General features: G+C 46.1%; 3 protein-coding genes across 13 annotated transcripts; 1 reads left to right on the top strand and 2 right to left on the bottom strand.

Moving 5' to 3' along the window:
- Positions 1–46,681: 46,681 nt before the first annotated feature.
- LOC119974846 (protein PIGBOS1-like) lies at positions 46,682–48,107 on the bottom strand. Its single transcript, XM_038814141.1, has one exon. It carries the CDS (start codon positions 48,005–48,007, stop codon positions 47,771–47,773), a length of 237 nt encoding a protein of 78 aa, XP_038670069.1. The 5' UTR covers positions 48,008–48,107; the 3' UTR covers positions 46,682–47,770.
- Positions 48,108–69,219: 21,112 nt separating this feature from the next.
- ccpg1 (cell cycle progression 1) lies at positions 69,220–142,254 on the bottom strand. 11 transcript variants are annotated; one of them, XM_038813676.1, is made up of 12 exons: positions 142,082–142,254; positions 118,953–119,028; positions 108,776–108,872; positions 102,041–102,120; positions 98,717–98,927; positions 93,852–94,109; positions 92,578–92,589; positions 90,568–90,606; positions 86,746–86,846; positions 83,637–83,762; positions 75,290–76,737; positions 69,220–71,789 (listed from the first exon to the last, which is right to left on the bottom strand). In XM_038813676.1, exons 2-12 carry the CDS (start codon positions 119,010–119,012, stop codon positions 71,579–71,581), a joined length of 2,643 nt encoding a protein of 880 aa, XP_038669604.1. In that variant the 5' UTR covers positions 119,013–119,028; positions 142,082–142,254; the 3' UTR covers positions 69,220–71,578. The 11 variants fall into 11 exon arrangements, with proteins under 11 accessions (XP_038669604.1, XP_038669602.1, XP_038669600.1 ...); XM_038813674.1 differs by having other exon boundaries at positions 102,041–102,123; positions 142,082–142,253; XM_038813672.1 differs by lacking the exon at positions 142,082–142,254 and adding an exon at positions 136,243–136,307.
- A 235-nt stretch (positions 142,255–142,489) lies between these two features.
- On the top strand, positions 142,490–143,582 carry LOC119974164. Its single transcript, XM_038812872.1, has one exon. It carries the CDS (start codon positions 142,637–142,639, stop codon positions 143,477–143,479), a length of 843 nt encoding a protein of 280 aa, XP_038668800.1. The 5' UTR covers positions 142,490–142,636; the 3' UTR covers positions 143,480–143,582.
- Positions 143,583–144,179: the final 597 nt, after the last annotated feature.

The raw sequence follows: 144,179 nt of genomic DNA, 5'->3' as shown, positions 1-144,179 counted from the left end.
TCAGCTGACCAAGGCACCATGGTTCAGCAGGCCATTCAAGGGGAGGAAGTAAATAGGCAAGTTGTAGTTGTAGGGGATTCTATTATCAGAGGGATAGATAGTATCCTTTGTGAGCAGGATAGAGGGTCCCGCATGGTATGTTGCCTGCCCGGTGCTAGGGTGCGGGACATCTCTGACCGGCTTGAAAGGATATTGGAGAGGGAGGGGGAGGATCCAGTTGTTGTGGTCCATGTCGGTACCAACAACTTAGGCAAGTCTAGGAAAGAGGACCTGTTTAGAGATTATAAAGAGTTAGGATTCAAATTAAAAAACAGGTCCTCAAGGGTCATAATCTCCGGATTACTGCCCGAGCCACGTGCAAATTGGCATAGGGAGGCAAGAATAAGGGAAGTTAACACGTGGCTGAAAGAGTGGTGTGGGAAAGAGGGGTTCCTTTTCATGGGACACTGGCATCAGTTTTGGGACAGGGGGGACCTATACCGTTGGGATGGTCTCCACCTGAACCGAGCTGGGACCAGTGTTCTGGCGAAAAGAGTAAATAGGGTGGTCAATAGGACTTTAAACTAGAGATTGGGGGGGAAGGGAAAGTCAGGGAACCAAGAGGTGAAGGAATCAGTGGGAAGCGTAGCTGCTTAGGATTACAAAAAATCACAAAAAGACAGAGCTCAGGAGAGGTTACGATAGTCCCCATCTCACAAAATATGACACAGTGTATGGAAAGGCTCAGTAAACCAAGGTCCACCACACTAAGAAAACAAAAAGGGACAGTCAATAGGGAATTAAAGGTGCTATATTTAAATGCCCGCAGTGTACGGAACAAGGTAGGTGAGCTTGTGGCCCAGATTGTGACTGGCAGGCATGATGTGGTAGGCATCACAGAGACGTGGTTGCAGGGGGTTCAGGACTGGCAGTTAAACATCCAGGGATTTACAACCTATCGAAAAGACAGAGAGGTGGGTAGAGGGGGCGGGGTTGCCTTGTTAATTAGAAATGAAATTAAATCAATAGCACTAAACGACATAGGGTCAGACGATGTGGAGTCTGTGTGGGTAGAGTTGAGGAACCACAAAGGCAAAAAAACCATAATGGGATTTATGTACAGGCCTCCTGACAGTGGTCAGGACCAGGGGCACAAAATGCACCACGAAATAGAAAGGGCATGTCAGAAAGGCAAGGTCACAGTGATCATGGGGGACTTCAATATGCAGGTGGACTGGGTAAATAATGTTGCCAGTGGACCCAAAGAAAGGGAATTCATTGAATGTTTACAGGATGGCTTTTTGGAACAGCTTGTGATGGAGCCCACGAGGGAACAGGCTATTCTGGACTTAGTGTTATGTAATGAGCCAGAATTGATAAAAGACCTTAAAGTAAGGGAACACTTAGGAAGCAGTGATCATAATATGGTAGAATTCAGTCTGCAATTTGAAAGAAAGAAGGTAGAATCAGATGTAAAGGTTTTACAGTTAAATAAAGGTAATTACAAGCGCATGAGGGAGGAACTGACGAAAATCGACTGGAAGCAGAGCCTAGTGGGAAAGACAGTAGAACAGCAATGGCAGGAGTTTCTGGGAGTAATTGAGGACACAGTGCAGAGGTTCATCCCAAAGAAAAGAAAGGTTATCAGAGGGAGGATTAGGCAGCCATGGCTGACAAAGGAAGTCAGGGAATGCATCAAGGCAAAAGAGAGAGCCTATAATGTGGCAAAGAGTAGAACATAGAACATAGAACATAGAACAGTACAGCACAGAACAGGCCCTTCGGCCCTCAATGTTGTGCCGAGCCATGATCACCCTACTCAAACCCACGTATCCACCCTATACCCGTAACCCAACAACCCCCCCTTAACCTTACTTTTATTAGGACACTACGGGCAATTTAGCATGGCCAATCCACCTAACCTGCACATCTTTGGACTGTGGGAGGAAACCGGAGCACCCAGAGGAAACCCACGCACACAGGGGGAGGACGTGCAGACTCCACACAGACAGTGACCCAGCCAGGAATCGAACCTGGGACCCTGGAGCTGTGAAGCATTTATGCTAACCACCATGCTACCCTGCTGCCCGAAAAGTAGTGAAAAGTAGTGAGAAGTCAGAAGATTGGGAAGGCTACAAAAACAAACAGAGGATAACAAAGAGAGAAATAAGGAAGGAGAGGATCAAATATGAAGGTAGGCTAGCCAGTAACATTAGGAATGATAGTAAAAGTTTCTTTAAATACATTAAAAACAAACGGGAGGCAAAAGTAGACATTGGGCCGCTCCAAAATGACGCTGGTAATCTAGTGATGGGAGACAAGGAAATAGAAGACAAGGACTTTGCGTCAGTCTTCACAGTAGAAGACATGAGTAATATCCCAACAATTCAGGAAAGTCAGGGGGCAGAGTTGAATATGGTTGCCATCACAAAGGAGAAGGTGCTAGAGAAACTAAAAGGTCTGAAAATTGATAAATCTCCGGGCCCAGATGGGCTACATCCTAGAGTTCTAAAGGAGATAGCTGAAGAAATAGTGGAGGCGTTAGTTATGATCTTTCAAAAGTCACTGGAATCAGGGAAAGTCCCAGAGGATTGGAAAATCGCTGTTGTAACCCCCCTGTTCAAGAAGGGAACAAGAAAAAAGATGGAAAATTATAGGCCAATTAGCCTAACCTCGGTTGTTGGCAAAATTCTAGAATCCATCGTTAAGGATGAGATTTCTAAATTCTTGGAAGTGCAGGGTCGGATTAGGACAAGTCAGCATGGATTTAGTAAGGGGAGGTCGTGCCTGACAAACCTGTTAGAGTTCTTTGAAGAGATAACAAATAGGTTAGACCAAGGAGAGCCAATGGATGTTATCTATCTTGACTTCCAAAAGGCCTTTGACAAGGTGCCTCACGGGAGACTGCTGAGTAAAATAAGGGCCCATGGTTTTCGAGGCAAGGTACTAACATGGATTGACGATTGGCTGTCAGACAGAAGGCAGAGAGTTGGGATAAAAGGTTCTTTTTCGGAATGGCAACCGGTGACAAGTGGTGTCCCGCAGGGTTCAGTGTTGGGGCCACAGCTGTTCTCTTTATATATTAACGATCTAGATGACGGGACTGGGGGCATTCTGGCCAAGTTTGCCGATGATACAAAGATAGGTGGAGGGGCAGGTAGTATTGAGGAGGTGGGGAGGCTGCAGAAAGATTTAGACAGTTTAGGAGAATGGTCCAAGAAGTGGCTGATGAAATTCAACGTGGGCAAGTGCGAGGTCTTGCACTTTGGAAAAAAGAATAGAGGCATGGACTATTTTCTAAACGGTGACAAAATTCATAATGCTAAAGTGCAAAGGGACTTGGGAGTCCTAGTCCAGGATTCTCTAAAGGTAAACTTGCAGGTTGAGTCCGTAATTAAGAAAGCAAATGTAATGTTGTCATTTATCTCAAGAGGCTTGGAATATAAAAGCAGGGATGTACTTCTGAGGCTTTATAAAGCACTAGTTAGGCCCCATTTAGAATACTGTGAGCAATTTTGGGCCCCATACCTCAGGAAGGACATACTGGCACTGGAGCGGGTCCAGCGGAGATTCACACGGATGATCCCAGGAATGGTAGGCCTAACATACGATGAACGTCTGAGGATCGTGGGATTATATTCATTGGAGTTTAGAAGGTTGAGGGGAGATCTAATAGAAACGTACAAGATAATGAATGGCTTGGATAGGATGGACGTAGGGAAGTTGTTTCCATTAGCAGGGGAGACTAGGACGCGGGGGCACAGCCTTAGAATAAAAGGGAGTCACTTTAGAACAGAGATGAGGAGAAATTTCTTCAGCCAGAGAGTGGTAGGTCTGTGGAATTCATTGCCACAGAGGGCGGTGGAGGCCGGGACATTGAGTGTCTTTAAGACAGAAATTGATAAATTCTTGATTTCTCGAGGAATTAAGGGCTATGGGGAGAGAGCGGGTAAATGGAGTTGAAATCAACCATGATTGAATGGTGGAGTGGACTCGATGGGCCGAATGGCCTTACTTCCACTCCTATGTCTTATGGTCTTATGGTCTTAAGATTCGTCAAGCTCCTCGCTTACGCAGAATGAATGTGCTGAACAGCGGAAGATTGCGTCACTGCTGTATATAATGAAGTGCAGACAGGCAGTGATTGACACACAGGATGACCAGTAAGCACACAGCACAGTGCAGCCAATCACCAGACAGGACACTACCACTATAAAACCAGAGAGCACTAGGTTTCCCGCTCTCTCTGGACCCAGCCTCTGAGACAGTCAGAGTCCACGAGCTAGCCAGTGCAAACACCATGCGGTAGCTAGTAACTCTGGTCAGGCTAGTACTAGGTCTCCAGTCAGTTCAGTAGAGTGTCAACCCACAGCTGATCATGTATATTAGTTACATAGAACATAGAACAGTACAGCACAGAACAGGCCCTTCGGCCCTCGATGTTGTGCCGAGCAATGATCACCCTACTTAAACCCACGTAACCCGTATACCCGTAACCCAACAATCCCCCCCATTAACCTTACACTACGGGCAATTTAGCATGGCCAATCCACCTAACCCGCACATCTTTGGACTGTGGGAGGAAACCGGAGCACCCGGAGGAAACCCACGCACACAGGGGGAGGACGTGCAGACTCCACACAGACAGTGACCCAGCCGGGAATCGAACCTGGGACCCTGGAGCTGTGAAGCATTGATGTTAACCACCATGCTACCGTGAGGCCCCAATGTTGAATAAAACCGTGTTGGACCTTCTCCAGTGTTAGAGGTCTGTCTCTCGCCACACTGCATCAAGTGCAGTCCACGTCGAACCAACCTGCCTAACACATCAGATTGCACATTCACAGCCGTCCTGCTGTCCAGCGGGAATCATGCCAAACATCCCACCTGCCAGCGGATTTACACTCCAGAGCGGAAAATTGCGCCTGTTGTCTTTCAGTGGAGATGTTAATCTAAAGCCCTGTCTATATGTTCAGCTGGAGGATAAAAGATCCAATGGTGCCCTTTGAAGAGCAGGCAGGTTATGGTTAACGTTTAGGCCCCCAACAAACACAGATAAACCTTTAACTTGTTGCTTCTTTGGGGACCTCGCCATGTGCAAATTCCCCCTCCCCTCCCCCTCTCCCCGCCTCACGCAGTTACCAACAAACATCAATGTTTACTACATTTCAAAATTAATTCATGTGCCAGGGAGGTGCTTCGTAACAGTCATATGATGTATAAATCAGCGTTTAAGCACAAGTTCCCTTTTCATCTAAGTGTGAGTTTGTGCGTCCTTTGCGTCACTTGTCCCAGTTGGCAGCACTTTCTGAAGATGGGAGGATTGAAGTTCCCCAACAGGACCAAAGCACACAATTCAATTTCAGGGCAAAAAGCCAGTGTCCACAGAGGGAGTGTTTCATTCCCTTCCGGTGTGATGTTAATACCTTGTGAAGGAGCCATCTGGCCATTACATGGATTCATTCCATGATATAATTTGCAGAAGAGCAAAGAGTTCACTTGCTGTCCTGGCAAACATTCTTTCTTCCACCAGCAGGGCCAAAAGACATACTAACTGAGGTCATTATCCTCATTGCCATTTGTGGGATCTTGCTGTGCACAACACAGAAACACTGCTGCATCTGGGCTCTGGAACTAAAGTAAGCGTTTCTCAGAGTAATTTATTGTGTATCAGCTGCCTTGAAACCTCTCTGAGTGATACGATAATGTGCAACGTAAATCAATTTTATTTACTTTATGCAAGATTTTTCCAATTAGGAGATTTATTGTTTGCCACAGCGGATTGAATAATATTGAGTGACAGTTCGTTGATACAAGCGTGTTTCATTTGTAGCCATCACTGCTAAATTCAATCTCAATCTGAGTTTGTGGATTAATTTAAAGATTCGATCCAATATGAAATGTGCTGCACGATCCTCGAGCTCATTATCTTTCAAACCCACCTTGAAACCGGCTGAATATTAAATAACAGAAAATTAGTGGGCTCTTGAGGCTGTCCGCTTCCTGCAAAACTGCTCAGAGTGAATGAAGACTCATAAAAAAGTAATTAGGATGTTCAGTTATTGTGCGAGAAATTAATTACTTTATGATCAGATCTGTTAATTTGCATTGATCTGCGAGGAATTGTAGCCATCTCAGATGGCCACCTGCAAAAAACCTTGGGAATTATGGCCAACCCAGGACTCAGACACACTGGGAGCTTGTGTGTGTATTTGCAACCCAGATAGCTAGACGCGATCGAAACCCCTGCTCGTTTGCATTCTAATGGCCCACTTCCCCAGAACAAAAGGACTGTACTCAGGTAACCGATACAGATGCAGACTAACCGGCGCCATTCCCTTTGCCAAGAAAGCCCAAACAGCCAAGGTCAATGACCACTCAGGACACGCCCAGCCATCAAGGCACCCCGCCCCTTTATAGGCCAAAATCGAAGGCAGTGATCGAATCCTGTTGAATTATTGGGTCCAAAGCTAAGGACCGCCCTGAAGAGCGCGAATTCCCAGCGTGTCCTGAGCGGTCATTGACCTTGGCTGTTTGGGCTTTCTTGGCAAAGGGAATGGCGCCGGTTAGTCTGCATCTGTATCGGTTACCTGAGTACGCCTAAAACCAAGTGTAGCATTACGACCAGAAGACAAGTTCAAGACCAACAATCGCTACCAGACAGCCCAGCAGAAGCAAAGCCACTTCTACCCAGCCACGCAAGATCCGAGCAAAGGCCTTGTTCATCTGCAAAGAGCCGGTTGCCCTGAAGTTAAGTATAGGTTATTATAGTTGTTAGGTGTAGTTTAACTTGTAGTGTTTTATGTTGCATGTTGAAGTAATCCTTGTGTGTAAATAAACTATCTTTGAACTTGAACTGATTAACTGGTTGTTTGGTCCTTGATCGATATCCGGTAAAGCCTGTAGTGGTATCATTTGATACCTGGCGACTCTGAAAAACAATATTATCATTAATAACTGTCATATCATTATTAATTGGCAACATTACTCCGGTGCCAATTGGCAACATTATTGGCAACACTAGTGGGATAGTATTCCACTCATTAAAAAGAGCAACAGGATGTTCCATTGCTTCTCAGAGGAAGGTTAGACCAAAGTATTCAATACTGTCCGAAGGGTATTAAATTAAGTTAAGCCTGGACATTGGGCTTTTTAGTTTTAGTTGACCTCATTGACTCATTGACATTGGCATTGCTCATTGACAATATTTATCAAATTGTATTTCACTGCACAGTTACATATTTATTGCTATTGTATTGCTTGCCTATTGTCAGCACATTGTCTCTACGTGGGCTTCCTCCGAGTGCTCCGGTTTCCTCCCACAAGTCCTGAAAGACGTGCTATTAGGTGAATTGGACATTCTGAATTCTCCCTCTGTGTACCCGAAATGGCGCCAGAGTGTGGCGACTAGGGGATTTTCACAGTAACTTCATTGCAGTGTTAATGTAAGCCTACTTGTGAGAATAATAAAGATTATTATTATATAACAAGTGGGAAGTGAATATCGAACCAGCCCTTTCCAATTCATACTCTACGATTGTGGTAAAGCACACTTGAAAGGGATTTCTGTCTGCAGACAAAGGAAAATCCGTTGAAGTTCCGGTGCGCTGCTTCCTTAGAGTTGCAACGCCATTGCTCACTGGGGCTCTTTGTTACCAGAAAGTAATGAGAGATCAACATGGACCAATGACAAATCCGATTTTACAGTTACATTGTTCCCTCGGAACAGTCGCAGTGGGCAAATACACTAAAGCTGCCGTTACCATGGTAACAATCATATGGTTACCAGGGATCAATGATTAAGTTACTGTATAAACAGAAATCAATGCCCCCATTACTCTGGCCTGCTTTTATCCGCATTGGCACGGAGCCTATCAGTCAGACAGAAACCATTCATGTGGTTAACAGTAGCCAATAAACTTGCGTCAAAAAATAACAATAGAATGCCACTTCGTGACTATTGGCTGATGACACTGCTCAAAACACCTGTGGTTTGTGTATAAGAAAACACCTCGATAAATTTTTAACAAATGTATTTGACCATACTTGAATTCTTGGTTACAGACTTGCAAAACATATCAGAAAAGAAGTAATGAGGTCATTTAATCAGTCACTGTGGAGAGCACAGCGTGCTATAAAGTCACCGACACATCCATTCACTCTCATTCTCAAGACGGAAACTCGGATTGTTTTAGCAAGCTGGACAAGTGGTCAATTATACTGAGGGTCAAATGACTTTGGCACGTCACAGTATTCTCCCTGCTGTGGGCAGAGTAACATCACAGAAGGATGTTTGTGTCCTCTCCAGTCTGCCTTGATCCTGTCTAAAATAAAGTGGGGAAAGCAGATTATAAAGATTCCATCATTGTGGGCCAGGTTAATTACTAACTGTGAATGTGGGTAAAATTACCATTTCAGCATCTTACATCAGGACAGTGGAACCTAGCCACAAAATCCGTACAGTGCAGAAGGAGGCCATTTGACCCAGCAAGTCTGCACCGACCTCTGCCCTATCTCCCCCACTCCCCTGCCCTCTTTCCGTAACCCCATCTAGCCTGCACATCTTTAAACACTCGTGGGCAGCACGGTAGCATTATGGATAGCACAATTGCTTCACAGCTCCCGGGTCCCAGGTTTGATTCCGGCTTGGGTCACTGTCTGTGCGGAGTCTGCACATCCTCCCCGTGTGTGCGTGGGTTTCCTCCGGGTGCTCCGGTTTCCTCCCACAGTCCAAAGATGTGGACTTAGGTTAGGTGGATTGGCCATGATAAATTGCCCTTAGTGTCCAAAGTTGCCCTTAGTGTTGGGTGGGGTTACTGTGTTATGGAAATAGGGTGGAGGTGGTGACCTTGGGTAGGGTGCTGTTCCCAAGAGCCGGTGCAGACTCGATGGGTCGAATGGCCTCCTTCTGCACTGTAAATTCTATCTATCTAATCCCCACCTAACCTGCATATCTTTGGACTGTGGGAGGAAACCAGAACACCCAGAGGAAATCAGGCAGACGCAGGGAGAATGTGCAAATTCCACACAGTCACCCACTGCCGGAATTGAATCCGGGTCCCTGGCGCTGTAAAGCAAAGCAACAGTGCTAACCACTGTGCTACCGTGCTGCCCTAGGAATTGAATTAATAAAACTGACCTGGTAAAACTGCATTTTAAACCTGGAAGCTGCAGTGCACATAACATTTGATATAATATTGCATTTTCACTCTGATAGATTTCGCAAATCCATGCTGACTTTTAACTTTTACATGTAGTGTAAGGGTCTGGCACATATAGGATTAATGTGGGACTGAGTACCGTACATCACACAGTGATGTAAAAGAACACATGATCCATACCTAGAGTCAGTTGAATATTGGACCCGTTACTGTATATTTATAAATAGTTCAAAGTATCAATAAAGACTTACAGTTAGTGTACATATAACTACAGAAACTTCTTCCGATCTACCAAACTGTAACCGACTCTTTACAGCATGTAGAAAAATCAGAGAAAACGCAGAGAGAAACTAAAATGCTGGAAGCCTGAGAAGCTCAGGCACAGAAGAAACGTATCCAATATAAATCTCCAAAGAAAGGCTTGGAAGCTGAACGCAGAGATTTAAAATTCCTCACTGCAGCAGTAGACTGCATTGTATCTCCTTTGAAATCCAGATCCTAGAGTCAGCAGACCCAGCAAACTAAATGTTTTAAAATTCCATTCAAGTCCTGATAAATATTAGAATATTTCAGAGACAGAAAAGTATTTGATAAAAGCTGTCACCAAAAAAGATTATCCCTCAGTCGGCACCTTAACATGTGGTGTCCGAGCTTCTTCAGAACAAATTTATAAATAATTAATTGAATGCTCCAGAAAAGCAAGCAGAATCAAGAATTCAACAAATTTGTAAACTGAAACGTAACTGCTGAGCAAGAGAACATTTGTTTGAGAACATTGTTAAGAACATTTTATTTTCAAGCTGAACATAATTACCATTGTAGCAGAGCCTACCAAAACCAGCAAGTGCAAGAAATCCCTTTGTCTCTAAGTGAACGGAGACACGATCACGAAATTCAGAAAGTTCTTAAAGCAGAACCCACACTTTTACTAATTTAACCATGAATCAGAATTGTACTTCCAAATCAATTCAGACCAATCCAAGGCACAGATCAGTCATATCATTGGGGACTTGGGAAGAAAAGATTAATAGGAAACAGAATCGCTTCAGGTTTGGACCAAAGGTCAGAAGCAGGACAGGTTAACACACTGCTCTCTTTGTAGGCGCAATTGCAGATGATATCATTGCAAGACAGGAAATCCATTCATCCTCTGCTACATTTGAAGTAGTACTAAACTTTTTCAACATTAATTTCAATCTAAGAAGCAATAAATATATGAAAGAACTAAATTTAAAAAGTGAATCCATCAGCCAGGAGAACCTGTCAATTTGTTCATCAATGATATGCATAGGATGGCAGAAGCTTACGAATAGAAACTTAAAACCTGAACTCATCGGAGACAGAACCAGATAGGAGTTCCAGATGACCTACCCTCTAACCGCATGCAAGCAAAGGAAGATCTAACCCTGGAAAAGGCACTCCAAGTGGTTAGGCAGTCAGAACTGCGTGAGCAGCATAGAAACATTTCAAGGGGAGAAAAGAATCGTGGTGCAGAGACCAACCCACAGTTCAGCTCGTTAAGCAATAAAGACACAGGATGCGATTTTCTCACTGCATCACATCCAGCTCTGTGCATGACGGGTGAATCACGGGAGAGCGCCAAATCAGGCTCCGTGCCAGGCTCAAAACCTTGCACAAGTCACCCGACTCTCATTACCCAGCGTAATCTGGACCACGCCCTTGCTAGGCATGATCCAGTTAATGACAATTAAATGAGCTATTAGTCTCATTTAACTATTCCGACGCCATATTCATCCGGCACCCGGGTCTTAATGCCGTGCCTGCGAGGACTCAACCAAGCTCCATTTAGCACTGGTTTCCACAATCATGGACCAGGCATGATGGCACCTCGGGAGGTCACGCTTGCCATTAGAGCCCCCGCAGGTGGTCGGGGACAGGACAGGGTAGTACCATGGCATTCCCCGGCACCTAGGCACCTTGGCACTGCCAGGGTGTCCAGTAGGCACTGCCAGGATGTCAGGGCACTGCCAGAGTGCCAGTGTGGCAGTTCCAAGATGCCCAGTGCCAGGTTGGCACTGCCATAGGTCAGGGCCTGGGGGGGGGGGGGGGGGGGGGGGGGGTCATACCCATGAAAGAGGAGGTTAGAGAGGCCGGAGAAAGGTTGCAGGGTGAAGGGCGGGTTCGTAAATGTGGGGAGTCCTGAAAGGGGTGGGGATGTAGCCTTTGAAAACACCGTCGGGAAACCCCCCTGAGCGCCGGCATAATGGAGAATCACCCTGGCGGAGAATCCTGGCCCATAGCCCTGCAATCTCTCACCTTGAAGATAATGGGCGGGATTGTCCATTTGGGAGACTATGTTCTCCCACCGGAGCTGAATTGCACCAGCTTTACGATCCCCTTGCGTTCATAAAGCAGGACGCAATTCAGAGTTCCAAGCCATGCAAATTTATGCATAACGTGGAATATGAGGAAATCTCAGGGTATCCCGCTATCGGGAGCCATCTTGAGCGGGCGGCTCAATAGTGGAATCCTGAGGCCGGCACCCCCCACCACCACAAATTGGCCCCGGCTCCACCCCCCCCCCCCCCCCCCCCCCCCCCCCCCCCCGCCCCCCATCACGCCCACACCGCAAATCAGCCCCAACCTCCCGCCTAACATTGCAAATTGGCCCTAAACCCCACTCAGCACTGTAAATCGGCCCCAATCCCCCATTGCACAGCAGCCCTCCCCCCCCCCCCCCCCCCCCCCGATTGCCTGTGTGTCCTGTGGGGATCCCCCATTACAGAGGTCCCTGTGGGGATCCCCCATTACAGAGGTCCCTGTGGGGATCCCCCATTACAGAGGTCCCTGTGGGGATCCCCCATTACAGAGGTCCCTGTGGGGTTCCCCCTATTACAGAGGTCCCTGTGGGGGGGGGGGGGGGGGGGGGGAGGTCACCCCATACTTGGGGGTAGGGGGCTCCCAGGCAATCTGGGGGTTGGGGGCTATTGTGGGGTACAGGTGGGGAGATTCGAGGCTGATTTAGGGGGATGGACTCAGATGGTCTCTACTCGCATGGGCTTGTGGTGATGGTCCTCGCTGGCCCACCGTGAGGTCCACCATGTCACATTCACCATTGCTGAGACCACAAGTAAACATTACCCACGTCATTCCCTGCCGCAGAGACCAAAGAGTGACGAGAGTGAGGAGCATAGGGCGCCAGGCCTGCTACATAGATGCAAATGGGTCATTACAAGCTATTTGCATTTATTCCCATGCTCCCGCTGGCGTGCGGAGCATGGCGTTCAGGTCAGTGCCCTGTGCCAATCCAGATTTTCTCCTGAATCCCGGCCCATCAGGGAATGCATGGAAACGCCCCGGAAACGTGGAATCTCACCCAATAAGTTTATTTTTTATTTTTATATCCAAATGGACAATTTTACATTTTCTCACATTATATCCCATTTGCCAGATCTTTTCTCACTCACTAAACCTATCTACATTCCCTTGTAGCCTCTGTATGTCCTCTTCACCATTTACTTTCCTACCTATCTTTGTGTCATCAGCAAATGTAGCAATCATACCTTCAGTCCTTTCATCCAACTCATTTATACAAAGTTTAAACAGTTGAGGTCCCTGCAATGATCCCTCTGACACACCACTTGTTACATCTTGCCGCCCTGAAAAATACCTGCTTCTTGTTAGAAAGCCAATCTTCTACCCATGCCATAATGTTACCCCCTACAGCATGAGCTATTATTTTCCGCAATGACCTTTGATGTGGCACCTTATCAAGTGCTCTCTAAGTACAGTACATCCACAAGTTCCACTTTATCTACAGCACCAGTTACTTATTCAAAGAACTCCACTATATTGGTTAAACATGACAGGCAGGGGCAGCACGGTGGCTCAGTGGGTTAGCACTGCAGCCTCACGGCGCTGAGGTCCCAGGTTCGATCCCGGCTCTGGGTCACTGTCCGTGTGGAGTTTGCACATTCTCCCCGTGTTTGCGTGGGTGTTGCCCCCACAACCCAAAAGATGTGCAGGGTAGGTGGATTGGCGACACTAAAATTGCCCCTTAATTGGAAAAAATGAATTGGGTACACTAAATTTATTTAAAAAAAAACAAAAAAAAAAAACATGACAGGCAGGATTCTACGTCATCCGACGCCAGCATTGGGAAACACGGTCGAGCGGAGGATCGTGCGTCAGCCGAAAATTGAGGCCGGCGCTGGGCGCCCAGTGGAATGCCATGCTCCGGTGCCTTGACAGCGGCGTGAATGCGTTCTAAGCCACACGTACAGTAAACACCATCGCCATATCATTATCGGGCCTGACCTCGTATTCTTCGGGGCTCCCAGGATGCTTCGCCTCCGCCAGGAGAAATTACCAACGGTGAGGTTCACTTGTGGTTTTACAAATCGTGAAACAGACGCAGTGGCTGCTGAGGGAGAGCACGGGGGAAGGACTTGTTCCCATTGGCGCGCCTGTGGGCGGCAAGTCGTGCTGCTGGCATGGCTGGCTGGGAAGGATTATCTGCCAGAGCCGGGGGGAGTAGCGGAGGATGACCAGAGGATAGGGTGTGGCATTTGGGTGACCCCCCCGGACTAGGGTATCCAGGCATGGACCACCATTGCAGGCGGCCGGCAAGGTAGCCACCTTGCTTCACACCCCACTGATTGCCCACCGTGGTCCGTGGTTGTGTCGAGTGACACCGACCCCACCCACCCCCAACCCCTCCCTCCACCACAACACAACTACCAAACGACCCTCCATCCCACCTCCACCCATCCACCCCCCCGCCAACCCACAACCGGGTGCCTCCTGCCAGCGGGCATCACGCAGCCCACAGCAGCCCCTACAGGAGAGAGCCAGTTGGAGGCCACAGAGCGCACCTCTGGCATGGATAGCGCCGGTCACCGGTAACCCTGCTGGCAGGGATGGGTGCCGGGACGGAGGCTACCGTGGTGCTGGACATCGACAGGGCCAGGAGTGCGGTGCGGACGGTGGGTGTGTGTGTGGGGGGACATGTGGGGGCAGGGGCTCCAGTGCCGAGGCCTGCACTGGAGTCCCTTGCACTTGGTTGAGCACAGGAATACACAGCATGGCTGCCTGTCACCTCCTGCAGACATTTGGATGCACCAGGAATGGTTGCCATCATCCTAGCCGCCACAGCCTGGGGGATGCACTGAGACTGTACGGGCAGGAGATATTCAGGGGGAACCCTGCAGCAGCGGAGCCTGCCCCAGAGGAATAGGAGCCAGCCGGTATGGTTGGAGAGCCAGCCGTCTGACAGGCTGAGGAGGAGGTGGGAAGGAGGCACCACATTAGCCCTTGGGTGTACCAGCGCCACCTGCCAATTGAGGACCTGCCGGATCGGGCATGCCATTGAAGAATCCGGCTGAACAGGTGACCGTATGGTACATCTGATAGATTATGGCGTACCTGGAACCATGGGGGTATGGAGGAGGACACCCGCTCCCAATGGCCATCAAGGCGACGGTCACCCTGAACATTTTCACCATGGGGTCATGCCAGGTCCAAGTGGGGACCTGTCTGGTATCTCGCAGACCTCGGTGCACTGGTGCATCCATGCCGTCACGGAGGCCCTGTATGCCCGGTCAGCACAAAACATCAGGTTCAATGTGGACCGAACCCACTAGGATGCCCAGGCAGTGGGGTTCACCACCATCGTTGGGATGTCCAAGGTTCAGGGTTTGATCGATGGGATTGGTGCCCCACTATGAGCACCACCGCATGAGGGGTGGTCTTCACAAACTGAAATTCAATGGGTCCATCTGTATCTGCATTGACCTGTCACAGCTCAATAAAAGGTATAGCCAGAGATATAAATCCCATGTCCTCAATGGACGAAAGCCTGACTAAACTCTCAAACATATAATGCCTGTGACCATGAAGCAGAGAGACTCTGGTAATGTGCCCCGTCCCTCCGGGAATGTGCCCCGTCCCTCCGGGAATGTGCCCCGTCCCTCCGGGAATGTGCCACGTCCCGCTGAGCTGAAACAAAAAGGAGGAGGGGGGGAAGTCGGGCAGTGTGCCTGTTTCTGATTACTGTTTGAGTTTGTGAAAAGTGGTATAGAAATGCAAGTTCTTCTTGGTGACCACAACCGCGATGCTGCCTGCAGTCAAATAGCTTACTGTCACGCACCATCTCCGGCCGTGCAAGAATGATTGTCATTAGGATGTGGTACTAGAGAATAACCAATAATTATGGAATTGTATCTAACTAGGGGGCATTGGGCCCTTTACCAGCATCCCCACATGTGGGTAGGGATCACTGGATCCTGACCAGAACATGGGAACATTGCTTGATCTTTCCGCTTCCTAACATAGGAATACCGGCCACACTGAGATCAGCTAGCTCAGCACAGGTCGGGGATTCAATTCCGGTCCTTCTTTTAAAAAAAATTTAGAGTGCCCAATTCTTTTTGTTCCAATCAAGGGTCAATTTAGGGTGGCCAATTCACCTACCCTGCACATCTTTTGGGTTGTGGGGGTGAGACCCATCCAGACACGGGGAGAATCTGCGAACACAGACAGTGACCCTGGGCCGGGACGAACCCGGGTCCTCGGCGCCATGAGGCAGCAGTGCTAATCACTGCTCCACCGTGCTGCCCACTAAACTCCAGTCCTTTTACTCCACATGGCAAATATCAAAGAGAAAATACAAGGCATACGTGAAAGATTTGTACAAAGTACTTTTCGCAACCACCAGACATCTTAAAGTGCATTATCGCAAATGAAGAAACGCAGTAACCAATCTGTGCACAAGAAGCTTCCACAAAGAGCAACGGGATCAGATTATCTGTTTTTGCCATGTACTGAGGGATTAATATTGGCCCCCAGGGAAAACCCCTCCCCCTGCGCTTTCTCCGGAATACTGCCTTCCACGTTGCTCAGCAGGTGGGACCTTGGTTTCGTGGCTCATCCGAAGGGCACAGCGACCTTTGACACAGAGTTCATTACCCAAGTGTCATAGATTCAAACTAAATGGCAGGAAGTTTAGAGCGGACATGAGGAAAAATGTTTCAGGCAGAGGATGGTGGGTGTCTGGAATTCCCTGCTCGGGTTGCTGGTGGAGGCACAGACCCTAAACTCTTTTAAAACAGGGATTTTTCAAAAGGGGGTCTCCACCCGCGGGTGGGCTGCGGGCAGGTGTCAGAAGGGTGGCCGGTAGCCCACGGCCAGTAACAATTCTGTATTTCACAGGGAGAAGCTGCACCCCTGTAAGAACAAGAATTTAACAAGCCATTAATTCAATACGGGCTCAGAGCTAACAGTGCCGAAGGGTACAAGTGTGGCACCGCTGCCAGCACTCCCGTGCACGCGCCCTTACATCAGGCTACCCGACAACCTCCAAAGGTGTCTCTCACCAACAGCCCAGCTCCAGCTGCAACTGGACATGAATACTGCATTCAAAATCCGTTCTCTTCCCAACAGCAAATCCCCCCCCCCCCCCCCCCCCCTCAGTTAGTATAGCAACAATCCCTAGATGTTAGCATTTTGGCTGTAAGCACAAAGGAATCTTTGGTTGAAAGCCAGGTAGAAAGATCTTTAATTTCTTTGTCCTTGCAACTGCGCTGGATTTCGGGACCGAATGTCAAATTCAAAGGACTGCCGGGGGGCCCATTTGATTTCATCGGCACTTTTTTTTTAACATGCTTCACTTGCGACACATTGGAATAAAATAACATATTCCACGGCGTGTTCCCTTTTCGGTGCTTCGAATGAGCTTTCTTCTAATCTACATGGGCGGCACGGTGGCACAGTGGTTAGCACCGCTGCCTCACAGCTCCAGGGTCCCGGGTTCAATTCCGGCCTCAGGTCACTGTCTGTGTGGAGTCTGCACGTTCTCCCCGTGTGTGCGTGGGTTTCCGCCGGGTGCTCCAGTTTCCTCCCACAGCCCAAAGATGTGCAGGTTAGGTGGATTGGCCAGACTAAATTGCTCCTTAGTGTCCAAAAGGTCAGGTGGGGTTACTGGGTTACGGGGATAGGGTGGAGGCGTGGCTTAAGTAGGGTGCTCTTTCCAGCAGCTGGTGCAGACTTGATGGACCGAATGGTCTCCTTCTGTACTGTAAATTCTATGACTCTATGATTCTATATAATTGGAAAGTCTTCTGCAAAAGCAATTCTGACGGGCCATGAGGGAATGGCACAAACTTTGTGCACAAGTTTCCCGTGTATTAGAGCAGGGATCGGGAGGATGGGAGATTTGTTTATAGATGGGAGCTTCCCTGGTTTGAGGGAGTTAGAGGGGAAGTTTGGGTTGACGGGAGGGAATGGGTCGGCAGATTCGGGACTTCTTGCGAAGGCAGGTTCCAACCTTCCCGCTCCCACCTCCACGGGGGTTACAAGATAGGGTCATTTCTAGAATATGGGTGGGAGAGGGGAAGGTCTCAGATATCTATAAAGAACTCATGGAGTCAGAGGAAACGCAGACAGAGGAGCTAAAGCACAAATGGGACAATGAGTTAGGAGGAGAGATAGAGGCAGGTCTCTGGGCGGATGCGTTAAGCAGGGTCAACACGTCCACGTCTTGTGCCAGGCTCTGCCTGATACAATTTAAGGTCGCTCACCGGGCACACATGACGGTGGCCTGGATGAGCACCGGAATAGAAGACAGGTGTGCAAGGTGTGCGGGAGGGCCAGCGAACCATGTTCACATGTTTTGGGCATGTTCGAAGCTTAGGGGATTCTGGCAAGGGTTTGCAGACGTCATGTCCACGGTGTTAAAAACAAGGGTGGCCCCGAGTCTAGTGGTAGCAATTTTCGGAGTGTCGGAGGGCCTGTGAGTCCAAGTTCTAGGAAGGTGGGACCTGTGAGGAGGTAGGGGGTCTTTGCACTATGTTTATAGTTGTTTGTATATGGTTTACTGTTATTGTTATAAAATCACAAATGCCTTAATAAAGTACTTTACAAAAAAAAGGTTTCCCGCGTATTGATGAACATGATGTGGCTGATGGTTTGTTTTGGACAGGATGTTTTCAACAATCAGGAGCGTGGAGCTGATGTTGAGCTGCTTTGTTAAAACTGGAACCTTGTAAAACCCAGACTGGCCTGGGGAAAGGAATATCGGAGTAGCTCGCTGGTGACCTGAATCTTTGATTTTGCAAAGGTGAATGTTCTCATGTTGCTCCAATGTGAGCAGGGGGGGTGGGCTGGTTGGGTGGGGGGGTGGGCTGGTTGGGTGGGGGGGTGGGCTGGTTGGGTGGGTGTGCAGTAACAGGGACCTGATGGATGCGGGGGTTGATGGAACCGGCCGAGGTTGTTGCTGTGGAGACGGAGGCGTCGGGTGAGGCAGCCAAATTTTCTCAGGTGCGGCTGCTCCTTTACTTCATGGGAATGGTCATCTGTTACCTTTATTCCTGGCTTTTACAAGAGACGATCTAAGTACTTGGCGTCCAAGACAGGGAGCACCCAATGAAAATAGGCCATTCATTGTACGTACACAAAATGTCTTCTCCCAAAGTGTAATGATTCATTAAGGCGGAATACCTCCAGTATCTCTCATGTATGGCCCTGGACAGAGAATTTTCATGGACAGGAGGACATCAATCACAGCTGTGCCTGTCTGATCCTGTCCTTACTCAATGCTGACATAAACTTAATGCACCAGAGGCTACTGCATAGTGATTATGAGCAGGAAAACTAGATGGTTTTCCTTGCCTAGGGTATCCTAAACACTGCTTTGACTCAAGATAGACTGGGAAAGCGAATGTGGCCTGGGTCCCGAAGGTCGGCCAGCGTGGGTCCCGAAGGTCGGCCGACGTGGGTCCCGAAGGTCGGCCGACGTGGGTCCCGAAGGTCGGCCGGCCTGGGTCCCGAAGATCGGCCGGCGTGGGTCCCGATGGTCGGCCGGCCTGGGTCCCGAAGATCGGCTGGCGTGGGTCCTGAAGATCGGCCGGCGTGGGTCCCGAAGGTTGGCCGGCGTGGGTCCCGAAGATCGGCCGGCGTGGGTCCTGAAGATCGGCCGGCGTGGGTCCCGAAGATCGGCCGGCGTGGGTCCCGAAGGTCGGCCGACGTGGGTCCCGAAGGTCGGCCGGCGTGGGTCCCGAAGGTTGGCTGGCGTAGGTCCTGAAGGTCGGCCGGCGTGGGTCCCGAAGATCGGCCGGCGTGGGTCCCGAAGATTGGCCGGCGTGGGTCCCGAAGATCGGCCGGCGTGGGTCCCGAAGATCGGCCGCCGTGGGTCCTGAAGGTCGGCCAGCATGGGTCCTGAAGGTCGGCCGGCGTGGGTCCCGATGGTCGGCCGGCGTGGGTCCCGAAGGTCGGCCGGCATGTGTCCCGAAGGTCGGCCAGCGTGGGTCCTGAAGATCGGTCGGCGTGGGTCCCGAAGATCGGCCGGCGTGGGTCCCGGAGGTCGGCCGGCGTGGGTCCCAAAGATCGGTCGGCGTGGGTCCCGAAGGTTGGCCGGCGTGGGTCCCGAACGTCGGCCGGCGTGGGTCCCGAACGTCGGCCGGCGTGTGTCCCGAACGTCGGCCGGCGTGTGTCCCGAAGGTCGGCCGGCGTGTGTCCCGAAGGTCGGCCGGCGTGTGTCCCGAAGGTCGGCCGGCGTGTGTCCCGAAGGTCGGCCGGCGTGTGTCCCGAAGGTCGGCCGGCGTGTGTCCCGAAGGTCGGCCGGCGTGTGTCCCGAAGGTCGGCCGGCGTGGGTCCCGATGGTCGGCCGGCGTGTGTCCCGATGGTCGGCCGGCGTGTGTCCCGATGGTCGGCCGGCGTGTGTCCCGATGGTCGGCCGCCGTGTGTCCCGATGGTCGGCCGGACTGGGTCCCGAAGATCGGCCGGACTGGGTCCCGAAGATCGGCCGGACTGGGTCCCGAAGATCGGCCGGCCTGGGTCCCGAAGGTTGGCCGGCGTGGGTCCCGAAGGTTGGCCGGCGTGGGTCCTGAAAGTCGGCCGGCGTGGGTCCCGAAGATCGGCCGGACTGGGTCCCGAAGGTCGGCCGGCGTGGGTCCCGAAGATCGGCCGGCGTGGGTCCCGAAGATTGGCCGGCGTGGGTCCCGAAGATCGGCCGGCGTGGGTCCCGAAGATCGGCCGGCGTGGGTCCCGAAGATCGGCCGACGTGGGTCCTGAAGGTCGGCCGACGTGGGTCCTGAAGGTCGGCCAGCGTGGGTCCTGAAGGTCGGCCGGCGTGGGTCCTGAAGGTCGGCCGGCGTGTGTCCCGAAGGTCGGCCAGCGTGGGTCCCGAAGATCGGCCGGCGTGGGTCCCGAAGGTCGGCCGGCGTGGGTCCCAAAGATCGGTCGGCGTGGGTCCCGAAGATCGGCCGGCGTGGGTCCCGAACGTCGGCCGGCGTGTGTCCCGAACGTCGGCCGGCGTGTGTCCCGAAGATCGGCCGACGTGGGTCCTGAAAGTCGGCCGACATGGGTACCGAAGGTCGGGCCGGCGTGTGTCCCGAACGCCGGCCGGCGTGTGTCCCGAAGATCGGCCGACGTGGGTCCTGAAAGTCGGCCGACATGGGTCCCGAAGGTCGGCCGGCGTGTGTCCCGAAGGTCGGCCGGCGTGGGTCCCGAAGGTCGGCCGGCGTGTGTCCCGAAGGTCGGCCGGCGTGTGTCCCGAAGGTCGGCCGGCGTGTGTCCCGATGGTCGGCCGGCGTGTGTCCCGAAGGTCGGCCGGCGTGTGTCCCGAAGGTCGGCCGGCGTGTGTCCCGAAGGTCGGCCGGCGTGTGTCCCGATGGTCGGCCGGCGTGTGTCCCGATGGTCGGCCGGCGTGTGTCCCGATGGTCGGCCGCCGTGTGTCCCAATGGTCGGCCGGACTGGGTCCCGAAGATCGGCCGGACTGGGTCCCGAAGATCGGCCGGCCTGGGTCCCGAAGGTTGGCCGGCGTGGGTCCTGAAAGTCGGCCGGCGTGGGTCCCGAAGATCGGCCGGCCTGGGTCCCGAAGATCGGCCAGTCTGGGTCCCGAAGATCGGCCGGCGTGGGTCCTGAAGATCGGCCAGCGTGGGTCCTGAAAGTCGGCCGGCGTGGGTCCTGAAAGTCGGCCGACGTGGGTCCTGAAAGTCGGCCGACGTGGGTCCTGAAGATCGGCCAGCGTGGGTCCTGAAAGTCGGCCGGCGTGGGTCCTGAAAGTCGGCCGGCGTGGGTCCTGAAAGTCGGCCGACGTGGGTCCTGAAGATCGGCCAGCGTGGGTCCTGAAGATCGGCCGGCGTGGGTCCTGAAGATCGGCCGGCGTGGGTCCTGAAGGTCGGCCGGCGTGGGTCCCGAAGGTCGGCCGGCGTGGGTCCTGAAGGTCGGCCGGCGTGGGTCCCGAAGGTCGGCCGGCGTGTGTCCCGAAGGTCGGCCGGCGTGGGTCCCGAAGGTCGGCCGGCGTGTGTCCCGAAGGTCGGCCGGCGTGTGTCCCGAAGGTCGGCCGGCGTGGGTCCTGAAGGTCGGCCGGCGTGGGTCCCGAAGGTCGGCCGGCGTGTGTCCCGAAGGTCGGCCGGCGTGGGTCCCGAAGGTCGGCCGGCGTGGGTCCTGAAGATCGGCCAGCGTGGGTCCCGAAGGTCGGCCGGCGTGTGTCCCGAAGATCGGCCGACGTGGGTCCTGAAAGTCGGCCGACATGGGTCCCGAAGGTCGGCCGGTGTGTGTCCCGAAGGTCGGCCGGCAAGGATCCTGTAGGGTCGACCGGCCTGGATCCCGAAGGTCGGCTGGCGTATGTCCCGAAGGTCGGTCGGCGTGTGTCCCGAAGGTCGGCCGGCGTGTGTCCCGAAGGTCGGCCGGCGTGTGTCCCGAAGGTCGGCCGGCGTGTGTCCCGAAGGTCGGCCGGCGTGTGCCCCGAAGGTCGGCCGGCGTGGGTCCTGAAGGTCGGCCGGCCTGGGTCCGGAAGGTCGGCCGGTGTGTGTCCCGAAGGTCGGCCGGCGTGTGTCCCGAAGGTCGGCCGGCGTGGGTCCCGAAGGTCGGCCGGCGTGGGTCCCGAAGGTCGGCCGGTGTGTGTCCCGAAGGGCGGCCGGCGTGGGTCCCGAAGGTCGGCCGGCAAGGGTCCTGAAGGGTTGACCGGCCTGGATCCTGAAGGTCGGCCAGCTTGTGTCCCGATGGTTGGCCAGCCTGGGTCCTGAGGATAGGCCGGCGTGGGTCCCGAACGTTGGCCGGCCTGGGTCCCAAGGATCGGCCGGCGTGGGTCCTGAACGTCGGCCGGTCTGGATTCTGGAGGTCGGCCGGCGCGTGTCCCAAAGGTTGGCCGGCGTAGGACCCGAAGGTTGGCCGGCACGGGTCCCCAAAGTCGGCCAGCGTGGGTCCCGAAGGTCAGCCCGCGTGGGTCCCGAAGGTCGGCCCGCGTGGGTCCCAAAGGTCGGCCCACGTGGGTCCCGAAGTTCGGCCCGCGTGGGTCCCGAAGGTCAGCCCGCATGGGTCCCAAAGGTCGGCCAGTTGGCAAATGTGGGTCCCGGGGATAAAAGTTTGAAAAAGCACAGTTTTAAAAAGTACCTGGACCTGCACCATAAGTGTTGTAAGCTGCAGGGCTATGGGCCATGTGGAAGATGGGATGTGTCTTTTCGTCAGCATGGACAAGATGGGCCGAATGGCCCCTTTTTGCTGTGCATCATTTCTATGGTTCTATGACACTGCCGCACTCCTCAGCACTGCACTGGAGTGTCGGCCTTGACTTTTGTGCTCAAGCCCTGGAGTAGGACTTGAACCCAGAACCTTGGGACTCAGAGATGAGAATGCTGCAGCTGAGCCACAGCTGACACTTCACAAGTGAAAATCAGAGAAGTTTGAAAACTGGAATAAAAATAAATGCTTACGAAGGCAAGAAATCAATCAAAATCGCACAAAAATGGATCCAATATTGTGAATAATATTGAAGATGAAACCGATTAAAATATTTGCGTGGGCTGTCTAATAAAATCAAGTAAGTTCAAAACAGCACAGTGGGTGTAAGCTACGCTAGAGGGACTGCAACGGTTTAAGAAGACAGCTCACCACCACATTCTCAAAGCAATTAGGATGCTAACAAATGTTGGCCTAGCCAGCAACACCCACATCCTGTGAAAGGAGTGGAAAAAAACAATGAAAAAACGAGACAGCGCATGGATAGCACAAAAACTGTGTTTAACTCAGAGGTTTCATAGTTTCATAGAATTTACAGTGCAGAAGGAGGCCATTCGGCCCATCAAGTCTGCACCAGCTCTTGGAAAGAGCACCCTACCCAAGGTCAACACCTCCACCCTATCCCCATAACCCAGTAACCCCACCCAACACTAAGGGCAATTTTGGACACTAAGGGCAATTTATCATGGCCAATCCACCTAACCCGCACATCTTTGGACTGTGGGAGGAAACCGGAGCTCCCGGAGGAAACCCCCGCACACACGGGGAGGATGTGCAGACTCCGCACAGACAGTGACCCAAGCCGGAATCGAACCTGGGACCCTGGAGCTGTGAAGCAATTGTGCTATCCACAATGCTACCAAGGTGTTAGCTATGTAACTGTAAAAATCAAACCGGTTATCTGTGGTCAACAATACTGTACAGATATAAAGAAAATTGACCTTGGACACAGAGCTAAGACTGGAGGCACTAGAGGCATGGTGTTAAGACAATAGTTCTTGAACTATAACAAAGAGAGACACGCAGGTTAATGGTGAGGAGAGATTGGCCTATACTCTCTAGAGTTTAGAAGAATGAGGGGAAATCTAATTGAGGTATACAAGATGCTAAAAGGTATGGATAAAGTAGACACGGAGCTGATGCTTCCTCTTGTGGGGCAATCTAAAATGAGAGGTCATAATCTTAGAATAAAAGGTGGCAAATTTAAAACAGATTTGAGGAAAAACTACTTCTCCTAAAGGGTTGTGAATCTGTGGAATTCGGTACCCCAAAGCGGTGGATTTAAGGAGGATTTAGACAGATATTTAATTGGTAATGGGTTGAAGGGTTATGGAGAACGGGCAGGACAGTGGACTTGAGGCCAGGATGGGATCAGCCATGATCACATACAGGGTGTTTAGGCTCGGGACGCTAGATTGCCTACTCCTGTTCCTAGGTCATGTGTTCGAGGGAGGCGATGCTCTGGCTGATTTTGCAATCCAGCTCTTGGTCTGCAACATTGTAGGTAACAGATGAGGAACATATCAGCCATGATAGAATGGCGGAGCAGATATAGCTTATATATCTTAAGAACTTAAATGGCAGGCCGAAATGAGCCACTTACCCAGATTCATGTTCTTTTTAGCAGGTTCAGACCAAAAGCCACTGAATTGTATTCAAAGATAGCATCCAGATCCTCAGAGGGAAAGCACTAACATTCCTGTGGCTATCTGAGTAGTTTTGTGTTTCCTTTATTTTGCCATATTTTATTCCTCTTCTGCTTTTGAACTTCCCCTTTTCTTGGAAAGAAATCTCACAAGCAGCAATGGGTGCCCTACTCGATTTCTCCACAGTGTGGCGTCAATCCTCCCTTCCACGCTGACTTACCATTCCTTCGTACTGTCCAGAAGCAGAAAATGGGGCCAGTTCTGCATTGCGCCACACGGGGGCAGGAATTAGCCACTGAATGACAGCATTGGTGTCCCGAAAGTCTGTTGCACCACACAGTGGCAAAAACGGATACAGTAGTACAGCATCATGGCAAACCATATGACCAGACTTTAAAAGTTTACCAACAGCAGGACCACTACATATGAAAAGCAAAACACGCAACAACAAGAAATCCAAAAATAAAGAAGCAAATGCTGAAGACATTTAAAATTTAAAAAAAATAAATAAATTTAGTGTACCCAATTCATTTTTTTCCAATTAATGGGCAATTTAGCGTGTTCAATCAATCATAGAATTTACAGTGCAGAAGGAGGCCATTCAGCCCATCGAGTCTGCACCGGCTCTTTGAAAGAGCACCCTACCCAAGCCCACATCTCCACCCTATCCCCATAACCCGGTAACCCCACCCAAAACTAAGGGCAATTTTTAACACGAAGGGCAATTTAGCATGGCCAATCCACCTAACCTGCACATCTCTGGACTGTGGGAGGACGGAGCACCTGGAGGAAACCCACGCAGGCACGGGGAGAACGTGCAGACTCCGCACAGACAGTGAACCAAGCTGGGAATTGAACCTGGGACCCTGGAGCTGTGATGCAATTGTGCTAACCACCATGCTACCATGCTGCCCTCAATCCACCTACCTTGCACATCTTTGGGTTGTGGGGACGAAACCCACGCAAACACGGGGAAAATGTGCAAATTCCACACGGGCAGTGACCCAGAGCCGGATCGAACCTGGGACCTCAACACCGTGAGGAAGCAGGGCTAACCCACTGCGCCACCGTGCTGCCCCCGAAGACATTTTTGAACTGTGTTTCCTAGAATTAAATTTCCCATGGCAAAATGGGTAACCTTTGATTAAGCAATGAATCATCGTCCATACATCACGACGTTACGGTGGCACAGTGGTTAGCACCGGTGCCTCACAGCGCCAGGGGCCTGGGTTTCAATTCTGGCCTCGGGTGACTGTCCGTGTCTGGGTGGGTTTCCCCCGGGTGCTCCAGTTTCCTACCACTGTCAAAAGATGTGAAGGTTAGGTGGGGTCATGTGGATAGGGTGGGGGACTTGGCCTCGGTGGCGTGCTCTTTCGGAGGGTCGGTGCAGACTCGATGGGCTGAATGGCCTCCTTCTGCACTGTCGGAATTCTATGATCATTGGTTTTTCTTTGCAGGATTTTTTCCAACATGTGGATCATGCAATTATGGCAATGCTTTCCACGCACATTTGCTGCTGGTGCTGAATTCTGCCATTCTTACAAAGTACAGAGCCACGGTTCAAAGACAAGAAGCGAAACAGTTTTTTCAAAAAAATAAATGGCATAAAATTCACTTCCTCCTCAAATTCAGATGGGTTTTTTTATCAGCTCAGTGGCAGCTCTCCGATCTGAGTCATAAACGTGACTCATACTCCAGGATCTGAGGATATGATTTAGGCTGACCTGTTACTGCTCAGGGGTGTGCAGCCATGTCAGATGAGGTGTTAGAACACATTTTCAGAAATGTCATCTCTTGCATTGCAAATCAGCCTCTGATCTCCGGGTAAGCGTTCTCCAAGGCGGTCTTCAGGACACGCGACAACGCAGAATTACCGAGCAAAAACTTATAGCTAAGTTCCGCACGCGTGAGTGCGGCCTCAACAGGGATCTTGGATTCATGTCGCATTACATCCACCCCCCACCATCTGGCCTGGACTTGCAAAATCCCACCAACTGTTCTGGCTTGAGACAATTCACACCTCTTTAACCTGTGATTATCCCTCTCCCTGGATCTGTAATGATTTGATTACCTGCAAATGCTCGCATTCCAAGCATTGTCCAGCATCTCTGTTTCTGGAACATACCTCGCCATTCACCTGAGGAAGGAGCTGCACTCCGAAAGCTCGTGTTTGAAACAAACCTGTCGGACTTTAACCTGGTGTTGTAAGACTTCTTACATTGCAAATTAAGTTTGAGCCTCCCCTCCCCCAACTAGCGACATCAAAGGTCCCACAGTGCTTGTTGGTATTCATTCATTCATCAATCAACACAATCAGAAAAGATGATCTGCTCATGATTTATCCCATTTACGTGTTTATGTGTTCTTGTCGGGCACAGATTGACTGCAAAACGCCGCATTCACAGATCTAACAATAATAACTACACTTCACATGTAATTCATTGGCAGTGAAGAGCTGTGATGTATGCCCAGGATGTTAAAGGCGATCGCTAGGTTGTTTCCTTTCCTGCCTACATTTGAGTGAATTCGGGCACTGGAATTTATAAAGACAAAAAACAAAGGGAAATGGTTAACCTTCACAGGAAGTTACATCATCCATGAAATCTCTTCCACATTACAAGTGGGCCGAATGGCCTCTGTTATGAATTGTAAATTTGTGGCAGTTTATTTTTATGTCTTGCGGGCAGCAGTAAACTGCCCTATTCTTCAAAACAAAAGACTTAAATCAATTTGGTTCACACTCTGAAAGGTAACAACTTATTCACAAGTATAAAACTTAGCGTCTCTTGAAAGATAATTTGTCTCTGGATATTTTAATAAGATTTGACGATGGCAGGAATGTTATGTATGCATCCTTGGATTTAATTTAATTCCCAATAGTTGCCACATGTTGGAATGATCTCAATGAAACGCTGGAACATTACAGGTGGAAAATGTAATTATTCCAACCCATTATCAGATTCTTCAAAAATTGCTTTTATATTTACCTACAAGTCCAAAAGCACAGGATCGTCTCAGTGATTAGAGGCCATCTGAAATCAGTCCGGTTAATTTTCATTAAATTACATGAAATGGTACAAGTGGTTACAGTGAGACAAGACCATTGCCAAGAGTCTACCTAAAGTTATGGCGGAGGTTTTGTTGACTAGACGCCTGGCTTGTGGATCAGATTATCGGCAGCAGCACGGGGTTCAATCCCCATTCTTCTTTTTAAATACATTTAGAGCATCCAATTCTTTTTCCAATTAAGGGGCAATTTAGCGTGGCCAATTTAACTACCCTGCACATCTTTGGGTTGTGGGGATGAGACCCACACAGACATGGGGAGAATATGCAAACTCCACACGGACAGTGACCTGGGGCCGGGATTGAACCTGGGTCCCTGGTGCCGTGAGGCAGCAGTGCTAACCACTGCGTCACCGTGCCGCCCCTTTTGATCCCCATTCTGGTTGAGTCAGACCCGTGGCTTGCCTCCTAGCCCTCTCTGTAGTAACAAAAATTAATAGTACTTAGCCGTGGGTTGGCGAGCAATTACCAAGGACCTATCTGCTCTTTGGACTGGTTTAGCACACTGGGCTAAATAGCTGCTTTTAAAAAACAGACCAAGGCAGGCAGCAGCGCGGGTTCAATTCCCGTACCAACCTCCACGAACAGGCGCCGGAATGTGGTGACTAGGGGCTCTTCACAGTAACTTCATTGAAGCCTACTTGTGACAATAAGCGATTTTCATTTCATTTCATATCTTCCGGCAGAGAACTCATAGTGAAGGCCTGAAGTAGACAAGAAAAAAAGAACGCTATTAAAGCTATGATGAATATATTGTATTATGTGCCTGTTTCAGTAATGTTACTAAAAGAACTTGGGTTAAAGTATCCAGATTATATGTCTGCACCAGCTGTGATTAAGGGGTTAACAGCTGTGATGTCACTCATGGGAGGGGCTGGGTCTGTTGTAGTTGCGTTTTTCAGCCCTGCATTGTGTCTGCTGTTTTTACCTTCATTTTTAGAGTCCTGCTCTAATTTCTGAGGAAAGGAAGCATGTTTCTCAGACTGACTTCTGAAAGCTTCTCTCTGCAAGGACTTTGTGAATAAATCTGGAAGCCACTGAGTATCGTGTTGTGTTGCACTACCACAGTGCTAAACGGGATAGTTTTCAAACTGATCCAGCATCTCTTAATTGGGCATCCAGGAGGCTCTGTGAGCCATCAACAGCAGCAGAATTGTACTCAACCACAATCAGTAATCTCATGTCTTGGTAAATCCCCCACTCTACCATTCCCACCAACCCTGGTTCAATGAAGAGTGCAGGAGAGCATGCCAGGAGCAACATCAAGCATACCTAAGTAAACCTAGTCACCTAGTAAAGCTACAATACAGGACTACTTGCATGCCAAACAGCATGAGCAGCACATGATAGAGCAATTCCACAACTAACTCATCTTCAGTCCTGCTACACCCAGCCATGAATAGTGGTGGACAATTAAACAACTGAGTGGAGCAGGAAGGTCCACATGTATCCCTATCCGCAACAATGGAGGAGACCAACACATCAATGCAAAAGATAAGGCTGAAGTATTCATAACAATCTTCAGCAGAAGTTCCGAGTAGGTGATCCATCTCTGCCTCCTCACAGATGTCAGTCTTCAGCCAATTCGATGCACTCCACATGATATCCAGAAACGGCTGATGGCACTGCGTACCGTAAAGGCCTTGGGTCCTGGCAATATCCCGACAATAGTACTGAAGACTTGTGCTCCAGAACTTGCCGTGCCCCTGGCCAAGCTGTTCCAGTACAGCTACAACACTGGCATCTACCCGGCGATGTGGAAAATTGTCCACATATGTCCTGTGCACAAGAAAAAGGACTAACCCAACCCAGCCAATTACTGTCCCTATCAGTCTACTCTGGAGTCATCAACAGTGCAATCAAGCGGCACTCACTCAGCAATAACCTGCTCATAGAGGCTCAGTTTGGGTTCCGCCAGGGTCACTCAGCTCCTGACCTCATTACAGCCTTGGTTCAAACATGGACAAAAGAACTGAATGCCAGAGGTGAGGTGAGAGTGACTGTCTTCGACATCAAGGCAGTATTTGACTGAGTATGGCAACAAGGAGCCCTAGTTAAACTAGAGTCAATGGGATAAAAGGGGAAAACTCTCCTCTGGTTGGAGTCATACTTGGCACAAAGGGAGATGGTTGTGGTGGTTGGAGGTCAATCATCTGGACGTCACTGCAGGAGTTCCTTAGGGTAGTGTCCTAGGCTCAATCATCTTCAGCCACTTCATCAATGACCTTCCTTCCATCATAAGGTCAAAGTGGGGATGGTTGCTGATGACTGCACAATGTTCAGCACCAATCGTAACTCCTTAGATAACGAAGCAAATGCAGCAAAATCTGGACAATATCTAGACTTGGACAGACATGTAGCAAGTAATATTCGCACCACATGAGTGCCAGGCAATGACCATCTCCAACAAGAGAAGATTTAAACCATTGCCCCATGGCATTCAATGGCATTACCTTGCTGAATCTGCTACTATCAACATCCTGGAGATAACTATTTACCAGAAACTGAACTATTTAGCCAGAAATACTGTGGCTACAAGAGCAGGTCAAGGGCTAGGAATCCTGCAGTGAGTAACTCACCTCCTGACTCCCCAAAGCCTGTCTGTAATAAAAAACTCCCTACTTGCCTGGATGAGGGCAGTTTAACAATACTCAAGATGCTTAACACCATCCAGGACAAAGCCGTTCACTTTATTGCTAACCCTTCCATAAATATAAAATCCCTCCACCACTGACAATATGTGTGTACCATTTACAAGATGGACTGCCAGAGGTGAGGTTCCTTAGGCAGCACCTTCCAAACCCAGGGCAACTACCATCTAGAAAGACAAGGGGAGAAGGCAAAATTCACTAGACTCTGGGGTGGTCCCGGAGGATTGGAAATTAGCAAACGTGACACCACTGTTTAAAAAAGGAGGTGGCAGAGAGCTGGAAATTATAGGCCAGTGAGCTTAACTTCGGTAGTAGGGAAGATGCTGGAATCTATCATTAAGGAAGAAATCATTAGGGGCCTCACGGTAGCATGGTGGTTAGCATCAATGCTTCACAGCTCCAGGGTCCCAGGTTCGATTCCTGGCTGGGCCACTGTCTGTGTGGAGTCTGCACGTCCTCCCCGTGTGCGCGTGGGTTTCCTCCGGGTGCTCCGGTTTCCTCCCACAGTCCAAAGATGTGCGGGTTAGGTGGATTGGCCATGCTAAATTGCCCGTAGTGTAAGGTTAATGGGGGGGATTGTTGGGTTACGGGTATAAGGGTTACGTGGGTTTAAGTGGGGTGATCATTGTTCGGCACAACATCGAGGGCCGAAGGACCTGTTCTGTGCTGTACTGTTCTATAAATAGCGAGGCATCTGGATAGAAATTGTCCCATTGGGCAGACGCAGCATGGGTTCATAAAGAGCAGGTCGTGCCTAACTAATTTAGTGGAATTTTTTGAGGACATTACCAGTGCAGTAGATAACGGGGAGCCAATGGATGTGGTATATCTGGATTTCCAGAAAGCCTTTGACAAGGTGCCACACAAAAGGTTGCTGCATCAGATAAAAATGCATGACATTAAGGGTAAAGTAGTAGCATGGATAGAGGATTGGTTAATTAATAGAAAGCAAAGAGTGGGGATTAATGGGTGTTTCTCTGGTTGGCAATCAGTAGCTAGTGGTGTCCCTTAGGGATCCATGTTGGGCCCACAATTGTTCACAATTTGCATAGATGATTTGGAGTTGGGGACCAAGGGCAATGTGTCCAAGTTTGCAGATGACACTAAGATGAGTGGTAAAGCAAAAAGTGCAGAGGATACTGGAAGTCTGCAGAGGGATTTGGATAGGTTAAGTGAATGGGCTAGGGTCTGGCAGATGGAATACAATGTTGACAAATGTGAGGTTATCCATTTTGGTAGGAATAACAGCAAACGGGATTATTATTTAAACGATAAAATATTGAAGCATGCTGCTGTGCAGAGAGACCTGGGTGTGCTAGTGCATGAGTCACAGAAAGTTGGTTTACAGGTGCAACAGGTGATTAAGAAGGCAAACGGAATTTTGTCCTTCATTGCTAGAGGGATGGAGTTTAAGACTAGGGAGGTTATGTTGTAATTGTATAAGGTGTTAGTGAGGCCACACCTGGAGTATTGTGTTCAGTTTTGGTCTCCTTACTTGAGAAAGGACGTACTGGCGCTGGAGGGTGTGCAGAGGAGATTCACTAGGTTAATCCCGGAGCTGAAGGGGTTGGATTACGCGGAGAGGTTGAGTAGACTGGGACTGTACTCGTTGAAATTTAGAAGGATGAGGGGGGATCTGATAGAAACATTTAAAATTATGAAGGGAATAGATAGGATAGATGCGGGCAGGTTGTTTCCACTGGCAGGTGAAAGCAGAACTAGGGGACATAGCCTCAAAATAAGGGGAAGTAGATTTAGGACTGAGTTTAGGAGGAACTTCTTCACCCAAAGGGTTGTGAATCTATGGAATTCCTTGCCCAGTGAAGCAGTTGAGGCTCCTTCATTAAATGTTTTTAAGGTAAAGATAGATAGTTTTTTGAAGAATAAAGGGATTAAGGGTTATGGTGTTTGGGCCGGAAAGTGGAGCTGAGTCCACAAAAGATCAGCTATGATCTCATTGAATGGCGGAGTAGGCTCAAGGGGCCAGATGGCCTACTCCTGCTCCTAGTTCTTATGTTCTTATGTACCTGGGTGCACCATCACCTGGAGATTTTCCTCCAAGTTGACTCAGCATCCTGACTTGGAAATATATCGCCATTCCTTCACTGAAGCTGGGTCAAAATCCTGGAATTCCCTCCCTGATACCTACACCTTTGGGACTGCAAGGGTTCAAGAAGGCAGCTCACCACCTTGTTCTCAAGGGAAACTAGTAATGGGCTATCAATGCTGGCCTAGCCAGCGATGCCCACATCCTGTAAAAAAATGAATTTAAAAAAGAGTTAGTGATTTGGCATCACTTGCTGAGCAATCCTGTGCCCTTAAGAGCTCCACACACAGCAATTCAGGGCGTGATTCTCGCATTCAGCCTCCTTAGCACCTCACGCCACAATCCCCTCTCCAACACCGCCCCAATTCCTCCTCCTACTTAGCCTTAACCCCCTCCATGGACACCTTATCACCCTCCAGAATTCTTCCATAATCGCAGAGATCACCCCCCCCCCCCCCCCCCCCCCCTGTATAAACTCCCCTGCTGACAGCACCCCATCCAACTATGAAGAGGCAGGCGCTATCGGTAAGGCCTTGCTTGCAAAGTCCCGCACCTGCATGTACTGGAAACTCTCCCCCCGCACCAACCCAAACTTCTCATTCAGCTCCTCCAGGCATGTCATATTCATAACCTCAAATGTGTTTGGATGGAAGCTTCTGGAACTGCATTTTTTGTAATGGACACTCACACAGTGGCTAAGATGTCTGCCAAGAGTCAGGTGACCTTTATAATGTCAACACTGACTATCAGCAGCTTCCAGAAGGTTCATAATTGAATCACCCTTGAGTGGTGTCATCCCCCGGGAATGGGCACATTCTAGACATTCAATACAAATGCTATCCACGGAATTTCTACTTGTTGTTGTTTAACGACTCACTCAAAACACAAGTCCAGTCTTTACATCTCAAAATCAGAACCCTAACAATGAGAGCTGGGGAGAAACCAATCGATCCTAACTAGGTGTGAAGAACCTGTCTACTATCTCCAAGGTATTGTGATGGCTTTCAGTTTTAAGCCATTCCAGATGAACAATATCAGTATTGGGCTTGTGATCAAAAACCAGCTTGAGATGATGGGTTTTATTTTCTGAAGACCCAGAAAGATCTAAGCAGTCTGCAGGGGATACATCAACAATTGGTCTCCTACAATGAGGCAGACACATGAAATATAGTATTCTTTTTGATTACAGTTCATAAAATGATACTATTCTCTTTAAATGTACTTTTCGCATGTTTGTAAATGTTTGAGTGATTTAAAAAAAAAGTTTATGAGGGTATTTGTAATTTTTATAATAATAATAATGATAACAACATAGACATGGTACATAAAACAATTCCATCCCTATCCCGTTCTTCGCACCCCTAACAGTAAGAACATAGCCTAGCCCCCCCCCCCCCCCCCCCCCCCCCCCCCCGACCTTCCTTGGATTCCTACCTCTGCTGATATTTTAATTTTGTCCGAGAAAGTCAACGAACAGCTGCCACGGACTCTAACATTGACCCTCTCAGGGCGATACCTCCACATTAATAGTATCCGTCTCTGGGCTACCAGGGAGGCAAAGGCCAAAACGTCAGCCTCTCTCACCCCCTGGACTCCCGGCTCTCCCGACACTCCAAAGATCGTCACCTCTGGACTCAGCACCACACGTGTTTTAAGTACCGTAGACATTGCCTTAGCAAAGCCCTGCCAAAACCCTCTTAAGCTTCGGGCATGCCCAAAGCATGTGGACACGATTTGCTAGATCTCCCAAGCACCTCTCACACCTATCCTCTACCCCAAAAAACGTGTTCATCTGGGCCACCATCATGTATGCCCGGTGGACTATCTTGAATTGTATCAGGCTAAGCCTGGCACATGATGAGGATGTGTTAACCCTACTTAAAGCATCTGCCCAAAGACCCGTCTATATCTCTCCCCCCCCCATCCCGTCTTCCCACTTGCCCTTTAGTTCCTCTATCGGAGTTTCCTCTGACTCCATAAGTTCTTTGTAGATATCTGACACCTTCCCCTCTCCCACCCCTGTTCTGGAAACTACCCTGTCCTGTATCTCCCGTGGTGGCAGGAGCGGGAAGGTCGGAACCTGCCTTCTCAAAAAATCCCGTACCTAAAATTATCTAAACCTATTCCCTGCTGGCAATTCAAATTTCTCCTCCAAAGTCTTCAAGCTCGGGAAACTCACGTCTATAAATAGATCTCCATCCCCTCAATTCCTGCTCTCTGCCATCTCTGGAACCCTCAATCCAGTCTACCTGGTACAAACCGATGGTTGTTATAGATCGGGGCCCAAACCAATGCTATGTGTTGAGTGATTAACCTAGCATTTAGACTTTCAGGGTGAATGTGGGAACAAATAATCTTTGTTATTTAAAAGTTTGCTGCTGTTATTTTTTTTAAAATTTAGGATACCCAATTCATTTTTTTCGAATTATGGGGCAATTTAGCGTGGCCAATCCATCTACCCTGCATATCTTTTGGGTTGTGGGGGCGAAACCCACGCAAACACGGGGAGTATGTGCAAATTCCACACGGACGGTGACCCAGAGCCGGGATCGAACCTGGGACCGCGGTGCCATGAGGCCGCAGTGCTAACCCACTGCGCCACCGTGCTGCCCTTTGCTGCTGTTATTTTGATTATGCACACACATCTTCTTCTCCAAAAAGCACACTAATTGTGGACAGTAAGGGAAAGTTACAAGGGTTTTTGTTCTCAACCGAACCTGTCCATAATACAATGCTCAGCTAAGTGCGACCAGTCAAAATATTGTACAATGCAAGTTGTAAAACAAAGAATAATAAAATCCTGGCATCTCTTTTATTGGAATGTTTTATTATCTGTTCTCATGGTGTGGGTCATACTGACATTTATTGTCCACCCGTAGCTAAGAAGGTAGAGGTCATCTGTGTCCTTGAACCGTTGTAGTTCTCGTGTGCAGAGGAACCCCTGCAGCAAGGGCCTAGGGCTGTAATGCTCTCTCCAACAACCATTCTTATTTCACAGTTTCTTCAGCCCCTGCTGGAAAATACAGGAGAGTAAACTGATTAGTGTTGCAATAAACGTGTAGAGCTTGGTAACTCTTGAAAATGAAAGTCAGATTGTAAAGACCTGACCAACATTAGCTTCTCATTATGTTAGTTCCATTGCTACATAGCTCTTTAAACATAGTAAAGTCCCAAGGAATTTAGCAGGAGCAGTGCCAAAACTAATTTGACACCAAGCCACTTGAGACATTAGGACGGTGACCAAATGTTTAGTCAAAGAGGAACATTAAAATAATTGCCTTCAAGCAAATAAAGAGTTAGAGATGCAGAGAGGTTCAGGGAGGGAATTTCTGAGCATGGGGCTGAGGCAATGAAAGGCACAGCCGCCAATGGTGAAACATTACCATTCAGTTTTGGAGGACAGATCTGGGATGGTTGCGGGACTGGAGGTAGTTACAGAGATAAGGAGCAGTACCAGTAATGCCATGGAGAGGCTCAAACACAAGGATGAGAATTTTAAATTTGAGCTGTTTGCAAGACTGGGAGCCAATGTTAATCAATAAACGCAGTGTTATGGGTAAGCAGGGCTCTGTGCAAGGTAGAATACCAGTGATACCGTTTTGGGATGAGGTCAAGTTTACAGAGGGCGCAAGATGAGAGAATGGCAGGAGAGCATCAGAAATATCCGGGACACAGGCAAAAAAGGCATCTTTGAGTGCTTCTGCAGACACAGTGAGGCAGCGGTGGAGATGGACGTTTTGATAGAAGTGGGTGCAGTCTTGGTGATGGAGAGAATACAGTTGGATGCTCAGTTCATGGCCAAATCTGACACCGTTATAAAGAGGTTCAGCATCAGACAGGGAAACAGATGCTACTAAAGACAGTAGCTTAATTCTTCCCAATATCAAGTTGAAGGGGATTTCTACTTTGTCAGAAAAATACCATGAGATCAGTGGCAGTGGAGGAGTCCAAACAAAGCCTTTTTGTGTTTGGTTACTTGACTGGATAGCTCAAAAATTCAACCCAAGTCTAATTATAATTGAACATTTAAATACCTCTTGTGCCCAGTTGACATAACACAGCCAACAACCCTATCTTTTTGACTTATTTCCACTTTAGAAAAGCAGATTGTTTTTGAAAATAAATTCCAGATGGAATCTCTGGAATGCCCTGGAATCTCTCAGCAAGCAATTGGAAGCTGCAATCGTCCTGGACGTGCGAATTAACATGGGCTGAATGACCTTCCTCGTTTGTGATTATTGGAAAATTAATTCAATAATGTAATATCAAAAACTCTATTGAGTCTAAGCAGCCACCCCAACTACCGTTGCTGGAAGCAAGCACTTTGCCTGCACTGGCCACAGTGGCACTTCGGTCAGCTGCACAGTATTGAGCTCAAGAGGTCCTTCAAAGCAGTTGGGCTGTGAAACTGTTGCATTCCAATGGACTGCTCACAGTTACAAAAAAATGCTGAAGTGAATTATTAGACATATAAAATACAGCCAAGACGAAGAAATGAGATCGCATTTTCCAGAGTAAACTACACCAGCAGATACATAATTTTAAGAATTTAGAATTTATAGTCTACATTTTCAGATTTCAAAACTAAGAACATGTTTTCCCCCAAAAGTATCTTGATTAAAAAGGCTACAAATCTGTATTTTACAATCTGGAAGTGGATGTGTACAAATGATCTTGTCTTGCTGCGCTCCAGAAGCGGTTTAACATCCTTGGCCATCACTTCTGGTTGCGGCTATGCCTGGGTGGGTCGCACGGTCGGCAGCTCCCGCCGACAACGGACTTTTGGGCCCTTGTACGGAGCTCCAGCGGCACTTGAATGACGATTCCCGGTATGGGAAAGAAACAGTGAGGATCCCCCAGCGCTGTATGGAGTGGACCAGGAGTGGGGCGATCAAAAAAGCTGCTTTGGAGAAGAGAGGAGAACGGGTGCGAAAAGGCAAGATGGCGGCCAGCGCGGATCAGTCAGCGTGGGCCCAGTGGTCACGGGAGCAGCAGGAGTTTCTTAGAAGCTGCTTCACTGAGTTAAAAGCGGAGATGTTGGCCCCTATGAAAGATTCTATTGAAAGGTTGGTGGAGACCCAGAGGACGCAGGGGATGGTGATTAAGGAGGTGCAGAAAAAGGCCTCTGACAATGAGGATGAGATTTTGGGCCTGGCGGTTAGAGTGGAGGCGCACGAGGCTCTGCACAAAAGATGGCAGGAGAAGCTGGAAGACCTTGAAAACAGGTCGAGGAGGCAGAACCTGTGAATTCTGGGTCTCCCTGAAGGCGCGGAGGGGTCGGATGCGGGTGCGTATGTGACCACGATGCTGGGGACACTGATGGGCGCGGGGGCCTTCCCCCGGCTCCTGGAGCTGGATGGGGCGCACAGAGTCCTGGCTAGGAAGACTAAGGCGAACAAGCCACCGACAAGGAATGTGTCCTGCAATGGGCAAAGAAGGAGCGAAGCAGTAAGTGGGAGAACTGTGAGATCCGTATCTACCAGGACTGGGGTGCAGAGCTGGCCAAGAGGCGTTCGGGATTCAACCGGGCCAAGGCGGTCCTCCACAGTAAAGGGGTGAAGTTCGGGCTGCTACAACCGGCGAGGCTGTGGGTCACGTATCAAGACTGGCACCATTACTTCGATACGCCGGATGAGGCGTGGACTTTTATTAAGAACGAGAAGCTGGACTTGAATTAATGGACAGCTGTATGTTGTTGGGGCACCCCGGTGGGGCGGTGGGGGCTGGAGGGGGTGGTGTTATGTTGGTTTTCCCCCCCGTGTTTTCTTTTTTTGCCGCTTTGTTCTGGGCCCTCGAGGTTCTGGGTCTGTTTGCTGTTTGTATAGAGCTGCGTCACAGGCAGTGGGGACGGGCCAGACAGCGAGAGCAGTTCGCGGGGTGGGGGGGGGGGGGGGGGGGGGGAGTTGCTCATCGTCGGGGACAGGCCCCGAAGTTTGTTTGTTTGTTTGAGCTTTTCTTTCTTGACACACAGGAATAAGGGGGGGGGGGGGGGGCTCTCTCTCCCTCACTTGGTTGGGGGGGGGCCGTAAGGAGGTAGGGGCAGGAGCGGCCGGGGTCAGCATGAGTCAGCTGACTTACGGGAGAGCAATGGGGGGGGGAATTGGGGTTAAGCTGATGCTTGACTTGTGAGAGGGGGATCGAGGGGGTGGGGGGGGGGGGGGGGGAGGGCTGGGATGCTGCTTTGCTAGCTGTAGGAGAAGCAACTTTCAGAATTAAAAGGGGAGTCGGGACGGAGAGCCGCTGGCTCGGGGGCTGGAGTGAGCGGGAGGCGCGGACACGTGGCTGGCCTAATAAAGGGGATGGTTAGTCGGCGGGGGGGGGGCAGGTAAACAAACAGCCAGGCTGATCACATGGAACGTGAGGGGCCTGAATGGGCCAGTCAAGGGGGCCCGTGTGTTTTCGCACTTAAAGGGGCTAAAGGCAGACATAGCCATGCTACAAGAAACGCATCTGAAGCTTGCTGATCAAACCAGGCTGAGGAAGGGATGGTTGGGGCAGGTCTTTCACTCGGGGCTGGATGCAAAGACCAGGGGGGTCGCAATCTTGGTGAGCAAACGGGTGGCATTTGAGACAGAGGGTATTGTGGCGGATAAAGGGGGTAGATATATTATGGTAAGTGGCAAGCTGCAGGGGGCCCGGGTGGTGCTAGTGAACGTGTATGCCCCGAATTGGGACAATGCGGATTTTATGAAGCGAATGTTGAGTAAAATCCCGAACATGGAGTCATGCAGTCTGGTAATGGGGGGACGGGGGATGGGGGGGGGGGGCTTTAATATGGTCCTGGACCCGGCACTGGATCGGTCTAGGTCTAGATCAGGTAGGAGGCCGGCAGCGGCCAAGGTCCTGAGGGGGTTTGTGGACCAGATGGGGAGAGTGGACCCGGGGAGATTCGCTCGGCCAAGGGCGAAGGAGTTTTCTTTCTTCTCCCACGTCCACAAAGTGTACTCGCGATCGATTTTTTTCGTAGTGAGCAGGGCACTAATCCCGAGAGTGGAGGGGGTAGAGTACTCAGCCATTGCAGTTTCTGACCATGCTCCGCACTGGGTAGAGTTGAGGCTGGGGGCGGAGAGAGGCCAACGCCCTCTACGGAGACTGGACGTAGGGCTATTGGCGGATGAGGAGGTCTGTGGGTGGATTAGGAGGAGTATTGAAAACTATGTGGCGACCAATGATACAGGGGAGGTTTCAGTATGGTCTGGGGGGCGCTGAAGGCAGTTATCAGGGGAGAGCTCATTTCTATCAGGTCCCACAGAGAGAAGAGGGAAAGGATGGAGAGGGAGAGGTTGGTGGGGGAGATACTCAGGGTGGACAGGAGGTATGCAGAGTCCCCCGAGGAGGGGCTGGGTGGACAGGAGGTATGCAGAGTCCCCCGAGGAGGGGCTGGGTGGACAGGAGGTATGCAGAGTTCCCCGAGGAGGGGCTGGGTGGACAGGAGGTATGCAGAGTCCCCCGAGGAGGGGCTGGGTGGACAGGAGGTATGCAGAGTCCCCCGAGGAGGGGCTGCTAAAGGAGCGCCGGAGCCTGCAGGCGGAATTTGACTTGCTTACCATAGGGAAAGCAGAGGCTCAGTTGAGGAAGTTACAAGGTGCGGTGTACGAGTATGGGGAGAAGGCAAGTAGGATGCTGGCGCACCAACTACGGAAGAGAGAGGCGGCCAGGGAAATAGGGGGAATTAGGGACAGGGGGGTAACACAGCCCTGAGCTCGGAAAGGATCAATGAGGATCAAGGATTTTTATGGTAAATTGTATGAGTCAGAACCCCCGGAGGGGAGGGAAGGGATGAAGCACTTCTTGGACCAACTGAGGTTTCTGAAGGTGGAGGAGGAGCTAGTAGAGGGATTGGGGCCCCAATTGAGTTGGAGGAGTTGCTTAAAGGTTTGGAGGGTATGCAGTCAGGCAAGGCTCTGGGACCGGACGGATATCCTGTAGAATCCTATAGGAAGTTCTCAGAGCTGTTGAGCCCGTTATTGCTGAGAACCTTCAACGAGGCTAAGGAAAGGGGAACCCTTCCCCCGACGATGTTATGAGCCTTGATTTCGCTCCTCCTTAAACGAGATAAGGACCCGTTGCAATGTGGCCGATATCGCTCCTTAATGCAGACGCCAAACTTTTGGCCAAGATCCTGGCCACTAAAATTGAGGACTGTGTCCCAGGAGTAATTAATGAGGACCAGACGGGGTTTGTCAAGGGCAGGCAGCTGAACACAAATGTGCAGAGGCTCCTGAACGTGATCATGATGCCCTCGGAAGGAGGGGATGCAAGTGGTAGCTGCAATGGATAAGGAAAAAGCCTTTGATCGGGTAGAGTGGGAGTACCTGTGGGAAGTGTTAGGCAGATTTGGATTTGGCGAGGAATTCATAGGGTGGGTCAAATTACTGTATCAGGCCCCCGTAGCGAGTGTGTCCACGAACCGACTGCAGTCGGAGTACTTTAGGCTGCATCGAGGAACGAGGCAGGGGTGCCCCCTGTCCCCCTTGCTGTTTGCCCTGGCAATTGAGCCGTTGGCCAGGGTGCTGAGGATGTCTAGCAACTGGAGGGGGCTGATTCAGGAAGGGGAAGAGCATCGTGTTTCACTGTACGCGGATGACCTGTTCCTGTATATTTCAGATCCGGTGGAGGGAATGGGGGAGGTCATGCAGATCGTAAAAGATTTCGGGGACTTCTCGGGGTATATGTTGAATGTCAGGAAAAGCAAGCTTTTTGTGATCCATGCGAGGGGCCAGGAAAAGAGGCTGGGAGAGCTCCCGCTCAAGATGGTGGAGAGGAGCTTTCTCTATTTGGGCATACGGATGGCTAAGAGTTGGGATGCCCTGCACAAGCTCAACCTAACTCGGCTTGTGGATCAGATGGAGGGGGACTTTAAGAGGTGGGATATGCTCCCGCTTTCCTTGGCGGGCAGGGTGCAGTCCGTGAAGATGACGGTCCTCCCCAGGTTCTTGATCGTCTTCCAGTGCCTTCCCATCCTCATCCCCAAGTCCTTCTTCAAGCGGGTGAACAGGATTATCACGGAATTTGTGTGAGCAAACAAGACCCCGCGTGTTAAAAGACTGTTCTTAGAGCGCAGTCGGAGGGGACGTGCTGGCGCTGCCGAACTTCTGCAGCTATTATTGGGCAGCGAACATATCCATGATTCGGAAATGGGTAGTAAAGGGGGGGGGGCGGCTCGGAAGCGGCTGGAGGCGGCGTCTTGCAGGGATATTAGCTTGGGGGCACTGATAACGGCACCGCTGCCGCTCTTGCCGGCATGGTACACCACGTGCCCGGTGGTGATGGCGGCACTGAGAATCTGGGGTCAGTGGAGAAGGCACAGGGGGGAGGTAGGGGCCTCAGTCTGGACCCCGATCCAAAACAACCACAGGTTCGTCCCGGGTAGAATAGACGGAGGGTTTCTAAGCTGGCACAGAGCGGGTATTAAAAGGATGGGGGACTTGAGTTGAAGAGAGCAGGAAAGAGTTTTAGATATTTAGGGGTGCAGGTGGCAAGGAACTGGGGGACTCTCCACAAGTTGAACTTCTCTAGGCTAGTGGAACAGATGGAGGAGGAATTTAAAAGGTGGGACATGGTGTCGCTGTCGCTGGCGGGCAGAGTGCAGTCCGTTAAAATGACGGTGCTCCCAAGGTTTTTGTTTTTATTTCAGTGCTTGCCCATCTTCCTCCCTAGGGCCTTCTTCAAAAAGGTGACGAGCAGCATTATGAGCTACGTGTGGGCGCACGGCACCCCAAGGGTGAGGAGGGTCTTCTTGGAGCGGAGTAGGGACAGTGGAGGGCTGGCATTACCCAACCTTTCGGGGTATTACTGGGCGGCTAATGTGTCGATGGTGCGCAAGTGGATGATGGAAGGGGAGGGGGCAGCTTGGAAACGAATGGAGAGGGCGTCCTGTGGCAACATAAGCCTGGGGGCCCTAGTAACGGCGCCATGGCCGCTCCCTCCCACGAGGTACACCACGAGCCCGGTGGTGGCGGCCACCCTCAAGATCTGGGGGCAGTGGAGGCGACACAGGGGGGGAAGTGGGAGGTCTGATGGAGGCACCGTTAAGAGGGAACCATAGATTCATCCCGGGGAACATGGACGGGGGATTTCAGAGCTGGCACAGGGTGGGCATCAGGCAGCTGAAGGATCTGTTTGTAGATGGGAGGTTTGCGAGCCTGAGAGAGCTGGAGGAGAAATTTGGGCTCCCCCCGGGAAACGTGTTTCGACATTTGCAGGTGAAGGCATTTGCTAGCCGCCAGGTGGAAGGGTTCCCCTTGCTCCCCAGCAGGGGGGCGAGCGATAGGGTGCTCTCGGGGGTCTGGGTCGGAGGGGGGAGGATATCGGACATATACAAAGTAATGCAGGAGGCTGAGGAGGCATCAGTAGAGGAGCTGAAAGCCAAGTGGGAGGGGGAGCTGGGAGAGCAGATAGAGGATGGGACATGGGCTGATGCCCTGGAGAGGGTTAATTCTTCCTCCTCGTGTGCGAGGCTTAGCCTCATTCAATTTAAGGTGCTACATAGAGCCCATATGACGGGGACAAGGATGAGTCGGTTCTTTGGGGGTGAGGACAGATGTGTCAGGTGTTCGGGAAGTCCAGCGAACCATGTCCATATGTTTTGGGCATGTCCGGCACTGGAGGAGTTCTGGAAGGGGGTGGCAAGGACGGTGTCGAGGGTGGTGGGATCCAGGGTCAAACCAGGATGGGGACTAGCGATCTTTGGGGTTGGGGTGGAGCCGGGGGTACAGGAGGCGAGAGAGGCCGGAATACTGGCCTTTGCGTCCCTAGGTGCGCGAAGGATACTGATACAGTGGAAGGACACGAGGCCTCCAAGCGTGGAAACTTGGATTAATGGCATGGCAAGCTTTATCCAGTTGGAAAGGGTCAAATTCGCCCTGAGAGGGTCGGTACAAGGGTTCTTCAGGCGGTGGCAGCCTTTCCTCGACTTTTTGGCTCAAAGATAGGGTGCAGAGGTCGCAGCAGCAGCAACCCGGGGGGGGGGGGGGGAGGGGGGGGGGAGGGGGGGGGGGAGGGAGGCAACAACGGGTGTGGTGGGTTATTTAAGGTTGTAATGCGGACAAATTTGTTCGCAGTTCATGTTTGATGTTAATTGTTGCTTTGTTTGTTTTTTGGGGGGGGAGGGACAGCGCGCGCGGGGGGTCGGGCGGGGGGGGGGATATCTGTTAAGAGGGAATATTGTGTAATAGTCTATGGTTGGGGGTTAAATATTTTCATGTAAAAAATCTCTTTAATAAAAATTATTTTTAAAAAAAAGGATGGGGGACTTGTTTATAGATGGGACTTTCTCTAGCCTGAAGGTGTTGGAGGAGAAATTCAGTTTGCACCCGGGAAATACCTTTAGGTACCTGCAAGTCCGCGCTTTTTCTTGAAGAAGCAGGTGGTGGAAAATCCGCTGCTGCCTTCCCGCAGGATACAGGACAGGGTGGTCTTGGGCATGTGGGTAGGAGACGGAAAGGTATCAGACATATACCAGGAGCTGCAGGAGGCCTTGGCGGAAGAGCTGAAGGGCAAGTGGGAGGAGGAGCTGGGTGAGGAGCTGGATGAGGGCCTGTGGGCGGACGCCCTGGGCAGGGTCAATTCCTCCTCATCTTGTGCCCAGCTTAGCTTGATTCAGTTTAAGGTGGTCCACCGGATGCACATGACAGCGGCAAGAATGAGCAAGTTCTTTGAGGTGGAGGACAGGTGTGTGAGGTGTTCAGGGAGCCCAGCAAACCATGTCCATGTGTTTTGGGCATGCCCGGCACTTAAAGAATTCTGGTGAGGCTTTGCAAAGGCTATGTCCAAGGTCTTGGACACTCGGGTAAAGTCGAGTCTGGGGATAGCGATATTTGGGGTGTCAGAAGATCTGGGAGTGCAGAAGCCGAAAGAGGCCGAAGTCCTGACCTTTGCCTCCTTGCTAGCCCGGAGATGGCTCTTGTTAATGTGGAGGGATGCGAAATCCCCAAGTGTGGAGACTTGGGTCAGTGACATGGCTGGGTTTCTAAGTTTGGAAAGGATAAAGTTTGCCTTGAGAGGGTCCTTGCTGGAGTTCTCCAGGCGGTGGCAACCGTTCCTTGACTTTCTCGCAGAACGTTAAGTGAGGAGGTCAGCAGCAGCAGCAAACGGGGGGGGGGGGGGGGGGGGGGGGGGGGACGACAGTATGGGTTGTGGATAGATTTCTCTTGCAAATTGTAGCTATCCCACCTTGCTTTGTTAATTTTTTTTCCTTCTTCTGGTAGTGGTTTTGTAAAAATTCTGTTAAATCTTGAATAAAAACCAGTTTTTTAAAAAAACATCCTTGGCCATCGCTTTACTACTTTAAGTAGTTGAAAGCCACTTGAGTAACAAAGTCAATGTTCAAGCAGGCAAATCCTGATTATTCAAGTCCTTTCGCAAAGGCGCAAAATAAAACCCTGTAGGAAATAAAAACTCGCCCAGCAGAAACCTGAAATAGTTGGCAAGCCTCGAAAAAATGACAAATTGGACAGACTTGATTTCCAAAGGCAGTAAACATGATTCCCACTTGAATCATGTTGATTGAATGTCCTGATCATAGGAACAGGAGCAGTCCCTTGAGCTTGTTCTGGCATTCATGGTTTATTTATATCTCACCATCCCATATTTGCTTTGGCTCAATATCCTTGACCTAAAATTTATCAAATCTCAATGACCTCTCTCAAGTACAGCATTCCTATTTTAATGAGTGTCTATCAATCCAGCTTTTTTTGTTTTTAGAAGCATAACAAATTGATCAAATAGGATGCTCACTTAATTGTACAGGAGGCATAAAATGATGCTGCCGAAACTGTGATCATAGCATTAGGGATGTAAAACTCTGAAAATAGTAAGAATTATACATATTAATGCTACCAATCGAACATTGGTAAGCAGCACTCTCGGAATATAATTAAGTTGTAGAACTGAGCATAAAAAGTGATGAACCTTTGGCAGCCAGACTACAATTTGTGCTGTCTCTCAAAATAAACTTGTACACATTTGAAGGAAGTTGCAATTATATAGCACTATTCGCAACCCAGGGACATAAAGCATTTTACAACCAATTAAGTACTTTTTAAAATATGGTTGTAATTCAGGAATTGCAAAAGCTTATTTGCTTGCATGCAGAAATGTCTCATGGAATCTTTTATGTCCATCTGAGGGGGCCCACGTCATAGTTTAAAGACAGCGCTTCCAACAGTGCAGCACTCCAATGTCAGTCCAGATTCTGTGCTCAAACATCCAGTTTGGAACTTGAACCCACAGCCATCTGACTTGGAGGCATGAGGACCACCAACTTTGACATGCCTGCTCTGCAATATGGGAAAATATAACTACCTGACTTCTGGAAAGCCAAAGGACAATCTCCGCATTCTACAGCTGTCACCAATTACATTTTAAGAGGGGAGTTGTTTAAGCACCTCCCTATTCAAAATATCTCCCTTTACTGTAACTAAGGAGACAAACTCAGGAGTGAAAAGTTGGATTTTTGAACATACACATTAGATAACCATCAGGATAGAATCCTGGTTGTTTTCTCCCCTGTGTAAGATCAGGTCAGTTAACACATGCCCCAAATCAAACTTGACATGTTTAGTTACATAAAACGCTGCAAATCTCCCCACTGGAGAGTGATTTATTTTCTAACATGGGAACAAAGCCTACTCCACCACTCAATATGATCAAGGCTGATCATCCAGTTCAATGCCTTTTTCTCACACTATCTCCATATCCCTTTATGTCATTGAAATCTGTCAACCTCTGCTTTAAACATACTCAGTGACTGAGCTTCTGGGGTAGAGAATTCCAAATATTCCCAACACTGAGTGAATGAAAATATAACATACATAGGGCGCGATTCTCCGCTCCCCACGCGGTGTTGGAGAATCGCGGGAGGGCCCCCTGACAAAATTCACACCCCCCTCGATTCTCCCCTCCCCACGCTCGGAAGAATCGCCGCTCGCCGTTTTTCACGGCGATTCTCCGACCCGGATGGGCCGAGCGGCCTGCCTGGTCGCTGCCGTCGTGAAACGGGAGTGAGAAGCCCGTTTGGGGCTTGTAGGTGGCCGAGAAAGGAAAGAGCACCATGACTGTGCTCGGGAGGGGACAGGCCTGCGATCGGTGCCCACCGATCGTCGGGCCGGCGTCCAAATCGGACGCACTATTTCCCCTCCGCCGCCCCGCAAGATCAAGCCGCCACATCTTGCGGGGCGGCTGAGGGGAAAGACGGCCACCGCGCATGCGCGGCTGACGTCATTAGGTGTGCTGGCCGAGTCACTCTCGGCGCAACGCCCCTGCGGCCAAGATTTACGGAGCGCCGCTCCTAGCCCCGCCGGGAGGGGAGAATAGGGGGCGAGGAGCGGCCTCCGTGGCCGTCGTGAAACGCGGCCGAGTTCACGACGGCCCTCCCGATTTTTCCCGGGAGCGGAGAATTCTGCCCTATTATAATCTTTATTATTGTCACAAGTAGGCTTACATTAACACCGCAATGAAGTTACTGGGAAAATGCCCTTGTCGCCACACTCCGGCGCCTGTTTGGGTACACTAAGGGAAAATTCAAAATGTTGGAATTTTTGGGAGGAAACCAGAGCACCCGGATGAAACCCACAAATTCTCCTCATCTAGATCTCAAGTGGCTTTCTGCCTTACAAAAAAAAGCATTTTTAAAGCATCAAACGACTTTAATTAAAAGTTGATTTCTCAATGCCTCTGGTGACCATAGATTTAACCAGATATTCAGAATTATTGAGTTTTTATTTCAGTGCAAGTGGTATCTCATGAATATTACATCAAATGAATGACAATTGAGATACTTTACATCAACTTGCTTTGATTAAACGGAAGCATCTCATTTCACACACTTCTTCCTCCACCACCCTCCTCTTTCCACAGTCACTGAGAGACTGGAGGCGTTAACACTGATAGTTACAAAATTCTCTAACAATTTCCGCACACTATGTCAAATCACTCCTAGACATTGAGGCAGTCCTCAAACTTTCTTCTGAAGGGTTCACCCACCCCAGAGGAACTTATTCCATGTCCATCATCCTGTGGGCACATCGTCCAATCCCACCTCCACCGTCATCTGATTTACAATATGTTCTTAGGTTGACTCATGCGTTTGCAAGAGGCTGAGGGAAAACCAATGTCCATCCAGACCTCCTTCACTGAAATTCAACTTAATCATGTTGAATGGAACCAATCATCGCCAATTCTTAAGGCTCGGTTAAGGCCTCGTAACTTTTAGAACTCAACTTATAAAAGATATCTGATAAAGTCTGGACAAGGCTTGGCAAGCCTAGAGGAAGTTTTAGAAGAATTGCATTCACTTGCTGCTTTCCACAGCCGCGGCATGAAGTACTTTTGAAGAGTCATTGTTGTTGAACGAAGCATGGAAAGCTCCCACAGTGAAAAAAGCAAATTATGGTGGATGCTGGAATCTGAAACGAAAGAGAAAATGCTGGATAATCTCAGCAGGTCTGGCAGCATCTGTAGGAAGAGAAAAGAGCTAACGTTTCGAGTCCAGTTGACTAATGTCAAAGGTAAGAGAAAGTGGGAAATATTTAGATTGTGGACTGAGAATGAAAGATGAGTAGTAGCCACAGAAAGCCAGGGAAAGCGGCCGGACAATCTGTTTTTGGTGTTGGCTGAAGGATGAACATTGTCCCAGGCAACAGAAGGAATTCCTTGTTCTCCTTTGGGCAAGTTTTACGTCCACCTGCAACTTAAACGTGGCATCTGAAAGATAGCACCTCCGACAGTACAGCACCTCCCTCAGTCCTGCACCGGACTGCCAGCCTGGATTCCGGCCCTTTCCCCCGCCTCAGCCCTCGGCGGTATATCGGCCCGATGAGCCTCGGGGGCCGAACTGCCCTCCGCCGCCTCCCGGGTTTTGCGCTGCTCCTGCAGGTTATACCGCTGGTAGATGGGTTTGTAGACATACAGGCCGCCCGCCACCCCCAGCACCGCGGCCAGCGCCAGTTGAGGGAAGGTCAGACCGCGCAGGGCCATCGGCAGCCGGCTCGCTCCGGGCTAAAAGGGACAAGCTCACTGCCGGCGGCCGGCACCGGACTGAACCGCCCCTGAGTCACCAATCACAGGGTCCAATCCTCCACCAATCACAGAGCCAGACAGTTCCCATCAACCACAGCACCCGACCATACCACCAATCACAAAGCCAGACAGTTCCACCAACCACAGAGCCCGACCATACCACCAATCACAGAGCCCGAGCATACCACCAATCACAGATCCCGAGCATACCACCAATCACAGAGCCTGACTATACCACCAATCACAAAGCTAGACAATTCCACCAATCACTGAGCCCGAAGGTCCCACCAATCACAGAGCCAGACAGTTCCCATCAACCACAGCGCCCGACCATACCACCAATCACAAATGTTTGTGGAAGGGGGAGTAATCAAGCCGGCTGTTTTGTATTGGATGGTATTGAACTTCTTAGTGTTGTTGGAGTTGCACTCATCCAGGCAAGTGCAGGGTATTCCATTACACTCCTAATGTGTGCCTTTTAGATGGTGGACAGGCTTTGAGGGGGGGTCAGGAGGTGAGTTACTCGCTGTAGCATTCCTCCAAATAAAAGGTGTGGTTATGGGTACCCTTAAATGGGTCCCAGTTTTGGCCTGTCTCTTAATTACATATGCGGAACATTCCTTGCTCCAAACCTAGTCCAGCCCCCCTCCTAGAGGCCACAAACCTTATATTGGTGCATTGATGACTATTTCGGTGCCACTTCATGTTCTTGTCTGGACCTGGGAAAATGTATCAATTTTGCTTCCAATTTCCACCCCTCTTATCACCTTCACATGATCGATCTCTGATATTTCGCTTCCTTGTCCTCTCCATCTCCATTTCTGTGGTAGACTTTCCACCAGTGTCCATTACAAGCCTACGACTCCCACAGCTACCTCAATTACAGCTCTTCACTCCCAACATCCTGTCAGGACTCCATCCCGTTCTCTCAGTTCCTTCGCCTCTTTGAATGCATAAAACAACAGTATGAATCTCATCCTATTCTGTTCCCTGTCGGATCTGCTGAGATTTTCCAGCATTTTCTGTTTTTATCTCTCGTAGTCTTCTCCTCTCACTAAATGGGAGATGTTTGAAAACCTGCTGCTTTGCCCCAACTCACACCATGTTCTCGTTCCCCCATCACCCTATGTTGAGCTGCTCGCAGAGAAATACTATTCACTGTACCTCGGTACACGTGACAATAAACAAATCCAATCCATCCATCCATGTTCACTGACTTACACTGGTCCCACATAAGAAATGCCTTAATTTTTAAATTCTCATCCTTGTTCTCAAATTCCTCCATGGCCCCACTCTTCCCTGTTGTGTTCTGCTGCTTCAGATAACACAGGCTGCTACTTGATGCAGTCTTAACTAAAGGATGCTCCAGACTCTGAAATGAGTTCAACATGTTTATTGAACTATTAACACAGTTCTCAAATTTGTTCGACTCTCTGCTAATCTAACTGTAGTAACTTAGTCTAATTGTACCATCTTGCTCTAAGCCACCTGCTGGGGTGTGATGCTGCTGATCAACCCTGTCTAACTCTCTGGATGTCTGTCTGTGGAAAGAGGCAGGGTGTGAGTGCCTCATCCCTTTAATAGTGTTTATGTCATGCCCCCTTCTGGTGATGCCACCTCTGAGTATCCTGACTGCCCATTGGTTGTGTCCTATTCTGAGTGTTCATTGCTTGCATGTTTGCATATCATGGGCGAAATTCTCCCCTACCCGGCGGGGTGGGGGTCCCGGCGTAGCACCTTTAGGGGCTAGGCCCATGCCGGAGTGGCTCCCGCTATGCCGACTGGTGCCAAAACTGGCGCCAACGGCCTTTGGCGCTACGCCGATCGGTATCAGGGCAGGCCGAAAGGCCTTCACCGGTTGGCGTGAGTCCGCGCATGCGCCGGAGCGTCAGCGGCCGCTGACGTCACCACCGGCGCATGCGCGGTGGAAGGGGTCTCTTCCGCCTCCGGCATGGTGGAGGCCGTGGCGGCGGAGGAAGAAAAAGAGTGCCCCCACGGCACTGGCCCGCCCGCCGATCGGTGGCCCCCGATCGCGGGCCTGGCCACCGTGGGGGCCAGGACCGCGGGGGCCCTCTCGCGCCACCAATCCGACCGGCACAGAGGTGGTTTAAACCACGTCGGTGGGAGAGGCCTGACAGCGGCGGAACTTCGGCCCATCACGGGTCCCCAGTCCCACAAGGCTCCATGATATCAGCACTCAAACAATTTGGACCTCTGCAGCATCCCTAACTTTAATTACTCTACCCTTAGTAAATGTCCTTAAGCTGCCACAGCCCTGAGCTCTGGAGATCCTTCCCTAAACCTCTCTGCCTTTTTTATTTTGCTTTCCACCTTCAAGATGTTGCTTAGAACCTACATCTTTATCCAAGCTTTTTTTTTTTTTTTTTATAAATTTAGATTACCCAATTATTTTTCCAATTAAGGGGCAATTTAGCATGGCCAATCCACCTACTCTGCACATTTTTGGGTTGTGGGGGTGAAACCCACGCAGACACGGGGAGAATGTGCAAACTCCACACGGACAGTGACCCAGAGCCGGGATCGAACCTGGGACCTCAGCGCCGTGAGGCGGTTGTGCTAACCACTAGGCCACCGTGCTGCCCTTTATCCAAGCTTTTGATAATCTGCCCTAACATACGGTTTGGTGTCAAGTTTTGCTCTCTAACAGTCCTGTGAAGCATCATGGGGTGTTTTTTTACACTAAAAGTGCCCTACAACTGAGCGGCTGTTGAATAAGGTCTTCCTATAGTTTGTCACGGTCCTCCTCTGCAGTAATAAATTTGGTGTTGTCCACAAATTTTGAATGTGTGCATCCAGTACCCAAATCCAAAATGTTCCTGTAAATAGTGACCATCAGCAATCTCAGGACCAACCCTTGTGGAGTACCTTTTCCTATCTTTTGCCAATCTAATTAACTACCATTACTCTTGGTTTTGTTGCCAGCTTCTTTATCTACACTAGGGGCGCAATTCTCCCAAAGGGAGACAAACAGCCGACGCCAGAGTTTCACTCCGGCGTCAGACGCCGCTCCTCCCCCTCTATTCCCCCCCCCCCCCCCCCCCCCCGGGGGTCTAGGAGCGGCGGCGCGTGAATTCTGAGCGCCCGCTTGCGTCAAAGCGGCGCGCCGGGAATGACGCGGCCGGTGGCGCCTAAGTGACGTTCGCCGCGCATGCGCAATTGCCGTCTTTCTCTCCGCTGCCCCGCAAGATTGGCGGCTTGATCTTGCGGGGCGGCGGAGGGAAAAGTGCGTTGTTTAGAGACATCTGCTGAGCATGCCCATGGTGCTCGATCCTCCCTCCGCCCCCCACAGGCCCCACACTCACCGGTCGCGCGCTGTTCACGCTGGTCAGGTTCGGCAGGCCGCTAGGCCCATCCGGGCCGGAGAATCGGCGGTCGCCGTGAGAAACGGCGAGCAGCGATTCTCCGAGCGGCCTGTCGCGAAACGCGACAAGCCATTTTGTGGGGGTTGGGAGAATCGCGGAGGGTGCCAGGACGGCGTGGCGTGATTCGCCCGGCCCTCCTGCGATTCTCCCACCCAGCGTGGGGTGCGGAGAATCGTGCCCTATGTTTCTAATATTGTTGTTTCATCAATCTTGCTCTCCCTCTGCAGTTTCATACTTAGCTAATTCCCCACCTCAGATTTTGCCAATTTTCCTGGAATGGGACATGATTATCTTACACATTGCTGTCAGCCATCTAGATCCTTACAATTTACATTTCCTATTAGTCCAGAAGCTACCTCTATGAAATGAAAATTGCTTATTGTCACAAGTAGGCTTCAAATTAAGTTACTGTCGCCACATTCCGACACCTGTTTGGGGAGGCTGTTACAGGAATTGAACCGTGCTGCTGGCCTGCCTTGGTCTGCTTTCAAAGCCAGCGATTTAGCCCTGTGCTAAACAGCCCCACCTTTGTTTCATTACAGTAAGAAGCCTTACAACACCAGGTTAAAGTCCAACAGGTTTGTTTCAAAACACTAGCTTTCAGAGCGCTGCTCCTTCCTCAGGAAGGATAAAAAATAATTGAGAGAAGATTAGCAGAACAAAATCTAAGTCTGAGGACAAACTGTGGAGCTGCCACGTGGATTCGGGATGTTTTCCAGCTCTTTGGCCACTCTGGGCTGGAAAGGATCAAACTGAACTAGAATTCTGTAAATAGCTTAGTTGATTCGAAGACAGACTTACAGAACATCTTTAGAAAAACAGCAGTTTGAAGGGCATGCTGGGATCCATGGAAGGAGTACAAGTGTCCTTGAAGATCAAGGAAAATAGCCAGCCAAAGTGCCTTAAGGCCAGATCAGTGCCCTATGCTATACGTCCAAAGATAGAATCTGAACTATTGAACACAACATTAAGGGGCGGCACGGTGGCACAGTGGTTAGCACTGCTACCTTACAGCGCTGAGGACCCAGGTTCGATCTTGGCCCTGGGTCACTGTCCATGTGGAGTTTGCACATTCTAAACGTGTCTGCTTGGGTTCACCCCCACAACCCAAAGATGTGCAGGGCAGGTGGATTGGCCATGCTAAATTGCCCCTTAACGGGAAAAAAATAATTGGGTACTCCAAAATTTAAAAAAAAAAGAACACAACACTACCAGTGACTGGACAACCCCTATTGTACCTGTCGTGAAGCAGAGCGGTACTATTCGTATCTGCGGAGATTTTAAAACAATCAGTCCAGTTCTATACGCAGAGCAATAACCGCTATCTTTGATTGAGGGTTCATTCATAGGCCTAGCAGGAGAACAACAGTTCAGCAAGATTAACCTACAACAGGCCCACTTGCAAATGAATGCTGCAGCTGAACCTTAACACTCGCTCACCATTATCACACATAAAGGCCCATTCCGCTATAAGAGATAGCCTTTTGGAATAACGTCAGCAGCAGCTTTATTTCAACGGTCCATGGACCAGATCCTTAGTGATTTACAGGGGGGTACAGTGTTACCTTGATGATATATTGATAGCTGGTACCAATGAACAAGAACATTTGCAAAACGTAGAAGCCACACTGAAACACTTTAAGGTGAATGGTCTGTGTGTCATGAAAGATCAGTGTGATTTATTTCAAATATCCATACAATATTTAGGCCATGTAATTGATCGGAAGGGTTTACACAAGCCCACCCAAGAAGACGGAAGTTGTTGTGGTGGCACCACAACCAATGACTGTAACACAATTAAAGTCATTCCTAGGTTTAATTAACTACTATGAAAAATTCATCCAGAATCTGGTACCCTTACTGAAATAGTTACATTCTTTGGGCGTAAAGCAAGCATGGTAATGGACATCAGAATGCAAAAAAGCATATCAGTCAGCTACAACACTGACGGGGTCCAAACTGTTCGTATATTTCAACCCAATGTTACCATTACAACTTGCCCATGATACTTCACCATACAGTGTTGGAGCGATGGTGTCACATGTACTACCTTCAAGGAAAGGAAGACCAGTAGCTTTTGCGCTCCATACTCGGACAAGTGCTGAATCCAGCTCCGCTCAGTTGGAAAAAGGAGGCACTGAGTAGTATTTTTGGTGTACGAAAATTTCACCAGGTACCTGTATGGTTGTCACTCCACATTGCTGACAGACCATGAACCCTTAATAGCTATTTTGTGGTGACTAGGAGATTTTCACAGTAACTTCATTGCAGTGTTAATGTAAGCCTACTTGTTACACTAATAAAGATTATTATTATGAGTACAAAGGTATCCCTTTGTTGGCTGCAAGCAGACTCCAACGATGGTCTTTATATCTGCACATTCCTATAAGATTAAACACCGTTAGTCAGAGAGCTATGCTCAGGCACTGTCATATTAGCCTTTGCCTGCTGGTCAGATACCATTCAGTCGTGAAAATATCTCTGCGCAGATAGATAGACATGTTCCAGTGACTTGTTACGACACCCTGGACCAGTGCCTATCTGTAATCATGAGTGAAGCTACCACCTTCACTCCTGCCTAAACATTTCCCCAAAAGTAAGTCTACTCCGTCCACTGGGAATTGTTTAACCATCCTGACAACTACTGGACCTGACACCAAATCACACTCCAATTGTACTTTATACAATGGAACTGGGATATAATCTCCACCTATTCCATTCACTAATACCTTAGCTTCCATTGAATTCTCTGGAGGAAAACCAAATCCTTCTCCATTAAGACAGTTTGAATAGCACCTGTGTCCCTTAAGATACAGTAAGAAGTCTTACAACACCAGGTTAAAGTCCAACAGGTTTGTTTCGAATCACTAGCTTTCGGAGCACAGCAAGACGATACTTTGAATGTGAGTCTTTGTAGATAATTAAGTCTTTACAGGTCCAGATTGAGAGACTGGAGAGAGGGATAATCACAGGTTAAAGAGGTGTGAATTGTCTCAACCAGAATCGCTGAGCAGAAACTGATAGCCGAGTTCCACACACATGAGTACGGCCTCAACCTTGGATTTATGTCCCATTACAATCACCCCCCCCACCCAACATCTGGCCTGGACTTGCAAAATATTACCAACTGTCCTGGCTTGAGACAATTCACACCTCTTTAACCTGTGATTATCCCTCCTTCCTGATCTGAGGAGGAGATCTTTGAGCATTCCAAGCTATCCATTCCTTACTTTGGCAACCTGCCTTCCTTTCATTCTCCCATGCCCTATCCGTTTCAAATTTATGGGTGTGATGGAACAAAGGTTTAAATTTATGGATTAGCTCATAATCATCAGCTATAATTGCTGCTTGTCTAGTAGTCTTCACCCTTCAACATGGGTTTTTAATCATAGAAGGTAGGGAATTCTTCAATTCCTGTAAGAGAATGATCTCTCGCAGAGCCTCGTTGTTGTTCACACCCAAAGCTGGGACACATCTATCAAAATTGTTCTGCTTAACCCTTTCAAATTCAGCATACTTCTGTCCCGAATGTCTCCGTAAATTTCAAAACTTTTGTCTATATGTCTTGAGGACCAATTCATAGGCACCGAGAATAGCCTTTACCACCTCGTCAAAATTCTTAGACATCCCCTCTGACAGGGAAGCATAAACTACCTGTGCCCGCCCGATCGATTTGTGCATGGGTAATGTCCACTTTTATTTTGGACACTCCATTTGGGTTGCTATTTTCTCAAAAGCCCTAAAAAAGGTTTCTATCCTCTTCGGATTTTGGGAAGGCCTGTATAAAATTCATACATACGGCCACTGGGTTCCATTTTTAAATTAAGCTCCTCTCTAGTTCCAGGCAACTCATCTCTAATTTCCAATACCTTAAATTGGAACTTTCTCTCTTTTGCGTTTTCCTCTCTCTCTCTCTAATGCTTTTTCCTCTCTCTCTAATTCCAACCACCTCATTTCAATCTCAATTTCTTTTCCTTTGTGCTGCATCTCCATTTCTTTCTCTATTCTTTTTCATTCCCTTTCATGCTCGAACTGCAACCAAATTTTCTCCAGCCTAATTTCCCCACCCGTTCCTTCATGAACTCTCCTGTTTCTAGCATCTCTTTCAAATTCAAATGCTGAACAATCGCTTCAGTCATCTCTACCCTCATTCACCCCTGCGCCACCCACCCTCCCACCAGCGAACCTCACCTCAGCCCCCACCCCAGCAGGATCCGTCCCCCCACTGGATCCACTAAGGGGTGACGAAGAAGAGGACAACACGCTCCCGGAGTCGCAGGTGACCACGTCGGCGCCCACATCACCACCAGGACTGAGGCGATCGCAGTGGAGGCTCAGAGGCCCCGACAGACTCAATGTGTAATGTTTTCTTCACCCCCGCCGGACTCTTTTTTTAAACGGGGGGTGAATGTGGTAAACACCATTAGTAACACATTGCATGTATTACAGTACATCCCAGCCTGCTGGCTCCTCCCAGCAGGCGGCGTATAAAAGTGTGTGCTCTCCTGCGCTGCTCCCATTCTGGTTCCAGCTGCAGGAGGCACAACTACTTGTGCAATAAAGCCTCGATTGTTTCACCATTCTCGTCTCATGGTAATTGACAGTACATCAGTTGGTAACTCCATTTTTAATTCACCGGCCAGTTCGACTAGCTTGTCTTTTCAAAGCTCTTTTAAATAAACCAGAGACAAGTTGTCCACCTGAAGAAAACTCTCAGCAGCTTCCAGAGTCATCCTGTTATATTGCTACAAACCTGATGTCTCTTTTTAGTTTGTACTGTGATCTAAACGTCACCGTCTACCATTCCAAAGATCCCAGACCCAAGACTCAAATTATGTTACAACACCCTGGGTTAGTGCACGGTCAATTCCAGCCCTACTTGACCTGGAGTCACAACACAATTACTGTTTATTTACAAGAACTATAATGAAATACTGTAGCCATCTGGGATGGCCACTTCCAGAATACAAAATGGACGCTCACAAAGAATATAGGGAACTGTGGACAATGTTAGGAAAACAAGCAGGCACAGTGCCTGAATGTTTATTCGGGAAGCAGTTACCTGACGGAATCAAAATTATTTAAAAAAAAATAAATTTAGAGTACCCAATTATTGTTTCCAATTAAGGGGTAATTTAGAGTGGCCAATCTACCTACCCTGCACATCTTTGGGTTGTGGGGGTGAAACCCACACAGACACGGGGAGAATGTGCAAACTCCAGACGGACAGTGACCCAGGGCCGGGATTCGAACCCGGGTCCTCAGCGCCGTAGGCAGCAATGCTAACCACTGTGCCACCGTGCTGCCCTTGAATCGAAATTCTGAGTCGATTAGCATATTGATGGCCCATCTCTGGGAAACAAAGGACTAAGACTCAGGTAGTTGATACTGTTGCAGACATCCCGGAGCCAGATCCCCCAACTGAAAGCACAAACAAAGCCAAGCCAATGGCCACCAAAGACACGCCCAGCCATCAGGGCACCCACTCCTTTATTGGTCAAGATCAATACCAGTGATTAAGAAGCGGCCCAATTAATTGGGGCCAAGTGTGAGGCGCGCCTAAAAGCGCGCAAAGCCGCTCCGGGTATAAGAAGGAACCCCCACGAGAGATTCGCTCTCTTGGACTTGGCTCTCAAAGCGGAGAGACCCGTCCACCAGCATCACCAGAAGCAAGTAAGTTCAAGGTCAACGCTCACTACCAGACGGACGGCCTTAGCTGTTCTCCTGTACCTCTTCGAACCCAACAACCTCTGATCCGAACAACGGCCATTGTTCCTCTGACTGAGTGGGCATCCAAAGTTAAGTATAGGCGTTAGCGTTAGAGATAGTTTAGTTTGTAGTACCTTGTACATGTGTAGATCTTACTGCGTGTGTCAATAAATAGTATTGACTTTGAACTAACTGGTGTATTGGCTCTTTGATCAGTATTCGGGTTTGAACCTTGTGGCGGTATCGAGAGATACCTGGCGACTCTAAGTGTAAACAAATTCTATGTTCTATAATTAGGATTAAGGAAGGCTACCATATTGACTGCAATATTTATAGCAAGTAAACAGAGCAACATTATGCAGCAAATACAACTGGGTGAACTATTATCTAATTCATTATCCCCCACTTTAACGTGCCCCCCACTCTCTACACACACAAGACAGATAGGCACAGAGAGGAGGAGAGAGGTGAAAAGATTAGGTAAAAGGAAAAAGAGTCTTTGTTTCAGATGGTTGTCTTCAAGCACACCTTTCTTCAAAGTTAGCTTTCAGTTCCAGGTCTCTGTTTGCAGCCTGTAATGGTTTTCCTGTAGATTCATTCAGGTTCTCTGTAGGTTCTGAAATTTTCTGGGGTGAGAGAACGAGAGAGAGAGCAGGTCCTTGTCCCTGTGCCCAGGATTCAAAACTGAGCTCCTTGGATCTATGAACGTCATTCCACTCAGGCATGATGCAGTCACCACCTGCTAGTGAGCAGAATACGGCCAATCAATCCAACCGAGTCCCACCCCATCTCTCGGGTGCTGGAGAGTCTGGGGCTTTCTGTGCAAAGCTAACAGCACCATATACTATGGTCCAAATGCTTGAATTAATCATTCTCTCTGCTCTCGACTTCATAGAATTTACAGTGCAGAAGGAGGCCATTCAGCCCATCGAGTCTGCACCGGCTCTTGGAAAGAGCACCCTACCCAAGGTCAACACCTCCACCCCATCCCCATAACCCAGTAACCCCACCCAATACTAAGGGCAATTTTGGACACTAAGGGCAATTTATCATGGCCAATCCACCTAACCTGCACATCTTTGGACTGTAGGAGGAAACCGGAGCACCCGGAGGAAACCCACGCACACACGGGGAGGATGCGCAGACTCCGCACAGACAGTGACCCAATCCGGGAATCGAACCTGGGACCCTGGAGCTGTGAAGCAATTGTGCTATCCACAATGCTACCGTGCTGCCCGTAAAGACTTAAAGATACATGTCCATTAAGCATCCATGGATCAATGATAATGGCAAAAATAAAGGGGAAATAAGGGAATCAGCAGGAAGGATCCTTGCAGGTGCAGCTCAGGTCCAAAGACGTACCAGAAATGATCGCATGATGGGGAATGTACTGGACGTGGTATTAAAGGGGTAGATAGCGGAAATGCATCCTGAATTAAAGCCATAAATTTTCAGGAAACTCGAGTTGACAATACAGGGTGGATGTCTTGTGGGGAATGAGAGGAAGAATGCTTCCAAGTTTGTGACTAAAGAGTATTGGAACAATTACATGAAGGACATCCAACTATAGTTCGAGTGAAGGAATAAGCACAAAGCTACTTTTGGTGGCCAGGAATCGATGCCCAGACAGAAGTAAAAGCAGGACTGTGCCAGTATTGTGCATGGGTAAGGAATGCCCCACCATTGTCCCCATTGCATCCATGGGAATGGCCTAAAATGCCATGGCAATGTCGACATACAGACCTTGCTGGTCCATACGAGAACCACATGTTCATGGTTGCCATAAATGCACATTCGAAGTGGTCCAAGGTAATCCTAATTAAGTCAACAACCGTGGAACAAACCATTGGGAAACTGAGATTTTTGAGAGATTCGTAAAACCAGAACAAATCATGAGTGACAATGATCCACTGTTCTCAGATCAGGAGTTTGAGGACTATTTAAAGATGAGTGGTAACCAACATATAAAATCAGCACCTTACCACCCATCCATGAATGGCTTAGTTGGAAGATTTGTCCAGTCCTTAAAGCATGTACTGAAAGCCTCCAAGGACCAAGCTTTACTACATTGCCATGTGAACTAGTTTTAAGCAATACACCGATAAACTACACAAAGTTCTCCAGCTTTGCTATTCATGTAGAGAAAGCTGAGGACTATTGCCAGAGACGCCATCTTACATAATAGTGCAATACAAACAGCCACAGATCTTGAGACAAGAAAATTGCTCAAGAAAAGCTTGTTTCAACAAGGAAAGCATGTTTTGGTGTGCAGCTATACCACGAGCGAGGAGTGGGTTCTTGCAACAGTATTGGCTCAGAATGGTCCAATCTCCTGCACAGGGCAAACAGCAGACAGACTGATGTGGAGACACCTCTCGGATCAATTGTTGTCAATATGTGCCAGTGTGCCCGTGCCAGAACTACCTCAGGAGGTAATGGCCTCCACAGCTTCTAGTCCATCTGCAGAAGCAGAGATTGCACCAGAAGCTACTGCTAGTCTTCCCTTGGAAAAGAGCCTTGAACGAAAGACGCATCTACTACGGAACCTGAAACTACATAGAAGAATAAAAAATTCCCAGAAGTGCACAGGCAACTAATGATAACTAGCCACCCACCTGATCATCGGTCTTATCATTATTATAATGTAATCATTTGATGCCTGACTTGCATATATATATGTAAATGTCTATGTTAAAACACTAGCTATTGTTTTGGACCTTAGATGGGGGAGGAATGTTATCATTCTGGGCTGTTATTGTTGTGTTGCCATGTCTCTTTAAGAGCCGAGTCACATGATAGACTTTGATGTCATCAGCTCCTTTGTGGGCTTTTCCCTTAGTCTAGAACCAACCTAAGTACAGTGTGAGGATCCTTCCTGTTTAGTCCATTATTTCTCCTTAATTAAATTTTGCTGTTATTATTTTTGATCCATGGATGATTAATGGACATGTATCTTTAAGTCAAGCAGCAGAATTTAGAAGTTACAAGAGAGAACACTCTGCTAGTTTGAACAGGAGGTCTCAGATTTGTCGGCACTAGAGAGAGAAGTGGAATGGGACTCCACTGATGGCCATTGAGTCAACCAAAAGGCCGTACTCCACCCGGTAAGAGGTGGTGATTGGATCCTATCCCAGAGGAATGATTTTCAGTGTCCCAAGGAGCTTCAGTTTGATTCCAGAGGGCACGGGGAGAAGACCTCTCCCTCTCTCCCCTCCGCGCTCTCTCTCCAGAAAGGCTGTATTCCTGGGCTCCAGCCAATCTGAATGAATGCATCTGCAGCAGGGTTTTTCAAACTTTTTTGCCTGGGATCCATTTTTACCAATAGGCCATCCTTCAGTATCCACACTGGCCAACCTTTACAACACACACTGGCCAACCTTTACAACCCACACTGGCCAACCTTTACAACCCACGCTGGCCAACCTTTACAACCCACACTGGCCAACCTTTCCAACCCACACTGGCCAACCTTTCCAACCCACACTGGCCAACCTTTACAACCCACACTGGCCAACCTTTACAACCCACACTGGCCAACCTTTACAACCCACACTGGCCAACCTTTCCAACCCACACTGGCCAACCTTTCCAACCCACACTGGCCAACCTTTCCAACCCACACTGGCCAACCTTTACAACCCACACTGGCCAACCTTTACAACCCACACTGGCCAACCTTTCCAACCCACACTGGCCAACCTTTACAACCCACACTGGCCAACCTTTACAACCCACACTGGCCAACCTTTACAACCCACACTGGCCAACCTTTCCAACCCACGCTGGCCAACCTTTCCAACCCACACTGGCCAACCTTTACAACCCACACTGGCCAACCTTTACAACCCACGCTGGCCAACCTTTACAACCCACGCCGGCTGACCTTTGCAACCCACTATTTTCACTTACCTTTAATGTGAAAGGTGAGCCTGCTTGGTCCTCACAATCTCACTTGCTTTGTTATTCACTGTTACATTTCTGATCGTGATTTTGTCTGATGATTTAAGATCTCAGTACATCCGTTGAAAAAAAAAACGGTTTGTCCTCGAACTCGCCATGTTTAGTCTTCAAATATCTTTGAAGTTTTGAGAGTTTAACCTTTCATTTACCTGTGCTCACTTGCATATATCACATGAACGGTGTGGCACGGTAGCACAGTGGTTAGCACTGCTGCCTCATGGTGCTGAGGACCCGGTTTCGATCCCGCCCCCGGGTCCTGTCCATGTGGACTTTGCACATTCTACCTGTGTTGACATGGGCCTCACCTCCACAGCACAGGGTAGGTGGATTGGTCACGCTAAAAAAAAATTGCCCCTTAATTGGAAAAAATAGTATTGGGTATTTTAAAAAACACATGAACTTTGAATCCTGATTTGCAGTGGCACAATGAAGAACCCATACCTCATGTAATCATCTTTATGCTACTTTGTTCCTGTTTTCAGCTTAATCATGGGTTGTTGACCAGAGGCCCAGGAGTTCACACCTGCGCTGCTGGCAGGTGCAAAATGTAAGAATCTCTCTCACACCCAGAACATGTGACGTCAATGTACGGGGTGCGTGACCTGCTCTTTGAAGCTGTTTCCGGTGGGAGGACAGCGCGCTGACGTTAGGAGAAGGTGGTCCATCTGACTGGATTCCGGGCCCGTGCACTGATTAAACCAGCACGCATGCGCAGGATGGCTGGAAATGTCAAAAGTCCATCACAATCGGTATTTTAAAAAACTGGTCGTGACCATTGGGCATTCCTCCCGCAATCGGGAATGCCATGACCGAGCACCGTGACCCTCCTGAAACCTGCCCGTGACCCACCTGCGGGTCACGACCCTGAGTTGGAAAACCCCTGATCTACAGGACAGCCAATACAGGCTGCAAAACAAAGACAAGAACCTTCTCTCCCTCCTGAAAGGCTACGGGTGCTATATTTCTGAAACTAGAGACCTGAGTGAACCTGCAATAAAACCACAAACTTAAAGCAACGTTTGAAGAGAAGAAAGGTGCTGGAAACCACCATCTGAAACAAAGACTCTTTTTTTCCCCTCTTACTTATGATTCTTTTTTACCCCTTTCTTCCCCTCTGTATTTGTCTGTCATGTGTGTGTATGTATAGAGGGTGGGGGACAAATTAAAGTGGGGCCATTAGGAATTATATAATAGTTAACCAGTTGTAGTTGCTGCATATTTCATTATAATTCGTGTTATAAACAAACAATAATTGTGTTTAAACTTACAACCCTGGTGACTGTAATCATTGGGCAGCCAAGGGCCAAAGACATCAGGTACTTTTCTAAGATTTATTGGTTAATTCACTTGTGTTGGGAATCTGGGACAAGTGGGGCTGGAAGTGACCGCGCACTAGTCCCGGCTGTCGTAACAACAGTAAACATCCATCTAATAAACCTCTTGTTGGTTATTGCATCCAACCCCCATTCTTCAAGCTACATGAATACAAGGTTCCAGAATGGATGATGCCCAGCCTGGTGGACAGTTCCCTATTAGGATGTTTTCTATGCAGAGTCTGGGAAGATTTTTGTTCTATACTACAAAGTTTGTGATATTTGAAGAAGGAATCTCCACATGAATATTTCTCATTTAAACACACATCCTGAGCCAAATCTTTGGTCTTTGGGTCATGAAATCTGTCCATTTCTGTGGCTCGCAAATGCCATGTGGCATTGCCCAACATTTTCATCAAATTTGAGGTGGGTTCTGGGTGCAGATTGCGAGCTGAAACTGGGTGGGGGGTGGGGGTGCGTTGGCTGAGCCAAGGCATCGGCTGGGGCATGGCATAAAGAAACGGGTTCCTCCTGTCCTCTGCCATAGAAGGGAATGAAATGGGGCTGCAACCATACATAAGCCCAATTGCAGCACTGGCACATTGCTGGAGTTGTGCTGTGACAATAGCAAGTACTTTGAATATGTTTTCTGGCTCAATGCTCTGTGTAAATTGGCCCATGGACTGAATTCCCATAGTTATTTGTGTTCATTATTTTATGCCAATGTTGCCTCTCTAGTCTATCTTATCATTTTCCTGCTGCACCAGTCTTGTGATGCTTACCCATCAGTGAATGACCTTTGAACAAACATCATGAGCAGCTCACTATACCTGTTGCACACCTCACTCCAATTCAGACCCTCGCACATCTGTAGCAACCATCTCGAAGCATTCCACCCTATGGGAATGCAGAAAACTGGGTACCTCTTGGTCTACTCCCAGAAGCACCACAAGGAAGCCACCGAACCTTTTCCATTTCCATCAAGTCCTTCCAATACTGATGACCTTGGACATGGTTTGCGGCCTTCTCACTCACACACTAGGATTAGGTCATGAAACCTTTGCCAGCCACACCTTTTCCTCCCAAGCGCGCCATAGAGCAATACACCACACGCTCCACAGTTTCACTATCCACAACAAGGAAAGGCATCACACCTACACATGCTGACTCATGTGCCTCCTCTTTACCTTATTCCAGGAAAGCCGATCTTCAGAGCACTTAAAGGTCCTAGGCAGGAACTCCTCCACTGTTCCCAGAGCATGACCTGTTCCCCCAAATACCCAGGCGCCCTCCCAGTACCACCATGACAGTCTATGTCAAGATCAACAAAGTGGTCAGTGCCTTGAGACAGTGACGTTATGATTTACAATGAGGTGAGATTCTCCTCCAATGCATGTAGCCTGGCCTTGTTGCATGCAGCATGGTTGCCCCTGTGTGTATACAGTGCACATGACGCTCCGCCGTGCAGCTGCAAATATCCATGAACAAGGGAAAACAACTTATATTCACATGAGTGGACAAAATTGTTGGAGAGACAGATGAGATGTCTGAGGCATCTTCAAGTACTGTGCCTATTGAGTTGCACCTCAGTTTCCATTGTTGTCTTTCAAAAGGAGGGGAGATGATGAGCCTGCATTGGGCCCCAAACCTGAAGGGCATCAAATCTGTAGAGGCAGGAAATGGTCATTTTAAGAATGCCAGTGATGGAACATGTTGGGGACAGCGCTTTCCCTCCCAAATGGACATGGTTGTGGAAGTCATACAAGCATGTAGGTAGGTTCATTTAGTACCATTGGTGGGGGAGGAGTGGGAGAAGTGAAGAGGTATGGATGGTACCTCAGGATGGTAGCTGGGACATCACGGGTGATGCTTCATACCAGGTTAGGAAGCGATACAGCCTGAGAGTGTCGACTGGTAGCAATGGCATTTCATACGTGGCCGGGGAAGTAGGTCAATAGAAGCATGTAGTGGAGGGATGATGTGCAGGACCTCAGCCCACGATTATATTTCTCTCAGGCCCATCAGCTGGGGTCCCACACCTGAACATGTGCCACATCTTGGATAAGAGACTACCAGTTGGCTGAGGATGCACCAAAAATACCTTGCAGGGCAGCAGTCGCCAGTTGAAAATACTCTCCGATCAGATTTTGCGCAGAGATAGTTTGGAGAGCACTTAACCGAAGAGCACAGCACTAGTGCGCTGGAGGAGGAGCCACATGTTAGGGCATCTGTGCACAGCTCACCTAGGTGTTGAAGGTAGTAGCAGGGTTGCTCCACAGCCAAGCAAAGTAGAACCTCCAGAGTTTCTCTTTGGGACTGAGTATTTGGGGTTGCAGGAGCTGATAAGTACTCTAGTTGAGTTTCCGAAGGTATTGCAAGATCATGCATTCTGAATGGAGAGGTGTATCTTATGACAATATCCCAGGTTGGGTAGTGCATGATGAGCATCCACGAGAGCATCCGCCAACATTGAGGTGAATTCAAATGCGTTAACATGCGCACAGGAGGTACAAGAGCTCGTAAGGGCTACAAGATCTCCTGCACAATGGCAATTACTCCAATGCAGTATTGGGGGAAAGGAGATATGGGCCGGGATTCTCCCCTACCCGGCGGGGCAGGGGTCCCGGCGTGTTGGAGTAGCGTGAACCACTCCGGCGTCGGGCCGCCCCAAAGGTGCGGACATCTCCGCACCTTTAGGGGCCAAGCCCTCACATTGAGGGGCTAGGCCCGCACCGGAGTGATTCCCACTCCGCCGGCTGGCGTGAACGGACTTTGGCGCCACGCCAGCCAGGGCTGAAAGGACTTTGCCGGCTGGCCTAAGTCCGCGCATGCGCCGGAGCGTCAGCGGCTGCTGACGTCATACCGCCGCATGCACAGGGGAGGGGGTCTCCCCTGAAAAAGAGTGCCCCCATGGCACAGGCCTACCCACCGATCGGTGGGCCCTGATCGTGGGCCAGGCCCCTGGGGTCAGATCGCCCCGCGCACCCCCCCCCCCCCCCCCCCCCCCCGCCGCCCAAGCACCCTGGCCCGGCCGTGCCGCCAACTCCGCCGGTCAGATAGGTGATTTAATCCACGCCGGCGGGAGAGGTCTGTCAGCGGCGGGACTTCGGCACGTGGGGCCCACTGACCAGTGCAGTGCGAATCCCGCCCCCGCCGATTCTGGGGGGGGGGGCCGGAGGGGGCGGGTTTGACGCTGGCCCCAGGCGATTCTCTGACCCGGCGGGGGTCAGAGAATCCCGCCCATGGTTACTGAACAGGGCTAGCTCCTGTTGTCCCCTTGTTCAAGAAGGGGAGTAGAGACAACCCTGGTAACTATAGACCAGTAAACTTACTTCTGTTGTGATCAAAGTCTTGGAAAAGTTTATAAGAGATAGGATGTATAATCATCTGGAAAGGAATAATTTGACTAGGGATAGTCAACACAGTTTTGTGAAGGGTAGGTCGTGCCTCACAAACCTTATTGAGTTCTTTGAGAAGGTGACCAAACAGGTGGATGAGGGAAAAGCAGTTGACGTGGTGTATATGGATTTCAGTAAAGCGTTTGATAAGGTTCCCCACGGTAGGCTATTGCAGAAAATACAGAGGCATGGGATTCAGGGTGATTTAGCAGTTTGGATCAGAAATTGGCTAGCTGGAAGAAGACAAAGGGTGGTGGTTGATGGGAAATGTTCAGACTGGAGTCCAGTTACTAGTGGTGTACCACAAGGATCTGTTTTGGGGCCACTGCTGTGTGTCATTTTTATAAATGACCTGGAGGAGGGTGTAGAAGCATGGGTGAGTAAATTTGCAGATGACACTAAAGTCGGTGGAGTTGTGGACAGTGTGGAAGGACGTTACAAGTTATAGAGGGACATAGATAAGCTGCAGCGCTGGGCTGAGAGGTGGCAAATGGAGTTTAATGCAGAAAAGTGTGAGGTGATTCATTTTGGAAGGAATAACAGGAAGACAGAGTACTGGGCTAATGGGAAGATTCTTGGTAGTGTGGATGAGCAGAGAGATCTCGGTGTCCATGCACATAGATCCCTGAAAGTTGCCACCCAGGTTGAGAGGGTTGTTAAGGTGTGCGGTGTGTTAGCTTTTATTGGTAGAGGGATTGAGTTTCGGAGCCGAGGTCACGTTGCAGCTGTACAAAACTCTGGTGTGGCCGCATTTGGAATATTGCGTGCAATTTTGGTCGCCGCATTATAGGTAGGATGTGGAAGCATTGGAAAGGGTGCAGAGGAGATTTACCAGAATGTTGCCTGGCATGGGAGGAAGATCTTATGAGGGAAGGCTGAGGGACTTGAGGCTGTTTTCGTTAGAGGGGTTAAGAGGTGACTTAATTGAGGCATACAAGATGATCAGAGGATTAGATAGGGTGGACAGTGAGCGCCTTTTTCCTCAGATGGTGATGTCTAGCACGTGGGGACATAGCTTTAAATTGAGGGTAGATAGATATAGGACAGATGTCAGAGGTAGGTTCTTTACTCAGAGAGTAGTAAGGGCGTGGAATGCCCTGCCTGAAACAGTAGTGGACTCGCCAACACTGTCATTCAAATGGTCATTGGATAGACATATGGACAATAAGGGAATAGTGTAGATGGGCTTTAGAGTGGTTTCACAGGTCAGCGCAACATCGAGGGCCGAAGAGCCTGTACTGCGCTGTAATGTTCTATCTCGCGGGTGGCAGTTCAATGACTAGAAAGGATATCAGCTAAACCCCAGAACCACAGCCCATCCAGCCATCGGGACACCAGTCCAATGAGTCAGTAACAGATCATCATTCAGAGGAAGACGATGAGGCCTCCATGCTTTTCGGAAGGTATCACACCATCCTCCGTTTCCTTGGTCCCTCATCCAGATCCTCTAACTGTTAGCTGGCTCCTAGAGAGGGCACCTGTCACTGCAGTGATGCACATAGTGCAGACTGAACAATGACATCAACTACCAGGACACACTCAGCCATATAGTCAGGGGCATGAGCAGCCTGCCTCCACAGCAACAGGAGCACTATGCGGGAGTATCTGAAAGCAGAGCACACCATGTTAGGTCACAAATGGAGTCACCAAAATTAAATGAAAATCGCTTGTCACAAATAGGCTTCAAATGAAGTTACTGTGAAAAGCCCCTAGTCATTCCGGTGGTGTTTCAACAAGTTTAGTTGTATTAAGTAAGGAATTAAGTTGTATAAATAGAACAAATAAGTTTACATCAGTGGGAAATATATACAATATATATATATATATATATATATACATATACAGATTTTTGGCTATGTCTCAGCTAACCCGAGATTTGCATCCATATGGTTCAGCTATTAAGCTGGATCACAGTGTCCTGCCAGAGGTTTTCCCTTGTGTAGTCAAGCACTTACTCTGTCCTCCTGGCCAGCATTCAATCATATTGCAAGGTCCCATCACGTGAAGCACAGTTGTACAAGGTCTCTGGGGATGACGAGATTCCGCATGGAGAACTCTGTATAAATGGACATTTCTTGGTGGCCACACTGCTGGCCTTTGACTTCACCCTCATGAGCACATAATGCCTCTTCAGCTCTCTGCCACGTTGAGGAGTATGTAGCAGACCACAATCATTCTCGACTTTGTGAGGTGCATACTGTAGCCAGCCCCCATGAATGGTCCAGGCACCTAACCCTCACCTTCAAAAGGCTAATGTCCTGTTCGGTGAATGTTCATATGTGAAGATGGTTCTCACTGTACCTTCCCTGCAGTTGGGACTGGGAATGTTGCAGGAGTGAGAAGCCACATTTTTATAGACTAGCATTTATCCCAGAGTAGCTAGCTATGCTGGGGGTCGGTCTAAATTAATCATGACAACTGCAAGGGTAGCAGGTAAGAACATATTTTGTGGTTGAAGAGGAGTTGCACATTAGGGAGTGAGTGATAATGAAGTGCACCACCCTGGAGAAAAGGCATTGGTTATCCTGGATGTATCTGCCTGATCCGGATGGCAAGATGCCACATAGGTTAGATGCGGAGAATCATAGAAACCCTACAGTGCAGGTGGTGGTATTCGGCCCATTGAGTCTACACCGACCCTCTGAAAGAGCACTCTACCTAGGCTCACTCCCCTGCCCTATCTCCATAACCCAGCTAACCTTTGAACACTGAGACAATTTAGCATGGCCAACCCACCTAACCTGCACACCTTTGGACTGTGGGAGGAAACCCCGGAGCACCTGGAGAAAACCCATGCAGACATGGCGAGAAGGTGTAAAGTCCCAGTCACCCAGGGCCAGAATTGAACCTGGGTCCCTGGTGCTGACTTTAGGAAGAGCCGAATGCAAAGAAATTGAAGGCCGCGTCACCTTAAAGCCCACTTGGAGTCCAAGCCTCTAGTCTCCCTGTGCCTGGAGATCTTCGCATAATAGATTGAAAAGCTTCCTCCACCCCCCCTACCCCAAACCAATGCATCGGCAGTTGTTCGTGGTTCAAAGGTTGCAACAAAAAAAGCACCAAGGCAAGATGCTGCACTTTACCCACAACCTCTTTCCAGTCTGCTGCAATTCTATATGACATGACAAGGACAGTTACATTTATTTGGTTCACTAAACCCTCAGGTGCTGATGAAAATAGTGGAATTTAGAAAATGTGCTTTTCATCCCCCTCTTTATGGGGGAACCAGATGTCAGTGAAGGCAGATGTACGATTGACACGAGGCATTCCCAACTGCAAATACAGCACATGTTCAGGACACAGAGGAAAATTGTAAGTTTGGCGTTCCCCAAACCAAAATGCTTCTCATGAGCCAGATGAAAATTCAGTCCCCTGTCCTTTCAGCTTTTAGAAATAACACTTGGAAGCAATAAGTGTTGGACTAATTTATTGAACAAGCGACAACTTTGTGAACTGTCAATTTATAGACATTTAGTTAATGTCCCTTTTGTGCATTGTGGCATTGCCATCCTGAAACTTTATCATTACAGCAACGCCTAATTTGTCAGGAGGGTTTTCTTTCCTGTTTTCAGATTTTCAAATACTTGGTGCCAAAATCAGCCTTCCCGAAAATCTTGGGAAGAATCCAGAGGCGGAGATGTGATTTAAGAAATCCAGGAACGGTTTACAGAAGAAATAAGCAGAAAGCAAACACTTGCCTCCATACTATGTAAATAAGTGAGAATTGGCAGTCTCCAGCAATACAGTGAAAACGGAAAAAGACATGTGACAAGAAATTTGAAGGAAAGAATCAGAAATCAGATAATTAAAAGATACTCAGTCTGCAATTAATACCAAAGATATAAGCTGAATGTTATACCAAATACAGATTGAAGTGCAGTAATGCTAAATGATTTGGTTATATTAAAATATACGTTTGCACAAAGCAAAATGTATTGGTCCAAGAATCCAAATAGTTAACACAGAAAACAAGAATGGCTTAATCTCACCCTTAAAGAGAGAGAGAGGTAAATGGATATAACTAATCAAAAAAGTTGAAGAAGCATACATAAATTCTACCAGTGAGCAATTGTTTTAAAATGTAGGACTTTTTTGGTGATTCACATCTATGAAATATAGGGGAATCATTACAGAGGAACTACACTGGAAAGTAAGGACAGGCATCCAACAGTTTTCTACCCTGGAAAATTGTGAGAAGTACAGACTCATTGCCCAATATGGTGGGCAATGCTCCATGTTTGGTGTGTGATACCTGAAATTCCATAGATAGATACTCATCAAGATCAGAGGTGATGGAGTATAATTATATGAATATTTATGGCACCTAATTATATTGGTACAGGAGCAGGCTAATTAAAATAAATATTGTAAAGGTGTATTGCAAGTCTAAAATGCAATTACAAAACATTATTTTAAAATGTACTTATGTATTCTGGAGGCCACAAGTATTTACTGTAGCAGCAGAAATAATACCCGCTGTTCACAAGTTTCAACTCTCCCAGAATTAACTCTCAACTTTCTGCAAAGAATAAAGTTCTGAATTAGAAATGGTTTGTTGCATTGCTCCTTTCCGAAGTTTCAGCATGAAGCCTCAAGAACTGGGACATATGAAGCATGTATCACAAACAGCAGTCAGATAAGACAGAATATATTCAATCACACACTAGTACACATATTAATAAATTAAGAATAGTAGGACTGTTTTTTTGTTATTACCACTTGTACAATATCTGCTAACCATAGTGATGAAAACAAGATGCTGCCCGAGAATAGTTCCTTAAAAATATTTTGGCGCAATACAAAAAATTTCCCTTATTGGAGATGGGTTTATTCGAAGTTATGATTAATGGGTTGATCAAGAAACTCAAATGGCATTTGTAAAAATGTTTCAAAACCAAGTAGGTAAAAATCAGTGAAAGTGTTATTTCAAAACAACAGAATTTATTTATATATTTTTTTACACAGTAATCATACCTGGCCCTGCAGCTATCCAGTAAGAGAGATTTGTATACACGCAAAATATTTTACGACCCTTCCTGGTTGATAGTTTCTGAAGCACATATAAACTCACAACACATGGCTGTTTCTTAAGCGAACACTGAGTTACGCGATCACCTTACTATTAATTGATTTTAATATTGTAACTTGCCTACAATTGTTCACTTTGTCAAATGGAAAAATTATATGTAGCTGTAGCAAAGTAACGGAATTCAGATCAAAAGCGTGACCCATCTCCTCACCCCCCAGAAACCTCAATAGAATCTGTGCAAAATCATTCATGGGGGGTGGTGGTGGGGGGTGGGAAGAGGCAAGAATAACCAGGGCTAATTTTCACCACAGAATAAAATTACAATCTTCAAAATAAAAGAAATTCTGCACACCAATATTAATAATTTACACCTTATGGAATTTACGCTCACATGATAGCAAATTACAAACTTGCTAAGGAAGAAATGAGACTTTCAATCTCATGCACATACACCAGTACACGCAAAGACGTAGTAAATTCATTAAAGATTCCGCAATGCCAAACTATGTTCAGCATAACATACTTGCACAATACAACTGCTTAGAAAGTTTTTGACCAGTACTTTGCAAATACAGATGGAAAGTTATTAGAATAACTACCTCTACTGCCTTATTATTCAAAGTCAAATGAGATGCAAATTGTTTGGAAAAAAAAAAGTCATCATTCTTAGGCATGTATCACAAACAGCAGTCAGATAGATCTGAACACTTTCAAACACACACTTATACAGCTAAAACTCATTAATATTTTGGATCAAAAGGCATTGGGCCCAACTCAATTTCAACATTTGCCATGTGTCTTCCATTGGTACGGCCTGGCTTGTTCCATTTACGTTCCCTATGGTGGGAAGCATGCTGAGGTTTCCTTTCATGTCTCTGGTATCTGGAACCATCTGCATTTTTAGATGAATGCTTTCCACACGGTTTGTATTTACCAGCATCATAAATCCGACTGAAAGATCAAAAGGAGAGTTCATTATTGCTTTTTTCAGTTTAAAAAAAAATCTAATTTTACTGTCATCATTACCAATGGCTGCATGCTTAATTCTGTATTAGCATTTCGGCAACATATATTTGAAGTGCTTTTACTCATTTTTTTTTTTTTAAATATAATTTTTATTGGAATTTTTTACAGAAAATATAAAACATAACGACAAACAATGAAATGCAACAAAATAACCCATAATAACTGTAACACCCCCAGACCATATGTATCCCATCCCCCCACCCCCCAACCCCAATGAACAACAAAAGAACTTAAAAATAAATTAAAATTAAATAAACAAACATAGACATAGTCATCGTCCGCCCCCCCCTTTTTCCCTCCCCCTTCCCCCCTCCCCCCCGGGTTGCTGCTGCTACTGTCCCTGTACCCTATCGTTGAGCCAGAAAGTCGAGGAAAGGTTGCCACCGTTTAAAGAACCCTTGTACCGACACTCTCAGGGCGAATTTGACCTTCTCGAGCTTAATGAAACCCGCCATGTCATTGATCCAGGTCTCCACGCTTGGGGGCCTCGCATCCTTCCATTGTAGCAAGATCCTTCGCTGGGCTACTAGGGACGCAAAGGCCAGCACACCGGCCTCTTTCGCCTCCTGCACTCCCGGCTCCACCCCAACCCCAAAAATCGCGAGTCCCCATCCTGGCTTGACCCTGGATCCCACCACCCTCGACACCGTCCTCGCCACCCCCTTCCAGAACTCCTCCAGTGCCGGGCATGCCCAGAACATATGGGCATGGTTCTTTTACTCATTTCTAAGTAGCAGTACAATCTTGTTTTTTAAAAAGCAACTGAACTTATTGGAAAGATCGTTTTGACGTTTTTGCATTTGCATACAAAGTAAACATTATGCAACCTGACAGTGTTTGGAAGGATATTCTAACACCCTATCACCCGGAAATATATATACATTCTGCTCCATTCTCCATGGATGAAACCTGGGTTTCAATTGAGTGGATGGGTTATTTAAATTTTCTCTCAATGCAGGGGAGATCCAAATAAAATAAATATTGACAGGATCCACCTATTTACTGAATATGGCATTCTGTAGCACAAATCTAATAACTTCAAAATGACCATTGCACTCATAGATGGCACAAGGATGTTTTGCATCTCACGTGGAAGATATTGCAGTTGGATTTTTTTGAAATTATTGGGAGGGAGCTGACTCTGCACCTAAACCATAAAGTCTGAGAGAAAGTAGTTGCTTAATGATTGATAAAAGTGAAAATATTTCATTATGTAGCAGATATTGTGTATAAATGCAGTGAATTAAAACAAGGCAAGTCCGCTCTATATGATGATTAGGTAGTTTATTGAATTACTTGTCACTATATAGGACGCCGCTGAGTCAGTCAGTCTACTGAGGAATCAATCATCCATACAGATAATTCTATTGTGGTGGTCATAGGTTGGCAAAGAAGATTTGGTGAATTAAGAGTTTTAAGGACCAGTTATCAATGGAAAATCCAAAATAGTTTATAAATGATAGATCAGTCAGCATTCAAGGTATGGTATACTGTTGTCAGCAAAAGTAGAGTGGACAGCACGGCACCACATTGAGGGCTGAGAGGTGGTTTGGCTCTAACCAGAGTCTACATTTTAGTGCCATTTCAACAATGTCAACAACAGGCAGCACAGTGGCAGCAATGGTTAGCACTGCTGCCTTACGGCATTGAGGGCCCAGGTTCGATCCCGGCCCTGGGTCACTGTCCATGTGGAGCTTGCACATTCTCCCCATGCTTGCATGGGTTTCACCTCCACAACGCAAAGATGTGCAGAGTAGGTGGATTGGCCACACTAAATTGCCCCTTAATTGAGGAAAAAAAATTGGGTACCCTAAATTTTAAAATAAATAAATAAAACAATGTCAACAGCATGAACGATCTGAAGCTTCGATTACACGCTCTGATCTCACCATCAGCACTCAATGCTAATAAGCAGTTGCTGGGCAATTTTGGTCTCAATCTTAGCACAGTGTTCAGCAGCTGTCCCAAACCAATAAATTCCTTCATTCACTAGCGCTTCACTGACCGGACAAGTGTCAGGACAGTAACTTGTTAGTTCTTTTCTTGTCTACCATTCCTCTTTGCATCAGTTACTTTAGTTCCCCGGGTAACAAGATTAAAAGGCATTTTGGATAAGAATCTGATGTGAATAGCTTACGAGTAGAAAGTCTTTCTAGATGACTGGGCAGATCAATAATGTCTAGAGTCACAGAATTTGATAGGAGCAGACAGCCAAATACATAGAAGGCAGAATTGAAGTGGAACAAAGGTAAAATTGCTAGCAGGCTCAGAAGTAGCCAAGCCAGTTTCTAGCCACCAAGCCTGACGGCCAAGTTTTACATCCATCAGGCTCAAAGTCTTCGAGTCAAGGCAATGCAGAAAATCTTTGTAGTTTAAATATCTTCACTGAACGCAGACAAGATGTTTCCCAGGCGTCAGTATCATCCCTGTATTACGTGGTACCTAGAGGCTGATTTTATCAATTTAGTTAATTTTGATGTTGTTGGGGAAACAGGGAAGTCTTGATATAGAGATCGCAGTTATATTTTGTAACAAGAGGTACTTTTGACAAAAACTGTGCATTTAGTAATACGTATATCTTAATTTTCGTAGAGTAGAGTAGCCCTGTTTGTGGGTATATGTCTAATCTTTACTTTTATCGTCTTTAATAATTGTTACAAAATGACTGGGCTACTTATTCTCACTGGATTTTCACTAGTCTCCTCACAAAAATCAAACTATACATTCCACAAACCGGTGTTCCAAGTTAAGATAGCCTCACGGATAACATCAGCATGTTTTGTAACACTGGTGACTCCATCAGTTTGGTTTTGAAATCTATTTAAGTACATTTGCTCACAAAACCTCTAGTCAATGGGCTTCCCTGGCATTTTCAAACCAGAGAAGTCTGCCGTGTTCAATGTCAATTAAATCCCAATGCAACTCAGGATTATGCTGTACAAATGCTAAAGCTCCCTTTTATAATTCAAACCTCGAAAGCCTTACAACAGAAAGGTTCTCTCTAACCCACATCATCCTGATCTACATTGGAAAAATCTATCTCGTCTGGTGAAACCTGCCATGTTGATTAACAGAATTCCTAAATGAAGAACAATGTTTAGTAAATTTATTTCCAAGTACATCATAGAGGTTTAACTAGTGGTACTCTACAGTTAACTACTAGATTTAAACCAACATCAAGTTTTCCCATATTCCCGCTGGCTAGAATTGTGTAAATTCTTGAATGGAAATACAAAGAGATCCTAGAACAATGTTGACAATCGGACAAAAAAAACATAAATTTTTATGTTGCCTCTCATTTGTGTGGGGAGAATTCTTCACATCATGCAAACACAATTGTACATTTTCAGTCATGCCAGAAAAATAATGATAAAATCCTTCACAGAAAAAAAATGGCAACCTTCGTTAATGTTTGATAACCTTACCTTGGGCCAAATCGATTGAAATAATCTTCACCAAAAAAGTGTCTATAGATGTATTCGTCTAGATCATCAAAAGTATCAATTTTGTCTTCTTGGTGCTCTGCAATATTTTCAAGGTAATCTTCAACATCATTGACAAAATCAGAGAATAACATCTGATCATGTATAAAAAGGCCATTATGGAAGAACCGGTTTATAAATTTCTCCAATTCACTCCAGCGTTGGAACTCAACTACCTCCTGTTGAAGGTAATTATGGAGAAGTTTATGGAATTCTTCAACCTTGATGGGATCAAGAGCTTTATTAAAGAGACTCAGTGATTCTTGATGGGCACATTCAAAGACACCAGAACAACCCTTGGGGCTCCTGTGGTAGGAATCTCTTCCAAAGTGATCATGTTCGCTTGTGCTCCTTTCAAAATTGGGAGGCTCCTTGGTATACACTCTGTGTGGTTTCCTTGTATCACTATACAGGAACTGCTCATGAGCCGTTTCTCTGGCTTTATACTGACAGGAAGCTTTGTCTCCATGTACATCCCGCTGGTTTGTTCTACAAGAGTCTTCGTCATGGCGTTGCTGGAACCCTTGTCGTCTGCTCTTTGCATCTTGTGCCTCTTCGCGTCTCTTATTCTTATGAAATAAATTTTTTGCTGAATTTTGAAAGTGTCGGAATGTGGATTTAACAGAATCAGAGAATTTCTTAAGGTTTGCTTTTACAGCTTCTTTAGCCAATTTAATTTTTTCTTTGTGATGACGCACAAACTCCTTAGTAGAGTTTTTCACAGCATCAAAACCATTCTTAAATGACCTTATAAAACCTTCTTTGGGTTGGTGCTTTTTCCCCCTATTCGCATAAAATCTCCGATTTTGTTTCCTATCCTGCTTCTTTGAAGTTTTCTCAAATTCAGGATCATCCTTTACTTCCTTAGCTTCAACATAAAGTCTTTCCCACAAGTCAGAGCGTTGCTGCTCAAAGTCCAATTTCTTCTCCAGTTCTTCAAGTCTAGATTGCAAACTTTCGGTATCTTTACCTTCTCGTGCTGTATTAGCCGAGGACTGAAGATAACTCAAAGAATCCAGCTCCTTCCGCAGAGCATCAGTAACTTCCCTTTCTTTGTCCAGTTCCTTTCTTAGGAGCTGAGCCTCAGTCACAAGGTTCCCTTTCTGTTGAAGAAAGCTCTGTATCTGTTGCTTTTCATCCTCCAGATGATCCTTTAGCTTCTGGTTTTCAGTGATGATTGTCTCGGCATCCATCCCCTTTCCTTCTAATGTCCTAATTTGTTCCCTCAGCTTCCGAAGCTCATTCTGCAGCAAGGATAGTGCTTTCTCTTCGTGTTCCAATGATTCTTTCATCCGCTGGTTTTCTTTAGCAAGGGTTTGGTGCTGTGACTCAACAGAAAGCTTCTCATCCACAGTCTGTTTTAAACGTGTTTCCAAGTTTTCTCCTTGGGACTAAACAAAGAAGAAAATTGTTGAATGTACATATGTAAAGGTAATGTAGCATATTACAAAACACTTGCAGTTTAATAACTAGTAATATTGTAGGGTAACTCTAACCCCATGTTTTGATTTCGACTTTCACTGTACAGAGTGGCAGCACAGTAATGCCAGCATAAGGCACTTGCTGCTCGAGTACAATATGCTACACTTTAAAACATTTTCATTTAACAATATAAACTCTGAGCAAGCAGTTGTTTTATGCAAAACATTTGATAAAAACCATGGTATTGTGAACCCTTGAAGCAGATGAGAAAACACCTCTTACATCTTATAGTGAGTGGCTGTTTCTTCACAAAACCTCAGCTGCAATAGCTTCAAGTTGGAGATGCAACTTTTGAGTTTACCTGGAAATTCCAATCTTACTCATTAAGCGCTTTCAGTAGCAACCCTGGTCAATGGTGGTGACACAAGAGTACATGGCAGTCAACCAGACACTAATAAATTACTCTCCTGAGGGATTTGGAGATATTTTGGAGAAACGGGTCACCAGATCAATCTGATTTGATGAATTTCACAGTGAATGGCATAAGTGACCGTCCATTCAGGCAGTGGCATGTGGTATAGCTGAAGAATCTTACAAATCAATCAATTTTTTTGTTATAAATCGCATCGATTTGCCAGTTCTTCTGAAAAGGGACTTTGTCCTTCTGATTTTCAACAACCGATCTTGCCTCCCGACATTATCACAGTGGTGCTATAGTTAAAATTTGTTTGGGAAATAGTTAAAAAGAAAATCCTAGCTTGTTCATTTTTATATTTTGTAGAGGTGAGAGAAAATAGAAGCATGTCTGACCAGGTGATAAGGCAGGTCTGTTAAAGATGAATGTTGAATAGAGATTATGAAGGTTCCGGAAATAACGATTGTGAAGAATCTAGTCTTCAAAAACAAAGACTGCAGGCTAATTCCAGATTCAGTATGGCTTCAAGATTCCAAAAGGCGAGCAGGCACCAGCAAAGTGCAGGCGAGAAGCCAAATGACATTCTACAGTACAGTAAACAGGCTTGATTCCCAGCTTGGGTCACTGTCTGTGCGGAGTCTGCACGTTCGCCCCGTGTGTGCATGGGTTTCCTCCGGGTGCTCCGGTTTCCTCCCACAAGTCCCGAAAGACGGGCTGTTAGGTAATTTGGACATTCTGAACTCTCCCTCCATCTACCTGAACAGGTGCCGGAATGTGGCGGCTAGGGGCTTTTCACAGTAACTTCATTGCAGTGTTAAAGTAAGCCTACTTGTGACAATAAAGATTGTTATTTACCAAAAGACTGACAAATATAGCCATGAAGGAATATATAAGGAAGGAAACAAAGATTAATTGGTTATATATGGTAAAAATCTCCCAAGACAGGAGGATACCAAATGGCATCTAAGTACTCATAAAAGTAGTAAGACATGAAACACACACACACGGGTTAACATGCTAACTGTAATAAAGAAAATATTGAACATTTTAGAGGATTATGCTTAGCCTAGAGATCACAGATGTCAAGAAGCAATAACGTAGATTGAGAAGCAAAAGTGTACACTAGTGTTTGTCATAATTCTTTCAGAAGTAACTGAATAATGAATCACATTCATGATGGGTTGAATTCTCTGGTCAATGATAAAGAGGATATCGAAATTTTCACAGACAGCAAACCAGGAAGTAAAAGTACTGTTTATCCTTATTTTAAATAAATTTTACCAAGCAAAATAAATGATTGAGACTTACAGACAAGATTAAAAGCTAAAATATCATGAACTTTAAAAAAAAAAAAATATTTTTAAAATGTATTCATTATTTGTGAAATTTGACACTGCACAGATAGAAAATTAGCTTTCCGTGGCCAGAGAGGTTTTTCAGCAATAAATACAAACATAGTACCTCATTAAATAAGGTGCAACTTTCTCCAAGGCTTTTGCAGTGAGGCACTAGCATAAAAGATCATGGTGTTGGCAGATCAGTGATTTCTACTTGATTGCAGTCTGGGTGGCAGGGCATCGGGTGCAGGGGGGGGCAGAAGGCGAGTGGTACGGGCGCAGTAGTCTTTAACAGCACACCCTATGAAGCAGCATAGAGCTGTGTGCAGACGCCAGAGGTTAGTCAATCACAAAGGAGTAATGATGGTGAATGCCATCATTATTGCTGCAGAATCCAGGCCAATATATAATTTGCAGAAGGTTTAGATAAAATTGTGCAGGCAAGGCGTTCAATGGTAATGGCTCAAGGAAAATTATAAATTAGCTAGCCAGGTTGAAACCGGCTTGCGCAGAGTATGAACCAGAAGGTAATGATAAATGGAAAAACAACTGTCTAGGTGGTAGTAAACTGGGGAGGTCCACATGGATCTGTACTAAGGTAAATGGTGTTTTACACCATTCATGAATATCTGAAAAGAGAACCTCCTAATTTTAGGTGGGGGGTGGGGTGGGGTGGTAAACAGATAAAATGATATGGAACAATTAAGCAGATGAACTAAGTAACTGCAGGTGGGTTTTAATGAAAGTAAGTAAATATAAGGTAATATATTCTAAATGGAAATTCAGATTGTGTTTGGAATGGAGTATCTGTTAGAAAAAAGAGGGAAAGGGGAACAATCATGGTACAATTAGTAATCATTCAAAATGTTTCTAGTCTGTAATAATAAAGCTCATAAAATATAAAAAAGATCCATCTTTAGGACATCTGACTCCAAGCCAAAAAGGTTACTTCAACCTTGTACTGATCAATGGTGAGGCCAGATGGAATTTTGGGCACCCTACCTTCAAAAATATATTGATTTGTTGAAAAGGATTCAAAGAAGACCAACAAGGGTTATTCAAGAACTAAGTACTCCAAGTCAGAGATAACTTAAGACATGGCCATGGAATATCCCCTCCAAGTCGCACAGTATCCTGAATTGGAAATATATTGTAGTTCCTTCACTGTTGCTAGGTCAAAATCCAGGAACTCCCTCTTTAATACTGTGAGCACACCTACACATCAAGGATTGCAGCGGCTTACCATCATCTTCTCAGGAGCAATTTGGCCTTGCCAGCAATGTCCATAATTCATGAAGGAATTTTAAAAAAAAGGCATATCTTCCATATTTTGTGAGGCATATTTGATGCATTTCTAAACTGGCTATTAGGTTCTGACTGCTGAGCTAGAGAAGAGATTGTTTTTAAAAACACGTCACATGCAACATTGGAGAGTTACAAGGAATTCCTCCATTCTCTAAGTAATTGATATGAACAGACTCAAAAGGAAAAGCAATTGAGGCCAAGATCATTATCTACTAATTGGGTCAGGCATGTGTCATCTGAAGGAGAGATTGGTGGCAGCTGTTTTGAAATGCGGGGGAATAAGACTCAATCATTAGTGTAGGCGTCAGGAAGGAGAGCTGGGTGGTCAACAGTTTAGAGGAAATGGAGTGAAGAAAGTAGGAAGTGGGTCTCCTGCACAGGATGCGCTAGGAAAGCCAATGAGGGATGATAGGAGAAAGAAAGAACGATGCATGATCAGGGCCAGAGCCAGGAGGGAGATTCAACATGGTGAATGAGGAAAAGGGAGGAGACAGCAGAAGTAGCCGAACAGATGATCTCAAATTTAGTAACAAAGTCCATGAGTCATGAGTTTCTTACACTTATTGTTGGAGGCGAAAGCGAAGGGAGCAGGTTTTTAAAAAATGTAGATGGGTGGTAGCAGAGAAAAGCAGCTAGGGTTCTATTTTCTCTCCAGCATCATCCTGAACAGTGGGCAATTTAGACAGATAAAGGCGCAGCCTTTATTAAAAGGTATTTAATTTGGCCAAGCAGATCTGACGATAGATGGTAAAACTTGATGGTGGGAAGAGAGAAACTCGCTATGAGTTATGTTTCTGGTTATATTTCTAGAACGAGGAGTCATAAATGAGGAGAAATTACTTCTCTCAAAAGGTCGTGAATCTGTGGAATTCACTGCCCCAGAGAGCAGTGGATGCCAGGAGATTTGAGTAAATTCGAGGAGATAATCAGTTTTTAAATTAGTAATGGGTTGAAGGGTTACGGAGACCAGGAAGGAAAGTGGAGTTGAGGCCAAGAGGAGATCAGCCAGATGGTATTGAATGGTGGAGCGGGCTCGAGGGGCTGAATTGCATAATCCTGTTCCCAGTTCTTACATCATCAGGGAGAATAAATTAGGTGAAACACAGTATATTCCTGAAGAAAGAGTATCCAAAGTGTAGGTACGGTAGTGGTTAAGCAATTAAAAAGTTGCTGAAATATCAGTGATAGCAAGGCCAAAAGCCTTCAGTTGAGGGATTGAAAATGCAGTTGTATGCAAAAAGGGGAGAAATTTGTTTTCAGCGTTGAACACAAGTAGGATTGAAAAAATGTAAAGGGATGTATAACACACACACACACACACACTAAATTATGCAGGTAAATGTAGCCATTCATTTTATTTAAAAGTCAAATTGCAGAGGGAAGCTGGCAAATAGAATTTTAAAAGTCTATCCTTGTAGAATTCCCGTAAACCTGCTAATTCCCTAATCACCGCTTCATGAGAGATTGAATATGCACAAAGTACTTTAAAAGTGCACACATTACTGGGTAATCACACACCAGCAGAGCCCTCAGGCATATGATACTTATCAAAACTGCCAAGTGAAAAATACTACACTGCAATTTTCTAAGGGAAACAGCAATCTGTGAACATGTTTTATACATATGCAGATAAAATAAACTATATGCCATGCAAGGTACAAGCCACAAAGGTTGGAACAGGCTGTGGAGACACCAAGGAGCAGTGAGAGAATCAGCAATTGTGCAAATAAAAACAGTCCAGAAGCCACCCAGGTGGTCAGGAGGTGGAGGGCAGGGTAGGAAGTAAATGGACAAGAGAAACAACAAGTAACTGCAGTTTGCAGAGATCATCTGCTTAGTTTGGCTGAGTTTTTATTGCGAATTTTGTGGGGGGTTTGGCGAATTTTGTGGGCTTGCTTATGGAGGCCTCTTTGATAGTTACCATTAGCTCTTTTCTGGGATTTTTTAGGTATATGGTGTGGGTTTTTTATGATGGATGATGGATTTATTTTTCGTGGTGAATGTGACAATTTGTTTTCTATTTGTTTTGCCAAATATCGTGAGCCCTTTCCTGACTTTTTAGCAGTCATTGTTAGTGCCTCGCTGGGCTTATTTGGGCAAATGTGAGCTTTTCTGGCAGACATGGGCCGCTTTCCCTTTTTTGGTGGGTGTTGTAAGAATCTTCCTGCCTTAGTTTGGATTTTGGGAGCTCTGTTCTCGGTTTCTTTGTGATAAACATGGTGTGCTTGGTGGGACGCACTGTGGGCTTTTTTGCATGAGTCTTTGGGCAGGCGTGGGATTTTTCTGCTCGGCGTATGCTGCTTTCTCTTTTGTCGGCATACATTGTTGGGTTGTTTCAGTGATTTTGGACTGCTATTGCAGATTCTCCAGTTCGCATTGTGGTTTTTCTTATGCGGGGCCCTTTGGAAGACTTTCTGGACTTTTCTATTTTTAGGCAGAATACTTTGTAAGCTCTTTTTTGTGGTCTTTTTTGGACAACTGCCAGATTTTATGGCATATTTGGTGCGCTTCATTTTTTTCTTGATGAATGTTGACGGTCCTTTTCTGTTTTTTTGGTGGATAGTGTGGGTTCCATGGAAATTCTGGTGAACGCTATGAGCATTTTTCTCTTTATTTTGGCAGGGGTTAAGGGTTCTTTTAATTTTAGGAAATCCTGTAATTTTTCTTCTGGAAATTTTCCTGTGGACATTACAAGTCTGTGTTCTGTGCTTGTGGAATTGGCTCTTTCTTAGATTGACCTCCCATGGTCTCAGAAACCAAAATTCAAGCCTGTCCTGATTATGTCTCTCCTTTATATTTTCCTCTCTTGCTAGAGCTTTCCCTTCTAAAAACTGTGGGTCATCCCCCCTCCCATGTTTCCTCTTCCACTCCTGTGGCTTCATGGTTGCATTTCTTTCTCTCTCTGTTCCCAAGTCTTTTTTCTGACTCCACAGTTGGAACTGTTGGTGGTGTCCTGGGCTCGAATTTCTCTGGAAATATACGATCTGCAAGATCAGGCCAATTTTAAGAGAAAGAAAACAAAAACAGAGGACAGTAAGGAGGCTTAAATTTAAAAAGTGCCAGATACAAATTAAAAAGTTAAAATAATTCCAATATACCAAAAAGACTTTGGTTTATATCACGGAAATGGTCTGTAATAAGAACGCATTGTACATCTATTGCAATACAATACATATTTTGGGCAGCGTGCAATTTAAAATGTATTGATGGGTGGTGTAGTGGGTTGTGTTAGAATATAAACACAGAAGAATCAAGCATTTCAAAGGGAAAGTAAACTGAATATCTGTCCAGTGATTAGTGATTCCTGTATACATGTACTAATTCACTCATGATATTTCATTCATTAGTTTTATTCATGAGCTGGTTAATTTCACTCAATCTATTTCATGGTTTCTGTATCTGCACAATAATAGCATAAAACTAAATTTGTCTACGCTTGATGGTTGGAAGACTTCAAGAAAACAATGTCAGGTATCTAAATACAAGTCTAATTTTAGCACGCTTACATGATTATTTGATTTTTTATTAATTTAGAGTACCAAATTCTTTTTCTTCCAAATTAAGGGGCAATTTAGTGTGGCCAATTCACCTATGCTCGGCTTTTTGGGTTTTGGGGGGGGGGGGTCAGACCCATGCAGCCACAGGGAGAATGTGCAAACTCCACACGGACAGTGACATGAGGCCGGGATCGAACACGGTTCCTCGGCACAGTGAGGCAGCAGTGCTAACCACTGCACCACCGTGCTGCACTCATGATTACTTGTACTATATTGAGAACAGTCACATAAATATCCAACGGCAGTTGAGTTACCTGAAGCTCAGCTTGCTTTTCTTTGAGCTGCACGTTCTCTTTTCTCATTTTATCCATAAGTTCTGTCATTGTAAGCAACATGTCCGGTTTTTCCTTTATGTCTTCCAAAGGTTCCTCAGTTCCAGCCTAATTTATAACATGTCAGCCATCAGTGAAATGCATGACTGCTGCACATACCACTTTTTATATTTTTGTATGAAATCAGTGGTACTTTAGCTGATGTATGATTGTTACTTCCCCCAACCATTCACCCTCCTAAATGTATTGACTGTTGTGCTTGTTATAGGATGCTGTTCGCCTGTTTCCGTTCAGTGGTCATTGCATACGAGTGAACTTCAACAGTAAATATCAACAAGCTACTTAACCACAGAGGGTATCGCTGTTCAACCTGATTCAGTCTTCATCAAGCATCCACTAGCATGCACTTCCTGCAAGTTTGCTGAACAGTGAACGGGTGGAAATTGTGGGCATTTTTCATTTGTTCATGAGGTGTCAGCATCGCTGGCAAGATCACCACCTTGAGAAGGTGGTGGTGAGCCACTTTCTTGAACCACTGCAGTCGTGTGGTGTAGGTACACCCATCATTTTGTTAGAAAGGAAGCCCCAGGTTTGACCCAACGACTCTAAAGGAATGGCAATATATTTCCGGAGTGCAACTTGGAGGGGAACCTGGTGATCCCATGTGCCTGCTGCCCTAGTTCTAGGTTTGGAAGGTGCTGCGAAAGATACTTTAACGAATTGCTGTACTCCACCCTGTATCTTTCCTTAACAATGGGATACTGGACAGAAGGATTCCGACTGTTGCCTCATCAGATTACGTCACTTAGGACGGATTGGAGTTTGAACCAAAGACCAAAGTCTTTATGGCACAGCTACTCACTTGTTCTTCATCGGGAAAGCTGTGGAAACTATGCTATAACTGATGGAACGGAATTTCAATATATTTTTTAAAAATTAAATAATACACGTATCTATTTATAGAGGTTACTTCAAAAAGGTCTTTTAATTAATAGTTAATAAGGATAAAATTCCAAAATTCTTGACCCTCTTTGGCACTGAGCAACATTGCAATAAGAAACACTATTTAAACAATCCAGATGACCAATAAGTATTTCCCAAAACGTTTTACCCTTTACTATCTTGTTATATTTGTTACTGCTGCAAATCCTGACCAGTAATTTTATGAAATTAGTTAATATTAGTTATTGCTGAGGGTGGCACAGTAGTTAGCATTGCTACCTCACGGCGCCGAGGGTCCAGGGTTCAATCCCAACCCAGGGTCACTGCCATGTGGTGTTTGCACATTCTCCCCATGTCTGTGTCTCACCCCCACAACCCAAAGATGTGCAGGGTAGGTGGACATGCTAAATTGTCCCTTAATTGGAAAACGATTATAATTGGTAATTTTAAAAATATGCATGTTATTGCTGCACTCCATTACAACCAGTGGACTATATCACAAAATTCACTATGAAATAGTTAGAGCTTTTGTGGAACACCCCACACATTCTTTATAATAACAGATCTTGCTCTTTGTGTGAAATTCAAAGATATTTGCGCTCTTTAGTGCTTTTGGGATTGGAACATATAAAATTGATGTACCTCTTTATTGGCTCAGTGTCCACTCAATTGTTTATTCTAATTTGCACTGGTACAAACTAGACTTAGTTGACTGATGAGTCAGACATTGGGAAAGTCAAAAAGATTTGACAATACTGATGGAATGATCGCCAAGCATACTAGAATGTTACTTTGCCTTTTGGAAATTGTGCCAACTGGTCATGTGAAGTATAAGTCAGCTGCTCCACTGAATTTATTGACATGACTTGAGCTGGCAGTTAAAGTACTGGGTAAGTTATTTTAAGTAGTGACACCAACGTGGTACAACATCGAGTGGCAGAATGTACACTTTGTTCTGGACAGAAAAATACAGACAGAAATTGCTAAAAAATCAAATCCTACTGACAATCAACCTCGTTTTGATAAGATGCCAGATGGAATTGGACAGTAACTGCTTCATTTAATTTAATTTAATTTAATTTAATTTAATTTAATTTAATAAGCATGGTTTTTAAATCACGGAATCTGCAAAACTATTGTTTGCCCCACTCCCTGACTCAATCTATACTGTGTGCTTTCGGCAGGAATTTCTGACCTCAATAGTTGTGGCCAGGAGAGTGAGAATGCAGAGGAATTTAAAAGAAAAAATTTAGAGTACCCTATTTTTTTTTCCAATTAAGGGGCAATTTAGCGTGGCCAATCCACCTAACCTGTACATCTTTGGCTTGTGAGGGTGAAACCCACACACACACGAAGAGAATGTGTAAACTCCACACGGACAGTGACCCGGCGCCGGGATTGAACCTGGGTCCTCAACACTGAAGGCACCAGTGCGAACCACTGCGCCACCATGTCACTCCAAAACTTTTTTAAAAAAAGAGTACCAGCCTGAACTGAGTGCAGAAATGCCGGAATAAAAAAGGGAGAGCTGGGAGAAAAGTGCCAATATAAACTGGGGCAATGGGGGGGATGAGATTAAAAGTGTCAAGATAAACTAATGGGAGTAGTGGAGTCCTGTACTAGCATGAACTGTGGGCGAATGGATGAAAAGAGCTGGCTACACGATTTAGATCGAAGGGAGGGGGCTGAATAAAATAATTTAAGTGTCAGAAACAAGGGAAGGAGAGCACCCACAGCTCTGCATACTTTTCCATGTGCAAAATTGAATGAAAATCCTTGCAATACTTTGCCATAATTTGTCAATGACTCTGCTCATGGATCTCATCTTCAAACTACATTCTGACACCGTTCTGAAGTTTCAGTAACAGCAAAAGCCACGTAACAACGTAAAGCATTTTGTATTCATACTAAGAAGTAATATCAGAAATTGCACTGCATCAGAGTGTTCTCCACTCAAACCACAACTAATGCACCGATCAATCTGCTTCTAGAAAACGGGATAGGATACGAATCCGACTAAAACATAGCATCAATATTTTACTGATTTATTGTAATGAAGATTTAAATTTGTTTTTAGCTGGAGCAAAGGGTTAAATTAAACACAGGACAGCATTAACAAGTCTGTAACAGCTTTATGACATTTACTTACCTGATCCTTTTGACATTGAAAAAGATCATCTTTAACATCATTCAATTCATCTTCATGAAATCTCTTCACCATTTTCTGTTGTTCCTGTATTTGGACTGTTCCTGCAATCAGCCAAAAGAAAACACACCATGGTACTATCAAAAAGACAGACTTTTGGATTTTCCTTTATCGTTGCATTAATGGCTGGCTACTTGATAAAAATGAAAGATCCATCATTCACAACAAGTGGCACATGCAAATTATGATATTGCTGACTTGTGAAAGAAATGCAGTAATGTAACATGATTGGTACAAAAAAAGACCTGAGAGACAACCTTTGCCAAGTTTTCTTCATATAAATCTGGGGATATTGGATGTAGTTTGTCCTGTCAGGTCACTGCAATTTTTAAGTACTTAAGCATGCATTCACCCTCTTATCTTCCCTTCAAATCCCAATGATAAATAACAATCCCCAAATAAAACATGAATGTGCACAGAATAAAGTAAATGATGTACATTGCATTTTAACAAATAATTATTTCCTTGAATCCAACATGTAGACATGCTTCCCAAGATGAATAAGATTTTGAGTCTCCACTTTTATATACTGCACAGATATAGTACAAAATAAAACAGTGATCCAGTAATCATGAGCTGGCAGACAAAGTTACAAACTCATATAGCATTAAATAATCTTTGAGATTACCCACTGGTTTTATCTGGTTCTCTCTCTTTGTTGCAATGTACAGCATCATATTGCAACAGTGTTACTGCTTCAATAATTCCCTCCCAAAGATAAGCAATGTCTTAAACTGCACAGGATCAACAACTAAAATCTCTCTGCTGTAGCTCAACTAACAAGTCAATGGTTCAGGATTTCTGCAATTCAGATAAAGATTTTGTTCTGCTTTTGTCTGACACAATGTTATAGTTTTTATTATTTTTTTAAAATTAAAAAGCATAGCTTTAATTTATATATTTTTTCCTTATGTAAATGAACCCCTTATTTCAAAAGCAACGGAAAAATGCAAGTGTAATCAACTTTTACATATTAAAGTGCCCACATTTATTTAAAGCACTTGTCTCAAACTTTTACCCATCATCCAAAAGTTATCTTGTTACTCGCTAATAAGAAAATTTTACATTGTGTACATCCAGAACTCCAGTTCAATTACAATACAAGGATGTTTCTCCCTCTGACTTGCAAAGCTCTATTCACTCATTAGCAGCTGGAGGGAAATGTTCTTCAGTAGACTGGTCTCAACAAAATGTTATCCCATTGCGAGACACGCACAAAAATAAATGTTTTGCTCCTATTGCACACTAGATGTGTAGTCGAACATTTTGTGGTGGGGTAGGGCAGGAAATAAGAGGAGGGGAGCAACAGCATTTAGTGACTGCATCAGAAAAGTTGCCCCCAAATTAATCTAATTGAAAGTAATACTGATTTGAGATGTGCAATGTGGATTTAAACTGATTTCTAAAAACATTTAAAAAAACAGAAGATGACATTTTATTCAGTCATGTCCCCATTATTTAGGTTACAATAATATTTTGTCTCTTTGAAGATTTAGAGAACAAAATTCTTTACTTGAATAAATGCCCTTATAGCCAACAGAAGTAACATATGACATCCACAAGTCAAATAACTAACTCAGGAATTCTAGTAGCAAGTGAATTAATAATCTATCGTGCAACTGGGATCTGAAAATTGTGACTAGCAGTTCCACTTGGTGGGTAAAAGAATCACCTGATGGTATCCTCAGCCACACAGACCAGAAGATCCCAGGTGGGATTACAGAGCTAGCAAATCTCAGTCAGGGCGAGCAGTTGGGAGTGCTCGATTTGGCCAGAGTGCTCAGAGACTGGCAAAGGTAAGTCAGCCATTGATTCATTTCCAACAACCTGTGCAGGAAGGGGCACGTGCGAGGAGAAGAGATAAGAACAGGATCAGGCTTAGCTTGATGCTCTCACATTGAAAGAAACGGACCATGCTCTCCATCGAGGCTTAAACAGGAAAATTGGCTACTTAGTTGTGATAACAGAGAGCTACCAGCAGCTCTTGGGCAGGGGGAAATGAGGAAAATGCGAAAAAATTAAAGCTGTAAACAACTGCTACAAAATGTTATAACATTTCAGGTAAGTGAATCGGAGTTACATCACACTGATCCATTTTTCCAATTCGCAACCACAGTTAATGTTTTTTTCAAAAAAAGTGTTGGAACTAATTCAGCAATACTTCTGAATGGCTGTTGGAACTACAATCATTCTGCTTCTTGCTAGTCACATCAGACTGCACTCATTGAATTTATAGTGCAGGAGGCCATTCGGCCCATTGGAGTCTGCACTGGCCCTTGGAAAGTGCACCCCCATTTAAGCGCACACTTCCAACCTATCCCCATAACCCAGTAACCCCACCTAACCTTTTTGGACATGAAGAACAATTTAGCATGGGCAATCCACCTAACCTGCGCATCTTTGGACTGTAGGAGGAAACTGGAGCACCCGGAGGAAACCCACGCACACATGGAGAGAACGTGCGGAGTCTGCACAGGCAGTGTAACAAGCTGGGAATCGAACCTGGGACACTGGAGCTGTGAAGCAACTGTGCTAACCACTGTGCTACCCCGCACTTCAAAATAAAATCTGGTGGGAAAGAGGGGGAAGTACAGGTAGCACACTTGAGAGACCATGGGCGGGATGCTCCCATTCGGCAGCAGAGTGTCCACAACGTCAGAAACGCCATCGCGTTTCACGATGGTGTGAACGGGCTGCTGGGATTACTGATTCTGGTCCCTACAGGGGGCCAGCATGGCGCTGGAGCGGTTCACACCGCTCCAGCCTCCCATTCCAGCGCGAACTATGCACCGTGCCAATCTGCGCATTTGTGGTGGCCTCCCTCAACATCCTGGCCCAGGCGCAACATGGCATGGGAATTCAGGGGCCGGTGCATAAGAAAATAGGCCCGGGGAGCGAGAGGCCGACCCGCCGATCGGTGGGCCCCGATCGCGGGCCAGGCCCCATTGAATGCACCCACCGGGGTTGGAGGCCCCCCCCCCCCCAACACACACAGGCCACCCCCTGACCCTGCGCGCAGAGTTCCCGCCGGCTGCGACCAGGTGTGGGCGGCGCCGGCAGGACTCTGCCTTTTTAGAGCGTCCGCTCAGCCCATACTGGCCAGAGAAACGGCGGCTCAGCCGCATAGAGCGACCCACGACTGGCGCCGCGCCAAACGCGCCAATTCTCCACTCAGAAGAGTGCCGGCGTCAGGGCGGCGTGGCACGGTTGCGGGGATTCTCCGGCCCACGCAGGCTGGGAGAATCCCGTCATTAGCTTTACTCATTCCTGATCTGATGGAATGCAAGCCTCCTCTATGCTCCTGTGCAATAATGATCTGGGCAACCTCAAATCAGCTTCTAGTGAGCATGATCCACATCAAAAAGAGCCCCCATTTTTTCATGCATTATAGAAAGGTTTTTTTTTTACAAATGCACACCGATGTTTGCAAAAGGTCTGCAGTGAATCTCATGAGAGTTAAAGTACATTGCTGGGCTAGATTACAAGCAGGAAACAAATACAGCTACACTACAGAGAGATACCCATTACCAAGGAGAAAATAAATGTGCAAGTAAATTAAAAATTGAGTACCAAAGCGTATTATTGTGCACGAATATAACAATTCTATGTAACAAACAAACCCTCAATACATTCTATATTACAGAAACTCAAGTATAAACTTAAAATATACATTTTAAAGAATTTTTAAAAAAGTTTAATGGGGGCTATCAAGAGCAAGGATGGCCCTCTCATACTCCCCATTATTTCAAATGAGCTTCGTCTCACCCCTCTTCAGAGGCAACTGGCTGCCATCTTGAAAGTCTCCTAAACGGGGATCAAGTATTAAATTCGCAGGTTAGTCTCAACCCCAAATGCAATTTATTTCAACAGAGACTTGATACAAGTAATTTTTAAAAATTAACTACATACCCAAATTTAAGCACATGTTATGACTGGCAGCAGAAAGTGTAGCAATATAGTCATTTATCACTACACAAGTGAAACTTCACAATGCATCCCTGTGCAATAATCAAAGGTGCATTGCAGTCGAACACCAGTCAGTGCAGCATTGTAAAACTTGGTATATTGGTCACCTTTTAAACCATTCCCGAGTATGAAAATCTTATCAAGCTTCGTGCAGGTTTGACTTACAACTCTTATTTCACTGCCTTTGTTTTTGATTTCTATACTAATGTAGGAGATTTAAAACCCCAATTTGATAACTCATTAGTTGTATTGGAGGCCACAAAAGAACAAATTGTTATTATTTGTAATTGGGTTTGGGGTGGATATTTGGACTAAAGGAAAAGCAGAAACAGTGCTTCAACTAAAAATGGAGGATATGCAAGAGTGCCGGTTTCAAGAATGTGTGTGACACAAGTATCCTTACAACTGAAAATCTAACTAATTGTTAAAATTAGCTAGAGTTATTTTTAAAATCCATTTAGCCACTCCAGAGGTTCTCTTAATTGCTCTTTTTTTTTTTGGGTATATGTATTGATTTATATTGTACAAAAAAATCTGTTGTAGTATGTGTAGAATATAAAAATTGGACAAAATTCAAATAAAACTTGAATTAGACATGCCACCATAGAACCACCTGAAAAAAGTTGCACATAAGCAATTCAGGCAAGTAGTTGTGTGGATTTGAAAATACCATTATTAGCTCTTCCCAATATCAGTTATATCTAAATTTTTCCATTTCATTTTCCCTTTTTTGTTAAGCATTAACACAAGCAAGTGAGTTCACAAGCTTCTTCTTTCGCTTTGTCGAGAGAACCATGCATACATAGTACAATTACATTTCTTCACAACAGCATTTGTTTTACTGAAAGTTCATGCACAGATATTCTATTCAAAGAAAGTGATATTTTTCCATAGCAAATACATTCAAATTGCAATATAAAGTTTTTTTTTGCATGCTACAGGAAAAACGGAACAATTTGCAAATGGCATACATCACACCAATTCATCTCAATAAATATGTACATGCTTTAAGCAAACAAACTTGAAAAAAATGTTAGAGGCATTTGCTGCTGTACGTGGACAACCAACCAATATTGAACCAAATTTTACATGCTGCATACACTCCAGAATGCTGTCAAGCATCAACTCAAATCCTAAGTTTCAGTTCAGAAAGTCCTCACCTTGGCTACTGCAAGTATTATCACTAGCTCCAGTGGATGATTATGTAAACAACTTCTACAAAACTTCAACAAAAGAAAAAGGGCTACCAAGTTACAGAATAAACTTTTACAGAATAAACTTTTACAGAATAAACTTTAAGGCACTGCCATGTGGTGCTGTGAAGTGGCAGAATCTTTACCTGATCAACTCCACTCTCGAGTTAGCAGTGAGAGTCAGATTGAAGACCATCATTCCCCTGTGGGGCAAGGTGCTAGTTGAAAGTCTCATACATCTTTGGAGACCAATACAAAAGGCAGAGAGTCTTTAGCATGCCTGACTTACATTAGGTGCAATTTCCCCATGAAATTCCAAATTGAGATAGGAGTGACGCACTTCTGTATTGCACACATGTAAATTGCTGGGGCATTCTAATGGTCATTTTCTTTGAAAGAAGTCTCTATTTTTTCTTTTAAACTTACATAACAAAAACCTACAGTCTACATTGACATTTTTTTTTAAAAAATCAATCAAAGCACTTTGGAGCAATAAAACTTGCAGCATCAAGAGAGGTTCCAAAACTCTAGTTACCACTCCACTGCATGTAAATTTGATCAAATATTTCCATACAATTCTTATAACGTTGGTTATTGTACTCACTGCCTTCCTTACCTTCAAATTCACCTGAAAATACACAAAACAAAACTAACCATAAACCAAAACACACAAACTTAGATGGCACAATGTACCAGAATGGCCTTTAAACTAACTGCATTACAAGCAAATATGCAACATCTCTGGAAGATGCAATAGCTTAGTTCCCTAAAATCATATGAATAAGCAAGTGGCACAATATTTCCTTGTGTAATTCAGGACTGCAAGCTTCTTGTAAAAGTATGCTCTGCTACAATGGCTAGAATATGCACACTCTTAGTAAAAAGCACTACCTTATTCCTTCTCCTGTTTAAAATTTTAGCAAACAATAAGAAAGAGTATACTTGGGTATTGGTAAAAAAGAGAGACTTGCTGGCAAAACTTTTCATCCTGTACTCATTGCTCCCGTTGAAATTTGGTACTCTTGTCTTTCCTGAAGCAGGCAAACAAAAAACCTTTGACTGCACATCTCCTTTTTCAGTAATACACAAGCTCTGTTCCACAGGCAAACAGGTACATTCTACTGAATGGCTTCCCAGGACATGGGAACAGTAAAGTATGGCATCTAAACACCTAATACAATGCTCCCAGAAGCATCAACAACTACAGGAGATTTGCATTAACTTTACTGTTTTTTTGGGGGGAATCCTCGATGGCAATTTCCAATAAAACTACCACTATTCACGATTTTAAAATAAACTCTTCTGCAAATTCTGGCACTCAACAATTACCAAGATGCAGCAAAAGTTATATCCAGCCAATAAGACCACCCCCAACTACCCTGAACAAATATTGCACTCCATGTACCTTTGTAAATATCAACATTGGCTTATATTTCTTTCCTTTCCCCTAACGCTTGTTTTTTTTTGTTTGTAAAGCACACATACGTCCCAGATTGAAAGGTAAATGGAGACTCAACAGATAACTCTGCACAAACTGCAGAATTAAGAAACCTGCCTTGTTTCAGTTAGTGATGTCACAAAGTTAGTAATAAGGAAGAAAATCAAACCTGTGTAACAAGACTGCACGATTAAGTTACAGCACAACTTGGTTACCTCACCAAGTTGTCCTTCTGTGTGTTTACCCCTCCCTCAACTCATGTCCATAATAGAGCCTTTAGCTGTCGTGCTGCTACTTCCTCTCCCTGCTTTCAAACACTTCTCAAAGTTTCTCTCTTCCTCCAATTACAGCAAAGTGTCCTTCTCCTTCCCTTTTCTCTTCTGTGGCATACCACAAAACATTAACTATAGCAAAGGTGCTAGATACAAGCAAGCTGATTCTGTGAAGCTTACCATAGAAGTGTCCGAATCCCATGCTGAAAGCGATAACCAGTGCAAGTAAAATGCATTTGTTCAGAGTGGTATTGAACCGATGTTGCTGTTGCTGCTGCTGTTGTTGTTCCCCATCCTCCACATCCTCAGCAGGCTTTTCCTCTGTTTCGGAAGACGACATTGTTTTTTTCCTAATACGTCGTCTTCGCAATGTGGGGCTGGATTTACCACTGGTTTCATCACTACTCGATTCATCTCTGCTTCCTTCAGTCGCAGATACTGAAACAGTTATGTTAAAGATCATATAGGCTGCTATACAATAGACATTTAGGCTTTCTGTGGTTATCACTAACTTATCACATGGGGCAGTGAATTCATTTATAAATCTCTAAAGGAAAAATAGTCCATCCCCAGCTAAACGTGTTGGTTCCTATCCCTGCTCAATGCTGACTATGAAATATTAACCAAGATGCTAGCAACTAGTTGGATGTGGCTGCTCTGGCCTTTATTCATAATGGACCAAACAGGGTCAATACAAAGCTGTTATTCAGAACACAATCTAGTATGGAGAATCTGAGGCTGTTCTCCTTGGAGAAGAAAGGATTAAGAGGAGATTTGATAGGTGTTCAAAATGGTGAGGGATCGAGGCAGAGTAGATGGGGAGGAACTGTTCCCTTTGGCAAAAACGTCAAATATCAGAGGGCACTGATTAAAGGTGATTGGCAAAAGAAGCAACAGTGACATGAGGAAAACTTTTTCAATGCAGTGAGCAGTTAGAATCTCGACTGCATTGTCTGAGAATTGGATAATTATTTGAAGAGAATAAATTTGCAGAATTGCAAAGGTTAAGGAAGGGGGGGGGGGGGGGGGGGGCTAGGTGAGTTGCTCTTGCAGAGACCTGGCAAGGTATTACAGGCCAAATGGCCTATTGCTGTGCTGTTACCATTTAATGAGTCTATGATTGTACCACACTCGACATGTGATCCACTTCTTCAAAACTGAAGAAATACATAACACATACATTAAAGTGTGAAATGCAAATAAATATATATATTTACACACTGCAACTCACTTCAAAATTGGACAAGGGAGAGACACGGGTTAGTATTGATCTTTTAAACAATGCAGTCAGGCTGGCCCAGATAAAGAACATCCTTCCCCCAGTGGATTACGCTGATCCTTCCCAAGTTTTTACAAAATATTGAAGGGTGTGGTGGGGGGAGGAAACATAAACCTGTTAGAAGTTTATAAAATTATTAGGGGTATAGATAGGGTGAAATGTTGGGAGGCTTTTTACCAGGGTGGATATGACAATTACAAGGGAGCACAAGTGCAAGGTGAGGGGGAAAAGGTTCAGTGGAGAAGTGCAGGGGTGGGTTACACAGAGGGTGGTGGTGGCCAGGAATGCACTGCCAAGTGAGGTGGCTGAGGCAGATACGTTAACGACCTTTAAAACTTATCTGAATAGGCACATGAACAGACGGGGTATAGAAAAATATAGGTGGTTGGTCTAGATAGGACATGTGATCGGTGCATGTGCTTGGAGGGCCGAAGGGCCTGTTCCTGTGCTGTATTGTTCTTTGTTCAGTTCAGTTTAAGAACTTGCATTCCTAACATCTTAGAAGTATCAAACTAACCCACATCACTTCACAAAGGCTGGGGTAACAGACATTGAACAGGTTATATTTTTTATAATCTTCATTGTCCAAAGTAGGCTTACATAGGAAGTGGTCAAAAGAATATTCAAAAATGTAGGATTTAAATGGAGCATTTGAAGGCAGACACAGATGCCACAAGGTGAATGGATTAAAAGATTGAATTCCAGAGTGTAGGGAAGAGATATGCACATCAATTATAATTGCAGAGGCAGGTAATTGGGAATTAGAACTGGCGGATGAGGCAAGTCCACAAATAGGTTTGTACAGAAACCAATTCATTGGGGTTTAGGAATTCATGAGATTGGTGAGGACTGAGCTGATGGATTAGATAATACATGGAAATGGAGTTCTGAATAAGTTGGACTTTGTTCAGGATGAATGCTTGGGTGCCCAATTGGAAAAGTCAGGCCTGGAGGTTACAAAGTCATGGATAAGAGTTCCAGAGGTGGGCAGCACAGTGGCGCAGTGGTTAGCATGGCTGCCTCACGGCGCCGAGGTCCCAGGTTCAATCCCGGCTCTGGGTCACTGTCCATGTGGAGTTTGCACATTCTCCCAGTGTGTGCATGGGTTTCGCCCCCACAACCCAAAGATGTGCAGGGTAGGTGGATTGGCCATGCTAAACCATATCCACACGGACAGTGACCCAGAGCCAGGATCGAACCTGGAATCCCGGCGCCGTGAGACTACAGTGCTACCACTGTATGTGTCCACGGGGCACTCTTGAGGCCTTCCATGCTCTGCGGGCACGGCAGGGGTTGGGCTGCTTTAATCGACCCCTTTTTTCACATTATGACTTAATGTTAAGTTTCTATTCTTCTTTGTTATTTTTGGGCTGTGCCCCTACCAGGTGTGGCCCCTTTTAATTTGACCCTCTGTTAATTTCTGTTATCCTATTTAATTGATTGGACCCTATAAAATAAAATAAATCAAGAACCCCAGGCAGGAAGTCCTGCCTGCTGAGAGCTGCTAACTAATCAGAGCCTGGCACTTTAATTGAACTGCAACATCACTAGAAGAGGTCCTGGCGGCTGCTTGTATGACACCTGTCCAGGGCCTACTATCATCGCTGAATCCCAGGCTACAGGTAAGGTGGGAAGGCAGCATAGGAAAGGGATGGTCCTCTCAAGGGGCCCTCCCTTCCTGATTCTGGGTCCCTCAATCAGGCACTGAGTACCAGAAACAAGGGACCCATCCCAGCAACCCACAGGCAACCCCAACAAGTATTACGCTTCGGGCTTCCCATATGAAAGTCCTCTGCCACCACTGGATGAATATCAGCAGTGGTGGGATAATGCCTTTATGTGGGGATTAATTACCCGCTTACGGTCATAAATTGGCAATGGGGTGGGAAGGCCTTCCACACTTCATAAACGCACCATGGTTGAGGGCATTAAATTTTGCCCATGGTCAGTGACTGGGGACAATGTGCAGCGTGCCCAACATAAGAAATTGATTACACTTTTCAGAAAGAAGTACCCTTCGGAAATGGGAGTTTAAAAAACTGTTGCTGTACCAGTGCTCCTGCAGCCTACAACTAAATTGTTCTATTTAGGCATACTTGTTGAGCAGTTGCAATATCTTGTACTAATATTTCCCATCTTGATTAGCATGAAGTTACTAATTCACAAATATACTGACCGACAGAAAGGTTTGTGACAAATCTGAACAAGTTGTTTAAAAACTCTAATTCCTTGCAAAACATGCTTCTTTTTCCATTATTCACAGTACAGCTAAAACATCAACTGATCAGTTTAGATAGTGATGTTTAAATAAAATGTAAAACTTTTGCAGGTTAGAATATAAAGTTAACTGCATTGGGCTCAGTTAAGAAAAGCATAAACAACAGTCCTATGAGTCACTATTCATCACCCTACAAAAATAAAGCCTACTGGTTCAGTTTAGTCACAGCACTTGGGGAAAATCAGATTGCCAGACAGATGCTCTTTCAACGAATCAACTCTTTTACATGTTCTAGAATCATCCACAGCTGCTCCTGCATTTCACCCATTTTTATTTTCCAAACCACACTTTCCTGAGCTGCCGAAAGTCTGAGCTAACCAAATGTTATTTGGGAAGAGTGCAGCATTCAGTTTACTGTAAAAACTTTTTAAAAATAAATTTAGAGTACCCAATAATTTTTTTCCAATTAAAGGGGCAATTTATGTCTGGCCAATCCACCTACCCTGCACATCTTTTTGGGTTGTGGGGGTGGGACCCACGCAGACACGGAGTAATTTAGAAACTCAAGAGATCACAATACAAATATAGACGCCCAACTTTAGTACAACATTGAAAAAAAGATACTTGAGTCTGCAACCCTCAGACCTTTGAATATATGCTGGAAACACTACCAGAGGCGAGAAGGCACTGCATGACTTGGTGGGAGCAGAAGCGTCAATGATATAACTAAAGGAACTAATGAGGAAGTTAACAGAGGCAAGAGTATTTTGGGAGGTGGAGACCCAGAGAAACAGAAAGGGAAGCAAAAATCTGCATTGAGCTCTATGCATGAAGCATGGCAAGAATGCAGCTAGAAAATACAATTAATTATAAATACAAATATTTGCTTTTGAGATTTAGTTAACATTTGACTGTTATAAGTGCATTTCCATGTATTTGTTACTCTGACAGCAATTTTAATAAATCATAAAGGTTGTAAATTTAAGGCAGCACGGTGGCGCAGTGGTTAGTACTACTGTCTCACGGCGCCGAGGTCCCAGGTTCAATCCTGGCTCCGGGTCATTGTCCATGTGGAGTTCGCACATTCTCTCCGTGTTTGTGTGGGTTTCCCCCCCACAACCTAAAGATATGCAGGGTAGGTGGATTGGCCACGCTAAATTGTCCCTCAATTGGGAAAAATGAATTGGGTACTCTAAATTTATTTCTTTTTTTTTTAAATGAAGGTTGTAAATTCAAAAACCTAGCAGTGTAGAATGTAAACTAAAGCAATTATGATATTAAGTCAGCATCAAAGATAGTCTGATGTAATTGAACAGAAAAACTATTCACTTGCACAGAGTATCTTCTATTGGGATAATAAAATGATTATTTTCTTAACCTCAACATCTACGCCTGATAATCCAACTACTGAACAAAAATAACCAGTTGATACGAAACACCAACGGGTGAGGTTCACATTTAGTTAAACATCTATCATGCAGCTGTAAACAACTGCAGTCAGAAATTGTTGGCTTGTACTCAGCTATACTCTAAATGATCTGTCCTTACCCGTTTCCGGTGGGGCAAAGGTATACTGGCTACTGGAAGACGAACCTAGATTCAATTCATCATCATTTATCTGCTCTTCTGCTGCAACTTCAGGTTCCTCCTGGACAGTTTGAAGATCTTCCACGGGTGGTGGCTCAAGGGTAACAATATCCGAATCATCACTAGTTGCGCCAACGAAAGTATTGTCATCAACCAATTTTTCTTTTGGTGCCTAGAACAAGTAAACAGGAATCTTTTAAGTTTTCTTTTTTTTTATTCCTGTAAATCCACGAAGTAAATCCACAAACTATCTTACACCCATGCCCTTTGATACTACACCTCTGTAAGCATGATTTTAATCATTTTTTTAATGGTTTGAATTGCTTTTGATTTCCAAGAAGGGTTTTTTATGTATTCCAAGATTGTCGAGTGCAGGATAAAACAACAAGGGAAAAGATAGAGTAAATCAAAAACTATTGATTAGATAAAAGTTATAAAAGCCTATAAAATGTTGAAAAAGCATACATGTAATGAGTTCCATTGCCTTGGGAAAGGCTGAATTTGAGTAGGGATGATGCAATGCCTTAATTTCAATAAAGGATTCAGGAAAGAGATGTAATACTTAGAACAGTGTGCTTAGGGCTGAAGTGGAACGCGAGAGAGAGAAAGAGAAACAAATATTAAGCAAGCCATATTCCACTCAAACTTCCTCGGTGATTGAGGGTGGAGACAATTAGCATACAGTGCTGTAACATGCCACATGCATTGCTATTCTTCAGGTACTCTGCATTCCTGAGCCTCACTGTGTTGACCTCACAAGATGATGAAAAGTCAGTGTTATGTTTTTTGTTCTCTTCTACCCTTCCATATGCCAGATATTTTTTCAAGTACAGGGTACTTGTATCCTAGATCATTTCATAGTTATGCAGGCAGTATAACTTCCATGAAAATCACAGCTATGTAGTTAAAAGTTATATGCAATACAGAAGTGATAAATCCAAATTAGTAATCTAAATAATCGCTTTAATCGGAATTCTTCAAAATTCCAAAACTGGATATGTGGGAGCGACGCTCCCTCTCCATTGCAGGTAAGAAACTGGTCGTCAGTGAGGCACTCTAGGTGTTACTGTACATTGTGCAGGTCTGGCTCATTCTCACTCCTTTGCTGTGGCAATCACCAGAGCCATTTTTGACTTCATTCATGGTTCAAAATGTACTGCATTCAAAGGGATGCAATGTACAAACCTCTAGATGGCACAGTGGTTAGCATTGTTGCTTCACAGCACCAGTTTTGATTCCTGGCTTGGGTCACTGTCTGTGCATTCTCCCCTTGTCTGTGTGGGTTTCCTCCCACAAGTCCCGAAAGATGTACTTGTTAGGTTAACTGGACATTCTGAATTCTCTCTCTCTGTGTACCCGAACAGGCGCCGGAATGTGGCGACCAGGGGATTTTCACACTAACTTCATTGCAGCGTTTATGCAAGCCTACTTGTGACAATAATAAAGATTATTATAAAGGGGGTAAAACTATGCTCACATCACCCTAATCCTGATGGCTACCTGTGTGTGTGGCTGCATGAAGCTGTGTGCAGATCCTTTGTATGCAAACACCTAGTGTCACTACATGCCGAGGTTCTACCTGCCCCCACTGTTGAAAAAGATGGGTCTAGCCATGATGCCTGCTGAATGCTCCAAGCAGTTCAACTGAGCCATACAGCTTCTCCCTTGTGGATACATTTGAAATGAAATGAAATGAAAATCGCTTATTGTCACGAGTAGGCTTCAGCGAAGTTACTGTGAAAAGCCCCTAGTCGCCACATTCCGGCGCCTGTCCGGGGAGGCTGGTACGGGAATCGAACCGTGCTGCTGGCCTGCTTGGTCTGCTTTAAAAGCCAGCGATTTAGCCTGGTGAGCTAAATTGTCACATTTATGCAGAGAAACACCTTTGACCATAAAGTCCCCACGTAAAGTCGTAGAGACCCTACAGGAAAAGATGGTGGATCCTGTCGGATGGTTCTTGGAGCAGCCTGCCATAGGTCATTTGGCAAAGCCTCATCACCAGAACTTTCAAACAAGCACCAAGACATTATGTGGCAGGTGGTGAGAAAGGCCTTTCCCATCAGATCCTTCCTATGCCCGGAGTCTAACCCCATCTGCACATTATGGTTGAGGTGACTGCGGTGAGGAAGGAGATCCTTTGTCCACCTACTTGTGGTATATGCCTTTGACAAGTAGGCCTGGATAGAGATTAGGTGTTTTTAATCAAGGTTCAGCCTGAGAAGCTCTGTGTCATAGGACTCTGTGCTCAAGGCGCACACCGAGACAAACATCAGCTGTTGCTGGATCATCAACTCGGTGAAAGATGCTCTTTGGTCTGCCCAACGAGTTGTCTCTGACCAGTTGTTGCCAACTGGCACAATCCAAAACTAAGCACTATGTGCTGAGGGATGCACTAAAGCATGGGGCAGCAGCCGCAAAGGCGCAATGGGGGAAGGTTGCTGTCTTAGACCTTTCAGCCATGGTGAACTGAGGGGAATAGAATTGTACAGTACCCCTTCAGGCTGTATGATTCACAATGAATATATAGTGAATATTACACACATCACAATTGTATTGAAGCACTTCAGAGTGCAACTTGATCTAGGTAGACAACTTAAATACCTTTTGATTTGATTTATTATTGTCACATGTATTAGTATACAGTGAAAAGTATTGTTTCTTGCATGCGGTACAAACAATGCATATCGAACATAGGGAAGGAGAGACTGCAGAATATAATGTTACAGTTATAGCAAGGTGTAGCGAAAAGATCAACTTAATACGACACTGTTAGAGAGTTTAGAAGAGTTAGAATGAAGTTTTAGAAGCATAGAACGAGAGTAAAAGATAGAATTAGAGGGTATGCTGGGCACAGCTCGCAAGAGGTCGCCTCGCTCCGGTTCAGTCTTTCTATTCTTTAATTTCCTTTCTTTCCTTTGCACCATTTGTAACGACAATTTTGAAATGACTTTTCTTTTACTTTACTGAAGCACCTCAGAGTGCAACATGATATATGTAGAGAGCCTGAATATTATTGCACTTATGATGGCCATTTTGAAAAGTTTGTAATGTTCCTTCAGATATTTAACGAATAAAGCATATTTTTCCAGAAAAAAAGAATTCTACTATCTTTATTCAATCATTTTACAAAGTAATGGCAAATTATCTTGCAGATTGTTGAGGGGTTTCAGTTTTGTTCTTTAAATAAATTGCACTCTACGCAAAAACTACAATGTGTTATCACCTGACCAATTGAATATTGTGTCTGTGTGTTCATAACAGAAGATTGTTCCAGTGCAATCTCACCTCGGAGAGGGGTTCCTTTTCTGCTAATGTAACGGAGGAGTTGAGAGTTTCTACCGGCAGTTGTGTGTGCCCAGTTTCTTCTGCTGAAAAACAAATTAGGGGGAAAATAACATATTTCAGGCTTTTATTACATTTAAAACGTAGAACTAATTGTAAAAAGTTTAACTAAGTAGTAAAAAATCCCAGGAGACAAATATCTGTTCCTTTTTGACACCAGACCAGCTGCCAGAGTTGACCACAGTTCTCAAAAAATTTTCTGCAAGGTTTGATCGCAGAAACCAAAGAATGCAATGCAACATTTCCAGTTAATAAAAGTTATCAATATTCAATCTATACAGGTCAGATTTATAAATATATTGCAGGTTAAAATTATTTTAATAAATTGTCAAATATAAACAATAGAAGTTAATTATAATCCCTTTATAATGCCACATCATAGAAAATGTATTAGGAATTTATTTGAATCACAAAGGACAATTTGACTAATTGAAAATCAAATAAATTTAAACTCGAATTGTGAGGATTTTGCTCGATAGGAATGCTACTAATGAGGGCAGCACGGTGGCGTAGTGGTTAGCACTGCTGCATCATGGCACCGAGGTCCCAAGTTCTATCCCAGCTCTGGGTCACTGCTTGTGTACAGTTTGCACATTCTCCCCTTGTTTCTGTGGGTTTCACCCCCACAACCCAAAGATGTGCAGGGTAGGTGGATTGGCCATGCTAAATTGCCCCATAATTGAATAAAAATGAACTGGGTACTCTAAATTTATTAAAAGAAAAAAAAGGAATGCTGCTAACTAACTAAACTATGTTAATAACAGACTTTCCCAGTGTGAAAACTCAATGTTCTGCCTTATTGTAATTTAATATATATTGACTCATTCAAAACCACAGCAATGAACACTTTTCCACATCATGAAGAAGGAACATACTTCAGCTTGGTATGGTCAACATTTGGGCTCAGCATAGTGGAGCACCCTGCTTGCTAGAATAAACAAGCATTTGAAATTAAAAAGTTCTCACAACAATGCAGAACAATCACTGGGAGCATAGCACATTCTCCCTCTTTCAAATGCAACATATCATGCGTGTCATTAAGAATGGCAAAACTAATAACCAATGGTAATGCATAGATTAAAAAAAAAAAAATTTAGAGTACCCAATTAATTTTTTCCAATTAAGGGGCAATTTAATGTGGCCAATTCACCTACCCTGCACATCTTTGGGTTGTGGGGGCGAAACCCATGCAAACACTGGGAGAATGTGCAAACTCCACACGACAGGGATCCAGAGCCGGCTCGAACATGGGACCTCGACGCCATGAGGCAGCAGCACTAACCACTGTGCCACCGTGCTACCCGGTAATGCATTGTTTAACAGGACAAATCAGTCTGTTTGATTGGCATCCCATTCACCATCTTCAGCATTCACTCCCTCCGCACTTTACAAACACATAGTGGCAGCAGTGTGTCCCATCTACAAGACACACTGCAACAACTCACCAAGGTTTCTTTAAAATCACCTTCCAAAACGACAATCTCTACTGCCTAGAAGGACAAGAGCAGCAGATGCAGTGGAACACCATCACCTATGAGGAAAAACCTTTTCACACAAAGGGTGGTGGGAGTCTGGAACTCAAGTGTCTGAAAGGGTGGTGGAGGCAGAGACCCTGATAACATTTAACAAGTATTTAGATGTGCATTTGTGATGCCAAGGGACACTATGGGCCAAGTGCTGGAAAATGAGATTAGAATAATTAGGTGGCTTTTTGACTGTAGCAGATATGATGGGCTGAAGGGCCTTTTCTGTGCTGTCAACTTCTGTGGCTCTGCTGGGTCAAAACCCTGGAATATCCTTCCTAACAGCACTGTGAGTGTACCTGCACTTCATGGACTGCAATAATTCAAGGTGGCTCACCATCACCTTCTCAAAGACAATTAAAAATGGACAATAAAGGCTGGTCAAGCAAGCCATGAAAGAATTCTTTAAATGGTCAAAAGAAAAGGAGAAAAAGAGAAAGAACTTGTATTTATACAGCCTCTTTCAGGGCCTCAACGCACACCAAGGTCTTTCAAATTCAAAGAAGCACTTTGATTGATTTGTAGGGAAATACAAATAGCATGAACTGAGATAAATGATTAAATATTTTGTTTTCAGCAATGTTAGCTGACATGCAAATATTGGCCAGATCACCAAGAGAACTGCCCGCTCTTTGTAGAATAGCGTCACTGGATCTTCATGTCAAACTGACTGCTTAAACAGAGCCTTAGTTCAATGTATCATCTTTACGTTTAGGTTATAATGAAGGGGATCATCTATCCAAATCCTGCCCGACAACAAGCCTGACTATATCAAGGGAGGTCAGGGGTGAAGCCCTGGAGTGAGGGACCACAAGGCCAGGGAGCCACCAGTTGCCCACATTCCTGCCACCCTTTCCATAAGGCCCACATGTGAATGCCAGCCACCTGGGAAAGCTGCTGGAGAGTATCCAGTGCTCATGGAACTGTATCCCAGCAGCAGGGGAAGGGGCAAAATTGTAAACAATCTGGTGACTCCTTACTTATTTATATGTTTTCCTTTGTAGTAGAAAATTAAAAAGAATAGGTCTTTTTTTTGTGTGTGTGAAGGAAGAAAAATTGTTTTGTCAAAAAGTAGTAATAATTCAGATTGATGAAGGACAGGAGGGTGGAAGGGGAGAGAGGGGAAAAGAAAGAAAAAACAATAAGCCGCTAAAGGATGCGAAGAGCAGCGTCAAAGAAAGGAGGAAACGCGGGTTCGCCGCTGAATGAGAGGACGAGCAAAAGTGCTGACAAGATGGCGGATGCCGAACCGCAAGGCGGGGCCTCACTACTTACAGTGGAGAAGATGACTAAGGTGATGGAGCTGGAAAAGCAGTTCGCGAGGCACATCGCGGCCTTGAGGAAGGAGACGGTGGTCGCAATGAAGTAATTGGTGGAGGAGGCAATCGCCCCAGTGAGAGTGGTGGTGGCAAAGACATCAGCCGAGGTGAGAGAGCAGGGCGAGAAGATGAATGAAGTGGAGGAGGCCGTGTCATGGCACAGCGACTAGGTCACCTCGATGGGGACGAGCTGCGGAGGGTGGTGGAGGTCAACAGAGGACTCCGAGCAAAGCTCGAAGATTTGGAGAACCACTCAAGGCGGCACAATTTGAGAATAGTGGGCTTGCCCGAAGGGACAGGGGGCCCAAGGCCAACACAATACTTTTCTAAGAAGTTGGCGGAGCTGATGGGAGAGGGTGAGAATCCCTCCCGGTACGAACTAGACCGAGCTCATCAGTCATTAAGGCCGAAGCCCAAAGTGAACAAGCCACCAAGAGCAGTAATTATCTACGTCCCTAAATTCTGCATGATGGAGAAGGTATTAAGCTGGGCAAAGCAGAAGCGTGAGGTGCTGTGGGATTGTACTGCGGTTTGGATCTACCAGGACTTGACAGCGGAGTTGGCAAAAAGACGAGCGGCGGTTTGGGCGAGTGAAGGCGGCATTGTACAAGAAGGGGGTGCAATTTGGTATGGTGTATCCAGTGAAGCTGAGGGTAACGTAGAACGCCAAAGACTTTTATTTTGAGACAGCGGAGGCAACTGAGGCATTCGTGAGGGCAGAAGGCTTGGGACAGACGTGAGGAGCGGAACTGGAAGAGAGACTGTGGACTGTGTTTGAGCTGCTGGAAAATGTATATATGATACAACTTTCCTTTTACTGATGTGTATTGTACTTTACTTCTCTTTGCATTGTTACAGAGTTCAAGTTAATGGTGGGTTGATTGGCGTTCTGTGTTGCGGCGGTTAAATCTTATGTTAGTGAATTGTATGGGTTGGATAGTTGTTTTTGTTCTTTCTCTGGGACTGGGTGGATGGGAAGGATATTTCATAGAATTTACAGTGCAGAAGGAGGCCATTCGGCCCATCGGGTCTGCACCGGCTCTTGGAAACAGCACCCTACCCAACCCCCACACCTCCACCCTATCCCCATAACCCAGTACGCCACCCAACACTAAGGGCAATTTTGGACACTTAAGGGCAATTTAGCATAGCCAATCCACCTAACCTGCACATCTTTGGACTGTGGGAGGAAACCGGAGCAACCGGAGGAAACCCACGCACACACGGGGAGAACGTGCAGACTCCACACAGACAGTGACCCAAGCCGGGAATCGAACCTGAGACCCTGGAGCTGTGAAGCAATTGTGATAACAACAATGCTGGGCTAATGGTGGAAATGGGAGGGGTGGACCCTTGGAGGTCCCTGCACCCAAGGGAACGGGAGCATTCGTTTTTCTTAGCAGTCCATAAGGTATACTCGTGGATCGACTTTTTTGTGGTGGGAAAGGCTTTGCTGGCTGGAGTGTCAATGGGTTGGAATACTCGGCAATTGCAGTGTCAGAGAGGGCGGGGTGGAAACTGGATGTGGGGCTTCTGGGGAACCAAGTGTTCTGTGAGATAATTGAAAAGATAATTAAGGAATATGTACTGTACGGGTGATGTGTCGAAGGCAGTTGTCTGTGAGGCTCTAAAGGTGGTGGTGGGGAGTGAGGTCATTTTGTTTAAGGTCAGGGTGGACAAAGAGGAGAGGTTGGAGCGGCAGAGGGTAATAGGCGAGATGTTGGAGGTAGATAGGAGGTATGCAGAAGATGGGGACGCAGCGAAGCTGGAAGAGGAAGGAACTACAGGCGAGCTTCGACCAACTGTCCACATGGAAAGCGATGCGCCAACTGAGACAAGCAAGGGGTACAGTTTATGAACATGGAGATAAGGCATGGAGATATGTTAGCAGGTCAGCTCCGGAGGGAAGCAGCAGCAAGGGAAATTCTTCAGGTGAGGGATAGGGCAGGGAAGTTGGTGGTGGATCCGGAGCTGATTAACAATATTTTTGAGGAGTTTTATGAAAGGTTGTACAGGTCAGAGCCACCCAGGGGAGACCGTGAGATGCAGGAATTTCGAGATGCGTTGGTGTCCCCAAGGCTAGGGGAGGGGGACACGGCTACATTAGGAGGAGCAATAGTGGAGCAGGAGATAAAGGATGCAATTGGGAGGATGCAGTCAGGGAAGGTGGCAGGGCCAGATGGGTTTCCGGTGGAATATTATAAAACATTCAAGGATAAGTTGGCACCCCTGATAGTGGGGATGTTTGAAGAGGCAATAGGGAAGGGGGTGTTGCCACAAACCTTGGGGCAGGCATCAATTTCACTGTTGCTAAAAAAAAAGATAACGACCCGACTGAGTGTGGGTCGTATAGGCCCATATCACTTTTGAATGTGGATGCAAAAGTATTGGCGAAAGTACTGGCGGGGAGGCTGGAGGAGTGCCTCCCGAAGGTGATAGGTGAGCATCAGACGGGGTTCATGAGAGGGAGGCAGCTTTTTTCGAACATTAGGAGGGTTTTGAACGTCGTTATGGCACCAGCAGAAGGGAAGGAAATAGAGGTGGTTGTGGCATTGGACGCCGAGAAGGCGTTTGACCAGGTAGAATGGGGCTACTTGATGGCAGTTCTGGAGCGGTTTGGGATTGGACCAAGATTTCTGAACTAGGTAAAGCTATTATATAAGGAGCCGAAGGCGAGTGTCCGCACAAACAACATCAGCTTGAGATACTGGGACTCACTTTAGGTATCTGGGGGTGCAGGTTGCCCATGAGTTTGGGGGGGGGTCTCGGCAGGTACAACATTACTAGTTTGGTGGGGAGAATGAAAGCCGATCTGCCAAGGTGGGATGGTCTCCCTCTGTCACTGGCGGGTCGGGTACAGGCGGTTAAAATGAATGTGTTGCCGCGATTTCTGTTTATTTTTCAATACCTGCCGATTTTCCTACCAAAGGCTTTTTTCAAGGAGATTGAGGGTAGGATTACCTCATTCATATGGGAAGGGAAGATGGCCAGAGTGAGAAAGGTGCTGCTACAGAGGGGAAGGCAGGCAGGGGGTTTGGGTCTCCCGAACCTGATGTACTACTACTGAGTGGCGAATGTGGAGAAGATGCGGAGCTGGGTCAGAGGGGTTGATTCCCAGTGGGTCAGAATGGAGGAGAGTTTGTGCAGGGGGTTGGGATTGAAAGTACTAGCAACAGCGCCGCTCCTGATAGCTCCGGGGAAATACTCAGGAAGTCCAGTAATAATAGCTTCATTGAAAATCTGGAGGCAGTTTTGCCAACACTTCGGGTTGGGGGCAGGGTCAAGGGAAATGCCGGTTCGTGGGAACCACAGATTTGAGCCAGGGAAGTGGGATGGAAGTTTTCGGAAATGGGAAGAGAGGGGATTAAGACGCTAAAAGATTTGTTTCTTAGGGGTCGGTTTGCTGGATTGAGGGAGCTGGAAGCGAAGTATGGGCTGGAGCAGAGAGAAATGGTTAGATACATGCAGGTTCGAGACTTTGCCAGGAAGGAGATACTGAGCTTCCCGGAAGAACCGGCCTCCACATTGCTGGAGGAGGTGCTGACGACAAAGGGACTGGAGAAGGGGGTAGTGTCAGTGGTGCACGGAGCTATTTTGGAAGAGGATAAGGCACTACTGGAAGGGATCAAAGCAAAGTGGGAGAAATAGTTAGGAGAGGTTATAGAGGAGGGGGTCTGGTGTGAGGTGCTCCAGAGAGTAAATGCCTCCACCTCATGTGCGAGTTGGGGCTGATACAGCTGAAGGTGATATACAGAGCACACCTCACGAGGGCGAGGATGAACCGAATCTTTGAAGGAGTAGAAGATGTGTGAGATCCACTTGGCTGTGTTGCTTACCTTGCAATTCCATAGGTTTGTCAAGTTGATCTGATAAAGGCTGTGAGATGCCTTCAGTCTCTCCTTTGTCTGAACTGAGTACTTCCACATCAGAACCCTAAGCAAAGATGATCATCAGTTAGCCAGTACCAGTTTAATCATTTAAAATAAAACACTGATATTAATAGGGTACAATCCGTGACTTTCCTCTCGGAAATCAATTTGAAGGTGTGCACATTATATAGCTGGGATTTTACCTCTGCGGCAGGTTTTCGAGCAGTGGAAGCGGCCTGCTATTGGCCGGCGACAGGACCGGGCGTTTCCATGGCTTACCGGATACGCCACCGGGAACCACCCCAGCCAATGACGGGTCACCTCCACCGCTGGAAAAACCCGCTGTGAAGATGTTGAAAATCCCAGCCTATGTCTTCATCTTACATGATCTATTCTACTTGGGTGCAGGATCACTAACCTCTCCCCAATCTACAATGGTTTCTACAATCCAGAGTGTGCCTTTATTTGCCCTACATCTAGGTAATTGACGAGAACCCCCAAACATTCTTTATCACTGGATGTATAATATGCCACAAATTGATTCTCCTCTCTTGAATAGGCAAGTTAAATATATTCTGTCTCAGACCAAGGCAACTTAATATAGAAGATATTCAGCTCAAAAACAGTGTACAAAAATCTCAAACATGTAGAGTGCGCTCCACAGCCTTCACATTCAATCAAAATCAGCATATCAAAAGCAAGTTTTGTTTTCACAAGAATATGTCCCATGTTTAATGATACATGACTGTTTCTCCATTATTTTTGATTTCCCAAGGTATCTTTTTGCTAGTGAAAGGTATTAAGGGGTATGGGGCAACGGCAGGTATATAGTTAGTCTGTAGATCAGCCATGATCACACTGAATGGTAGAACAGGCTCAATGAGGCCTATTCTTCTTCCTATGTTCCGAATATTCTTTCGGGCAACTTGTCCAGATTCCAAAAACCATATACAATTGCGTCAAACGCACCATTTATACCAAGATTTCCCCAAAAATACATGTCTCGGCTTTACACTGAAATTCTGCATATTAGTTGGACTGCAATGGAAATTTTCTCCAGAAAACAGAAACCATGGGCGCGAATCTCCAGGAAAATTTCTGAGCTCATTTGTGGTGGGTTTTTTAGCGGGTTTCCCACCAGCTCTGCCGGAGAGTTCCCCACCATTATCCAATAACAGTCACTTTTTTGGGCCCTGGGGAGTTTCTCATCGGTTTAGCCCACACCTAAGAATTTTTTTTTTTATAGCACTGGGGAGCTGAACTCAAGAGATCGGGCCGCCATTTTGAAAGGATGCTCTGATCTCTAAGTGAGCTTATGGGTCCCCCACACCTGCCACCCATGGGAAATGTCACCCCTCAAACATGTGGGCACTACCCCACACACCCCCAAGTGAGGCCGGTGAATCAAGAGAGTCTGATAGATCCCGAGCCTTAAGTAGGGTTACGTCCTACTTCAACAACGCCATTTTAATAAAAATAATCTGGATTAGTGTCACAATTAGGCTTACATTAACACTGCAATGAAGTTACTCTGAAAATCCCCTAGTCGCCAAACTCCGGTACCCGTTCGGGGACACCGAGGGAAAATTCAGAACTTCCAATTCAACTAACACGCACGTCTTTCGTGACTTGTGGGAGGAAACCGGAGTACCCAGAGGAAACCCACGCAGACACAGGGAGAATGAGCAGACTCTGCTCGTGACAGTGACCCAAACCGGGGATCGAACCGGAGTCCCTGGCACGGTGAAGCAACAGTGCTAACCACTGTGCTGCCTTGTCGTCCATTTGGTCACACCCCTGGCTCTTTCAGGATTCTCTGGCCGGGTTGTGCTCTTGCTCGAGCGCAACATGGCCGAGAATCGCAACCCATGTGTACTGTTTCCAGAAATTCATCACTGATTCATAACATACAATTTGATCCATCAAATCCAATCCAACATAATGCTGTAGTTTAAACCCAGATGTGCGCTTAGTGAAAACCTTTGCTTCACCAGGATGTAAAGCTGCCAGAGTAAGAGTGAAAGCACATTTTACCACAAGCAAAGGTTACTTTGAACAAACGGTTAAAAGGCTACAAGAGTAGCACGCTCAAAAGCGAAGGGACAGGGCAGCATGTGGCGCAGTCGTTAGCACTGGGATCCAGGTTTGAATCCCGGCCCTGGGTCGCTGTCCGTGTGGAGTTTGCACATTTTCCCCATGTCTGCGTGGGTTTCACCCCCACAACCCAAAGATGTGCAAGATAGGTGAATTGGCGATGCTAAATTGTCCGTTAATCGGAAAAAATGACTTGGGTACTCTTTTTTAAAAAAAAAAAAATTTCGAATTCAGATTCTTTAATTCCAGGATCCCACTTATTAAATGGGAAAGCTAAAAGCAGGAAAAGGTCTTTTGAATATAAAAAGGTAATGGGTTGTCTGGGTAATTACAAAATAAAGTCACCACCGTGAGCTATGTGGTTGATATTTATCTCAGATTTTTATTTTTCCGGAGAAACACTGCTCTATATTTGACCAAATGGGGACTTGCAGATATGGGCATCAATAATTAATGCAGATCAGCATAATTTCAGCCAATATCAAGGAAGCTAAACCCAAAAGTATCATTGTCAGTTAAACATCATCCCATCTGGTTATCCATGTTTTCCAGTTTGAATACCTATTAATTTATATCCAGGTTGGGAAGGATGGGAAGCCACGCTACTTTCTCCATCTTTAAGACGTCGGGCATCTTTAGAAGTTGAAGAACGATAATAACTTTGGCTAGAAATCACATCTCCCAATATGTGCTCAGTATTATTCTGATCTATTCTCACTGCTGTTCAAATGCTTTTTCAAACATACATTTACATATGCAAGTTTAACAATACAGCAGATAATCACTTTTAATATCCACCCTCTGGTGGTTCTGGCATATTAGACAGCTACAATAAGCACTAACTCTGCATTCGATAGTCTATTTCCTTTTTTGTAAAAAAGTGTGCAAATTTAGAAAACTTCCAGAACTTGACTACCAACATTTAAAAAACTGCTTTGCAGTGTTATTTTAAACAACTTTTGCAACAGCTATTGTCCAACTTTACTAATCAAAAATGCTTTATTTGTTCTCAAAAAAATGACCCGAGCTTCCCCATATAGATAGATTGATAGAGATAGATAGAGAAATACAGCACAGAACAGGCCCTTCGGCCCACGATGTTGTGCCGAACTTTTGTCCTAGGTTAATCATAGATCATAGAATTTTGGACAGTAAGGGCAATTTATCATGGCCAATCCACCCAACCTGCACATCTTTGGACTGTGGGAGGAAACCGGAGCACCCGGAGGAAACCCACGCACACATGGGGAGGATGTGCAGACTCCACACAGACAGTGACCCAAGCCGAAATCGAACCTGGGACCCTGGAGCTGTGACGCAATTGTGCTATCCACAATGCTACCATGCTCCCCTTAAGAACAAATTAATCTACACTCCATTATTCTACCATAATCCATGTACCTATCCAATAGCCGCTTGAATGTCCCTAACGTTTCCGATTCAACTACTTCCACAGGCCCACCATGCCCCCACTACTCTCTGGGTAAAGAACCTACCTCTGACATCCCCCCTATATCTTCCACCATTTACCTTAAATTTATGTCCCCTTGTAATGGTTTGTTCCACCCGGGGAAAAAGTCTCTGACTGTCTACTCTATCTATTCCCCTGATCATCTTATAAACCTCTATCAAGTCGCCCCTCATCCTTCTCCGTTCTAATGAGAAAAGGCCTAGCACCCTCAACCTTTCCTCGTAAGACCTACTCTCCTTTCCAGGCAACATCCTGGTAAATCTCCTTTGCACCTTTTCCAAAGCTTCCACATCCTTCCTTAGGGGCAGCAGGGTAGCATGGTGGTTAGCATAAATGCTTCACAGCTCCAGGGTCCCAGGTTCGATTCCCGGCTGGGTCACTGTCTGTGTGGAGTCTGCACGTCCTCCCCCTGTGTGCGTGGGTTTCCTCCGGGTGCTCCGGTTTCCTCCCACAGTCCAAAGATGTGCGGGTTAGGTGGATTGGCCATGCTAAATTGCCCATAGTGTCGTAATAAAAAAAGTAAGGTTAAGGGGGGGGCTGTTGGGTTACGGTTATAGGGTGGATACGTGGGTTTGAGTAGGGTGATTATGGCTCGGCACAACATTGAGGGCCGAAGGGCCTGTTCTGTGCTGTACTGTTCTATGTTCTATGTTCCTAAAATTAGGTGACCAGAACTGCACACAGTACTCCAAATGTGGCCTTCTAACAAGGTTTTGTACAGCTGCATCATCACCTCACGGCTCTTAAACTCAATCCCTCTGTTAATGAACACTAGCTCACCATAGGCCTTCTTCACAGCTCTATCCACTTGAGTGATCTATGAACATAGACCCCAAATTCTCTCTGCTCCTCTACATTGCCAAGAACCCAACCGTTAACCCTGTATTCGGCATTCATATTTGTCCTTCCAAAATGGACAACCTCACACTTGTCAGGGTTTTTATTAATAAATTTAGAGTACCCAATTCATTTTTTCCAATTAAGGGGCAATTTAGAGTGGCCAATTCACATAGCCTGCACATTTTTTGGGTTGTGGGGGCGAAACCCACGCAAACACAGGGAGAATATGCAAACTCCACACGGACAGTGACCCAGGGCCGGGATCAAACCTGGGACCTTGGCGTCGTGAGGCTGCAGTGCTAACCCACTGCGCCACCGTGCTGCCCAACACTTGTCAGGGTTAAACTCCATCTGCCACTTCTCAGCCCAGCTCTGCATCCTATCTATGTCTCTTTGCAGCCGACAACAGCCCTCCTCACTACCCACAACTCCACCAATCTTCGTATCATCTGCAAATTTACTGACCCACCCTTCAACTCCCTCATCCAAGTCATTAATGAAAATCACAAACAGCAGAGGACCCAGAACTGATCCCTGCGGTACGCCACTGGTAACTGGGCTCCAGGCTGAATATTTGCCATCCACCACCACTCGACTTCTATCGGTTAGCCAGTTCGTGATCCAACTGGCCAAATTTCCCACTATCCCATGCCTCCTTACTTTCCATGAGGAACCTTATCAAATGCCTTACTAAAATCCATGTACACTACATCCACATGCTTGGTCACCTCCTCAAAGAAGCCAATAAGACTTGTAGGGCAAGACCTACCCCTCACAAATCCGTGCTGACTATCCCTAATCAAGTAGTGTCTTTCCAGATGTTCAGAAATCCTATCCCTCAGTACCCTTTCCATTACTTTGCCTACCACCGAAGTAAGACTAACTGGCCTATAATTCCCAGGGTTATCCCTATTCCCTTTTTTGAACAGGGGCACAACATTCGCCACTCTCCAAACCCCTGGTCCACCCCTGTTGACAGTGAGGACGAAAAGATCATTGCCAACGGCTCTGCAATTTAATTTCTTGCTTCCCATAGAATCCTTGGATATATCCCGTCAGGCCCGGGAGACTTGTCTATCCTCAAGTTTTTCAAAATGCCCAACACATCTTCCTTCCTAACAAGTATCTCCTCGAGCTTACCAGTCTGTTTCACACTGTCCTCTCCAACAATATGGCCCCTCTCGTTTGTAAATACTGAAGAAAAGTACTCGTTCAAGACCTCTCCTATCTCTTCAGACTCAATACACAATCTCCCGCTACTGTCCTTGATCGGACCTACCCTCGCCCTAGTCATTCTCATATTTCTCACATATGTGTAAAAGGCCTTGAGGTTTTCCTTGATCCTACCCGCCAAAGATTTTTCATGCCCTCTCTTAGCTCTCCTAATCCCTTTCTTCAGTTCCCTCCTGGCTATCTTGTATCCCTCCAGCGCCCTGTCTGAATCTTGTTTCCTCAGCCTTACATAAGTCTCCTTCTTCCTCTTAACAAGACATTCAACCTCTCTTGTCAACCATGGTTCCCTCACTCGATTATCTCTTCCCTGCCTCACAGGGACATACATATCAAAGACACGCAGTACCTGTTCCTTGAACAAGTTCCACATTTCACTTGTGTCCTTCCCTGACAGCCTATGTTCCCAACTTATGCACTTCAATTCTTTTTTTTTTTTTTTTAAATACTTTTTATTGAAGAAATTTTTCAGAGTACAAACATTTTAACCCCCCCCCACATGTGAGTTATATCAAAACAAAACAAAGTCAAACCCCCCTACTTAACAAGAATCCCCCCCACCCCCTCCCCGCGCGCCCCCCCCCCGCCTCCCCCCCCCCCCGCCGATGAACCGGCCGCCATGCACTTCAATTCTTGTCTGACAGCATTGTATTTACCCTTCCCCCAATTGTAAACCTTGCCCTGTTGCACGCACCTATCCCTCTCCATTACTAAAGTGAAAGTCCCAGAATTGTGGTCACTACCTCCAAAATGCTCCCCCACTAACAAATCTATCACTCGCCCTGGTTCATTACCAAGTACCAAATCCAATATGGCCTCCCCTCTGGTCGGACAATCTACATACTGTGTTAGAAAAGCTTCCTGGACACACTGCACAAACACCACCCTATCCAAACTATTTGATCTAAAGAGTTTCTACTCAATATTTGGGAAGTTAAAGTCACCCATGACTACTACCCTGTGACTTCTGCACCTTTCCAAAATCTGTTTCCCAATCTGTTCCTCCACATCTCTGCTGCTATTGGGGGGCCTATAGAAAACTCCCAACAAGGTGACTGCTCCTTTCCTATTCCTGACTTCAACCCATATTACCTCAGTAGGCAGATCCTCCTCGAACTGCCTTTCTGCAACTGTTATACTATCTCTAATTCACACACCCACCTCTTTTACCATCCTCCCTAATCTTGTTGAAACATCTATAACCAGGGACCTCCAACAACCATTTCTGCCCCTCTTCTGTCCAAGTTTCCGTGATGGCCACCACATCGTAGTCCCAAGTACCGATCCATGCCTTAAGTTAACCCATCTTATTCCTGATGCTTCTTGCGTTGAAGTATACACACTTCAACCCATCTCCTTGCCTGCAAGTACTCTCCTTTGTCAGTGTTACCTTCCCCACTGCGTCACTACACGCTTTGGCGTCCTGAATATCGGCTTCCTTAGTTGCTGGACTACAAATCCGGTACCCATCCACTGCCAAATTAGTTTAAACCCTCCCGAAGACTACTAGAAAACCTCCCTCCCAGGATATTGGTGCCCCTCTGGTTCAGATGCAACCCGTCATGCTTGTACAGGTCCCACCTTCCCCAGAATGCGCTCCAATTATCCAAATACCTGAAGCCCTCCCTCGTACACCATTCCTGCAGCCACGTGTTCAACTGTCCTCTCTCCCTATTCCTAGCCTCGCTATCACGTGGCACCGGCAACAAACCAGAGATGACAACTCTGCAGCCACGTGTTCAACTGTCCTCTCTCCCTATTCCTAGCCTCGCTATCACGTGGCACCAGCAACAAACCAGAGATGACAACTCGGTCTGTCCTGGCCTTTAACTTCCAGCCTAACTCCCTAAACTGGTTTATTACCTCCACACCCCTTTTTCTACCAACGTCGTTGGTACCAATGTGCACCACGACTTCTGGCTGCTCACCCTCCCACTGCTCACCCTCCCACGATCCGAGACATCCCTGGCCCTGGCACCCGGGAGGCAACATACCTTCCGGGAGTCTCGCTCGCGACCACAGAATCTCCTATTACTATTGCTTTTCTATTCTCCCCCCCTTCCCTTCTGAGCCCCAGAGCCAGACTCAGTGCCAGAGATCTGGCCGCTAGGGCCTTCCCCCAGTAGGTCATTCCCCCCCAAACAGCATCCAAAACGGTATACTTGTTTTGAAGGGGAACGGCCACGAGGGATCCCTGCACTGTCTGCTTGTTAGTTTTCTCTCCCCTGACTGTAACCCAGCTACTCTTGTCCAGTACCTTGGGTGTGGCTACCTCCCTGTAACTCTTCTCGATAACCCCCTCTGCCTCCCAGATGATCCAAAGTTCATCCAGCTCCAGTTCCCTAACACGGTCTCCGAGGAGCTGGAGTTGGGTGCACTTCCCATAGGTATAGTCAGCGGGGACACCGGTGGTATCCCTCACCACCCACATCCGACAGGAGGAGCATGCAATTGCCCTAGCCTCCATCCCCTCTTACTTTACAGAGTATAGCTGCCCTGTAGACCAACTGGACCTCTGCCCTCAGACTCTGCTTCCAGTCAGCTGCACTCTAAACTCCTGGCTCCCTTCTCGCTCTTTGCGGAAATGAAATGAAAGGAGTACCTTACTCCCTCCTCACCTAACTCGCTCAGTCACCAAACTCTCACTGTAGCACTCAAATGCACCAAATTCAGCACTCAAGTGCAAACAAAGTCTACACTGTAGCTCAGGGGTGGGCAAACTTTTCCGTGCAAGGGCCACATTCAGAAATTCACAATTTTAAAGGGCCGCATAGTATATTAAGTAAAATAATTAATATTTTAAATAGCCAAAGTAAAAGGTCTTTAAAGAAAAAAAAACACATTTATTTGAAAAAAAAAAGTAACTCAGTAAGTAACAGAACAATGTCAATGAGAATGATGCATCTGACTGCAGTCATTTACCAGTTTGTTGAAATCAGGTGTCAAGTTGCTTGTGCTGATCCTTAACACTGACTCGGCCAGGCTGTGCTTCTGTCAACGATAAAAACGCGCGTAGTGGGGTGGATGAGTGGGGCTGCCTTATTGGTCGGTTTAGCTGGGTGTGCGACCAATAGGAGTCCAGGTTACAAACAATAATAAGGCTTATTGTTTATAACCTGGACTCCTATTGGCCGCACACCCAACTAAACCGACCAATGAGAGAGCCCCACTCATCCACCCCACTACGCGCGTTTTTATGCGGCCCGCCAATGAGGTGCCCGGAATCATAACCGGCATTTTTGAAAAGCTGCCGGGGAAAAGCCGCTGAAGTAAATGAGCTTATTGAATAAGCGCATTTACTTCAGCCGCTTTTCCCCAGCGGCTTTTCAAAAATGCCGGTTATGATTCCGGGCACCTCATTGGCGGGCCGCATAAAAACCTTTGTCGGGCCGCATGCGGCCCGCGGGCCGTAGTTTGCCCACCCTTGCTGTAGCTGGATCCTTTTTATACTGTGAATCTAGCCTCTTAAAACTGGCTAATCCAATTAACAAGCTCCAGCTGCAAGTACCTACAAGTAGAACCTTGTTTAAGGCTGATTCAAAATTCACCTTCTTCTAAACAAAACAGCAACTTTTAAGTTAATTAACTAAATAAAAGAATTACTAGACTTTAGATAAAAATGAACACTTATACTCCCTCAGTCACCAAACTCTCACTGTAGCACTCAAATGCACCAAGTTCAGCACTTAGTGCTATACTCAATGTTATACTTTAACAACTTTATGCATTTTAATCGGAAGGCCTTTATAAATTTTCCATTGTGGGATTTAATTTTAATTCTGAACTATAATAAAGATGTTGCATCTACTACATCAGCCTAGATGCAAGAATGCTTTACTGTAAATAGAACACAGCTGGGATTTTCCACAATATATCTGAAATGCTATATAAAAACAATGCACAAGTGTATCTTTTGTTATCCACTTGATACAAAATAAAAGCATGGCAAGAATGTTTTTGTTTAATAATTTGTTTTAAAATTTTGAGTACCCAATTCTTTTCTTTTTCAATTAAGGGGCAATTTAGCATGCCCAATTCACCTAGCCTGCACATCTTTTGGGTTGTGGGGGTGAGACCCACGCATTCAGGGGAGAATGTGCAAACTCCAAACGGACAGTGACCTGGGACCGGGATCGAACCTGGGTCCTCAGCGCCGTGAAGCAGCAGTGCTAACCACTGCACCACCGTGCCGCTCTCCACATGGCAAGAATGTTAATCAAACTAGTTTAACAGAAAACCATGCGAATAACAAATTGTAATACATTATGAAAACTAGTGTACAGCTTGAAAGATTTGGGGGGGCGGAAAAAGAGATTTCCACTATTTACTTCTGTGCGCCAAAATCTCAAACACACTTAGAAAACAGTGCAGAGACATGATTTTGTAACAGTGCGTAGAGGAAATCCTGTGTCTCATAATTTTTAAAAACTCAGTTCTTCAAGTGCACAGATAAGGTGTACAATTCAATGTTATCCTTGTGGTTTATGAGACAGAAAAAAAAATGTATACTTCATGGTTAATTATGGTCCAACCACAGGATGATTCACTATCGCTGGAACTCTCTGACATCTTCACGCCAAGGTAACTGCAAAACAAAGTATATCAAAATCAGCAAATGAAAATCAAAGTTTAACATTGCTTGCAACAATCATTTGGTTTAGTCTATTGTTAATAACATTTCCAATCAAAGATCCTAGAACTCAGACATTAGTTGAACCAGACATGGCCCAATAAGCAGCTAAAATGTTCGGTTTACTCTTAATTTGTACAAAAGGAAAACTTTCTATGCTATTTAATTAAAATTGTTTAAATCATACTTGTGAATAATTCAAATTTATTCCAGGAAAAAACTTAGATTAATAGTAAACTGTACTGTAATAAGAGACTCCTGTTGTGTGAGTAACCATATGACCCATCTTTTTACCCCGCACTTTATCTAGAAGATAAGAGACAAGATAAGGACCCTATTCACAGGAGCAGCTGCACGTGTAAATGTAAAATAACAGTGGGGCTTCCAACATTACATATTTATATGCAAGTCTAGGTTTGGTTAGCTAAATTGGCTGGATGGCTGGTTTGTGATGCAGAGTGGCGCCAACAGCACGAGTTCAATTCCCATACCGGCTGAGGTTATTCACTAAGGCCCCAACTTCTCAATCTTGTCCCTCGCCTGAGGTGTGGTAACCCTCAGGTTAAATCACCGCCATTCGGCTCGCTCTCAAAAGGGGAGAGCAGTCTATAGCCCTCTGGGACTATGGCGACTTTTCACTTATATATAGATTTACACAGAATTTACAGTGCAGAAGGCGGCCATTCAGCCCATCGAGTCTGCACCGGCTCTTGGAAAGAGCACCCTACCCAAGGTCAACACCTCCACCCTACCCCCATAACCCAGTAACCTCACCCAACACTAATGGTAAATATATCCTTGCGACGACACCTTAAGTCGACAATATCAATCTGAATTTAAAGCTACAAGACATTGGTTGATTTTTTAAAAAATTAAATGCAACCTCTTCCTGTTTTTATTTTCATTGGTGAAGTGTCATATCCCACGTGCAAAAATCAGATACCCACCCACCGTAACTAACACCTCCCCCCACATTCATAAGATGTTTCAATCCTAACAAATTTTTCATTCAAATGAAAGTGACATTGAAATACATAAAGTCACTATTAAAAAGTTAAACAGGAAATTAAATTAAACCAGTTTACAGAAACTTTGGCATGTGCAGGTTTCAGTCATAAAATTTATAGTGCAATTATAGCTTTAAGCTTTATTTGCATGATATAGGCAGCACATTAGCATAGTGGTTGGCACAATTGCTTCACAGCTCCAGGGTCCCAGGTTCGATCACCAGCTTGGATCACTGTCTGTGCGGAGTCTGCACGTTCTCCCCGTGTGTGCGTGGGTTTCCTCCGGGTGCTCCGGTTTCCTCCCACAGTCCAAAGATGTGCAGGTTAGGTGGATTGGCCATGCTAAATTGCCCTTAGGTGTCCAAAATTGCCCTTAGTGTTGGGTGGGGTTACTGGGTTATGGGGATAGGGTGGGGTTGTGGGCTTGGGTAGGATGCTCTTTCCAAGAGCCGGTGCAGACTCGATGGGCCGAATGGCCTCCTTCTGCACTGTAATTCAATGAAATGGAAAAAAACATGTATTCCAATCACCTAAAGCCTGATTAGAGGCAAAAGGTGTAAATTGCTTTCTTTTGTTTTAAACTTAACTAGTGTGATGTCATCTCTGTTTAGCTGGGCTCTATATAAGAGAGAGGCATAAAGTGCACACTGAGTAAGCTTTGCGCACGTTAAGTTAAGAGACAGCCCGAGTGAGAGAGCCAGAGTGAGAATTTAAACTTGTTAATTCGGTATAGCGTGGGAGATGGTGCCTTTTTCCCTTTCGTTTTGTTTTCTTTCTTCTTGCTTTGTAACTGGTAATCTGCAGGGTGGCAGTGGCTACTCTTGATTCTCTGAAACTGACAGCGAGTTCGCTCTGAAAATTTTTTTTAAAAGTGACATCACAGGAGGGCTGTGATTTGATTGGCTAATGGGGAGCTGTGTTAAATTTGAAAAGCCATTTAAATTACTGGTTAGAAATTACATTGAGACACTCACTTTAGATACCTGGGGGTTCAGGGAGTGGGGGCTCCGCAGGTACAACATTTCTAGTTTGGTGGGGAGAGTGAAAGCTGATCTGGCGAAGTGGGATGGTCTCCCTCGGTTACTGGTGGGTTGGGTCAAGGCAGTTAAAATGAATGTGTTGCCGACATTTCTGTTTATTTTCAATGCCTGCCGATTTTCCTGCCAACGGCATTCTTCAGAGAGATTGAAGGAATGATTACCTTGTTCATATGGGGAGGGAAGGTGGCCAGAGTTAGAAAGGTGCTGCTACAATGGGGAAGACAGGCAGGGGGTTTGGGTCTTCTGAACCTGATGTATTATTACTGGGTGGCAAATGTGGAGAAGGTGCGGAGCTGGGTCAGAGGAGGTGATTCCCAATAAGTCAGAATGGAGGTGAGTTTGTTTGAAGGCGCTACCAACAGTGCTGCTCCCGATGGCCCCAGAGAAATACTCAGATAGTCCGGTAATAACAGCTTCATTGAGAATTTGGAGACAGTTTCGCCACCACTTCAGGGTGGGGGCAGGGTCAAGGGAAATGCCGGATCGGGGGAACCACAGATTTGAGCCAGGGAAGCGGGATGCAAATTTTCGGAAATGGGAGGAGAAGGGGATTAAGACACTAAAAGATTTGTTTCTTGGATTTGTTTGCAGGATCGAAGCAGCTGGAAGCGAAGTATGGGCTGGATCAGAGGGAAATTTTTAGACAAATGCAGGTTCGAGATTTTGCCAGAAAGGAGATACAGAGGGCAGCACGGTGGAGCAGTGGGTTAGCACTGCTGCCTCACGGCACCGAGGTCCCAGGTTCGATCCCGGCTCTGGGTCACTGTCCGTGTGTAGTTGCACATTCTCCCAGTGTCTGCATGGGTTTCGCCCCCACAACCCAAAGATGTGCAGGGTAGGTCAATTGGCCACATTAAATTGCCCCTTAATTGGAGAAAATTAATTGGGTATTCTAAATTTATTTTAAAGAGATACAGAGCTTCCCGGTGGAGCCGGCCTCCACATTGCTGGACGAGATGTTGACGACAGGGGGACTGGAGAAGGGGATAGTGTCGGTGGTTTACGGAGCTATTTTGGAAGAGAAGAAGGCATCACTGGAAGGGATCAAAGCAAAGTGGAAGAAAGAGTTGGTAGAGGATATAGAGGAGGGGTTCTGGTGTGAGGTGCTCCGGAGAGTGAACGCCTCCACCTTGTGCGGGAGGTTGGGGCTGATATAGTTGAACATGGTATACAAGAACATAATAAGAACATAAGAACTAGGAGCAGGAGTAGGCCATCTGGCCCCTCGAGCCTGCTCCGCCATTCAATTAGATCATGGCTGATCTTTTGTGGACTCAGCTCCACTTTCCGGCCCAAACACCATAACCCTTAATCCCTTTATTCTTCAAAAAACTATCTATCATTACCTTAAAAACATGTAATGAAGGAGCCTCAACTGCTTCACTGGGCAAGGAATTCCATAGATTCACAACCCTTTGGGTGAAGAAGTTCGTCCTAAACGCTAGAATGATTGGGAGTAGGTTGATTTGATCTTAGTTTCAGACTAGTTCGGCACAACATCGTGGGCCGTTCACTCTCCGGTGCACCTCACACCAGATATAGAGCACACCTGACGAGGGCGAGGATGAGCTGATTCTTTGAAGGGGTAGAAGATGTGCGTGAACGTTGTGGGGGGCCCCGTAAATCACGTTCATATGTTTTGGTCCTGTCCAAAGCTGGAGGATTACTGGAAGGAGGTCTTTAGGGTAATCTCTAAAGTGGTGCACGTGAAACTGGACCCCGGCTCTCGGGAAGCCATATTCAGGGTGTCAGACCAGCCGGGGTTAGAAATGGGTGCGGAGGCAGATGTTGTAGCCTTCGCCTCGTTGATTGTTGATGGGTTGGAGAGGAACCTCTCCACCCTGTGCCCTGGGGTGGCAGGGGGACCTGTTGAAATTCTTGACTCTCGAGAAGGTTAAGTTTGAACTGAGGGGAAGTATATAGAACATAGAACTGTACAGCACAGTACAGGCCCTTCGGCCCATGATGTTGTGCCGAACTAGTCTGAAACTAAGATCAAATCAACCTACTCCCAATCATTCTAGTGCACTCCATATACCTATCCAAAACTGCTTGAAAGTTCCTAAAGTGTCCGACTCCACTGCCATAGCTGGCAGTGCGTTCCACGCCCCAACCACTCAGAGTAAAGAACCTACCTCTGACATCTCTCCTATATCTTCCACCATGAACCTTATAGTTATGCCCCCTTGTAACAGCTACATCCACTCGAGGAAAAAGTCGCTGAAAAGTCTATCTATCCCTCTCATCATCTTATGCACCTCAATTAAGTCACCTCTCATCCTCCTTCGCTCCAATGAGAAAAGCCCCATCTCCCTCTACTTTTCCTCACAAGACCTACCCTCCAATCCAGGCAGCATGCTGGTAAATCTCCTTTGCACCCTTTCCAACGCTTCCACATCCTTCCTATAATGAGGTGACCAGAACGGCACACAAAACTCCAAATGCGGTCTAACCAAGGTCTTGTACAGTTGCAGCATAACCTCGCGGCTCTTAAACTCAATCCCCGTTAATAAATGTTAACACACTATGCTAACACACGGTTTCTTCACGGCTCTATCCACTTGGGTGGCAACTTTCAGAGATCTATGGACATGAACTCAGATCTCTCTGCTCCTCCACATTCTTCAGAACCTGCCGTTAACCCTGTAATCTGCATTCAAATGTGTCCTACCAAAATGAATCACCTCACACTTATCAGGGTTAAACTCCATCTGCCACTTTTCAGCCCAGCTCTGCATCCTATCAATGTCTCTTTGCAGCCTACAACAGCCCTCCACATTATCCACTACTCCACCAATCTTGGTGTCATCAGCAAATTTGCTAACCCGTCAACTCCATAATCCAAGTCATTGATAAAAACCACAAATAGCAGATGGAGGGGTTCTACAATTCATGGGCATTATTCATTATGCACTTTCAAGAACTGGATAACATCGAACATTAGTTGGGGGGGGGGAGGGGGGGATGGAGAGAGACCGCGTGTGTTAATGGTGACTATGGTCATTCCTTTTTGTCATTTGTTTATGTGAACATGCGGGCTAATGTTTGGGGTTTGGTGGGAGGATGGGATCGTTGTTATTGATATGGGGATTGACATATTCGTTACTGATTATTGTTTATTGTTGCTGATGTAAACATAGAAAATACAGCACAGAATTTAGGAGAAAATGTGCAAAAGGAGAATAAAAATATTTTTTAAAAATAAATTACACTGAGACTGAGGTAATAAGGAGATATATTGAAAAAAGTTTAAATAAATGTTTTTAAACCAAATTAAAAACTAAACGAATTAAATAAAATAGAGATGGAAGGTCAGGCAATGTCTTGTCCAGGAATGATGTGGTAGCTGTGGTTCCCAGTAACCACGACTGTAGCAAGTGTTGGTTGCTTGAGAAACTCCAGCTCAGAGTTCATGAGCTGGATTCTGAACTTCGGATGCTGCAACACAGCAGGGAGGGGGAAGAGCTAACTGGACAGTGTTCCAGGAGGCAGTCACACCCCTTAGGTTAAATACCTTGAATTTGGCCAGTGGTCAGGGACAGGAGGGTGCGGCAAGTAGAGGGATCCAGGAGGTAGGGGTTGCAAGAGCCTCAGTCCCTGAACCTGTCCAACATGTTAGAGATTCTTGCTCTCTGTGTGGACAGGAACAGCGACTGCAGGGAGGATGAGCAAACTTACCACAGTACTGTGGTACAGGGAGCTGTTAAAGTGGGGGAGAGAAAAGAAATGTAGACATAGAAACTTAGTCATAATTGGGAATAGTATAGTTAGAGGCATTGACACTGTTTTGTGACCAGGATTGAGAATTCCGAAGGTTTTGTTGCCTATCTGGTGCTCGGGTTCAGGATATCTCACCTGGGCTGCAGAGGAACTTAGAGTGGGAGGGTAAAGATCCAGTTGTCGTGATCCACATTGGTACCAACGCAATAGGTCGAACAGGGACAGAGGTTCTGCTATGCAGATATGAACAGCTGGGAGCTAAATCAAAAAGCAGAATCAAAACGTAATAATCTTTGGATTGCTATCTGAGCCATGAGCTAATTGGCACAGAGTCAATAAGGTTAAGGAGGTAAACGTGTGGCTCAAAGATTGGTCTGGGAGAAATGGGTTTGAGTTCATGGGACGTTGGCACCAGTGCTGGGGGGGATAGTGTTCAACTGAGTCATGCTGGGACCAGAGTCCTAGAGAATCGTGTAACTAGGGCTGTAGATAGGGCTTTAAAAGGTAATGGGAGGGTTTGTTGTAGGGGAAACTAGAACCCCAATTTAATGGAGGTAAGGGTGCAGGTTAGCAACGTAGTGGACGGTTGCCAGAAAATAAAAGTGAGGGACAGAACAGGCCCCCTCTTTAAGCGCTAAAGAATTACAGAAGAATAGGGAAATCTAACATTTTTTAACAAATTTAAAAGCTTTGTATCCAAATGCAAGAAGGATTTGCAACAAATGTAATGAGCTAACGGCGCAAATAGAAACAAGAGGTTATGACTTGGTGGGGATTACTGAAACATGGTTACAGGGAGACCAGGTCTGGGAATTGAATATCCACTGGTACACAGTATTTCGGGAAGATAGAGTGAAAAGAAAAGGAGGTGGCGTAGCCCTGCTGGTGAGGAAAGGGATCAGTGCTGTAATGAGAAATGACATAAGCACTGGACATAAAGATGTGGAATCAGCCTGGGTAAAAAGAAATAACAAAGGGAAGAAGTCCTTGGCAGGAGTAATCTATAGGTCCCCAAACAGTAGTTCTACAGTGGGACACAGTATAAACCAAGAAATACTGGAAGCTTGCAAGAAAGGTACGACAATAATAATGGGCGATTTCAATTTGCACGTAGACTGGAGGAATCAAATTGGCAACGGTAGCCTGGAGGCAGAGTTAATTGAATGCATTAGAGAATGTTTCCTGGAACAGTATGTTGGGGAACTAACCAGTGAGCAGGCTACTCCGGATTTGGTATTGTGTAATGAGGAGGGATTAATTAATGACCTCATAGTTAAGGATCCACCGGGGAGTAGTGACAATAGTATTGTAGAATTCAAGATTCAATTTGGGGCGAGAAAGTGAAGTCCCACAATAGTGCTCTGGAATTAAACAAAGGAAATTACATCGGCTTGAGGTCAGATTTGGCCCGTGTAGACTGGGCAGGAAGGCTAAACGGTAGGACAGCTGATGAGCAGTGGCAGTTATTTAAGGAGATACTCAATTCCTCACAACTAAACATATCCCAGTGAGGAAGAAAGATGGGAAGAGGGGTAAAAAAAACATCCATGGCTCAGCAAGGAGGTCAAGGACATTATAAAGACAAAAGCAAAGGTATATCTTATTGTAAAGGCCAGTGACAGACTGGAAGATTGAGAAATCTACAAACATAAACAACGGGATACTAAAAAAGTAACTTAAAAAGCTAAGGTAAGGGCAGCACGGTGGCACAGTGGTTAGCATTGCTGCCTATGGCACTGAGGACCCAGGTTCGAATCCTGGGTCACTGTCCGTGTGGAGTTTGCACATTCTCCCCGTGTCTGTGTGGGTTTTCCCCCCCACAACCCAAAGATGTGCAGGATAGGTAGATTGGCCCCTTAATTGGAAAAAATAATTGGGTACTCTAAATTTATTTTTTTTAAAAGCTAAGGTAAATTACAAAAAAAAAACTAGCACAGAATATCAAAATCGATTGCAAAAGCTTCTTTAGGTACACAAAAGGGAAGAGAGTTGCTACGGTGAATGTTGGTCTCTCGGAAGATGAAACTGGTAAGTTAATAGTGGGGAACACAGAAATGGCAGAGATCTAAATCAATACTTTGCCTCAGTTTTCATGGTAGAGAACACTAGTACCATTCCTATAGGAACGGGCAATTCAGAGGTAATAAAGGGGTGGAACTTGGAACAATCAGCATCAACAGGGAAACAGTACTCAACAAACTCTTGGGATGGAGGGCAGACAAGTTTCCAGGCCTGATGGCCTACATCCTAGGGTGTTAAAGTAAGTGGCAGTAGAGAGAGTGGATCCATTGGGTATGATATTCCAGGGCAGCACGGTGGCACAGTGGGTTAGCCCTGCTGCTTCACGGCGCCGAAGTCCCAGGTTCGATCCCGGCTCTGGGTCACTGTCCATGTGCAGTTTGCACATTCTCCCCGTGTTTACGTGGGTTTCGCCCCCACACCCCAAAAGATGTGCAGGTTAGGTGGATTGGCCACGTTAAATTGCCCCTTAATTGGAAAAAAATGAATTGGGTACTTTCTATTCGAAAATTCCACGGACATGGGAAAGGTTCCAGTGGATTGGGAAAATGCTAACGTAACGCCCTTATTCAAAAAGGGACGAAGGCAGACAGAATGTGGGAAATTACATACCAGTTAGTTTAACATCTGTTGTTAGAATCAATTATCAAAGACATAATATCAGGACATTTGGAACGCCAAAGCACTATCCATCAGAGTCCGCAGAGTTTTATGAAGGGGAAGTCATGTTTGACTAATTTGCTCGAGTTCTTGGAAGATGTAACAAGCAAAGTGGATAATGGGGATCCTGTAGATGTAGTATATCTGAACTTCGGGAAGGAATTTGATAAGGTACCACACTGAAGGTAATCCACAAGGTGAGATCACATGGGATTATGGGTAATTTATTAGCTTGGATAGAAGACTGGCTGACAGACAGGAGACATATAAATAGGTATTTTTCTGGATGTCAAGATGTAACTAGTGGGGTGCCACAGGGTTTGGTCCTAGGGCCCCAGCTATTTACAATCTATATTAATGACTTGGATACATGGATTGAAAGTCCTAAAGCCAAATTTGCAGGGGACACAAAAATAGGTGGGACAGTAAGTTGCAATGAGGAAACAACAACCATACAAATGGATATAGGTAGGTTAGGAGAGTGGGCCAAATTGTGGCAGATGGAGTTTACATGGATAAGTGTGAGGTCATGCATTTTGGTCAGAAAAATGGAAAAGCAGCTTATTATCTAAATGGGGGGGGGGGGGGGGGGGGGAGAGATTTGGGGTGCTCTGATGCAGAGAGATCTGGGTATCCTTGTGCATGAGTCACAGAAAGCGAGCATGCAGGTGCAGCAGATAATAAGAAAAGCAAATGGAATGTTGGCATTTATAGCAAAAGGAATTGAGTATAATTGCAAGTGTTGTTGCAACTATACAAGGCATTGGTAAGACTGCACCTGGAATACTGTGCAGTTTTGGTCCCCTTATTTGAGGAAAGATATAGTGGCATTTGAGGCAATTCGGAGGAGGTTCACTGGTTTGATTCCAGAGATATGGGGTTTGTTGTATGAAGAGAGATTGAACAGTTTAGGGCTGTATTCTCTTCGGTTTAGAAGAATGAGGGAAGATCTAATTGAGGTATACAAGATGCTAAAAAAGGTAAGTAGACATGGAGCTGATTCATCCTCTTGTGGGGCATTCTAAAATGAGAGGTCATAACCTTAGAATAAGAGGTAGCAAGTGTAAAACAGATTTGAGGAAAAACTACTTCTGCCGAACATAGAACTGTACAGCACAGTACAGGCCCTTCGGTCCACGATGTTGTGCGAAGGATTGTGAATCTGTGGAATTCGCTAATCCAGAGTGCAGAGAGCAAATTTGAGGAGTTAGAGAGATTTTTAATGGGTAATAGGTTGAAGGGTTATGGAGAACGGGCAGGACGGGATCAGCCATGATCACATTGAGGATGTTAGGCTCGGGAGAGTAAATTGCCTACTCCCACTCCTAGATCATGTGTGCTACGGAAGAGATGCTCTGGCTGACTTCACAATCCAGCTCTTGGTCTATAACATTGTAGGTAGCAGATGAGTAACATCAGCCATGGTTGAATGGCGGAGAAGACTTGATGGGCCGAATGGCCTAATTCTGCTACTAAATCTATAAATGGATGTGCAAACTCCACATATTGAACCCAGGGCTTGGATCAAACCCAGATCCTCAGCACTGAGACAGCAGAGCTAACCACTGCACCATTGTGCTGCCCTATTGGAGCTCAATGTTGATACAAGTCCACACCACAGCCCACTGAAGTGTCAGTTCAAATTTAAATGGTCTTGACGAAGGACAGGATCCATCTTGATGTGTATGGCTATATGAACTTTATTCCAAATAGGGCTTTTGTCCTCCAAGCAAAAGGTGTGAGCAATCAGAGTAAACATGGACATGTGAGTACATGAAAGACCCAAACCAAGTTGCAGCCCACAAGCTGACAGATATGACCGAACCCTCAAGCCCTAAACTTCCATCAATCCAGTTGTCATATAATAGTTATGATGTGGAGATGCCGGCATTGGACTGGGGTGAGCACAGTAAGAAGTCTTACAACACCAGGTTAAAGTCCAACAGGTTTGTTTCAAACACGAGCTTTCGGAGCACTGCTCCTTCATGTGTCCTGAAGGCTGCCTTGGAGAACGCTTACCCGGAGATCAGAGGCTGAATGCCCTTGACTGCTGAAGTGTTCCCCAACTGGAAGGGAACATTCCTGCCTGCTGATTGTCGCGCGATGCCCGTTCATTCGTTGTCACAGCGTCTGCATGGTCTCGCTAATGTACCACGCTTCAGGACATCCTTTCCTGCAGCGTATGAGGTAGACAACATTGGCCGAGTCACACGAGTATGTACCGCATACCTGGTGGGTGGTGTTCTTACATGTAATGGTGGTATCCATGTCGATGATCTGGCACATCTTGCAGAGATTGCCATGGCAGGGTTGTGTGGTGTTGTGGTCGCTGTTCTGAAGGCTGGGTAGTTTGCTGCAAACAATGGTTTGTTTGAGGTTGCGCGGTTGTTTGAAGGCAAGTACTGGGGGTGTGGGGATGACCTTGGCAAGCTGTTCATCTTCATCGATGATGTGTTGAAGGCTGCGAAGAAGATGTCGTAGTTTCTCCGCTGCGGGAAAGTACTGGATGTCGAAGGGTACTCTGTCAGTTGTGTCCCGTGTTTGTCTTCTGAGGAGGTCGGTGCGGTTTTTTGCTGTGGCACGTTGGAACTGTCGATTAATGAGTCGAGCGCCATATCCCGTTCATACGAGGGCATCTTTCAGCATCTGTAGATGTCTGTTACGCTCCTCCTCCTCTGAGCAGATTCTGTGTATATGGAGGGCTTGTCCATAGGGGATGACTTTAATGTGTTTAGGGTGGAAGCTGGAGAAGTGGAGCATCGTGAGGTTATCCGTGGGCTTGAGGTAAAGCGAAGTGCTGAAGTGACCGTCCTTGATGGAGATGAGTATGTCCAAGAATGCAACTGATTTTGGAGAGTAGTCCATGGTGAGTCTGATAGTGGGATGGAACTTATTGATGTCATCATGTAGAGGCGGCCTTCAGGACACGCAACAACGCAGAATTGCCGAGCAGAAACTTATAGCCAAGTTCCGCACGCATGAGTGCGGACTCAACCGGGATCTTGGATTCATGTCGCATTACATTCACCCCACCACCATCTGGCCTGGACTTGCAAAATCCTACCAACTGTCCTGGTTTGAGACAATTCACACCTCTTTAACCTGGGATTACCCCCATCTCTGGATCTGTAAAGATTTGATTACACGCAAATGCTCGCATTCCAAGCATTGTCTGGCATCTTTGACTTTGTCTATATATATGTTTCTGGAACATAACTCTTCATTCACCCGAGGAAGGAGCAGTGCTCCGAAAGCTCGTGTTTGAAACAAACCTGTTGGACTTTAACCTGGTGTTCTAAGACTTCTTAATATAAAATAGTTAGGAATATTAGGATGACTGGAGAGATGTCCAATTAAGAATGTGTCAGCAACTCAATGGGTTAAAACAGCCTCCTTCAGTGTTGTAATTGCTGATTAGGTAGATGTAAATCAGGGTAGTGACATATTAATAGCTTTACCGAATTGGATGGCTTTCACTAATCTTCAATTTGGATGGCAAATAGGTAATACAACGAAAAATTGCAACATATCTGTATAACCAGGTGCTACATTATTCCACGTGTAATTTTTTCAGTCACATACTTAAACTGACGACTTTCCTCAAACATTCAAAAAAACTGACTAACTTTCTCTATCTACCTATCCATCATGTGGAGATGCCAGCATTGGACTGGGGTGAGTACAGTAAGAAGTCTTACAACACCAGATTAAAGGCCAACAGGTTTGCTTCAAATCACTAGTTTTTGGAGCACTGCTCCTTCCTCACAATAATGAAGAGGCAGGTTCCAGAAACATCTATCTAATATATTTAGACAAAGTCAAAGATGCAAGACAATACTTTGAATGCGAGCCTTTGCAGGTAAGTCAGTCTTTACAGATCTCGAGAGGGGTAATCACAGGTTAAAGAGGTGTGAACTGTCTCAAGCCAGGACAGTGGGTAGGATTTCGCAAGCCTTCAGGACAGACGACAACACAGAAATCACTGAGCAGAAACTTATAGCCAAGTTACGCACACATGAGTACAGCCTCAACCGGGACCTTGGATTCATGTTGCATTACATTCACCCCCCACCATCTGGCCTGGGCTTACAAAATCCTACCAACTGAGTTGCTTGAGACAATTCACACCTCTTTAACCTGCAATTACCCCCTCTCTGGATCTGTAAAGCTTAATTACCTGCGAAGGCTCGCATTCTAAGTATCGTCTTGCATCTTTGACTTTATAATTTTTATATAATCTATATAATTTTTCTGGAACCTACCACTTCATTCACCTGAGGAAGGAGCAGGGCTCTGAAAGCTAGTGATTCGAAACAAGCCTGTTGGACTTTAACCTGGTGTTGTAAGACTTCTTACTGTACCTAGCCATCAACCAAGATCTTCTATTCTGAATCTTAGCAAGCAAACACTACACATTCAATATCACTCTTCGAAAAAATTTATGCAAACTAAAAAGGCACATTCTGCAACTGATGAAATATGTCCATGTAATTTAGGTAAATAAGACCAGAGGATGTAGGAGCAGATGTAAGCCATTCGGCCCATCAAGTCTGTTCTGCCATTCAATGAGACCATGACTGGTTTAATGTGATAATCCTTAACTCCACTTTCCCACTTTATCTCCATAATCCCAGATTCCCTTAGGGCTTAAGTATCTGCCTATGGCAGCCTTGACAACCTGACCCGCCCAACCTCTACAGCCCTCTGCTTTACAGAATTCCACAGATAAAATGAGTCACTTTATGAAGGAGCTCCGCTCCGAAAGCTAGTGATTCCAAATAAACCTGTTGGACTTTAACCTGGTGTTGTAAGACTTCTTACTGTACCTATTTTTCATCTGCAAACTTGGAAACAGTGCATTCACTTCCCTCGGCCAAGTCACTAATGTGTATTGCAAATTATTGCAGCCCCAGCACCGATCCCTGCGGCACTCCATGAGTTGCAATTTGAATATAACATACTTACTTTTGCATAACTATGTACACACATTCTCAGTTTCAATTTGTTTTCCTGGTTACATAAAAATACAATGCATGTTACTGGCAAAATTTACTTTAACTATTTAATGAGCTATTTCAAATTTTTGTCTTATAAAATAGTATTTGAATCAATAATTTTATAATTTGCCAAAAGAACTGCCTGATGTGTTTGTAAATTGAGGTGAACGTAAATTTGGAATTTTGATTTAAAAGTCAAGCTTCATATTGCAAACAGAAGGACGGGGAAAATTGTGTGTGTAGTTCTGTAAAATAAGTTACTACACTACTATGTTTAATGTGTCTGTCAAATATTCTTTGCAGCAAAATAAATAGATAATTACAAACACCATTTTGTTTAAAACACCAATTTAGTTAGACTCAAAAATATGCTAGCGTTTGCTCTCAAGAGCTCTCTATCTCGATGAGATCACACATCCTGCCAATGTTGAGCTCCAGTGATTGACGTTATATACTCGAACAACACAGCAGCTTCAGAATTTTGTGCATGCCACACATTGACAATCTGGACTTCTGACTGAGGGCCCAGTGCATTTTGAAAGTTGTTCCCAACTGCAGAATGGATCACAGACAACAGAAAGAAGAAAACAAAATGTGGAAAAGATAAGGATATAATTACAAGTAAAAAGTGAAATTAAAGCTTAAAACATGCGATGGGTAGGGAATGGAAATAATGTGCAGAAAAGATAATATTGCAAGCAGAAGTGGGGGGGTTTTACAGTTACTATATTTTGAATTCTGGTTTCATTTTACATACACGATGTCACTGCGTCAACAAATTTTGATTTTCCATGGGTGGAACCCTGCCTTTAATGCTGGTTTCCAGCCAATGAATAGCCCTGCTTTTTAAACAAAAATATATTGCTCCCACCACCAAAATCTACAATGCAAGCAGGAAGATTAACGGTAAACTAAGCACTTTATATAAATAAATTGTACGAATAAAATCAAACCCTCAGCAAAAATACAAACAAAAATAAAGGACAGAAAGAACAAAATGAAAGACAGAAGAGGAACAAAATGAGATGAAATGAAAAGTCACTGTTTTATTTAAAGTCTGCTTCAAAGCTTCATAGTTTCAGGTCAGTTTTACAGCACAGAAAGAGGCACTTCTACCCATCATGTCTGCACTGGCCAACAAGCACCCACCCACTCTAATCCCATCATACCAGGCTACGGGATATTGCATCAAGTGCTCATCGAAACACTAATGTTGTTATGGTTCCCACCTCTACCAGCCTTTCAGGCAGAGTTCCAACCAGCGCGGGGTAAAAAGATTTTGCCTCACAGCCCCTCTAAACCTCCTGCCCCTTACCTTAAATCTAGGCCCGCTAGATTACTGACCCCTCCACTAAGGGGTCCCATCCACCCCTATATGTCCCTCATAATTTTTTACACCTCAATAAGGTCCCCCTCAGCTTTCTCTGCACCAAGGAAAACAACTGCAGTCTATTTTGATAACTGAAACACTCCAGCCCAGGCAACAACATCCTGGTGAATGTCCTCTGCACTCTCTCTAGTGCAGGGGTGGGCAAACTACGGCCTGCCAAAGGTCTTTATGCGGCCCACCAAGATCATTTTAAAAAAAATTTTAATATTTTTTTAATAAGGTTAATGGGGGGGGGGGGGGGGGGGGGGGGGGCTGTTGGGTTACTGGTATAGGGTGGATACGTTGACTTGAGTAGGGTGATCATTGCTCGGCACAACATCGAGGGCCGAAGGGCCTGTTCTGTGCTGTACTGTTCTATGTTCTATATGAGGCGCCCAGAATCATAACCGGGTGAAGCGCCATTTTTGAAAAAGAGGGCTAAAGGCAGAATGCCGCCGGGGGAAGCGCTGAGGTATATGCCGCACGCTAATTGGTTACAACCGGGACTATTAATTAATATACTATGCGGCCCTTTAAAATTGTGAATTTCTGAATGTGGCCCTTGCACGGAAAAGTTTGCCCACCCCTGCTCTAGTGCAATCACTTCCTTCCTATAATGTGGCAAACAGAACTACACATAAGTACTCCAGCTAGGACCCAACCAGCATTTTATACAGCTCCATCATACTCTCCCTGCTCTTATATTCTGATTCAGCCTCTGATCTCCGGGTCAGCATTCTACAAGGAGGCCTTCAGGAGACGCGACAACGCAAAATTGCTGAGCAAAAACTTATAGCTAAGTTCCGCACGCATGAATGCGGACTCAACCGGGATCTGGGATTCATGTCACATTACATTCGGCCCCCACCAACAAGCCTGGACTTGCAGAGGCCTACCGACTGAACTGGCTTGGGACAATTCACACCTCTTTAACCTGGAGTTACCTCTCTCTCTGCATCTTTGATGATTTGATTGCCTGCAGGTGCTCGCATTCCGGGGCATCTCTGACTGTGTCTATATAAACATTTCTGGAACAAGCCTTTCCATTCACCTGAAGAAGGAGCCGTGCTCCGAAAGCTCGTGTTTGAAACAAACCTGTTGGACTTTAACCTGGTGTTGTAAGACTTCTTACTGTGCTCACCCCAGTCCAACGCCGGCATCTCCACATCATTATATTCTATAACACGCCAATAAAGGCAAGTATCCCATATGCCTTCATAACCATCTTTTTAAATACATTTTGAGTACCTAATTATTTTTTTATTCAATTAAGAGGCAATTTAATGTGGCCAATCCACCAACCTGCACATTTTTGAGTTATGGGAGCGAAACCCATGCAGACATGGGGAGAATGTGCAAATTCCACTCAGTCAGTGACCCGGGGCTGGGATCGAACCCAGGTCCCCAGCGCCATAGGCAGCAGTGCTAACCACTGCACCACCATGCCAACCAAGTCTTCTTAAACTCCTTATCTACCTTTCCCACTGTCTTCAGGGATCTATGGACATGCACACCCAAGGTCCATCTGATCCTCCATAATTCCTAGGGTTCTACCATTCAATATATATTCCCTTGTTTTTTCGTCCTCTCAAAATGCATTACCTCAAACTTTTCAGGGTTAAATTCCATTTGCCACTCTTCTACCCATCTAACCAGTCTATCAATATTGTCCTGTAATCTAAGGTTTTCATCCTCACTATCTACCAATTTTTGTGTAATTTGTGTATTTACTGATCATACTTCCTACATTCATATCAAGATAATTAATGTTCACTATGAACAGGAAGGGACCCAGCACCAAGCACTGTGGTACACCACTGGACACAGGCTTCCAGTTATAAAAACAACCTTTGGCCAATGCCCTCTGCCTCCTGTCACCATGCAAATTTTGGATCCAATTTGCCAAATTTCCCTGGATCCCAAGGACTCTTTAATTTAAAGTACCCAATTCTTTTTTTTTCCCAACCAATTAAGGGGGATTTAGTGCGGCCAATCCATCCATCCTGCACATCGTTGGGTGGGGATGGGGGTTAAGAGAGAAGATCCATGCAGACATGGGGAGACTGTGCAAACTCCACATCGACAGTGACCCAACCCATGCCCTTGGTTACCTTCTTGACCAATCAGACGCCCATGGCTTTGACAAAAGCCTTACTGAAGTTCATGGAGATTACATTAACTGCACTACCCTCACCTACACACCTAGTCACATCCTTGAAAAATTCAATCAAATTTGCCCTCTGTTTGACAAAGCTATGCTGACTATCCTTGAGTAAACCTTGCCTCCCCAATTGGAGATCAGTTGTGTCCGTCAGAATTATTTCCAATTGTTTCCCTTTCACTGAAGTTAGACTCACTGGCATGTATTTTCCTGGTTCATCTCTAGCACCTTTCTTGAATACTGCTATCACATTAGCGGTCTCCAGTCCTCTGGCACCTCTCCTGTGGCCAGAGAAGATTTGAAAAATGTTAGAGCTTTGCAATCTCCTCTCTCATCTCCCACAGTAACCCGGGATATATCAAATCGGGTCTGGGGAAGTTTACTAAAATCGTTAATATCTCCTCCCTCTCTCAATGTTAATTTGTTCAAGTACATCATAGTCCGTCTCCCTCCCCCCCCCCCCCTCTCTCTCCCTCCCTGATTTCTATACCTACATCATCCTTCTCCATAGTGAACACAGATGCAAAAACCTCACCCATGTTTTCTGGCTCCACACACACAGCAACATTGGTCCTTAATTTTTTTTTTTCTTTTATAAATTTTAGAGTTCCCAATTTGTTTTTTCCAATTAAGGGGCAATTTAATGTGGCCAATGTATGTACCCTGCACATCTTTGGGTTGTGGGGGCGAAACCCATGCAAACACAGGGAGAACGTGCAACCCCACACGGACAGTGACCCAGAGCCAGGATCGAACCTGGGACCTTGGCGCCATGAGGCAGCAGGGCTAATCCACTGCACTACCACGCTGCCCACATTGGTCCTTAATGGCGTCTATTCTTTCCTGGTCATCCTCTTACTCTTAATGTACTTATGAACCACCTTCGGAATTTCCTTTATTTTATCCACCAGTGCTTTTTCTTGTCCCATCTTTGTCCTCCTCATTTTCCTTTCAAGTAACCCCCTGCCACTTTCCATTCTCCTCTAGGTCTTCTGCTGTTTTGAGTCCTCGGTATCTGCCTTAAGCCTCCCCTTTTTCTTCCTTATCCAACGCTAGATATCCCTTGACACCCAGGGTTATCTGGACTTGTTTCTCCCACCCTTCACCTTTACAGGAACATGTTGGCCCTGTACTCTCCATTTCCTTTTTGACTGAATCCCACTGTTCTTTTTTTTTTTACTAGTTATTCAATTTTTTTATTTTGGATTTATAAAATTCCAGTGTCATCCATATCTCCTATACATTTGCATATCTCCATTCAGAATTAAGGCCAATGGGTCTTACATGGAAACTGCTTGTTCTTTGTATTGCATCAACATGGAAGACTTGAACAGGTGTGAGCAGTGAAAATAGGCCTGTTTCTCAAATCCTTCATTACTATGTCAACAGGGCAGGGGTCAATAGCAGACAAGGAAAATGGCATTGGAACATTGATGGTTTGAACAAAATGACAAAAGAAGGTACCTAATGCATGAACATCCACTTTGAAAGTAAGCTGGACCTAAAGTGTGCCATCAGACCAGCAACACTGGCCGCGTTGTGTTCTGCTGGAGAACTTAGTACCAAATATGCACCCTGGTGATCTCGGTACATTATTGCTACTTTGCTCCCTACTTTTAGGGGAGAGGCAGCCTTCGGCTAGCATTCTCAGCCTGCACCAGAGAAGGGAAATTGCACACTGACACCCTGAGAAGATTAGCAAGTTGCTTCAAAAGAAAAGCCAATTGTTACCCCGGGTAAATCGAAGTATTATGAAACTGAGATCTACAAATTTTGTTTAAATCTGCAAGGTGCAAACCCACAGTTGTGCACATGCAAGTACAAAAGTGTAGCTGCACCTCAGCTTTAAAGTGCCGGCAAGAGACTACCATAACTAAGAGATAGCCAGGTTCTGAGAGAGGCAGTACGTCCCTACACATGAAGGGGTCACTAATCTAACAGTTACTCATTCAGGAACCACATAATTACTGCAACACCTCTAGGTGAATTGTAGGAACACATCCTGATATTAGCTGTCAACCCGTTCTTCTGGGGGTTTTAAAAAAAAAAGGAAAAAAAGGCCAATTTACTTTTCCTTCTGGTTTACACACAACACGACAGGAATGCTCAAAAAAATAGCTCATTCTGATTTGAGGGAACCAAAGATTATCACAAAAAACTCACAGCGAAGTGGCTGGGTTTCCCTTTAGCTTGGCAGAAAACACACTCGAAAATAACTTGCAAACAGAAGTCGGAAACTGAAATGGCTTCAACTCCACTGTTCTTTTTTTAAAAAAATATTTTAATTCTCCATTTTCTTCAGAGTTTACACCACACCAACAAACAGTAAACGGTAACAAATACAATGTCAATCCCCTTATCAACAACAACGATCCCATCCTCCAACCGCCCCAAACAGCAGCCCACCTAACAATATAAGCATCAAATAAAATAAACCCTGCCAAGGTGGGGGAAAAAAGGAATCAGGAATCGCCTATGGTCACCATGACAAAGTCCACCCCCCAACCCCTCCCCCTAATATTCAACGCCATCCAATCATCGAAAGAGTACCGTGAATGACACCCATGAATTGCAGACACCGCCAGACTCCTCCATTTCCTCTTGTAAACTCTTCCCCCCAACCTTGGTTCCTTCCCCAAACTTTTCATCCCGGTTAGACTCACTGGAACCTGTTCTACCAGGCTCCGATGGCCGCAGCCCCTCCCCCCACCTCGCTTCCGTTCACTGGCCAGTTTAAACCAGCCAGCGTGGAGACCCCCGCCCGGGTTTCCTTCCCCGGTCCCAGGAAAACACACAACCCCCGCATACACACCCAAGCCCCAAAGAACCATCATTGCAAATGAAAGTCCTATCTCTTCCCTTGTCCAAATATATACAGCGTTGACTCATTTAGTACATACACACAGTGAAAAGCTAAAGTTACATGAGGCTACATCGGTACACAACCATTTCTCAATTCTGCCACAGTCCTTCTGCCTTCGCAAACTCCTCCGCTGCTTCCACCAGCCCAAAATAAAAGTCCTTAGATTTGTAGGTCACCGTCAACTAAGCTGGATATACTATGCCGCATTGCACCTTGCTGATGTACAGTGCCTTCTTCACCCAGAAACAGCCCGCCTCCTCGCCAGCTCAACCGCAAAGCCCTGGTATATGTGTACACAAGCTCCAGCCCACTTCACCACCCGCTTCTGCTTTGCCCAGATAAGGATCTTCTCCTTCACGCTATACCTGTGGAAACACAGAGGCACTACTCTTGGCGGCTCACTCGCCTTTGGTATAGGCCTCTACGACCGATGAGCCCGATCCAGTTCATATCGGGAGGGATCGTCCCCCTCCCCAAATAGCTTTGCCAACATCGTGGCAAAATACTCTTCGGGCAGACCCACAATCCTCAGATTCTCGCGCCTGGATCTGTTTTCCAGGTCTTCCATTTTGGCTCACAGAACCTTGTTGGTCTCTATCACCCTCCGCAACTCCTTCCCCATCGAGGTGAGTTGATCACTGTTCTTCCACTTCCTTCAGTGTCTCACCTTGCTGTCGCACCTCCAACCTTGCGCTCGATACTGCCGACCTCACCGGGGCAATCGCCTCCTCCATCAGCACTTTCAATACCGCACCCATCTCCTTCGTCATCACTTCCATGTGCTTTGTGAACTGTTTTTCCAAGTTCCACAGCCATCACCGTGGTCATTTCTTCTGCCATGAGCAATGCGGCCTCCCTGGTGCCCCAGCCTCCACTTTCCTTGCAGTCCCCGCGCTGACCTTTCCACTCCCTGAAGGACTTTCATTAACCACTTTTTTCACAGCTGTTTTTTCCCAACTTGGACATTTCACCTCACTGTGCCTTCTTACTGCTTTGCAACCTCCGTTGCCCCTGGGACTGGGCATTAAGACCCCGAAAATTCCTTTCCCGAACGGGAGCCCTCCAGTGTGGGACTGCCTCCCGCCCGCCGTCACCGAAAGTTTCTTGAATCCCACTGTTCTAACATAGATTTTCCTACCATAGATTTTCCTACAAGTAGTTGCTTCCAGTCAACTTTGGCCAGATCCTGCCTTATCCTATTAAACTGGCCTTCCCCCAATTCAGAACCTTTGTTTCCGGTCTATTTTTGTCCATTTCGATAACTACCTTAAATCCAATGAGTTATGGTCACTGTAACCAAAATGCTCTCCCACTGAAACTTCTACCAATTGCCTCGCTTAATTCCCTAAAACTAGGCCAAGCACTGCCCCTCTCTTGTAGGACTTTTGATATACTGGCATAAAAAGCTCTCCTGAATGCTTTTTAAGAATTCTGCCCGTCACACTTTGACTATCCCAGTTCATATTGGGGAAGTTGAAATTCAGGATCAATTTAAATATGCTAATACTCTGCCTTAGTTTCAGTAATTTTATCATGCCAATAAATTTTATAATAGCCATTACTCACAAACCAGACAGAAATCTAAAGATTAAATTCACAATAATAAATCATGAAAGAGATTATCTAAGATGATCAAGGCAAATAATTCACCATTGCAAAGGAGACACAAGTTAACAATGCAGAAATGTGGAGCAAACAGCAGTCAAGCAACTTAATTTTATATAAAGAAAAATAAACCAGCAAAATAAGTTCCCAGAAAAGCAACCAAAGTCAATAATCTAAAAGAAAAACAAGTACAGTTGTTTAGATGAAGCAATAAGACTAGAAGCCAAGCCTGAAGTGACCAAATGGCCTTCTCCAAATCTTATATTTGAATAAAAGCAAAATAATTACTGAAATAATGCATCGTCTCCCCACCCATACCACGGAGTGCCTTCTCGCGGGCCCAAATAACCTCCTCCTGTGATGTAACAATGCTATGATAATCTTCCACTTTGTTGAGCTGTCAATTTCAGTTATGCTGAGGAAAAATGCCAGGCAGAAACCAGGAAACAAGTGGGGGAGGGAAGAGAAGGGGGACCCCCTAAGACCCAAGAAAAAAAGGTTTCATATGCTCAAGCATAAAAAGGACTCCGAAATAGAGACCCTTGTTCACCAAGATAGTCACATTGTGCCCTTTAAAAGCTTACTATTTCTATTGGAGTCCATGGTAGGTTAATAACAGCAGAGAATGTCTAGGATTATTAGGAATGTTATTTGCTCTATAAATTAGCTGCATATTAAAAATCCATAACAATGTTGGAGACAAACGAGTTGAATTTGTACATCAGTTTGACATCCATTCTGAAATTAGGACCTCGATTTCTTCTGGCAGTTATATTATTGAGTGTAAAGCTTCCCTGTAGCCAGTGTTTTTTTCCACCCTCCTGTAATAATTATTGATGAAGAAATGATTAATTGGGGGTTGCTGAAAATTGCATGTCTAAGGAATATTCACATCGCTTTCCACAGAAATTGTGGATGGAAGGTGCTGCTCATATTTGTTGTACAAAACCCCTGGACGGTAGCACAAAAGAAAATGTCAATAATGGTCCTCGTCCCAGCTGACTGCGTTCAAAGGGTATTTTTGAGGAAGGAGCTCAAGGTTGATTTCATCATCTCTCGCTATATCTACCTTATGGGATGGAGTGTGCATTATGTCAACAGATGACGGGGGGGGGGGGGGGGGTGTGGTGTGAAAGTGGAAGTTACATCAGTACAATCAGATCTTGCGATCAGCTGTGATCTGCGTATCAAACCCGAGCTGCTCGATATGAAGCCAAAAGGAAGTGAGCGCGCTGTTAGACCAAAATAAACAAGCGGTGCGGTTGTTTCGACGCCTCCACCTGTGCAAAAAAATTAATTAACGTGCCAGACTTCAGCATCGCTCTCTTTAGCATTGGGGGTGGGGAGGGGACACTGTGACAGGGAAGTAGGTCACTTGGGGCAAATTAATCGCCGGCTCCATCCCCGATACAGAAGTCGAGGCCCTCCCTCCGCCCCGGCCGCTGTCAGACGCGGCCCTTCAGATCAGACGGCTCGGGCCCAGCCGGCCGCGTCCCACCGTCCGTCAGCACTCTCCCTCCCCGGAAACAGCCCCCCCCGCGCATTCGCACCCCGAGCCCGGCCTTACCTGTCGCCCCTTCACCCGGCGATAACTAACACTGTTGGCTGGTCAAAAAACAACCGCCTCCAGCCGCGGCCTCTTGTGATGTTTTGACTGACGAGCAGTGATGCTGCGGAGCGAAGCACAGGCGCAGCCCCCGCCCCCTCTCGCCTTCACCCAGCACGCAGGCGTGCGCACGGGACGCGCGGCATTGTGGGACCTGCAGTCCCCGTCCCGCCCCGCTAACCGCCGCGTCACGCGGACTACAACTCCCAGAGGCCCCCCTCGCAAACGGCACGCGTCATCCCAACCGGCCAATCAGCCGCCGTTACCAAGGCACCGCTGCCACAACAAACAGCTCGAGCCGAACAATGGATCCATGGCAACGAGAGAGCGAGAGCGACGCGCCGGGGGGGGGGGGGGGGGCAGCTGACCTCATTGGATACATCCAGGTCTGTGCGCACTGTTGCATTGGCATTATCAGGCTGATGGTTGGTCGAAGGGAGCTGGAGAAATCGGTGAACGTCCCAGAAAGGTGACAGTTCCACCTGGAAAGAGCCGGCCGACCTATTTAAAGGGACCATGAGCCGTTATCCCATTCCAGCGACTGCTCGAAAGTTTCAATTTAAAGACCCAACGTGTGATGATCAGGCTTCATCCTTTGCTCCAAAGGTTGAACCCCAAAATGATATCACTTTATCATCCCTCGCTCGAAAGGTTCACTTTAAAGAATCGGTTTGCGATCATCTCAAACTGCCCTGTGCTTCAAAGGTTGACTCCATAACGTGTGATGATGATTTTGCTTCACTCGCTGAGAAGGTTGAGGACTCAATCTGTGATGATCTCAAACCATCCTTTGCTTCTAAGGTTGAATCTAAAGATATTGTGTGCGATAAACTTGATTTAGCCCATGCAGATGAAGTGCGCGATTATTATAATCCCTCCTTTACCGTAAAGCAACGTGAAGACAGTATGTGCAATGATCTCAAATTATCCATCGCCCAAAAGGATGAGTGTAAAGACTTGGTGAGTGACGATTATAATCAATCTTTTGCTCCAAAGGGTGAGCATAAGAAGGAAAGGAGTGAAAATGATCCCATCCCTGCCGTTGCTGCGAAGGTAGAGACCAAGGAGAAGCAGTGGCCTTCCTGTATGAATCCTGGAAACCCTATCTTTTCCTGCATGGTGAAGGTCCCAACGTCGTCATATTCCCCAGTTCCATTTGTTAAACCTCAAAATCCACTCTACAGAACCACCTCTGCAGAATATGGGTCCAACGACCAGACTTGTGAAACTGCACCTTCTGTCTACAAACCATTATCGCAGTCCTTCTCTGCAATGATCCAACGTGGTGGGATGTACCGTAACCGCTCCCTGAATACTGGTTCGGACAAGAACAGAGTGCATGATTTACTTCCATTTTGATTTGATGTTGAAAAAGCAAATGTGGCGTGGGTTCAAGAGTGCCCATGGTTTTGTAATTGTTAACTGGACGAAATACTATGGTAATATAGTAGATTGTAATTTATTCTTGTGTCAATTTTTTTTCAGTCATGCTTCATAGGGCAGCAGTCAGAAGAATACAGAGGAACCCAACATCTAAAATGTCAAGAACTAGCAGTCACATGCATATCTTTAATATAAAGTCTTACTCTTCTTAATCATTCAATACTCCACTTGCCAACCAATCAGCACTCCCTTCTCGTACAATGGGCGCGATTCTCCGCTCCCCAGGCCCGGTGGGAGAATCGCGGGAGGGCCGCTCTGGCACCCCCCGCGATTTCCCCCCCCAAAATGGCGTGGCGCGTTTTGCAACACGCCGCTTGAAGAATCGCGGGTCGCCGTTTATCACGGCGACCCGCGATTCTCCGGCCCGGATGGGCCGAGCGGCCTGCCGTTCCCGACCTGTTCACACCGGCGGCAACCACACCTGGTCGCTGCCGGCGTGAACATAGCGCGAAAGGTAAGTTTGGGGCCTGTGGGGGGCGGAGAGGGGATCGAGCACCACGGCCGTGCTCGGGAGGGGACTGGCCCGCGATCATTGCCCACCGATCGTCGGGCCGGCGTCTCCAAGAGAGCACTCTTTCCCCTCCGCCGCCCCGCAAGATCAAGCTGCCATGTCTTG

The sequence above is a fragment of the Scyliorhinus canicula genome, chromosome 12 (genome assembly GCF_902713615.1).
Source record: "Scyliorhinus canicula chromosome 12, sScyCan1.1, whole genome shotgun sequence".
In the NCBI taxonomy this organism is placed as follows: Eukaryota; Metazoa; Chordata; class Chondrichthyes; order Carcharhiniformes; family Scyliorhinidae; genus Scyliorhinus; species Scyliorhinus canicula.
Note: the sequence above shows the minus strand (reverse complement) of the source record. Positions and strands in the feature narration are given on the sequence as shown.

Excerpts from the sequence above, each read along its gene's own strand:
- LOC119974846 (XM_038814141.1), bottom strand. The coding sequence starts at position 48,007 with ATGGCCCTGCGCGGTCTGACCTTCCCTCAACTGGCGCTGGCCGCGGTG.
- ccpg1 (XM_038813671.1), bottom strand. The coding sequence starts at position 136,265 with ATGAACCAGGAAAATACATGCCA. Across the intron at positions 119,029-136,242 it reads AACCAGGAAAATACATGCCA|TTACCTTGGCGTGAAGATGT; the intron begins GTGAGTCTAACT and ends TTTGTTTTGCAG. Across the intron at positions 102,124-108,775 it reads CAAACCTATGGAATTGCAAG|CAGAAGAAACTGGGCACACA; the intron begins GTAAGCAACACA and ends TTTGTTTTTCAG.
- LOC119974164 (XM_038812872.1), top strand. The coding sequence starts at position 142,637 with ATGAGCCGTTATCCCATTCCAGCGACTGCTCGAAAGTTTCAATTTAAA.